Below are 121,896 nucleotides of genomic sequence, written 5' to 3' on the forward strand. Positions count from 1 at the left end.
CTGTCTTCTGATTGACAGCTCCAAGTTGACAACATTGGACGTCTCTCACTGGTGGATTTATAACTAGGGCTCATTGCTGGGAAAAACAAGAAGAGAGTCCCTGGAGAACAGATTCCTTCTCCACTTTCATTCAGGGCTGGACTTAATATCTATCTGTGAGCATGCATGGGAATGAGTAGATAAAATAGAGTTTTTAAAATACTTAAAAATGACTATCAGGTACTCAAGGTTTTTCCAAACTTCCTTCTCAAAATAACAACCAGGGCTGGCCAGATAGCTCAATGGCATGCAAGCTTGACAACCCAAGCCCCATCCCTAGAACCTGTGTGTTGTAGTTTCCTGTCTGTTGTGACAACCCTACAAACAAAAGCAACTTAGGGGAGAGACGGCCTTACTTACCCACAGGTCACAGTTCATCATGAGTCAGGTCAGGGCTGGAACTTGAAGTAGAAACCATGAAGGAACGCTGCTTGCTGGCTCACTCCCAGGTTCATGCTTAGCCAGCATCTTATACAGTCCAGGACCACCTGCCTAGGGAATGGCACTGCCCACAGTGGACTGGACCCTCTACATCAGTTAGCAATCAAGATAATTCCCTCACAGACATCTGCACAGGCCAAAGTGACCTGGGCATATCTTCTCAGGTGCCCATAGGTGCATTAAGCTGACAGTTCAGCTAACTAGAGCATGCCATAAAGGTGAGAGAAGAGAACTGGCTCCACAAGTTGTGCACTGACCCCTACATGTGCATTGTGGCACATGCACACCACGAACATACATACATACATACATACATACATACATACATACATACATACATACACACATACACACATACACACATATATACATACATGTACACCCACATATACAAATGCATGCACACCCACATACATGCACACATGCACACCCACATACATACATACATGTACACCCACACACACAAATACATGCACACCCACATACATGCACACATGCACACCCACATACATACATACATGCCTGCACACATACATATATCACATTGTCACTTATGGATCATGTTCACAAGCATGGAGTTTGACTAATACCAACTGTGTGGAATAGATACTGATGTTATGGTTGGAGAAACAAATGTCTACATTTAACTAACCAGGTGTTTGTTGACAAGGATAGGGAGAAATGGGTTAGAGAGATGGCCCAATAGTTAAGAGAAATTGCTCTTCTTCAAAGGACTCAAGTTCTGTGCCCAGCACACATATCATGCAGCTCACAACCACCTGTAAGTGCAGGTCCAGAGGATATGATAGCCTTTTCTGGCCTCCACAGGCACCAGGCACATGTGAGGCACACAGATCTGTATACAAACAAAATACTCATATGTATGAAATATTTTTCAAATTTTAAAAGGCTGTGGAGAAGGTGATTAAAGTTATATTAGCAGTGACAGAAGGACTTGATTCTGCCCTCCAGCAAAGGCAGTATCATAAAATTCAGTCTTTAACTCCAAGTTCACTATAAGTAGTAGGTTCTGAGGAAAATAATGTGATCAAAAATACAAATAAGGTAGTCTTCATCTCAGAGTTCTTTATCATAGCAATAAGCTGGAACTAATCTATGATATAAACTACTAGCATTCAGAAAAATGTTTCCTCTGACATTTCCTGACCTTTATGGTATCAGATTTGATTGCAGGACAGAATTTTGGGTCACTGAATACAAGCAGAAGTGACAAGAGTGGGTTCAAGTTCAAATTTACCCCCACCCCTAAACCAACCTCTATGCATTGGTGATAGTGAAGTGTGGAGGGTCAGACAGAGAAACCTAGAGGCCACTGTGCATATGCAAAGGAGCCTGCCTCCCTCCACCAGCGAGGGGGAACATCTCCAGCAAGGCGGAGCATCTGTAGTGAGAGGCAGAGCATCTGCAGTGAGGTGCCTGAACTCTTTGCACTTCTTGTGAGCAAAAGATACAATCTTACCAGATTAAGATACTGAGTCTGAGTGTTTACCCAGCACAGCTGCTAATGTCAACACTAAGACGAACTTAAGTATCCAGTGATGGAGAAATTGGTCCAATAAACTTAAGTGATTTTTCTCGAAACTTGGATTCTCTTTGAATGAATTATTGATCAGAATCTGGGCAGTGGCCAAGCCAGAAGAGAGATCAAAGCTGTGTTTCCATCCTGCTGGGTCATCAGCTTTAACCACAGTTCTTAAACAAACGCACACCGCTTCCTCGCTGCCAGCTTTGTGTGGCTAAGCTGGGGTCACTGGGCTTCACATCTTTAGCTCCTTACACTATTAGAGGCAGCAAAAGTAAATGAACAATAATTTAAATAAGTACGTGGAAATTCACCTCTAGTTAAATCATTTAAAAGTAAAATGACACAGTCTCTTTTCTTTAAACTTGCTTTTTTGGGAAGGACACACCCCTATGACATATGGGGGTCAGAGTACAGCTTACAGAAATAGATTCTCTCCTTCCACCATGTGGAGCCCAGAAATCAAATATAGGTGATCAAGCTTTACCCACGGAGCCACCTCACCAGCCCCTGAGATGGCATGTTGTCATGATTTGCCATGAAATCATAGAAGAGTATTAAGGATTAACTAAACCAATCACCCCACTGCCTTGAGGCCCTGCCCGCCATCATTCAGAAGCCATTATTCTATTCAGACACATTTAATGGTGAGCACTCAGTATCTCTAGAATAAAAGGTAGCTTAGAGTTCTTGTGTCACTTGATTTTGAGTGGCTGTAGACACAGGTATGGAAGGCAAGATGGCGGGTAGATGGGCTGTGAGGTGCTAGGCCCTGCACACAGCACATTCATGACTTAATCACAACCACAGCCCCACTGGGTGATTTGTCAGGAGAACCCAAGTTCAGAGAACTGCCATTCACACCTGGCTTATGAGGAATCCAACTCTGGCTTTGTGTACACTACTCAAGCACTTTACAAATGACCTACATTTCCACACACAGCACATGTCTTGTTTTTTGAGAAAAAACTCTCAACAAACTCAATTAGCTACATCTACATGGGCTAGATGTGTGTGCTGGAGACTCTGCAATCCTATGTTAGCTGTACAACCACAGACAGACTCTCATGCCTCCAGCTCTTCTCTGTAAAATGGGGCAAATAATGAGTTAAGGCTGGGCGTGATGGCACATCTGCGATCCCAGCACTTGGAACGTGGAGGCAGAAGAATAGAGTCCGAGGCCCTCCTAAGCCACATGGCCAGTTTGAAGCCAACATGGGCTACATGAGAACCTATGTCAGAAAAGACAATCAAAATAATAAGTAATCTTCACCCACCCCCCAAAATTATATCTCATACATGCCTCAAGAAACTTTACTTGTGATCGTTATCATAGATAGAATAGTGGAAAATGATTCTGTACTTTCTTCTCTTTTTTTGGTTTTTGGTTTTTGATTTTTCGAGACAGGGTTTCTCTGTATAGCTCTGGCTGCCCCAGAACTCACTCTGTAGACCAGGCTGGCCTCGAACTCAGAAATCCACCTGCCTCTGCCTCCCAAGTGCTGTGATTAAAGGCGTGCACCACCACCTGGTGATTCTGTACTTTTTTGTGTGAAGAAAAGATAAAATAGAAGTATTGTCCTAGAAAATTAGAGATTTGCCTCCACTGTGTTAACTTTGAGTAGCTGTTGGACAAAATATGTGCCATGATTGGATGGCAGAGCATGTGATTAAAATGTAGCCACACGTCCTAAGCATATCCAGCTCTTTCCATTGTTGCAACAAAATCCCAGAGGCTGGGTAATTTATAAAAAGGAAAGAGATTCATTGGTTTTGAAGACTGATGTTCTCCACAAGCTTGGTGTGGGCCCTTCTGCTTTTCTCAAGAGGGAACAAACGCTGTCATGGCAGCCAGAGAAAGTCACAACTGCAAAGACAAGGTGCAGGGTGTGTTGCTTAGATCTTGTGCAAGAATTTGCGTTTTAACTAGGAGTAAAGTTTCCAGAAAAAGTCCCCAGCTCTGTTAGACATTTGACAAGGCCGATTAACCAGTTGTGAGGCGCTGGAATGCTGCACGCTGTGAGCCAAGATTATCGTGTGCTTGCTGCCCATCTATGTGTGTGGCTGATAAGTACATTCTTCTATCGGACAGACTTCTCGCTTCTACAAACCCAAATGCTAGTAGAATCTCCTCAAGTAACCCCTGAAACCTGCAGCAGAGACTAGCCCACTTTGCTATATCGCTTTCCTAAGATTTCTGCCAATGCATTTTAAAAGTATCTTTAGATGCTAGAGAGATGGCTCTGTGGTTAAGAGCAAGCACTGCTCTGCAAAGCATTGTTCTCAGTGTTGTTCTGTCCCCAGACACACACACACATACATACACACACATACACACGTGTACACATGCATACACACACACTGATACACATGCACATACACATGCATACACACACATACACATGCGTACACACACATACACATGCATACACACGCATACACATGCATACACACACACTGATACACATGCACATACACATGTGCATGCACACACTTAAAAAATAAAATAAATCTTTTAAAAATGGGAAGTGTGTTGACTTGAGTATCTCTTGGCTAATGCTATATAACCTAATGAAACTGTTACCAACTGAACAGAGCAGGGTCTTTGGAGTTCTCTGAATTTGTGTTCTGGGCCATGGTCACTCATATTTGACTCCAAACAATCTCTTATTCCCTTTGAGGTGCAAGCTGTGTTTTTTATGTTAACAACTACAAAGAGCATATATACATGACAGCCACCTCCAGCCCCAGCACCTTCAGAATCACCCCCACCTTTTAAGAACAGACCACCCTCTTCCTGGAACAACCCTAGAAAAAGACTGGGTTGCTAGGATTCTGCCATTTCTGTCCAGTACAAGGCTTGTCTTGGGGTGTGGGAGAGGATTATCTTGGCTCCAGGGTATCCCTCTGTGGGAAACACCAAATACCCAGTTTCAATCCCTCCCTTTTCCACAGGCATCTTATCCCCCAGTAAACTGCATATATCCCTAAACCTAGCTCAGCACCCACTTCCTGGAAAATTCATGTAAATCACTTTGCAGCCCTCTTAAGTAACTGACAGAAATTAGGTCAGGGGCTATCTATTAAATTAGTTGCTTATAAAACTGAAATTGAACAATTCAACGTGACAATGTGCCTTCCTCAAACTTTAAATGTAAGTGATAGCCCTGCAGATAATTCCTTATTTCTCTGCTAAGGCAGATACTACAATTGGCACATAAATCAGCGTTCCGGGATCTGCTGTGAAATGTCAGCACGGAAGGTGTGCGGCGCGTGTCCACAGACAGAAACTGAAATTGATGGCTGGGTGGCTCAGCCCTCTACTCAGCCACTGATGCTTGTAAATGAATTGCAGATAGATTGGCTCATAAAGACGGGCTCTGGAGGGGTGGCTCAGTGGTTGTGAGTGGGGAAGGTTGTTCTAGAGGCCTGAGTTCCTGTCTCAGCACCCAAATTAGGCAGCTCACAGCTACCTCTAACTCTAGAGCTGGGTGAGCTGGCGCCCTCTTCTGGCCTCAGAATACGCTGCACTCAAATAAACATGTCCACGCAGACACATGCAGATATATATACACATATACACATGTTTTTTGGTTTTTGTTTTTTTAATCAGGGGTTGGAGAGATGAGTCAGAGGTTGAGGGCCACTTCAGAAGGACCCAAGTTCAGTTTCTAGCATCCATATAACATAACTCACAACCACCTGTAACTCCAGGACTAAGAGATCTGATACAGCTGGTGTCTGGTATCCATAGACACCTGCGCACACATGACCCACACCCATACACATACAGAAACACACACAGATACAGAAACACACACCCAAACATAATTTTAAACAGATAAAAATGAATATTTAAAATTAAAAATAATTTACAAAAGCTCAGCAGCTCCCTTGAACGTAAGAAGAATCGGTGACCACATGAGACAGGGAGAACGCAGGGAAAAGCTGGTCTGTCCACTGCCGTTGTCAGGATTTAATTAAGTATAATGAATCCGTTCACATTGTTTCAATCAGAAAGATGTATCAGAGTTCACCCATCCCTTACAATATCCATAGAGGTCAAAAGGACAAAGAGCAGAAACGTAGTCTTCAGGCAGCTAGGAGCACTACCACTGTAGGTCGGCGTCCACCAGGGACTGCTGACCAGCAGAAGTACCACGTGGTAAGAGAGGCCACCCTGAGTCATCTGAGCCACTGATGGAGAATGCTGGCGATCTCTGTGGACATTCTGAGGCTCGTGTAAGTGAGTGGAGTTATTCTGTCAAGATCAGACCCGGAGAGACATGGTCTTTCCAAAGACTATATTCCCTCCTAACAAGGGGTAGAAGAAGGAGACGGGGCAATGCTGAGCTGTTAACAAATAATCCAGGGTTCTGGGCTGTGGGCCTCATGGCTCTGTGTGAAGGCCAGAGGAGGTCATCAAACCCCCTAGAGCTGTGGTTGTGAGCCACCCAACGTGGGCTCTGGGGACAGAAAACGGGTCCTCTACAAACAGCAAGTGTGCTTACACATTGAGCCATCTCACCAAAACTCTTGGTTTTTAAGCTTTCGTAACAACTCGAGAATCACTTAACGCAAAGGATGTGCACGTCCCACCCTGTAGATGAGATTCTTGGTTGGGGAATCAAAGCAAATAACACTTAACTTATCTGCAGAGGAAATTGTGAGCTGGCGCGTTTAAATGTCTAACTTCCCAGACCAACAAAAAAAAACAACAAAAAACAAAACAAAACATAAAAAAACAAAAAAAAAACAAACAAACAAAACAAAACAAAACAAAACAAAAAATCCTGCAGCGCCTTCAAGCAACCTTGAGGACACTGCCACTTTGTCGATCTTTCAAAGGAGATGGTGATGTCATAGTCTTCAGTCAAGCTGTCCTGCTTCCCAGTCTAAATGTCAAGGATTGTTGAATCAGTGAGACGTGTGCATGGGCCTGTCAGTCACTTGTGCAGGCGAACGCTCCTGGAAACGCTGTGGCTTCAAGAAGCATGGTGCACCCAAAGGTGTGTGGAGTGGCTGTGGAGGCTGGCTCTGTTAGCAGGACAGGTGACAGAGTAAAAGTGCCCCCCTCCCCCTTCTCCACGCATCAGATCCTCACAGCTAAGCTCTACCTTCTGCGGTCTGATTCAGTGCTGTAACTATTATCCCGCTTTCTAACTTTCTTTTTTGAAATTCTGGTCAATAAAACATCTTTAGAGAAAAGGACAGAGTGCATGCATTATTTCGTTGAGGCCTGTATAGACTGGTCTAATAGGTGATAGAGTGTTCACTTCCTACACATTTATACTAGAAATGTACCCATCATTTGAAAGAGCCAGAAGGCTGGACAACCTAGCAATTTTAAGACAGAGCTGCATACATGGGCAAACTGCTTCACTAACTGAGCCACTGGGATGCCTGTGCTGAAGTAGATGGAAAAGAAGGCGGCCTCCATTCCAGTTCCGGGTATTTGGTTACCCAGTTTTAAGCACTCCATTTTCCTGCTGGGAATCCATCAGCTACCTTTAACTTCAGGGACAACTGTCCTCCATGGAGCCTGCTTTTGTGTGTTATAGCTGGGTTGTTCATTTAGAGGGGGCCCGTCCATTGTGAGGTTTCCTTATCTCTTGTTGGGCACTTGTCCTGTTCAGCTGGTAACCCTCCTGTGGACAGATGTCTTGCCTGAACAGCCTAAAGGCTTGAGTCTTAGGCCAAATGGCAGGCTGCTCTGCATTATGGAACCTATAGATGTTTCAAGCAGGTCTTGAGTGTATGCTAAGGAGTTTGAGACACCAACAGCCATAAAAAGACAGATTAGAAAAAATGGAGAAGAAAAGAAAGGTCCCTGCCAGGAATTAAAGCCACTTTTCATCCTCAGACCAAAGATTCCAACACAATTAATGACTGCTCAAGGCCTCTCCCTTCCCACTATAAACCTGCCATTTCTGGGACTCTCACCAGAAACCCTGTTTGCAGGGGAAGGGTTTGTACAGCCCTAGCATCTTCTTATTTCACCTATAACTCCATCCAAGGCATCGCCAGAGACACCTCATCTGTCTCTCATCAAAGGAGAGGAAAAGAGGGGGTGGTTTCTTAGCAACTTTTGAGATGTAACTTGAGACCCGCCAAAACCTTAAACTTGGCTACAGTTAAGATGATTCTTTGCTTCCATTCTGTGAAGACAGGAATGGCCTTACCCAGACTTGGTCTCTCACTTACCCATGAGGAGCACAGACCCCCTACTTGAGAGCCTTACTTGCTTCTGAGTGCCTCGCTCTCCTTAAATCTCATTTTCACACACATAATAGGATATCTTTCATTGCCAAGGACCAGCCCAGCTTGGTCAGGGACCTGAGGGATGGGTGTTTGGGAGCCATGAAAAGTACTACTCATGGGTAGAAGCTGACAGCCTGTGTTCTGATCAAGACAGCTTTCTGAAGATCACCAGACAGCTCAGCTCTCACAGAGCAAAGCCCAATCTTTTATTTAGAAATCAATTCAATCATCCACCCAGGTTCCCTTTTGATTTTCCCAGCAATCAGCACGTTTTGACCTTAGCCCCTTGACTCCTAGGACAAGGAAGCATGCACATTTTTCTTAACACTGCAAATGAATTCAGAGATCTGCCTGCCTTTGTAAGCACAGACAGTAAGCTAGCTGGGTGGGATCTAGTTCTGAAACTGCCTCTCTCACCACACCGAGACCTAAAGTCTCTCTGTCCCAGGCTAATCCTGAACTCAGAAATCTGCCTGCCTTTGCATCTTTCTGACAAGCTCACTCATAGTGCCTGTTCTTTTAAGTCAGTAAAGACCCATATATATATATATATATAATTTTTATAATTTAATTTAATTAATATTTATAATTTATATTGCATCCTTGTATTTTGCATAGCTGAGAAATTTTATATTTTTGAAATCATGTTTTCAGAGTTCTTTCCCACAACCTTAAGGACTACCCTGAAGGTCTCAGTGGTCTACCATTTTTGCTAAGAACATAAATACACCCTCATCTTCCGGATTCATGCTGTCTGATTATCATGGAGTCTTTAACTTTTGCAGAGAGGACATTCCCTGATAAACTTGGCAGCGAGAATATTTCCCAAAGGAGGAACATGAAGTAAAAATATATATATATATATATATATTACAAACAAGCTTCATCCCTAGCAACTGTCAACACTCGTGGAAGCCCACACCCTGCTGGCTCTGCTCCAGGGACAGGACCATGTCATGCCTTCCCTTCTATGAGCAAGCAGGAATTTAACAAAACCTCTAACCTGGCTAGTCCTAAAATTCTTCTCTGCCTCGAAGCCCTAGCTGATTTGTCCTAAGTCAAGGTTCCTAGAAGTCCCAGGGGAAAGGGGACACAATTCCTCAGGCGGTGGAGAGTGCTAGTGTAGAGGTGTCCTCTTATCTCTGTGAATCATCTGTACATCACCCCCAATGAAAACGAGAAATGGACTCGAGCCCCGGGCTACCTTGCCAGCAGAGTCTTGCCCAACACCCGCAAGGGCCCACACGGGACTCCCCACGGGACCCTAAGACCTCTGGTGAGTGGACCACAGTGCCTGCCCCAATCCAATCGCGCGGAACTCGAGACTGCGGTACATAGGGAAGCAGGCTACCCAGGCCTGATCTGGGGCACAAGTCCCTTCCGCTCGACTCGAGACTCGAGCCCCGGGCTACCTTGCCAGCAGAGTCTTGCCCAACACCCGCAAGGGTCCACACGGGACTCCCCACGGGACCCTAAGACCTCTGGTGAGTGGATCACAGTGCCTGCCCCAATCCAATCGCGCGGAACTTGAGACTGCGGTACATAGGGAAGCAGGCTACCCGGGCTTGATCTGGGGCACAAACCCCTTCCACTCCACTCGAGCCCCGGGCTACCTTGCCAGCTGAGTCGCCTGACACCCGCAAGGGCCCACACAGGATTCCACACGTGATCCTAAGACCTCTAGTGAGTGGAACACAACTTCTGCCAGGAGTCTGGTTCGAACACCAGATATCTGGGTACCTGCCTTGCAAGAAGAGAGCTTGCCTGCAGAGAATACTCTGCCCACTGAAACTAAGGAGAGTGCTACCCTCCAGGTCTGCTCATAGAGGCTAACAGAGTCACCTGAAGAACAAGCTCTTAACAGTGACAACTAAAACAGCTAGCTTCAGAGATTACCAGATGGCGAAAGGCAAACGTAAGAATCCTACTAACAGAAATCAAGACCACTCACCATCATCAGAACGCAGCACTCCCACCCCACCTAGTCCTGGGCACCCCAACACAACCGAAAATCTAGACCCAGATTTAAAAACATTTCTCATGATGATGATAGAGGACATCAAGAAGGACTTTCATAAGTCACTTAAAGATTTACAGGAGAGCACTGCTAAAGAGTTACAGGCTCTTAAAGAAAAGCAGGAAAACACAGCCAAACAGGTGATGGAAATGAACAAAACCATACTAGAACTAAAAGGGGAAGTAGACACAATAAAGAAAACCCAAAGCGAGGCAACGCTGGAGATAGAAACCCTAGGAAAGAGATCTGGAACCATAGATGCGAGCATCAGCAACAGAATACAAGAAATGGAAGAGAGAATCTCAGGTGCAGAAGATTCCATAGAGAACATCAACACAACAGTCAAAGAAAATACAAAATGCAAAAGGATCCTAACTCAAAACATCCAGGTAATCCAGGACACAATGAGAAGACCAAACCTACGGATAATAGGAATTGATGAGAATGAAGATTTTCAACTTAAAGGGCCAGCTAATATCTTCAACAAAATAATAGAAGAAAACTTCCCAAACATAAAAAAAGAGATGCCCATGATCATACAAGAAGCATACAGAACTCCAAATAGACTGGACCAGAAAAGAAATTTCTCCCGACACATAATAATCAGAACAACAAATGCACTAAATAAAGATAGAATATTAAAAGCAGTAAGGGAGAAAGGTCAAGTAACATATAAAGGAAGGCCTATCAGAATTACACCAGACTTTTCACCAGAGACTATGAAAGCCAGAAGAGCCTGGACAGATGTTATACAGACACTAAGAGAACACAAATGCCAGCCCAGGCTACTATACCCGGCCAAACTCTCAATTACCATAGATGGAGAAACCAAAGTATTCCACGACAAAACCAAGTTCACACAATATCTTTCCACGAATCCAGCCCTTCAAAGGATAATAACAGAAAAGAAGCAATACAAGGACGGAAATCACGCCCTAGAACAACCAAGAAAGTAATCATTCAACAAACCAAAAAGAAGACAGCCACAAGAACAGAATGCCAACTCTAACAACAAAAATAAAAGGGAGCAACAATTACTTTTCCTTAATATCTCTTAATATCAATGGACTCAATTCCCCAATAAAAAGACATAGACTAACAGACTGGCTACACAAACAGGACCCAACATTCTGCTGCTTACAGGAAACCCATCTCAGGGAAAAAGACAGACACTACCTCAGAGTGAAAGGCTGGAAAACAATTTTCCAAGCAAATGGACTGAAGAAACAAGCTGGAGTAGCCATTTTAATATCGGATAAAATCGACTTCCAACCCAAAGTTATCAAAAAAGACAAGGAGGGACACTTCATACTCATCAAAGGTAAAATCCTCCAAGAGGAACTCTCAATTCTGAATATCTACGCACCAAATGCAAGGGCAGCCACATTCATTAGAGACACTTTAGTAAAGCTCAAAGCATACATTGCACCTCACACAATAATAGTGGGAGACTTCAACACACCACTTTCTTCAAAGGACAGATCGTGGAAACAGAAACTAAACAGGGACACAGTGAAACTAACAGAAGTTATGAAACAAATGGACCTGACAGATATCTACAGAACATTTTATCCTAAAACAAAAGGATATACCTTCTTCTCAGCACCTCACGGGACCTTCTCCAAAATTGACCATATAATTGGTCACAAAACAGGCCTCAATAGATACAAAAATATTGAAATTGTCCCATGTATCCTATCAGACCACCATGGCCTAAGACTGATCTTCAATAACAACATAAATAATGGAAAGCCAACATTCACGTGGAAACTGAATAACACTCTTCTCAATGATACCTTGGTCAAGGAAGGAATAAAGAAAGAAATTAAAGACTTTTTAGAGTTTAATGAAAATGAAGCCACAACGTACCCAAACCTATGGGACACAATGAAAGCATTTCTAAGAGGGAAACTCATAGCGCTGAGTGCCTCCAAGAAGAAACGGGAGACAGCACATACTAGCAGCTTGACAACACAGCTAAAAGCCCTAGAAAAAAAGGAAGCAAATTCACCCAAGAGGAGTAGACGGCAGGAAATAATCAAACTCAGGGGTGAAATCAACCAAGTGGAAACAAGAAGAACTATTCAAAGAATTAACCAAACGAGGAGTTGGTTCTTTGAGAAAATCAACAAGATAGATAAACCCTTAGCTAGACTCACTAAAGGGCACAGGGACAAAATCCTAATTAACAAAATCAGAAATGAAAAGGGAGACATAACAACAGATCCTGAAGAAATCCAAAACACCATCAGATCCTTCTACAAAAGGCTATACTCAACAAAACTGGAAAACCTGGACGAAATGGACAAATTTCTGGACAGATACCAGGTACCAAAGTTGAATCAGGATCAAGTTGACCATCTAAACAGTCCCATATCACCTAAAGAAATAGAAGCAGTTATTAATAGTCTCCCAACCAAAAAAAGCCCAGGACCAGATGGGTTTAGTGCAGAGTTCTACCAGACCTTCAAAGAAGATCTAATTCCAATTCTGCACAAACTATTTCACAAAATAGAAGTAGAAGGTACTCTACCCAACTCATTTTATGAAGCCACTATTACTCTGATACCTAAACCACAGAAAGACCCAACAAAGATAGAGAACTTCAGACCAATTTCTCTTATGAATATCGATGCAAAAATCCTCAATAAAATTCTCGCTAACCGAATCCAAGAACACATTAAAGCAATCATCCATCCTGACCAAGTAGGTTTTATTCCAGGGATGCAGGGATGGTTTAATATACGAAAATCCATCAATGTAATCCATTATATAAACAAACTCAAAGACAAAAACCACATGATCATCTCGTTAGATGCAGAAAAAGCATTTGACAAGATCCAACACCCATTCATGATAAAAGTTTTGGAAAGATCAGGAATTCAAGGCCCATACCTAAACATGATAAAAGCAATCTACAGCAAACCAGTAGCCAACATCAAAGTAAATGGAGAGAAGCTGGAAGCAATCCCACTAAAATCAGGGACTAGACAAGGCTGCCCACTTTCTCCCTACCTTTTCAACATAGTACTTGAAGTATTAGCCAGAGCAATTCGACAACAAAAGGAGATCAAGGGGATACAAATTGGAAAAGAGGAAGTCAAAATATCACTTTTTGCAGATGATATGATAGTATATTTAAGTGACCCTAAAAATTCTACCAGAGAACTCCTAAACCTGATAAACAGCTTCGGTGAAGTAGCTGGATATAAAATAAACTCAAACAAGTCAATGGCCTTTCTCTATACAAAGAATAAACAGGCTGAGAAAGAAATTAGGGAAACAACACCCTTCTCAATAGTCACAAATAATATAAAATATCTTGGCGTGACTCTAACTAAGGAAGTGAAAGATCTGTATGATAAAAACTTCAAATCTCTGAAGAAAGAAATTAAGGAAGATCTCAGAAGATGGAAAGATCTCCCATGCTCATGGATTGGCAGGATCAACATTGTAAAAATGGCTATCTTGCCAAAAGCAATCTACAGATTCAATGCAATCCCCATCAAAATTCCAACTCAATTCTTCAACGAATTGGAAGGAGCAATTTGCAAATTTGTCTGGAATAACAAAAAACCTAGGATAGCAAAAAGTCTTCTCAAGGATAAAAGAACTTCTGGCGGAATCACCATGCCAGACCTAAAGCTTTACTACAGAGCAATTGTGATAAAAACTGCATGGTACTGGTATAGAGACAGACAAGTAGACCAATGGAATAGAATTGAAGACCCAGAAATGAACCCACACACCTATGGTCACTTGATCTTCGACAAGGGAGCTAAAACCATCCAGTGGAAGAAAGACAGCATTTTCAACAATTGGTGCTGGCACAACTGGTTGTTATCGTGTAGAAGAATGCGAATCGATCCATACTTATCTCCTTGTACTAAGGTCAAATCTAAGTGGATCAAGGAACTTCACATAAAACCAGAGACACTGAAACTTATAGAGGAGAAAGTGGGGAAAAGCCTTGAAGATATGGGCACAGGGGAAAAATTCCTGAACAGAACAGCAATGGCTTGTGCTGTAAGATCGAGAATTGACAAATGGGACCTAATGAAACTCCAAAGTTTCTGCAAGGCAAAAGACACCGTCAATAAGACAAAAAGACCACCAACAGATTGGGAAAGGATCTTTACCTATCCTAAATCAGATAGGGGACTAATATCCAACATATATAAAGAACTCAAGAAGGTGGACTTCAGAAAATCAAATAACCCCATTAAAAAATGGGGCTCAGAACTGAACAAAGAATTCTCACCTGAGGAATACCGAATGGCAGAGAAGCACTTGAAAAAATGTTCAACATCCTTAATCATCAGGGAAATGCAAATCAAAACAACCCTGAGATTCCACCTCACACCAGTCAGAATGGCTAAGATCAAAAATTCAGGTGACAGCAGATGCTGGCGAGGATGTGGAGAAAGAGGAACACTCCTCCATTGTTGGTGGGAGTGCAGGCTTGTACAACCACTCTGGAAATCAGTCTGGCGGTTCCTCAGAAAACTGGACATAGTACTACCGGAGGATCCAGCAATACCTCTCCTGGGCATATATCCAGAAGATACCCCAACTGGTAAGAAGGACACATGCTCCACTATGTTCATAGCAGCCTTATTTATAATAGCCAGAAGCTGGAAAGAACCTAGATGCCCCTCAACAGAGGAATGGATACAGAAAATGTGGTACATCTACACAATGGAGTACTACTCAGCTATTAAAAAGAATGAATTTATGAAATTCCTAGCCAAATGGATGGACCTGGAGGGCATCATCCTGAGTGAGGTAACACATTCACAAAGAAACTCACACAATATGTATTCACTGATAAGTGGATATTAGCCCCAAACCTAGGATACCCAAGATATAAGATATAATTTGCTAAACACATGAAACTCAAGAAGAATGAAGACTGAAGTGTGGACACTATGCCCCTCCTTAGATTTGGGAACAAAACACCCATGGAAGGAGTTACAGAGACGGAGTTTGGAGCTGAGATGAAAGGATGGACCATGTAGAGACTGCCATATCCAGGGATCCACCCCATAATCAGCATCCAAACGCTGACACCATTGCATACACTAGCAAGATTTTATTGAAAGGACGCAGATGTAGCTGTCTCTTGTGAGACTATGCCGGGGCCCAGCAAACACAGAAGTGGATGCTCACAGTCAGCTAATGGATGGATCATAGGGCTCCCAATGGAGGAGCTAGAGAAAGTAGCCAAGGAGCTAAAGGGATCTGCAACCCTATAGGTGGAACAACATTATGAGCTAACCAGTACCCCGGAGCTCTTGACTCTAGCTGCATATATATCAAAAGATGGCCTAGTCGGCCATCACTGGAAAGAAAGGCCCATTGGACTTGCAAACTTTATATGCCCCAGTACAGGGGAACACCAGGGCCAAAAAGGGGGAGTGGGTGGGCAGGGGAGTGGGGGTGGGTGGATATGGGGGACTTTTGGTATAGCATTGGAAATGTAAATGAGTTAAATACCTAATAAAAAATGGAAAAAAAATATAATGTAGAGATTTTGAGAAGTATAAAAACTGGTGAGTAGGAGGAAGAAAATGAATAAAAGTACTTTAACGTATTAGGATAAGATGCGGATGTAGTAGATAGCTTTTCCAGCCATTGCAAGGTCCTGGATGGGGATCCCATTGTCATCAGTAAATAAAAATAAAAATATCCAATTAAACCTTTAAAAAAAAAAAAAAAAAAAAAAAGAAAACGAGAAATGAAGCCCCCGAGGTCACTAAATTTCCACTCTACAGTTTCCCAAAATCTTTTTCCCATAGGCAAAGTGACATCAAATTCCTTTTCCTAGGCTACTGTGGAAGAGGCTAGCCCATGGAGGCCACTGTCTTCACGATCATCCTTGTAACTCCCTGGCCAGCTCTCCCTCCACCGCACAATCCTTTCGATCCCTTTACGTGCAAGTATAACAGCTAATAAAGAGAAACTCCTCGTCACATTTTGACTCAGTGGAATCATTTCAGTAAACCCTGGGCCTCTGGGGTCAACCCGCATGTTGATATCAGTGCAAGCTACTTGCTTGAGTTGCAGTTTGATTTGTATTTTCATGGGTTTAAATTTATATTTTGGAGAGGTTGCAATGCAATTGCAATTTCCATCATGCATAAACGGACATGGTAGCTCACACCTGTGATCCCAGCACTCAGAAGATAAAGAAGTTCAGGGCCATCCTTCCTTCATAGGAATAAAAGAAAACACCACAAGGCAGCATGTGAAAACTGAGCCCTGACATCCTGGGTGAAAACTGAGCCCTGACATCCTGGTGCGGAGCCTTTAATAACTTCAGGTAGCAATGCTCATCAAGATCGGCTCATCAGCAAAACAATAACACAGCAGGATTGCATGAGTATATGCCAAAAGTAAAGGATTAGGAGGGCAGGGGCGGTAACAGAATTAACATGTGTCTCAGTCTGGGTTTCTATTCCTGCACATGACCAAGAAGCAAGTTGGGGAGGAAAAGGTTTATTCAGCTTACACTTCCATATTGTTGTTCATCACCAAAGGAAGTCAGGACTGGAACTCACACAGGGCAGGAACTTTGGGGGCAGGAGCTGATGCAGAGGTCATAGAGGGATGTTACTCACCGGCTTGCTTCCCCTGACTTGCTCAGCTTGCTTTCTTATAGAACTCAAGACTCCCAGCCCAGGGATGGCACCACCCACAATGGGATGGGCCCTCCCCACTTGATCACTAATTGAGAAAATGCCTTACAGTTGGATCTCACAGAGGCATTTCCTCAAGGGAGGCTCCTTTCTCTGTGATAACTCCAGCTATGTCAAGATGACACACAAAACCAGCCAGCGCAACATGTTTCTTCTGATTATTATTTTAAACTTAAAATATCGTTGAAAACAAAATTATATTAATGTTAAAATACTTAAACCAATCGCTCCTTCAGCCAGACCCAATACTGAGCAGCCAACACTGTCAGCTTGGGAAATCTGCACTCAGAGGGCCCTGGAGAGGTGGACTTCCTCTGCATCTTTCCTGGCAGATCCAGCAGCTGGACAGAATCAAGATGGAGAACATGGAGTGTCCATCACTCTGGCCTACCCCAGGCCCCATGGAAGTAACAAATATGCTCATCTCTACTGTGAAACCTTAAATGTCAAAACATTCTTCAAGGCATAAAGAGGATTTCAGCAGAACTTTTTTCCTACGTCCATTTTGGTAGATCTGGAAGGGATTTTTGCTACCGGTTTGACAGATGTATATATGTAAGTGTGTGTGTGTGTGTGTGTGTGTGTGTGTGCGCGCGCGCGCGCGCGCGTGCGCGCGCACATGTGTGTTTCCTTGTCAGAAAACCACCAAGAGAATGGGGTATGTAACTTTTACCACAAGCAACATAATTATTTTTGGTGGAAATACTAGATATAAATATCCTTGAATAGTATGAAAATGTTATGTAAACTTTTATTTGGGGGGGGGAGGGGGGATCCTCTGTGCTCTCAAACGTGTTTCATTAACAAACGTGCTACACTCTCAGGCAAATGGAACCACTTCACACTCCAAATAAAACTGGAGGGCAATGAATCTGAGCAGCTACTTAGGGGCTTGAATCACAATCCTTAACTTTTTCCACTCACGTAACGCTTTTCACGTTCTCCCTTAATGGACACTCCATGAATATGTTTTTGGCCTACAGGAGCTCCAACTGTCCCCTTGTCTGATGAGCAGGTAACTTAAAGGACAAGGTACGCGTACTTTTTTCCCCTTCCCTTCCTAACAGAGCGTGAGGACTGAGCACAAAGGCCCACTAGCAATTGGCTCCTCTCAGGAGATGGGCCCATCTCCCTGGGATGCATCCCTCTCGGTAGAGTCTCAGGTTTGTCTTGAGATATCCCAAAGGCCTGTTGTCCAGCTGCTCAGCTCCATGTGGTGAATCATGGGTGATATAATGTTTAAGCATACTCCAGGAGCAAATCCTGCTAACAGATACCTGGGCAGGAAGATCTAATTACAGACACTCTGATCTGTAACTTCCATAGTAGTAACTCAAGTTCTAGAGGGTGTAATGCCCTCTTCTGCCCCGCTTAGGCTCAGTGCGCCTGCGATGCGCTCAGAGTCAGTCAAGACGTTCATAGGCATGAAATAAAAATAAATAAAAGGACTGGGATATATGTAAACCAGCATGTACAAGGTCTAAGGTTCTATTCCAATACCTTTTTAAAAAATGAAAGGTGAGGAGAGGTTATGATTTAAAGAATATTCACAATGTGTTGGGTTGTGTATATAGCTCATAACAGAATATTCTTAAGAATAGACAGTGTATTAGTTACTATGGTTGCTGTGAGAAAACACCATAACAAAGGCAACTTACCTGTTGGGCTATGTATGGGTCCAGAGGGTTAGAGGCCTGGATGGCGATGGTGGAGTGGAAATAGCACGTGGCAGACATCGAACCTGGTGCTGGAGGTTCAGGCTCATGACTTGAACCTCAGGCAAAAAGCAGAGAGAGACTGGAAGCAGGTTGCTGCTTTAAGTTCTCAGAGACCGCCCCAGTGACGTACTTCCTCCGCCACCGAGGCCACGCCTCCCAAGCCTTCCCAAACCTATCATCAACCAGCAAATAAAGATTCAAATGAGGGAACCTAGAGGGATACCTATTCAGACCACCACAGATGATCAACATCACACACACACACACACACACACCACACCACACCACACCACACCACACCACACCACACCACACCACACCACACCACACCACACCACACCACACCACACCATGAGATCTTCTAAGCAACTGAGCTCCTAAGAGAACTGTAAGACAGAAACAAACAACAACAAAAAAGTCATAGAAAGGCAACGTGAGTCCAAGAGCAGACCTGCAGACCTCTCTGAGTTGCAACACTTGGAACAGAAAGGAGCTTCGGGGGTCAGGGGCCTGGTTAGTGAGGCTCCTTTCTCAAAGCCGTTGCTCTATTCACGTGTTGCGGACAGTGGCTCAAATTCAGAATTCTTAACTCCAAATTGAAGACTTTCTTGAGACAGTCTCTCGCTGCCCCTCTCCCTCTCCCTCTCCCTCTCCCTCTCCCTCTCCCTCTCCCTCTCCCTCTCCCTCTCCCTCTCCCTCTCCCTCTCCCTCTCCCTCTCCCTCTCCCTCTCTCTCTCTTTCTCTCTCTGAAATTTAAACAACTTTGGAGAAAGTGCCTTAGACAAAAAATAAGAGGGAGGTGAATGCTGGAGAGATGGCTCGGGGGTTAAAAGCAGAGGACCTGGCTTCAATTCCCAACACCCACATGGAAGATCAGCCAGAGAATCCAAATCCTCTGGCCTCCTCAGGTACAGGCACACAAGTGGTGTTCAGACACACGTGCCCATAAAACACACATACAATATAACAAGGGTGCACAGAGGCAATCATGGGGGTGAAAAGAGGGGACACATGGTAGTTACCATTGAAGCTAGTCAGCCCAACATTCCCAAAAACATGCATCCAACCCAGAATGTAAAGGGAGCATGACTTGAAAGGTCCATGTCTCCCCGACTGGCCAGTGAGCACCAAAGCACCCTGTGGAGGTCCGGAGTCTGATGTGAAGAAACTGCTCTAGTTTGATTTTCTGTTTCTGTGACAAAACCCTGACCAACAGTGACTTGGGGAGGGAAGAGTTTCTTTGGCTTGCACATTCCAACCACTGAAGTCATCAAACGAATCAAGCAGGAGTAGAGGCAGGAGCCGTGGAGAAATGGTGTTCTTGGGCTTGCTCAGCCTGCTTCCATACACAACCCACAACTGTCTGCTCAGAGCTGGCACTGCCCACACCAGCCATCAATCAAGAAAAGGCCATACAGACAGGCCTACCAGCCAATCCTACGGAGGCAACGTCTCAACTGAGGTTCCCACTTCCCAGGTAGGGATAGTTTGTGTCAAGTTGACATCAAACTTAACCAGGACTGGAGCAAAGCACTTGTGGAGGCTTAAGGCAGGAGACAAAAACCTAAAGAGGAAACTGAGGCAGAGGAGACCTTGGGATTTCATGGGAGTCGGGGGGGGGGGGGTAAAAGGAATATCAACAGCTGCATAATAACGTCCTGCTGTGTGGGAGGAAGTCACACAAGGGAGGCTTGGTGTTTCTCAGTTTGGAGATGTCAGGCCATAGCTGGATTAAGGGTCATTTTGTTAAGTTATGCAAAGGAGCATGGTGTCCTGAACTTTAAAATATTAAAAATACATTTCAAAAAACAGACATAGTGGCACATTCCTTTTACCCAGCACAAGGGAGACAGAGACAGGCAGATTCCTCACTGGCCAGCCAGCCCAGCCAAACAGTGAGTTGCACCCAGTGAGAGACCCTGCCTCCTACAACAGGAATATAGATACCCAATGTTGTCTTCCAGCTTCCATATGCACACATGGCCCCCTTCCCCCAAAAAACATGTACACAAATACACACACACACAGTCTCTCACACACCCATGCACATTCACACACATTCACAAATACACACACACAGTCTCTCACACACCCATGCACATTCACACACATTCACAAATACACACACACAGTCTCTCACACACCCATGTACACTCACACACATTCAAATACACACACACATACACACACAGTCTCTCACACACCCATGCACATTCACACACATTCACAAATACACACACAGTCTCTCGTCTCTCACACACCCATGCACATTCACACACATTCACAAACACACACACACACACCTCACACCTGTCCTCACTCAGCCTCAGTTTAGTTCTAAGAAAGCTGCAGCCCTGTAACTGAAGGAAGATGGCTCTCAGGGTTGTGCTGACCCTCAGAGGGCTCAGGTCCCTCCCTCAACATGTTCTCAGCCAGCCAGCTGCCATTGGCAGAGTCCTTGCCTGACCATGAGACTATAAAGAAGAGCACTCACGAGGGATGAGTTCCAAGAGACAGCCCGGCTGCAGCTTGGCTGGGAGTCTTGTTGATCTTTCTAATTGTGCAGCTATGCCCTCAGGACTAAATAATGTGTAGGAATTCACTAATTAAGAGCTCCTGTAATTTCCTGTGGTAATGGACCACCGTGATGCCTTCCTCACAGGAGACCCAGATGAGAAAGGAAATGCCAGGGAAAGGCTCAAAAGGAAGGTTTGCCATCTAAGGGAACATTTCACAACCGGAACCCAGGGCTCCTCTGAGCACTGCAATGTGAGCCTATTCTACAGCAAAATGGATTATTTCATGTTAGTGTATGAGGTGTGCTATGTACATATGTGTGCACATGTATGTGCATTTAAAAGCCAGAGGCTGACCTTTGATGTCTCTTTGATCACTCTGCACTGTATTTTTGAGACAGGGTCTCTCACTGAGCCTGCTGCTTAGAGACTGGCTAGGTTCCTCACCAGAGAACTCCCAAGGATCTCCTGTCGCCCCAGCACCAGCCATACAGACACATGCATTGTGCCTAGGGATTCACATGGACGCTGGGGATCTGAACTCCGGCCCTCATGCTTGTGCAACAAACACTACCCACAGAACCATCCCCCACCCCTAGTTCCTTTGCTGATAAGATCATTTCTGCAAAGGATCTGACTGCTAGGCGTGCTGGGGCTCTGTGACGCTGAGCAGCTGCAAGATCAGTGCTTTGGGGCTAAATGCACAAAGAAGGCATCTTGCCGAGATGAGAGTTCTGATTCAGTAAAGGCTCTCAGAGATTACACCTTATTTCCAAGAGCACGCAGGGGTTTCTATTGATACTGGTCTGCTAGCAAGGCTATGCATGGCAGGGCTTTAAATCACTTCAAAACCAATCCAGCAGGTGCAATTTTAGATTGTAAAAGATACCCTCTAAAAAAATTAAATTAAATTAAATTAAACCCACACACCAGGAAGCTAGAATGATTTTCAAAGCTAAATGGTTATGTCTCTTTGGGCCAAGTAGGAGCTCTTGCAAGCTGAGGCTTCAAGAGGAAATTGGCAGGACAAGGCAGTGAAGACCAGAGCCAGGCCTGCCCGGAGGAGGCAGGAGGCAGGAGGCAGCCCAAATCACCATGGGCAAAGTGCTGTGGTAAATCCAGGTCGAATCAAAGCCATTTTCAGAATCTGAGTTAAAGACCGGCTGGTGGAGTCCAAGGCAATCATAATGAGGCAGGAGGCAGTGATCGCGTTCCAAACGTGTTGATCTAGAGAGAAGCTGGACCCATAATCTCTATGTGGGAATAGAAAAGTCCAGACTTGAAAAAGGTGGTGGGCCCTGGCCAAAAATAAGCTGCGGTTCTGGGCACCGCATCCACTATAAAGAAGAACTTCACCAGAGTAGAAATCCTGTCCGTGAGCACGGATGGGCCTACACATGAAGGTCCGGGAAGAAAGCTCTCATTCGGTGTGATCCAAGGATTTATCCGGATGCCAGATGCTGGATTTTCATCTCAAAGCTAACTCCATGCTCAGGATTCTCAGCTGTTCCTTCCCTATCAGGCCTGTTTCCAGTGAGCCCTCTAAGAGGGTGGATTGGAACCTGCAAGCCAGGGCTGCACACATTCTCGAGAATAAAGGCATGGAGCCAGCAAGTGCCCTATTAGACATGAGCCATTGTGCTGGGAGCTTAAGTGGAACCCATATCTGTGACTGCAGATGTGGCAGTCTGATTGGAAACGGCCCCCAAAGTGTCATAGGGAGGTGTGACCTTATTGGAGTAGGTGTAGACTTGGTGTGTCACTGGGGGTGAGCCCTGAGGTTTCAGATACTCATGACAGGCCCAGTGTCTCTCGCTGTCTCTGCTGTCCAATGATCCAAATGTAGAACTCTCAGCTCTTTCTCCAGCACCATGTCATGCCACCATGCTTCCTGCCATAATGATAATGGACTAAAGCTCTGAGCTATAACCCAGCCCCAATTAAATGCTTTCCTTTATAAGAGTTGCTGTGGTCATGGTGTCTCTTCACAGCAATAAAAACCCTAAGCAAGACAGAAGAATTTTGTTCAGGAGGAATAGAAAACTGAATTAGACAGATTCTTTTAAGAGATTATTAGTCTAGTGGAAAAGACAAAGAGTAACATAAATAATTACCAATGCATACAGTTGTAGCTAACCCAAAACACCAGAAATAGAAAGAATATTAATAAAGGGGAAATATAAAAATAAAATTACCTGTAGACTTTGCAAGCTGACTCCAGACAGTTAAATAGATCAGCAAGAAGGAACAGGAACAGGAAGGAGATGTGGCTCATTTGGTGGAGTCCGTCCCTAGCTCCTGAGTATAACACACTCAAGGTGTGATGGTTCATACATGTAATCCTAGCACTGGGGAGGGGAGGCAGGAAGATCAGCATTGTAAGGTCACCATCAGATACACGTGTGAGACCAGATTGGGTTACATGAGACTTTATCTTAAAACAACAGCAAAAGTTTGTTAAGCAGGGTTCAGAGAGATGGTTCAGTGGTCGAGAGCACTGGCTGCTCTTGCAGAAGACCCCCATTCAGTTCTTAGTACCTGAATGGCCGCTAACAACCAGTCGCCACTTTTGCTGGGGATCTGATGCCCTCTTCTGGCCTCCATAGTCACTGCATGCACATGGTGCACAGACATACATTCAGACAAAAGACCCATACACTTAGAATGTTTTATATCTACACATGCATACATAATACATATAGACAAACTTACATGTGTGTACATATACACATATAAACATGCATGGGTATGTGCTTATGTATAAACATGTGTACATAAATACATATGTATGTACATGCATGCACTTACACATATATATGCACATATATACATACACATACATATATGTGTACATGCATATACACATACATCATACATACATATATACATACATACATACAAACATACAAACATACAAACATACAAAAGTGAGGAACTGGGCAACACTAAGATGACACATCCAAATGTTGATGGTGCCCTCTTCTGGTCTCCTACGTTGAGCCTGACAGAAACAGTGCAGTGAGCATGGACCTGGGCTTTACACTGTGTGAATGCAGCAGGTTCCAGAGGAACCACAACGGTCCTGTGTTCATGAATTCAGTTGAGTCATGAGATGAGCTTTTATCATGAAGGTGGCTGCTTACTTGATAATGTCCTCCTACCTCCCCACCCCCCAGTTACATACACACACAGGCACAGATCACACACACACATAGGCACACAAATGGGCACAGACACATACACAGACACCAAAACCTTTCCATCCAACATTTAAATAATTTTGGATACATATACATTCTTAAGGCGTGGTATTCAAGCCAGAAAAACTAACAATTTCAGAGGCTTTTGTAACTCAGCCCTCAAAACCCTTTCCCTTCCAGAATCTTGAACATTCTTGTATGACAGCACCGTCCCTCTTTAGGGGGGCAGAGCAATACTAAGGGCTTTAGAACTCCTGCTTCTCTTAGGTACTGTCTGCCATTAGTAAGCTAGCTGAGCTACCTTAGCTGATTAGCAGTGTTCTGAACTTGTGGGCATGGACCAAGAGGAGAGACTACTCCACATGTGTTCTTTCCTGAGGGAAAAAAATCCTCAGCACAGGTGACAATGTCATCAGTCACTGGCTCAGCCTGGGTTCCTAAGACACGGTTGGAAGGGGGCTCAATCCATGGCCTGTATCTTTATCAGTTTAGACACACAGTTTAAGGAATTCAGTTAGCTCATGATTTGAGACAGACAACAGCTTTTGGGACAGCCCCTGCTCCATTTGTTCAGGACTCACATGAAGACCAAGCTACATCTGCTACATATGTGTGGGGAGACCTAGGTTCCACCCATGTATGTTCTTTGGTTGGTATTTCAGTCTCTGAGAGCCCTAAGGGTGGTTCTGTTGGTCTTCCTGTGGAGTTCCTATCCCCTTTGAGTCCTGCAGTACTTCTTCCATAAGAACCCCCAATCTCCAGCCACAGCAACATTACTTAAGCAGTCCAGGTCTACCAGCCTAGAGAAATGCTGCCCTCAGTGGACTGGGCCCACCTACATCTGTTAGCATTTTCTAATGCCCCATAGACATGTCCAAAAGCCAATCTTGGATTCCAGTCAGTTCTTCAATCAAGGCATCCTCTTCCAAGGGGTCAAGACCACAGCTGAAGCTAACTATAAAACAAGCCACAGTCAAAATGAACCATCAGATGGGGAACCTGGCAGCTGGGAAATGCAGACATGTGACGCTGTTGTCTCGAGTCAGTGACCTGCAGCAGACACCAGCAGGTTGAAGATCTAAAGAGGAATTTCTGTTACAGCCTAAAGGCCAAGTTCCTAGGAAACCCGACTGTGTCCTTAGGGCCTTGACTGACACACAGGGTTGGGGTCTGTCTAGCAGAGGGCCACCGCCTGTCCTCAGAGCTCACTGATCCAAACAGTCATCACATCTGGAAGACTCTGCCACCTTGACATCCAAGGTCTACGATATCAAGGCCCGTCGTGGTCCCACTCATGAGGAATACAGAACTTGACTCGTCCGGCCATCTCCCACTCTGATTTCTATCTCTGCTGCTCACTGATGAAAGAATGAACTCGACCACAAGGTCAGCCAATGGCTCTTGGCCATTCTCTTTATTATTAGCCATCTGCATGTTAGGCTGTTTCCTTCTATCTCACAAGATGCCAGAGATTAAAGCATGAATCACCTGTTTCCCACAGTGAAGGAATCACTAATGAGAAATATTCACTACCTTATAGTACTACCCTTAAACAAGCTCAATTTAGTCTTTTTAAAAACAGTTTAGCTTGGAAAATCCATGTATGGAATAGTCAGCACAGATCTAAGAATGGAGCGGGAAGGGACTGGAGAGGTGGCTCAGTGGTTAGCACCTGCTGCCCTTGCAGAGGACCTTGGTGCAATTCCAAACACGTAAACAGCTGCTCACCATCAGTAGTAACTCAGGTTGGGGGGAATCCAATACACTCTTCCAGCCTGTGGGCCCCTTACACATGGTGCAGACATACATACATGCAGGTAAAACACCCAGACAGGTAAAATAAGAATGAGCATTTAAAAAAATGAAAACATGGAAAGTTTTTTTTTTAATTATTGCATTTTCAAAACCTCCAGTAACTGTGATTTTGGGAGCAAATAGCCATGGGTTTTCTAGTCAGAGCTAAAAAGCCAAGCAGTGGCTACTTTATGGATGAACATCTACCCCAACCCAGGATGCAAATTTGCCTCTTGTCAATGCTCTAAATGGAGTCAGGCTGTACAAGAAGTGGTTGTGACAAGAGGCAGAGGTCACATCTCTTATATGGAACCCGACCCTTGATTAGAATATGCTTAAAATCATGTTGGATCAGCCTTGTACAAAAATCATTAGAAAACCTGGAGGCCCCCTTCTTGTTCTCTGTACCTCCTACTAATTTACACAAAGAGACACTTGAAGCCCTGGAGGAGACATCTGTCTCTTCTCATCTGTCACATCAGTGTCTGCAAATGTGTCACCACCCTCAGGAATGTCAGGTCTCCCTTTGTCATTCCTGTGGGGGTGCAGCATCGACATCCTCAGAAGGACAATGACCTTCCCAGCTGCTTCTCCCTCCTCTACTCTTCTGCCAGTGCTGGGGAACTGAACCCAGAGCCTTGGGCGTTCTAGTCAAGTGTTCTACCACTAAGCTGTGTCCCCCAACACATACATGTAACTCTGACAGAGATCTTAGCAGGAGCCAAGATCTTTACAGATTGACGAAGTGTAGAGAGGTCACTGAACACACAGACACTTCTAGGTTCTATATTTTTTTGATTTACAGCAGTTCTTTAAAAGAAAAGCTGGGTTTTTTTTTTTCTATAGTTACATTAGTTTGAATAAGCCACAGAAATGCATATGTGGAGATGGCTCGGGGATTAAAAGCACTGGTTCCTCTTCCAAAGGACCTGGGTTCAACTCCCACCACCCACATGGCAGCTCACACCAGTCAAATTCTAGTCCTAGGAGTCCCAACACCCTTTTCTGTCCTCCACGGGTGTCAGGCACACGCATGGTACACAGACACACATGCACGAAACACACCCATACACATAAAATCACTCTGTAAGTGCCTATGTAACAGGTGCGTTTGAACAAGTGTTCATGACCAGCCAGACGGCTTCAGGCAGCTCCAAGATGGGGAGAACTCCACAATGGTTGCTTGTTCGTATCCTGGAACATCAGTAAACAGAGAAATGGTCTTCATTCAGTGAGCAGTGATGTCTTCACTCAGCAGGCTTCTTCCCTTTCTGTGTCCAAGCGCCCAGCCCGTGAGACTCAGGGCAGGTGCTCTCCCTTCAGAGCTTTCTCTAAAAAAGCCTCCGACACCCAAGCTGATGTTTGAAACTGACCATTGCACCAACCCATCTTCCTGGGCAACCCTGAGAGACAGGAGCAGAACGATTCGGAGGAGGGAGGGGCGGCTTTAATGAACTTGTTTATGTGTGTTGGGGCCGGTGAGAGCATTCTGTGGAAAACACAGAGGTCAAAGGAACACTTGTGGGAGTCAGTTATCTCCTTCAACCAGGTCAGTCCTGGGGATGGAATTTATCAGCACCTTTCCAGCCCCCTCTCCCGAGCCGAGCCATCTTACCAGCCTGGGATTCTTAAATGCCCATTTCATTTCTTTTTTGTTGTTCTTTTTTTGTTTGTTTGTTTGTTTTTTGAGACAGGGTTTCTCTGTCAGCCCTGGCTGTCTTGGAACTCACTTTGTAGACCAGGCTGGCCTCGAACTCAGAAATCCGCCTGCCTCTGCCTCCCAAGTGCTGGGATTAAAGGCGTGCACCACCACGCCCGGCTCCCATTTCATTTCTTGTTCAAACATTTGGTTGTGTGGTTTCAGGTCTCTAGTGCCCTAAATCCTCACCTTCTTGGTGCTGCTGTGGTTTAAAGACATACATGCTATTTACTGCAGTCACTGACCAAAAGCGTCCAGACACAATAAAAGCAGCAATAAGGCACTCGTAGCTTCACGCACGCAACCTTTCCAGTTTCACGACACTGGGCAAACGGTACGTTTTCAGTTGTTTTATTGGCAACAGAAAGGTGGACATAATCTGCAGAACCTGCCAACAGTGAGGAATGTGTCGATTGCCCGCAGAACACCACCACTGTGGGTCCTTAACACTAGCAGGGCTTCACGTGAGACGTCTGTGGTGCAAGGAAGCCACTTTCCATACTTAACTGTGCTTCTACGAACCTTTGGGAGAATGAGGTAGTTTCCCATACCCAGTGAACTCCCACGCCACTCTCCTTACTCTGCACTTCTCTAAAGCCCTCCAAGACCTTCCCCGAAAGCCAGGCCTGTGCACAGCATCTGTCTGTCTACTTAATGACCAAGGAAGTGGAGCCTTGTGATGGCATGGCTTTACCCAATGCTGATGCAGGAGAGATGGCTAAGACTCTGTCGTTCAGCTGACTCTGACCCCACCTGTAATCTCTGAGGTTGAAACTTGCGGTACATATCTGTTCTCAGCCACCAAGTCAAAGGGCACAGATCCTATACCTGTGTCGTTCAGGCTTCCTCTGTGCGGTAGCCGTAGACATGCTGTTGGAGCGTTCCCTACTGGACATCAACCAGAGAAGATCTGCAGGTGTGCAGGTGTGTGCAAACCCACAAGTTTAATCTTGAGACCATCTTGCTACGCTACTGAAACCGAAGGTTGAATTTGCAGCCTCCTGCTTCAACTGTCTTAGTGTTTGGAGCTCATTCATTATGTTAGAAAGAGGGTGTCTGTCAGTAGTCCAAGTTATACTAGAACTCAGTGTGTAGCTCAGGCTAGCCTAAGACTCACAACTATCATCCTGCCTCATCCTCCCACGTGCTAGTGATTCAGCCCACTAGCTTTTTGGAACCTGATTCAAATCTCTGGAGAAATGAAAGAAGTCTCATCGGTGTTCCTGGGAAAGGTGCCAGAGCCCTGGGGTCTGAAGAGATATATCTCCATCTCATCCCCACCCCTTGGGAAGATTTTCACAGCCTTCTGAAACCAGCCAGAGGGAACAACCACATGGCACGGCACACATCTTAGTTGTAAGCCACATAATTTCCAAATCTGTTGCCCTTCATCCAGAAATGGGAGTAGTGGTGTACAATTCTCTGGAGGAAGGAAAAGACAGACTACATATCGCTAATTATTTGGCTTCGGGGCTTTCTGTATCTGAGAATGAAATGACTAAAGACTAGACACAACAGAGCTTACACACCATGGTGCTTTTCCATACTGGACGTTAGGAGTAAAGAACCTCTATGCACCAGGAATATAAACTCAAAGTTTAACTCTAGCAAGACAGGCCACTGGGCTGGCTCACTGGCAACACTAACTGTACTTGGCCCTGACTTTGAAGGCTGAAGGTCCCAGGACCTGGCAGAAAAAGGAGGCCTCTGCAAAAAACATGAATAGTTCACACCCAAAGATAGACTGTCCCTTCTCTCTTCACCACCTCCATTTGTCCTTCTCTTGTGTTCATTCAGTGACAGGTGCCCTGGGTCTTCACCACATGGCCATGCAGATGTCTGTCAGTGTACTAGACTTTAACTCACTCCCAGCCCCGGTTTCCATTAGCTCTTGGGATCTCAGTGCATGATGTGAACTGAACATTGTATCCCTGGTGTTTAAAAGCTCCCACATCAGACTCGTCATCGTATGAAAAGGACATCTTCGGGCACATGAAATCTCAAAACTCACACCCAGCAGTTCTAAAGCACACTTTGTCTCTATGACGAACTTCATGCTTGCTTTCTTTTTTACTCTCTCTGAAAAAAACCTGGATCTCCCTGTGCAGCCCTGTCTGGCTAGCCTAGATCTCATTATGTAGTCCAGGCTGGCCTCACATTCAGAGACCCACCTGTGTCTGCCTCCTAAGCGCTGGGATTAAAGATGTGGCCAAAATCTCAAGTTCTTGTCACTTATTAGAGCAAGTATGATCCACTGGCACTTCGTGGAATTATTACCCACGAATGCTACCACGGTCTTAATGAGCTTCTATATCAACCTTTCCAAATTACACAGCCCAGAACACACTGATGAAGAAAGGTTCTTGATTCTACCTGGGCCTTTGAAAGGAACTTTAACAAGAACAGGAGGAGGACGAGGAGGACAAGGAGGAGGAGGAGGAGGAAGAGGAAGAAGAAGAGGAAGAGGAAGAGGAAGAGGAGAAAATGGAAAAGGGGGAGGAAAACCTCTTTGTAATATCTTAAATGGCTTTTGTTTTTATATTCAAATCCTCAAACTGAAATTGGACCTGGTGCCCATCACTCCAGCTATTTGGGAAACTGAGGCAAGAAAATCGAGAATCTAAGGCCAGCCTAGGTTACAGAGTATGCAAATTTGGTCATCAAAAGTGAGATGATTTAACCAAATAAAAAGTGAAGAGAGAGATGCAGCCCGGTGGCAGAGTGCAGCTGTGTCAGATGCAGCTGAGAATTCAAAACTGTTTCAGATACAGGATACAAATTCAAGTGTATTTGTATACTTTGTTACAAATAAAAGTGTAGATGACAGACATGCTGGGCAAGTGATAGGAGCCTGGTGAGAATCCACAGACTTGAGTGTGAAAAGACCTCTGTTCTAATCTCCCAAGCAGCAGAAAAGAAGAGAACCAGCAAGGATTTCCTTATACAGGCTGAGGAGAACTGTGATGGACGGCTGAGAGCTGTGCTTTCTCTGTTCCTCCTAGGTATCTATTAAACATCACTTTTATGTCTAAAGTTAGTTCAAGTTATCAGCCCACACTCTCCGCGCGAGGTAATCGTTATCCGCTACTTATGTTCTATGTGAACATGCTATCCCACTGTTGGCTGAGCGAGATGCATGTGTGCATGCACAATCAGTGTATACCAAACCAACCCTAATCCGGTGGCCTCTGCCCAGTAACATACAACATGAAAAATCTGAAACCCTTTGCCTCTTTGGGGACAGAGATATGTGGAACCTAGAAAGCTGAACAAATTCTTCCTGTGACAAAATAAAATGGCAGTTGCTACCGCATGTCCATGAAACCACTCACAGGCACCACTATTTGCAACTACAACAGCTAAATACTCAAAAGAAAGGGTTCATTGACCTTATTTGGGTCCAGACGTGAAACACATTATTTCCCATAGTCCTTAGCTTTGATGTGACCAATGGTAATCCTCTAAATGGTTTAGAAAGTACCATCCAATGGAAACAAGCAACCGTTGTCTGCCAAGAGACTTTCTGTCTCAGTCACAAGTTTTAAACTGAACAACATAATTTTATAAGGACAGAGGACTCTGTGTAGAGCACAGAGTCAGGAAGGCAAAGAAAACGGTTATACAGACAGCTTCATACTTCAACTAGTTCCCTTAAAGTGAAAGTGCCAAATTAAAACAAAGTCTTCCCTACATCATGCTCAAAGCTGTCACCAGGAGCCCAGGAGCGCTCAGCCCCGCAAGATGATGTCTTCAGCTACATTATTACCAAGCAACAAGTAACAAAATGATACAAAGAGGATTGTATCCCAGTGTGACTGAGATAGGCTCTCTACCTCTTCACAGAGCAGACACATCACCGCAGAGCTTGTTTCTCTTGTAAGAAGACTTTACATACAAGTGGTGGAAGCAGTGTGTCTTCCCATCACATCACATGCATGTAGCTCCCCCTAAAGGTCAGAAGAGGACCTTTACTCTGTCAAATACTCTGGAACTGGAATTAAGATAGTTGTGAGCTACTAGGTGGGTTCAAGAAAGCGAACTATAGGGTGGCTACCAGAGTAGCAAGTGCTCTTACCACTGAGCCTTCTCCCAAGCCCCTTTAAAGCTTTCTTTTTACATCAGGAAAAACCATAGCTCCCTAACAAAGTTTCTCAGTCACTTCTTTGAATTTTTTCAAACATAGGCTGCCAGCTATCGCTCATTTATCCATTCTTTAGCACCCTTAATAGAGTCCTCCATAAGTAACTCTAACAACCACATTGCATCGGCAAGCCACATTAGCCAAGGCTCAGGTTTGCTCTACTCCTGAACTCCTGGGTATCTCATGTGTTCTGAGGAAATCTGGCTTGTTTGTGAAAAGATGGAGCTATACAAAATAAGAGAATCCTCGTGAGCTTCCAGGCCTGTTTAGTCCCGGTTACACCCACTCCCGTGTGACCCGGGGAGTCTCATCTGCACATCCTGATTAAACATTAAATAATTGCAGTGAATTATGCAAATATCAGCAATAATATTAATTTGTTGATGGTGCCCAGCAGATTAGCTTTACATGGTCCTAATGCTCTACTGTCTTGTGCCTTAAACGATCAATTAGTGTTGGGATAGTGAGTCTTGAAGAATGGGTAATTGCCCGGATACAATTTCAACCCTCATGCTGCATTACGCCCCTGCAATTAAACAAATAATGAACAGGGAAAAGGAATTACAGATGTTCCTTTGATCCCCATAAAGAAGCCATTGCAAAGGTCAGTTTCATAGTCTGTTATCAGTAAGGATGGCAGACCGTGCTCTGTATCAGGCCTCTGGTTTTTAAAACCCATGTGTCCATCCGTCCTTCCTTCCTTCCTTCCTTCCTTCCATTTTAACTGAGCCTGATGGAAGGCTTAACAGGTTTTGATTTACGAGGCCATGGCCCATGTTCCCGACCATCACATGGGCCACTCTTAATTTAAAGGCGTAAAGTCTTAAGTGGACTCAGGAGAGACAAGACACCTCCCTTCTCTCCAGACTCAGTTTGGTCATTCTGTGCTACCTGATGGCTACGACACCTGCTGTCTATCCTAGACGTAAAGATGAAGTCAAAGGGTAGAGGAAAGCCAAAGAGCATCTCACGATGCTACTATCTCATGAGCACCTGCAGGAAGGATCCTGAACAGGGAAGGATAGAGACGCTCAGCTCAAAGACACCCTCGCCCAAGACCAGTCACCAAAGAAAAGGCCCCATCTCCAGTCATGGCCTTCTCCAATTTTTTACTGTTTCTGTCTAAAAAGCCAGACAGATAAACAACTGGAATGGAACTTAAGTGCTGTGTGTGTATGGTTAAATGTTAAATGTCTTAAGGACTGTCTCTAATGGGTGGAGTTTTTATAAAGCCCTTCCCCCTGAGGCTCTGAAGAGACCCAAGTTCCATCAGTAAGCTGAAAGCTATGGAAACCAGGAAACCATGTACCATGGCTGAGTGTCGACCTTCCGAGGCTTTCTATCAAGACCTGACTTTCTCCTGGATAAGCTGGGCCATGAGAGAACTTTTCACTCACAGTTCCTAACCAAGGAGAACATGGTCTGGAATTAGTGTCTGTTACTAGCCAGGCGCTTCGTCAATGCTCCTTCAAGAGAAGGGTTCAAAGTGTAGATTAAGATTCAAATCCAGAGTTTATCTCCCAACCTGACCCTTTATTTGGCATTTAACACATAATGTATAGTATCTGTCACTTCCATGTGGTTAGTATTTCATCTTTCCAGGGCAATCGCTTCAATTCCAAGATAATCTTAAAACATAAGACAATTCTTCCAACTGACTGTGCTGTCTGGAGGAGTCCATGGACAGGAAAGACAGCCTGAGGTAAATACTGCTACATGCTGCCCAAATCAGGCCTGGCTTCCGAAAGGGTTTCAGCATGGAGAGACAGAAAGTACACTTCTATGTTCATTCTTAGAGTAAACATGTACTGAAAATACCTACTATGTGCTGGGCTTTGAGGATGCAAAGATCTAGAAGGCACAGGACCCCTAGTCTCATAGCAGCGCAGTGAGCAGCCAGTTATAGTTACGTAAAAAGGGCAGTGCGGACAACCAGCCTCAGACACCTTGGGTGAGATTAGTGCAGACCGTGATACGAAGAAGGGACAGTCACCTTAGCGTGGACCCAGGGACCAACGGAGAAAAGAAATCCAGGTGACCGAACTTTTGATTAAAAAACAAAAACAAATCATGGTAGGACGCCTGTCAATCACCCCAGCATCCAGAAGGCTGAGGGAGACGGGAAGGCTGCTCTGAGTCTGAGACCAGCCGGGGTGAACATTAGGGAACACCAGGCCAGCAGGGCTGCATGGGGAGCCCAAATCTGCCCCAATTAGAAACAAACAAACAAAAAAAAAACAACCAAAACAAAAAACAAAAGAACCTCACCAGCAAAAGAAACAAAGTGTCCTGCTCTGAGAGTGCCCATGAGTCACAGGGAGGCCGCCTGTGACATTTCCTCAGTAGCCCTTCCAGCACATAGACATCTTATTGGTTTGGGAACCCATTCTCCTACTAAGGATCTGGTACAGGGTGAGGGAGACTACAGTAAGCAATTGCTACCATGTATATAGGTGGCATTGAACACTGGCAACTTTCTGTGGCTCAAGGAAAAAAACCTCATTTGGTAACACATGAGGAACGCGACTACAATGTGCAAGACTAGATGGTCACAGGTGGTCCCAGCTCGAGGGCAGGAGTCGCTCTTCTGTGGCACCGTCACCGATACCCTGAGCTTTGCCGTCAGGGTAGCTCGATTGTCCAGTCACTCTCCACCCTTCCATACTGAAACAAAAGCAAAAACACGTGCTTCAGTCTAAAAGCGAGCAGCTCAACAAAACCCCACAGGCTCCATCAGCTGCAGCAGGGGCTCTGCAGCTAAGAGCTCGGACTGATCTTCCAGAGGACCTGGCTTCTATCAGCACCTGGGTTCAAAAGTCTTTAATTCCCGCTCCAGCGGATTCAACACCCTCTCTGTTTCATGTGCACATACCACCCCCTCTATTCCCATAGACACATAATTAAAAATAAAAGCGAATCTTCTAAAAAAAGAAAATGAGTGTGTTGGCACCTACCCGTAGTCCCAGCACTTGGGAGGTGAAGGCAGTAAGGATCGACAGGCATTTAAGGCTAGCCTGGACTGTAAAAGACTATCTCAATCAATCAATAAAATGATAATGGCCTCAGGATGAACCTGCAGCTTCCTTTTCCTACTCCATGAAACAAGAGCCCATTCCTCACACCCCTTTCCCTGATGCCTGAAGCCCAGGCTCCTGCTGCCCCGAGGCAGGCATGGTGGTATTAATAATATTCATCTTGTTAGGATACCATGGAAGAATTTGATGCTTGCTGTGATGTGATGTCTGCCGTGTCTCTTCAATAGCTCTGGTTTGAAGGCTCTGTCCCCAGGGTGGAGCTACCAAATGATAGCAGAACTGAAGCTGTGGCCTTGGCCCTTAGCTCACTAGAGCCATTGCCTTTCACTGCATAGAAACCTGCCACCTACCTGCCAGTCTCAGAGACCAGACCAATGTCTAATCTCTAAAACTGTGAGCTAGACAAACCTTTTCTCGTTATAAAATGACTACCTCAAGTATGTTGTTTAATAATATGAAACCTATCAATGCCATATTGTTTAAGACATTTCCCGTCTCTTCCTATATGTAAATACACAAAAGTAACACATGAGCTGTATTTAAAAAAAATTATCTTGGCATCTCATTCCTTCTTTCAATGAAGAAATATTACTGTCTGTATACTCTACCCAAGACTTGTGCTAATCCCAAGGGACATAAAGAGAAGTTTAAAACAAAGCAAAACAAACAAACAAACAAACAAACAAACCCAAAACCCAAGCATTCAAGCAGCTCTAGGAGGGACGGGTGTGACTGAACTTTGGAGTCTAGGTAGCTCAGGAGGTATTTAAAAGCTTTCCACAGGAGGTGTGCCGCACATGCTCTGGGGGAACTCTGGAAGGTTCAGGGCCAGCCTGGTCTACACAGTGGGACCCTGTCTTAAAAACAAATCCAATGAAAAGGTTCCTACAGGGATTGAACACTGAAGGACAGACAGCCATGACCTTATAATGCAACCACGTTGTAGGAGGCTCAGCAGAGACGTGGCCTCATGAAACAAAGGTGCTTTTGCCCCGCCCCCCACCCCCAGAGTGGGAGCTGGGAGTGTAGGGTGGGTGGAAACAGGAGAGCAGGCGACATGGAGAGCTAGTGCCTCTCCCTCCTCATTATAAAAAGAAGGGGTGGGGCACAAAACAATCTTGTGTTGGGACTGTGCCCTTTGCAGGAGGTAAAGTGAAGGTCCCGTAAGCTAGCACCCAGGGACCAATGTGGATAATTAGCTACACCGGACAAGTACTTATCCTAATATTCAAAAGTTTATACATCTGAGGTTTCAAAAATTCCCCCTGGGTCATACTGGCAAGAACTTGGGTTTTAATTTTTCTTTTGTGGGTTTTTTTTTAACTCTTGTCTTTAATTTTGTGGAACACTTTGTAGGGAAACATCATGTTTCTGTGTAACACCCAAAGAGATCAAATGTCAAACATGATGTAACATCAGACTTCTTTTTTCCCCCTCAGTAATTACTAAAATTATTTTTCTTGGAAACAGGCGAGCTAGTCACTTGGCTAACAGCACCAATTTGCCATCTTGTCAGAGGATAATTTGGAGACTTGAGGACACAAGCATAAAATAATTGAGGGAAGAAGATGTGGTTTTGATTATGGACGGAAGGCCCTGTTGCTTAACGCACTGGGGGACACGGGGGTGTGTGCTTGTGACTGACTCCGAGTCATCTCTGATCTCCTGTGCCTGTGGTTACGACCTTTGTCTTTGTTCAGTATGGATTCTGAGTGGACGGGGGGGGGGGGGGGGGGGGGGCTCAGACTTGCAAAATGTGTGATGACTGTGAACTTCTGATCCCCATGTCCACCCACCAAGTGCTGGATTACCAGCATGTGCCTGCAACCGGAAATACTCTACTTCCCCAGGCCTGACGTTGGATTTAATGTCACCGTCCCTGAAGCACATAAATCAAGAGGGGAAAGTTTGGGTTTTCTCAACCGCTCTACCACATGTGTCTGTTATTTATTTTTTTCCTTTTTCCAGTGTGTGTGTGTGTGTGTGTGTGTGTGTGTGTGTGTGGTGTTGTAGGCGTGTCTATATGTGTCTGGACATGTGGACATGTAGATACATATATATATATGTGCACGTGCATGCAAAGTCCTAAGGTTGACACTCTTCTTCCTTATTCACAGAGATAGGGTCACTCAATCAAGCCCAGAGCGCATGGATAAGGCTGGTTGAACTGGGCAGATTGCTTTGGGGATCTCCTGGCTTTCTTTCAGAATCACCAGGTGGGTTGTCATGTCATGCAGCAATCTACATAGGATTCTGGGTACCTGAATTCTGTGGGTGACAAGCATTTAAGCACTCATCCCCTATGTGCGTCTTTTCAATTTTAACCTTTAAAAAAAAAAATCAGGTCTCACTATATAGCCCTGTTGAACGCCAACTCCCGATGTAGACCAGGCTGGCTTTGAACTCAGAGATCCCTTGCCCATCCCTCCAAAGTGCTGGGATTAAAGGTGTTCTCCTCACCAACTTTCTTATAAAAGATCTCTATGGAAAGCACCTCACTGGTGTAAAACAATAAGTAACTATTCTCTTTCCTTCTTTATTAGTTATTAGTTTTGGCTTTTTAAGACAGGGTTTCATATAGCCCAGGCTAGCTTGGAAGTTCATTTGGTGGAGGATGGCCTCTGGTCTCCTGAACTCCAGATGTAGTGAGATTACAAATGTGACCAGCTGTCTGGTGTGAGAGGCTGGGGCCTGACCCCAAGGCTTTGTGCCCAGTAAGCAAGGACTCCACCAAATGAGCTCTGTCCCCAGCCTGAGAAACTCGGGAGAGAAAAGCAGGTGGCTTATTATATAGAAAAAGCAGGTAACAAAATTGTGTTTAATTACAACTATCTTGTTGGAAAATATAAGTAAACAGGTAAATGCTTATATAATATTGGAGTTATAAACATTCAAAACTTAGAATTAACAGTAATTGTATCTAAGTGCTAGATCCATGGGTAAGTTTAATTCCTCTTTCTTTCTTCCCCCCTCCCCCAGCTCTGGTTATTGAGACATGACCTGACATTACCACATGGTAGGTTAAGACAGCACCACTATATTCCAACCCTGTCTCCTATTTTTAATATATTTTCCATTTTTACAATAACATGTTATACTCTTAAATCAGAATTTTAAAGTATTGAAACACATTTATTCTGGAATGCTAGCTGACACCACATCCCTCATGAGTACTCCACTTCCACACCCCCCACCCCCCACCCCACCCCCCACCCCCTCCCCGCCTTCTCTCTTTCATCTCCGGTCTTACTCAACTCTGCTTATTCTGTCAGGAATATCTTCCTTAAGTTTAAATTACTCGCCCTGAATCACACCACTTCATCTCTTTCCTTTGTGGTTCTACTATGTGGAGGACATAATGCTTTAGCACTAAACTTGGGCTATCTCACTGACCACAGCCTGAGCCCTAGAGGGATTTTTTTTTTAATATTTTTTTCTTTTACGTATCTGAGTATTTTGCCTGCATGTATGAATGTGCACCATCCATGTGGAATGCCAGAGGCACACAAAAGAGTGTACCAGAACTCCTGGAGCCAGAGCTGTGAACTGATTGATATGGGTGTGCTGAGACATGAAATGAACACAGGTCCGCTACAAGAGCAGCAAACGCTCTTATCCCCTGAGCCATCTCATCTCCCCAGCTGGCCCCCAACCCCAGGTGGTGAAGATGGCTACCTGGATATCAGTCAGCTTTCCCAGGATTCGACTTGCAAGCTTGGGGCCATTCTCCATCGTTGGAATATGCAGCATCTGAGGAAGGAAGGAGAAAGGAGTCTGAGGGGGAGAGGCGCGCATGGTGGGACCAGGAAGACCGGAGTCTGAGGGGGAGAGGCGCGCATGGTGGGAACAGGAAGACCGGAGTCTGAGGGGGAGAGGCGCGCATGGTGAGAACAGGAACACTGGAGTCTGAGGGGGAGAGGCGCGCATGGTGGGAACAGGAAGACCGGAGTCTGAGGGGGAGAGGCATGCATGGTGGGAACAGGAAGACCATTCCTACAACAGGAAGGCAATCCCACCAGACCAAGGGAGGCACCTGACATACTGCCAACACATGCTACCTCCCTAACCTGAGCTTTTTCTTTTTCCATTTTTTTATTAGATATTTTCTTCATTTATATTTCAAATGCTATCCCAAAAGTCCCCTATACCCCCCCCCCGCTCTGCTCCCCTACCCACCCACTCCCGCTTCCTGGCCCTGGCATTCCCCTGTACTGGGGCATATGATCTTCCCAAGACCAAGGGCCTCTCCTCCCATTGATGGCAAACTAGGCCATCCTCTGCTACATATGCAACTAGAGACACAGTTCTGCGGGGTACTGGTTAGTTCATATTGTTGATTCTCCTACTTGAATAAAAAAGTCAATTAATGACAACATATTCATTTCCTACCAACTCAACTGAAAGCACAAAAGGTTTGGAAATCATTCTTCAGGGTGGTTTAAGGAATTCAGAATAGGGCTGGTGAGATGGCTCAGTGGGTAAGAGCACTGACTGCTCTTCCGAAGGTCTTTGAGTTCAAATCCCAGCAACCACATGGTGGCTCACAACCATCTGTAATGAGATCTGACCCACCTCTTCTGGTGCTGTCTGAAGACAGCTACAGTGTACTTATCTATAACAAAAAATAAATCTTTGGGACAGGGTGAGCGGGGTTGACTAGAGCAAGCAGAGGCCCTAAAAGTCAATTCCCAACAGCCAGATGAAGGCTCACAATCTGTACAGTGTGTGCACATAGACATAAAGTAAATAAATAAATCTTTAAAAAAAAAAAAAAGGAATTCAGACTAGAAGGGGTCCCTGAAACAGTAGACTAACTCAACCCAGGAGTCTAAGAATCCACAGGATGGATAATTGCCCCCTACTGAACACGCTGGCAAGGAACCAGACCTCAAAGATATTTCTCAACAAACAAAAGCAAGACATTTCAAAGAGATGAATTAAAGCAAGGCTCTTCTTTTACATAAGGAGTTTCTGAACCTACATCTGGGGCAGGGCGCACCTCCATGGGCCACAACTCCCATGGGAAGGCAGGGTTAAATTCCTAGCTGAAAGAGATCTCATGCCCTTGGCTTATATCTGAGCCATGCCCGTTCATGCCTTGCTGGCGGGCTGGCTTTTGATGCTTTGATAGTTAGTAGATAGCTCATATTCTCAAACACTCTTCTTATTATGCCTTTTAGTATAATACGATAATTAGGAACCCTTTGGGCTCTGAATGCCTCCCTGGAGCATTTAGGAGAAGCATTAAAGATAAGTTAACCTTTGTAAACTTTTTATTTCTAGAGTGGAGGAACAATTGGATTTTAGTTACTAAAATGGACAAATAACATACCTAGACATTATCGTAAAATACTCAGACTGGGCCCTTACAATCCTTTCTTCCTCTCTTTGCTTCTCTCTGTCCCTCCCTGGTATGCATGCCTCCTCCTCCTCCTCCTCCTCCCTCATCCCCATCTCTCTGCCATATCAACATAAAACCAGGTAGTTTCCCCACTGAGAAATATCTGCATGTCAAACTACATCACCAACCAGCCCTGAAAAGCAAATTCTAAAGTGTTAAGCAAAACATAATAACAAATAATAATAATAATAATTAATAGCAATGATAATGAATAGTAATAATGATCAGACTAGTCAGCTGAGATTATAAGGTTCGATTCAGGAATCAGGGGACTTTGTATCTAACAAGCCATCAGAAGTAGTTAGTCTTGTAGGAACAACACCTACGCAGTTACAGGCTGCCTGCATGGCCACAGCATAGCAGCTACACACTTATGGAAACCCTGGAAAGCAATTCCTATATATATATATATATATATCCTTACACTATAAAGACAGAGGCTGACAGATGTGCACGAGGAAAAGCCCTCGAACTGTCAAAATAATACACACACGACACAAGCAAAAGTGAATTAATGGGGCTGGAGAGACGGCTCGGTGGTTAAGGGCACTGGCTGCTCCTCCAGGGACCCAGGTTTGATTCCCAGCACCCACATGGTTGTCTGTAACTGCAGTGTTAGGGCCTCCACAGACACTGCACACACACGGTGCACAGACAGACGTGCAGACAAAATACCCATACACATGAAATAAAAGCAAATAAATCTGTTCTTTAAAAAAATCAGACAAATGTAGCAAGAAGATAATAGGACATCAGAGGGCATCATTTGAAATGTCTGTGCAGGGGCTGGAGAGATGGCTCAGTGGTTAAGAGCACCGACTAATCTTCCAGAGGTCCTGAGTTCAAATCCCAGCAACCACATGGTGGCTCACAACCATCTGTAATGAGATCTGATGCCCTCTTCTGGTGTGTCTGAAGACAGCTACAGTGTACTCACATACATAAAATAAATTATTAAATATTAAAAAAGGGAAAGTGTTGAAATGTCTGTGCAGTGTTCTACTGAACCCTGACAACAGCAATGGCATCTGATGAAATTTCACCTCGCATGCATTCAGTGGCCGCTCCACTCCTAATTCCTACTGCAGCGGGCTGGCAGAACCAGGGGACAGTCTGACCAAGTTAGGCTCACACATTTTCCAAGGTCAGGGCTGACTTGATCTCATGGTTGAGTTCTCATGAAACCACCAGGAAGGTGAAATGTTTGAGCCAACCCAGGACCATGCTCTCCAATTTCCCTCACGTTATGACTTCATTCAATTACAGGTAAATGTTTATATCTTTAAAATTCCATTCACTCATTTACTCGCTTATTGTGTGTGTGTGTGTGTGTGTGTGTGTAGGAGGAGGGTGCAGACAAGTGCAGGAGAGGAGGTCAGAGGTAAGCTTTGCAAGTCACTTTCTTTCCTTCCACTAAGTGGGTCCCAGGGACCAAATCTTAAGTTCTCAGCCTGGATGATAAACGTCTCCATCACTGCGCCATCACCAGCCCTGGGCAAAGGGCTAGGAATGATGAGCACATAAAACTACTTCTCTTACCTGGCCCTTGTACAGAATATCAGAGACTGGGCAGACAACGCAGGCTGTCCCTGAGCCGAACATCTCCTTCACTCTGTTCCCCTCAAGGGCGGTGGCCAGGTCATCCATGGTGAGGTGTCTCTCACATACCTTAAACTCACCCTGTTTGGAATGTTAGAAAGAGGAGGAGGAGGAGGAGAAGGAAGAGGCGAAGGAGGAGGGGGAAGAGGAGGGAGAAGAGGACGGGGAGGAGGAAGGGGAGGAGGTAGTGGTGGAAGAAAAAAGAGAAAAAGAAAAAAAAAGTCACTGTGTGTCTTTGGATCTGGCTGAACTTGGATGGTGTCATAATGGTCCCCTGCAGGGAGCAGGAAAGGGCCCACTGTGCGATTACCTTAACAAGTTGAGTGGGAAAGGGCACACTGTGTGTTTGCCCAACACTCTGAGCAACCCACTTCCAAATCACAGCTTTCAAAGGAACTTGTCTAGATATTCATCATGGAGTCATGACGCACAGTCATGACTTTAGGGCGTGCACATTGTCATGGATTTCACAAGCAGCTGACTCTAAGAACCACTTCACGCACTTAACACATTTTCTGTGTCTTCCATGATAGAGGAGAACAAGCGACTGCATCAGACGTTGGTATGAGAATGGCCGTTGACTTTGTACCCACCATGGGCCGAGGTCTCTAATGCTGAAGACGTCCTCTTTACATTACAGGTGAGGATGCTTGGGCTCCAGATGGGGAGGGGCTTTCCCAGGGCCAAACAATCCTCACCTGATTGCCTTCAAAATTAGTAAAAAATCATAACCTGAGCTCTGAGAGCTGAAGTCATCGCTCTTTGTTAGGAGCCAATGTTTTGAATTTGTATGAGCAACTACAGTGAGAGCTGTTGTGATTTTGTTTAAAGTTAAATAAATTATTAAACAAGCATGTTTCAGAAAATCATCAAACCTTACTGAGAACTGTTGAGGTCTGCGTTCTGGAGAGAAGCAACAGAAAAATAACCCTCTTGCACATCAACAGAGCAGGGCTCGTCTGTGGATTAGCTCCCTGTGCGGCAAGCTGTGACCCCGGTGCCTCTTGGCATTTTCAACAAAGCTTTAAAGTAAGCTGCAGATAAGGAGACAAGGAAAGCCAGAATATCCTCCAGAATAACCTATCTTCCAGGCTCAAGAGCCAGAGGTGTGAAACTGGCTCTTACTGGCCTGGTCCGGCAACCTTCTGTGCTCGGTTGATTTACTCTCTTAATAAAACAGAAATTACTGAACGTCAGGAAGCTATCTTTCCAACTGCAAACATATTTGGGACAGGGCAAGCTGTTGAAATTAAACCAGCAGCTTGCAAAGGCCGTGCCCACTGTGTGCCAGCCAACAGGCAGCACTGGGGTTTTGTCCACTCTGGACTTAGTAGGATTATTTAGCTTACAGCCTCTGTTTGCAGTCTTTTCCAGAGAAACTGTGGTCCACTCCAAAATTATGTGTGTGTCCAAACATTTGTGTATGAGGACTGTCTGACCACAGTGTCCTGAAAACCTTTTCATGGTCTATGGGGACTTTTGGAACACATGAATCATTAGTGCCAGCCAAGAACCCCTGCCAGCCAGCCAATCTACTCCACATCCGCCTTACAAACGCTATGTCACTTCAAATAACAAACTCCAACCTTGGTTCCATGGATGTGAACATCCACAGAAAACAACTTTATATTTTCTTTGAGTGTTTTTGATTTTAAAATAAACATGTGTGGAAATCTGAGACAATGGGAATGGGGTAGTGGGGGAAGAAAAAAAATCAGGACCAAATTAATATTACGTTGATATTAATATATCAATAAAAATCTGTAGCTCCTATAATACTGGAATACATTACAGGATAGGATATGTCATCAACACAACATGGAATAGCTTGCAGTTAAGACGGGGTGGAAACATCCAGTCTGACCAAGCTGGCTTAGAAGGCACCCTGCACACGGACTGGGGCTAGTATTGAAGCCCTCCTCAGTAAGACACCTTCTCCAGCTGGTTCCCTGCTTAAAAAGGTCTGCCAACACAGACCTTCTCAGGAGATCTTCGCTCGAGGTGAGATTTAAAGATTAGATAACACAGGTGGGAACTATGGGGTATGCTATCATTGCAAAGCAAAGCTCATTTGGATTGTGTGTGAATGTGTGTGTGTGTGTGTGTGTCTGTATGAGTGTGCATGTGTGAGTATGTCTGTGTATGTCTGTGTGTGTGTCTGTGTATGTGTGTATGTCTGTGTGTGTGTATGTGTGTGCACGTCTGTGTATGTGTATGTGTGTGTATGACTGTATGTCTGTGTATGTTTGTGTGTGTATATATATACGTCTGTGTGTCTGTATGTACATCTGTGTGTGTGTATGTCTGTGTACATCTGTGTGTACATCTGTGTGTGTGTGTCTGTTGGGCTCATGGATGTTGTTCAGGCACTCACCCACTGTTGTGCCAGCTCCAGGATGCTCTGCCTGGTCACTCCTGGGAGAATGATGCCATCTAGTGGGGGCGTTGCCAGCTCCTCTTCTGTCAATTAGAAACAGGGATGCTTGCAAGATTTCCATCATTAACAACATACCGCAGCAGTGACAATTCTTAAAGCCACTTTCATATGAGAACAGAAGAGACAGCTCAGAGGATGCCAACAGCTGCTGCTACTCAGACCAGAGCTCTGTTCTCATACCCACATAAGGAGGCTCACAACCACCTGACTCTGCCCCGAGGCATTTCCACGTCCTCCCTTCTGGACTCCATGGTCCCTGCATTCGTGTGCACATTCCTACACACACACACACACACACACACACAGAGAGAGAGAGAGAGAGAGAGAGAGAAAGAGAGAGAGAGAATACAACAAATTTTCTTAGATAAGCAGAAACAGATGACAGTGGGTAAGGGCACTGGCTCCTGAGTCTGACCACCTGAATTCAATCCTCTGGGATCCCACAGCAGGAGAAAACACCAACCAGGCCCTCACAACTGTGTATAACTCTAATTCCAAGCATTCTAGCGCCCTCTACTGGCTGCCAAGGGTATCTATATAGAGAGCATTAACACATGCTAAAGACAACACACACACACACACACACAAATAAAACATTATAAATAAATAAATAAATAAGTTAAAAGTGAACTCTATTCTCAGTACTGAGAATTAAGAAATACTCTTCAAGATGAGCAGTCATGTCAAAATTATTCCCAAAGTAGATAAAAATTAATTGGTACCTATAACAACACGCATAAAATCTTGCTCAGGACCCAAGGGAGTACCAAGCGTTTGTTTCTGCGAGAAGCCCATTACCTCAGAGTTGGGTAGCCTGAGCCAGAGAGATGACTGGAGGCAAGCAAGAGCTTGTCAGGGACCTGAGTTCAGATCCCAGCACCCACATAAGAGCTGGATGGGGGGGCTCACACTGGTGCTACAGAAACAAGGAGACACTGCCTGGCCAACTAGTTTAGCCAAACCAGTAGCCCTGGGCTCAGTGAAAGAAAGGCCTTGTGTCTCAGCACATAAGGTGGAAAGAAGCAAGAGAAGACCCTACCTCAGTCCTCTGGGCTCTACAGCAGTACACCCCCACAGGAGCACACACAAGAGCAGACACCCTCCCTTTCTCATTCCTCTGAGCTCCACAGCAGTACAACACACACACACACACACACACACACACACACACACACGAGTTCTTGCTCCTGGTGCTGCCTGCACACTGCCTTCAGAAGCCCACATCATCTGTGGGTCGAGCTACACTGGTGCTGCATGAATGGGGGCGATCCGGAGTTTCCCACAGAGATCTGAAGGCAGTGGGCTCAGGGGAAGCTTCGTGTCTTCAAAAGAAGAAAAGAGAAAAAATGCAAACACCGTCTCAAGAGATGAACTGCCACTCTGACTACACGGGAGACCCCCAAGTGAACGCTCCACCATGAAAGCCAGGCGCAGCGCTCCAGCTGTAAGCTCTGGGTAACCCTCCCCCTTTCAAGTCACTCTGGTGGACTCAGGGAATACATCAGTAGGTAGACTGCTTTCAGAGTATGTGTGAAGCCCTGGGTTTGATCCCCTCATCACATGAATTGGATGTGGGTGACTTACAGATGCAATCCCAGCACTAGGGAATTGAAGGCAGAATTGGGAATTCAAGGTCGTCCTTAGATCAGATTTGAGACTAGTCTGGGCTGTTCTATCTTTAAAAAGTCATCCTTGGTAGTCAACTCCCCCCTTCCTTCTCACTACTGGCATCTAGCAATGTGGACCAACAAGCCTTAAATATCACCTTACAAAGATGCTGAACCTTATAGCAGACAACCTGTCCATGACCTACTCCCTGAGTGCAGAGGATGTCACAAATATGCTTAGAGAAGCACCAGCTAGAAGCACTAGAGGAATTGCCCTGCTATTGCAGGGCTCACGCTGCCCTGTTGCTTTGGGGCTCCCCCAGGGCCTTGAATATAGATAGGAACTTTAGAACTAACCCAGACCAATCCTTATCTTACCAGAGAAACAAATGTATGTTTGCCCAGACCTGTGAGAGAACGCTCGGATCCCACAGCAGTGTTCCAGCCCTGGGACTACAGCTCTCTGTCTCAGGATGCAAGCGCATCTATTCCCCTAGTGCTTCTCTCTGTCTCAGGACGGGGTGGAGCTAGAATCTCTCCTGCTCTCTGATGGTTTCCATCTTTGTATGCCCCAGTTTCTGCACGATGTCTGGCCTAGGGAGGTATATGGGAATGTGTGGTACATGCAGGTAGTGCCCTTGAACAGAAAAGGGTCAGATCTGTAAGTGCTGGGAACTGAACCTGGATCCTTTGGAAGAGCAGCTACTGCTCCTAATCACGGATTGTGGAGCCATTTCCCCAGCCTCCATAATAAGTATTTTTTAATTTTAAAATATGAATGAATGAATTCTCTTTGCTGGGCTGCAGCAGGGACCATTTATTTTCTGAAAATCACTTTTTAGAAAGAAGAGATTGGTACTGGCGATGTTCCCAAGGGTACTTGTCATTTGTTAAGTGTTTATGGTCTTAAAATAAATGTGTTTGGGATAACTCGTTAGCTAGACAGAGAAATGCATGGGTGTGTGTGTGTGTGTGTGTGTGTGTGTGCAGTTTTCACACAGAGAGAGACCTTTCTTACAGTTAGCGTAGCTCTCCGACAACACCGAGTTAAACCCAAACAGCAGTGTTCACACACGCAAAGGCTGTTCTATGGAATGAATTTAGCCTCCTGCTGTAACCGCCAGCCTGAGGTCAAGAAATAGAACATCTGTCCCCTGGTCCCCAGACAGAGCAGATGACATGGGACATCTGTCCCCTGGTTCCCAGACAGAGCCGGCTACATGATAGCATTTGGGTGAGAAGTATTCGTTTTCCTCTGCAACCACAACACACTCCCAGGAGCCAGAGCGAGTTCCAGAACACCCAGGAGGAAACAGAGCCCCACAGACATGGCTTGTGACTCTGCAAATGTTGCAGTTGGTTGCTGTCCTGCATTCTGTGGGATCCATCTTCATCCTCCAAGGAGGAGAATCGAAGGAGGTTTCTCTGTTACATGGTGTTAGATTATCAATGAGACAGAGAAGATGGGTAAAGAGACAGGAACCGTTTGTTTATTAATTGTGTGTGTGTGTGTGTGTGTGTGTGTGTGTGTGTGTGTGTGTGTGTGTGTGTGTGTGAGAGAGAGAGAGAGAGAGAGAGAGACTTTATGCCCAAGTACGCAAGTGCCTGTGGATCTCCCGGAGCTGCAGTTACAGGCAGCTGTGAGCCATGAGCTGCCAGGTATAGGTGCTAGGAACTGAAGTTTTCATCCTGACCCATCCTCTCCAACCCCCCTTCGCCTGCTAAACACCCCAACTGAAGAAACACATTGAAACTAAAACTGGCTTGGGCAAAAGTTATAAAATCTAACTCTTAGTAAGGCCTCATATATTTTGCAAGAGGCAGAAAACAAACCCACTTATCCCCACTGCGACCTGCCATGTAAGCGTGTCCCGTGACTTGTGTCTGGATAAGGGACAATTATTTGAGCAGGACAGTGTCTGGTTAACTTGTATGGCTATGACGTAGATAGTGGCTAAGTCCTTGACACCTCCCATAAATAATGACTTTGCCTTTTCTGAATGATGTCCCTATTTGTATCTGTGGTGCTGGTAGGTGGGGACCAGGACAGGAGTGACTAGAGAGGAAGATGTCTCCTGAACACAGAAGTCAGCACTGGCCATCTTCTCTCTACCATCACTTCCAATGTATGTTTATGTGAAGTTCTAGTTTGAAATCCCCCAAATTCCAGCATAAATTTGGTTCTCTTACATTTCCAAGTACAGCAGACTTTGAAGAAGGTGCCTGGTGCATCTCCCAGAATCGCATGCCCAGGGCCAGAGGAACACAAGCAGAAGTGCTCAGATCAAGTTCAGGGCAGGCTGTTCACTCTCCCTCAGATGGAATATAAGGCAGGCCTGTACTCAGATCAGCACGCAGGGCTGCATGCAACCTTGGCTGAATCACTTCTTCCCACCTCGACAGCAAAATGAAGCTGGTGTGGAGGGGGCTACCGCAAAGCAATGAGTTCTTTAATGGTCACCGAAGGCAAGACTGGGAACTTGTACATGGAAGTATTATCTTACCGTGTGCGTGCGTGTGTGTGTGTGTGTGTGTGTGTGTGTGTGTGTGAGAGAGAGAGAGAGAGAGAGAGAGAGAGAGAGAGAGAGAGAGCATATGTACATGTGTATGAGCATTTGTTCATTCAAGCATGTGTGCACATGTACAAGGGAGTGTGTGCACACACGTGTGTGTGCATACATGCAGAACCAGAGGACAACATTGAGTGCCTTCCTCTAGCTCTCTCCATGTTATTTTTGAGTTAGCCTCGCTCACTGAACCTGCAGCTCACCCTGTCTGGGAGGCCGATGGGTCAGTGAGCTCCCAGGGTCTGCCTGTCTCCACTTCCTAATGCTGGTGTTAGAAATGTAAACAGCCAGCCACACCCCTGAAGTCGTTGCACATTCTCGGTGTCTATAATTACCATGAAATAAATAATCTACAATCATAAGCAGGTCTAAAACTGTGTTCCTAAGTTCTGCACACCTATTGAAATGCTAACAGTCGACACAGGTCTGCTCTGTTCCCTGCTTTATGGCATTTCACTCGATGCTACATAAACTGTCAACACTTCCCCTGAACTCTTATCAAAGCAGGCACTGAGCATCCAGGATGCTAAAGATAGCCACATATAGTGGCACATGTTTATAATTATAGCATCCCACAACCTCATTCCAAAGGAGGATTTCTGTAAGCTACCAAGTGGTACCCTGTCTTAAAAAACAAAAAAACAAAAAAAAAAAAAAACAAAAACAAAAAACAAAAACAAAAAAACCCAAAAAACAAAACACTCAAGCCAGGTATGATACAATCCCATATATTCTTGCCATACAGAATGGAGGATCTAACATTTCAAAGCCAGCCCTTGTGGTATAATGACTTCAAGGTTATCCTGGGCTATACACTGTGTGTGCGTGCATGGGTGCAGTACCCCTGGAGTCCAGAAGAGGGCTGGATCCCCTGAAATTAGAGTCACAGACAGTTGTGAGCCACAGTGTGGTTGCTCAGAACAGAACTCAGGTCCTCTGCAAGAGCAGCCAGGGCTTTTACATGCTGAGCCATATGTACAGCAGCTCAGTTTGAAATCAGTCTCAAGCTTTTCAAGCCAAACAGCAGAAACAAGAATAAAAACCAACCCTGATGCGGTCTCCACAGCAGCCACTATAGTCCCCAGCCCCGCACTGCCCTCGATGTCCCCGCCCCCTGCGCTCTTGACAGCATCAGCTGTCAAGACACCAGAAGAGCAATTACCTCCGTCTTCGTTTATCCAGTAGAGGAAAAGATTCATTGTGCCTACTTCAGTTATCTGGTTGTCCTTGCCGTACAGCCACAGGACCTGCTGACAGCCATTCTCCACGGCCTCGCACTGTGCCAGAAGGGAGGCTCCATAATTGCTAGGGGGAGAGAGAGAGAGACAGAGAGAGAGAGAGAGAGGAAGAGAGAGGAAGAGAGAGGAAGAGAGAGACAGAGAGAGAGACAGAGAGAGAGAGAGAGAGAGAGAGAGAGAGAGAGAGAGAGAGTTAGCGTTTAAGACTTGAAGGTGGCCAAGATGGCTCACTTCCTTCGAAGGCCTACTGACCTTACATCTTCAGATCCCACAGGGTGGCAAGAGTTAACCCACTTCCACGATTTATCCTCTGATCTCCATACATGCACTGTGGACACACCAACGGGGGGAAGGGAGGACCAATTGTTCCAGACACTGGGACAGGAGGCGCATGTCTACCTGAGTCTTTCTCTTTCTCTGCCAACCCCCAAGATTACTATAATCCACTTATAAATTTGGAAAATTAGTGGTCTTATAATTTGGCTAAGGAATACTTGACATTGTCTTGCCTGGGAAAACCATAGGCTATACCCTGGGTTGAGGCTCCAACAAACTGACTGATCTCCTCCAAAACACTTCCCTTTAAAAAAAAAACTTCTTCCCTGGGCCGGAAAAGAGCTCAGTCAGTGAAGGAGCCTACTGCCAAGACTAGTGACCTGGGCTTGATCCCAGGGCCCACGCAGTGGGAGGAGAGAACTGAGTCCCATGAGGTGTCTTCTGACCCACCATGCATGCCCTGGCACATACATTAACACGCGACACACAAATGACTTAAGTACCTGTAGGACAGACAAACATGGATGTTAAAAGACAAATGCTGCCCTGGCAGAGGGAGGAGGGGAAACAGGATTTGAGAACTAACCTGAAACTCAGGCCAGGTATGAGCCAAGTGGTCAACTACTCAGGCTAACACATCTCCACTCACTCTCAGAATGCTACAAGGAATGAGCCTAGTGATCAACTAACTACTCAGGCTAATACATCTCTACCCACTCTCAGCATGCTTGGCCTCTAATCGTTGGGAAAGGCAAAGCCTCACTGAGAAGTCTGCCAACCTCGGGCTTATTTAGTTAAATACTCTACATTTTGTTTTCTTTGTTCTCTCTCGTTCTCTCTCTCTCTCTCTCTCTCTCTCTCTCTCTCTCTCTCTCTCGCTCACTCGCTCGCTCGCTCGCTCGCTCGCTCGCTCGCTGTTTAGTGGCTTCAAATGCGAGTCCAAAGTGACCTGGTTTTCTATTTCCCATGACTGGAGACCATGCCCACACATGACTGGAGACCACGCCCACACATGACTGGAGACCACGCCCACACATGACGTCAGCGCAGGAAATGGTCAGGCGATGCAGTCACACTTTTAGCTTCCAAGCACCTTTTGGGAACCTTAAAGCCATTGCAGAATATTCTCTCCCTCAGTGATGTCCACACCCTTAGGCTCAGAACCTGTGACTGTGTCAAGTCACTTATGTCAAGACACCCTGCAGGTGGCATTAATGTCTTCATGTAACTGCGATGTCACCATGATAGCCCAGGGACAGCCTTGGACTGAGGGAGACCACATTTCCCCACAGGAAGGTTTGGGAGCAACTTGCAATGGGAAAGAGTGACCAACTTTGAAACTGATACAGGTGCCATGAAACCTGGTTGTTGGCATGGGCAGAGAAGGGGACAAGACGTGAAGGACTATACAAATAATGGAGGGGCTGGAGGACTGAAGAGGGGCACTTCAATATTCTCTCCCATGAGGAGACATTTATACTCCACATTAGGAGTCCAAGCATACATATTAACAGCTTCACGCATGCACACTGCTCAGAGTTTGTTCTGGGTTAACCTCCCTGCCATCTCCCTGGTCTACACCATTCACACTTCACAGGGTTTAATTCCAAATATTAGAGAATGCAGTCAGAGATGGCAAGAAACAATAACAAGAGAGGTGCAGAAGCTGGAGAGACATCTCCGTGCTTAAGAGCACTTGATTCTCTTGCAAAGGACCCCAGTTCAGTTCCTAGCACTCACATGGCAACCCCTGACTACCTAAAAGTACTCGTCTGGCCTCCAAGGGTACCAGGAAAGAGCATGGTTCGCAGACTTGCATGCAAGCAGAGCACTTGCTTTGAAGGCTGGCTTGTGTTAACTCCACCCCTCCCTGTGAAGCTTGCTGGATGCAGACAAGGTGTGAGGTGAGATAATATTAAGTTGTTATTCTACTATCTTCTTAGATCACGGGCTCTGTGAATAAGGCAGGCCTAAAGCTCACTCAGTCCCTGCCTTGCTCACTCAGTCCCTGCCTTGCTCACTGGCAACATGAACAGTAACACAAATATGCACTCTCCGTGTGTGTGTGTGTGTGTGTGTGTGTGTGTGTGTGTGTGTGTGTGTCATGTGCATGTGCCTATAAAGGCCATGAGAGAGCCTCAGATCCCAGGGAGCAGGAGTTACAGGTTGTTGCCAGCCTGCTGACACGGGGGCAGAGAGCTTAACTTAGGATCTCTAGAAGAGCAGCAAGTGCTGGTGACTGCTAAGCTGGGAGGCTAGAATTAATTCTGTAGCAAATACCGCTCAGGTGAGACGCAACAGTGTTGCATACACAAAGACAGAGGAAGCTGACCTGAGGCGCCCAAGCTACAGTTTTCTAGAGAAGCTGGTCATCTATAAATGCTCTGTAGGGGGTGGGGAGCACATGGGGCTTGTGGGATACCTTTCGCATCTTGCTGCCATCAGCCCTCATATCAGAGGCCTATCCCTGGGCAATGACTTTCCTAAACCTCTCAGAACATCACTGAAAGTCACTTTCCAGGAGCATCTCTGTATGTCACCAGTTGATTCAGACCAGGGACGAGTCCGTGATACTTGCTCCTTCTGTTGTATCCACCGAGGGACATTCTGAATTCAGAGCCAAGTCAACGCTGAAACTGGCCAGCACATCTCAAACCCTCTTTTGTTTCCTGCCAGCTACAGATGGCCGGTGAGGCTGGCCAGGCAGAGCCAAAGCAGGGCTTTCCTCTGCCCCTTCACAGCAGGTGAGCCTGCCATCTGTGGCTAAGCAGACAGTGAAATAGTCACCTTTCCAGACAGGGTTCCCTGGAGCCAAGTGAAAGCATCATCCCCAGGGCCAGTCTCTAGCTGGAAAGGACCCTGGTTCAAGTCACTGCTCCATGCCCATGTGTGGAGAGCCGTGCCGCGAGCAATCGCCATTATAAGATGGCGCTGGCCTCCGCTGTGCCTAACTAGTAAACAAGCCTTGTACGCAGGTGCAAGAGTGAACTCACGCCTAGTCACTCCCATTCTCGGAGTGTAATAGTGGGGTGATGGGCGAGCAACGAATCAGGAGCCGTCACGCCATATCGGGGTGCTGAAACGTCACACTGCGGGTTATAAAGGCGGCGCCATTTTCCCGGTTCAAGGTCTTCCTGAAGAAGTAAGCAATAAAGCTTTTGCCACGGAAGATTCCAGTTTGTTGCGTCTTTCTTGCCGGTCGAGTGGGACACAATACCCATGCCACACTGCTGCCTTAGAGGGGCCACAAGCAACACCTCCAACAACTAACACGTTTACAAAGCTAAATCTTAAACCACAGACAGCTACTCGCTTGTGAACTCTACCAAGCACACCGCCATTGAAAGCGCACAACTGTCACTATACAGGAAGGACACAGGGACCGACTTACCCGCCCATCTTGCAGTCTCCAGTCCCACCTTTCCAGGCTCTGATGTACTTTGGATTGGCCCACAGGGACACCGGAGTAAAAGATCCACTAGAAAAATAAGGTCCCACGGGGCTCAGGATCACAAAGAGTAGGGCTTTGGAAGGCTTCTTGACGCCAAGAGATGGCTGTAATAAAGAGAGAAACCATGCCTCTGTAACCAACAGTGAGACATCCTTCTTAAGAGTCTAAAATAGACCTGTGTCCACATCCCAGAAGGTCACCCAAACAAAGCTTAGTGACACAAAGCTTTTTAAAGAATATACTGAGAATGCGTATTTAAATTTGGGTGTGGGGGATAAAAGGATGGGACACAGATGCCTCAGTGGATAAATGCTTGTTTGCTGCCACACCTGAAAAGCTGACTACCTGAGTCTGGTCCCTGAGCCTCGCGTGGTGGAAAGAAGAGAGCCAACCACTACAAGCTGACCTGAGACCTCCACAGACATGCTACGGCATGCACGGTCAACACAACATAAACAAATCATTGTAATTTAAAAGAACTTTAAGTTCCGTTTTGGTTTGCTTTCTGAGTTATGATTTCAGAGGGAGAAACACAGCTGTCAGTTGCAGTTGCTGAAACTGCTCACAGGAAGAGTGAAGAGCCTGCCTCCTAGAACATAACCCACCCCCTTCAAGTCTTTGTGAAGCCTGCTGGGCACTCCAGAAAAGGTGAGGCCCATGAGCAGAGGTGGGCATGGGGAAGCCAGCTGTGATGGTGCCTGCCTCTGCAGCACATAATAGACAACAGAAGGCAGGCAGAGACAGCAGAAGTCCCATCAAAAGGAGATGAGAGAACTTAGACTTCACATCATGGACAACAGGGAACTGGAAAGGTGGTTCAGTTACTAGCACTGGCTGCTCTTGTAGGGGACCCGGGTTCAGTTCACAGCACCTACATGGAGGCTCACAGCTGTTCATAAATCCACTTCCAGGGGATCCAGTGCCCTCTCCTGGCCTCTATGCTGTGCGTGCGTGTGTGCACACATACAAGCAGGCAAAACGGCCATGTGCATAAAATAAAGATAAATCTTTGGCAAATGGATACAAGACAGAAGACAGCCTTTTCCACAAATACAGGAAGACTATAAATTTCTCTAGCACAAGGAAAAGTCGTGAAGTGAGGGCAGTGGATTATCAGAAACTCCAAGTCCCAGAGGCCGTGTGTCATGAAGACATACAGGTCAGTTCCATTCAGCTATACTATGTAAGACGGCAAGAACAAACCAACAAGCCAGGATCCCCCAGGATGGATGCTGACCACTGCAGTGTTCTGTACCTGTGACACAGAGGCTGGCAGCCGCTCAGTGACAATGAAGAGGGCCCTGACTCTAGCTGGCTGCACACTTTATGCTCTCTGCCTAACAAGCTGATGCTGACAGACTCTGCAGCTGCCTTTTGCTTGAGTCTCCACCACACCTGCCTCTAGCACGCACTGCCTGCCCTCAGGCCCTCTCCATTAGACCCAGGTGGTAAATAGCTGAAGCCCAGGAAGCAGTTGTGGGCCAGTGAACCGGCTTGTTTGCCACATATGCTTGACTGCCTGAGTTGAATCCCCAGAACATGGGAAGGAGCCAGATGTGGCAGGATGTGGCACGTGTGAGCCCAGCACTCCTATAGAGAGGCCGGAAGAAGACAGAGCAGCCAGCAGCTGGTGGGCAAGCTAGCCTGGAGCTCATGACATGGCAGATAGATACTGCCTCATAGAGGTGAGATGAGAAAACAACTTCTGAAAGCTGCCCTCCGACATGCACACTGTACTACTGTGCCATGACACATGTGCGTGAGGCACACACACATACACACACCAACACACATGTTCACACACATACATGCACACACTCACACACATAGACACACAAGCACACATGCTCACAAACACACACACACTCACACACATATAACACATTCACACTCACACATACACATACTCACAAATACACATATATGCACATATACACACACATTCATGCTCACATATACACACTCACTCAGATACATACACACACCACATACACCCACACACACACATACATTGACACTCACACACATGCACAAACATACACATACAGCACATACACACACACACTGTCTGTGGGTAAGGACATCACCTGAAAGCCCCCCACCTCCCTCTATCAGGAGGACCAAGCAGGACTCTGAGCCCCTAGAATAAACTGATGGTAAACTACATGACTGAGTCAGAGAGACCGGTCTGAGAGCAGTGGGGCTAGTTTGAATATGGTTGGTTGGTTGGTTTTTGTTTTGAGACAGTCTCTCTACATAATCCTGGCTGTCATGGAACTCACTCTATAGCCCAGGCTGGCCTCCAACACAGAGATCCCCCTGCCTCTGCCTCCCAGATGCTGAGATTAAAGGTGTTTGTTCTTCAATAGGAACTTATCTTCTCCCCCTGCAGGATGAAGAGCTTGGGAACTCTATGTCTTCTCATCTGGGAGGGAGACTGTGCACAGATCCACACCTGTTTCGTCCCAGCTCTGGGGGAACCATCTTGTCTCTGAGAGTTTCTTCAATGGTGAGACTGTGTGGGCAAGGTGTCAGACAGGAGATAACTGAGGAAGTCGCTGTTGCAGCGTCTTCTGTGTCTCTGGTGCTCTGAGCACCTCTCTGAGGCCTTGAAGCTGCAGTTAGGATATTTCTGCTGTGTCAGAAGCAAAGGCAGCCAGAGAAAGGGGGCACACTTTCCTAGTTGCCACACACAAACACCAGTGAGGGTGTGAGGGCGCAAAGACCCCCGGCTCCCCGTCAAACACTCCCATTGTAGCTGTCAGTCTCTCTTCCCTTTTGGGCTTTTCTAGAAGCTGGGAGGAAGACAAACCCTAAAAAGGGAAACCTGATCCACAATAACCCAGGGGGAAAGGAGTCACTTTATCCAATAAATATGCCACCTGCCTTATAAATAACCATAAAGACAACTTTTAAAAATAGCACAACTTGTCAGGAAAAGGAAAGGGGTTAATGGGAGGAGAGTGGTCCAAATATGTTATAAACGTGTATGAAATGTCAGGAGACCCCTTAGGTATAATTAGCATAGACTACTGCAATGTAAAGTTTCAAAATCCACAACCCAGAACTCAGTGGGCCGCTCCTCATTATGGGCCATACTGCTCCAGGCTCTCTTTGAAATGCACATTCTGCTTTGCTAGATAAACTGCCTCTGAAGTCTTTCTTTTGAGAAGAACCCGGAGGACTTTCACTGGTAGCAGCACCTCACATCTAGAGGGTCTCACCCGGCTGCCGTTTGCTCGAGGTTAAGGATGTGATTTGCCGGCTTCCTGCCTGCCATCTGTCATTCCTCCCCTGCCATTGTGAGCTAACCCTCTGTAATCACCAACCCAAGTAAACCCCTCCCTCTGCAAGCTGCCTTGTTCACAGTAGGATCACAACAGGAGACTAACCAACTCAAATGATAAGGAATCCAGAGAGGCCACTCAGATATGATATGCTAGCTGTTATCTGAAGGCCACATCTAGCTTCTAAATTTCTGAATGAATTGTCTGTCTTATGTACAACCTAATAGTACTTTGTCCCCTACCTCATGAATGCTGGTGCACACACACCAAGTATTTTATACAATTGCATTATACAAAAAAAAAAAAAAAAAGAAAGAAAGAAAGAAAGAAAGAAAAGAAGAGAAGAGAAGAGAAGAGAAGAGAAGAGAAGAGAAGAGAAGAGAAAAGAAAAGAAAAGAAAAGAAAAGAAAAGAAAAGAAAAGAAAAGAAAAGAAAAGAAAGTAACAGTAGCTACAGAGTAATAATTTTTTTTCTCTGTACTAAATTTCACCTCGTTCGGGCTGGGACGTTAGGATCTGTGAGGGCACACAGTATAGAAGCAAAGGGGAATTCCTCTGTGTGCGTGTGCTTTCCTGACCTTGGTAAGTTAGTTTGCATTTAGTCCACTAGGGGGCAGCAGCGAGCACAGATGGAAAGACGCAGAATTAGACACAGCCACCAAATCTCCCGCTGACAAAGCATCTTGATGAGTCGCTTCATTCATATCCATATCCTTAGCAACAGCTAAGTTATACAATAAATAGCATTTGTTAATGCTGGCCAAAGCTGTGCGTAGGAATGTATTTTCTAAAATTTAATCCAGGTCCACTCATGATTGCAAGCCCGAAGTTCCTCTGTGGACCATAGATGGCTTAGGAACCTTCCATAGCTTACATCCATTGTCTCTCCATGAAAAGAATTCATTGAGGGCTGGAGCACCGGCTCAGCTCTTCTTGCAGAGGACCCAGGTTCAGTTTCCAGCAACCACGTGGAATCTCAGTAACTTCAATTCCAGGGATCTGATGCCCTCTTCTGGCCTCAAATGGGCACTGCACCCATGTGCACAGATAGGACACTCATAGATGTAAAATAAAAATCAAATCTTCAAAGAACTCACTGCCGTTCCTTGGAGAGCAAGTGGGGAGAAAGTCTCCATGCCACTTCAATACTGAGTGAGTCAAAATTCAGTCTAGGCGTCAAGAAAGATTTAGTGACAAGCATTGTCCCTCTACCACAAACAAACACACACACACACACACACACACACACACATACACTCAGGATCCCTGACTTAGCCCCTTGCTCCAATCTCCTCTTCTACCCTGAAAAGCAATTTACATATCCTGTGCTCCTATTAAGTGAATTTTATTATGTAATGCCAACCGAATGACAGACAAGGTTATGGGATGATAAAGTTGTGCTTCTTATTAACTAAAAGAAAAGCCACATAACTAAATAGGGAATAAGGATGTCAGCGGCCGGTGGACACTGCAAATGGCCTGTGCCAAGTCTGTTTGTCTCAGGAACATTTCAGCGTGGTGGTTTTGTTTTAGCTTTGGGAGACGGGGCTAAGCTTCACAATAACCAGACCCATTAGTCCTCTGCACAGACAAATGGCGCTTGGGTGTGGTGAGAAACAAAGGCTACTTCTTTCTGGGTCACCCAGAAATCCCTTCACAGAAGGGGGGATGTCACGAGTTATTTGAAGGGTGGCAGAAAGGAGTCAGTGAACTGAGAAATTCCATTAGTCTACAGTGTGGCCTCAGAGGCAGGGAGCAGGGCAGCCTGCAAGTGGGAGGACAGTTCTGACCGAAGCCAACAAAGCAAATAATAAGGTGGCTGGATCCAGAGGAAGACAACCAGCTCGCTTGCTTTCAGAGACTTCTGTTTTAAAAGCTTTCAGAGTTAAATGAGAAAATGGAACCATGTCTCTTGCCTATCATCTCAGCACTTGGGAGGCTGAGGCAGGAGGATTGGGGGTCAAGGCCAATTTAGCTGCCTAAGATTTGGGGGCTGAATAAGTCTAGAAGAGGAGGAGGAGGAGAAGAAGGAAGAAGAAGAGGAGGAGGAGGAGGAACAGCAGCAACAACTTAGAGCTGGAGAGATGCTTAGGTGGGCTATGGGTGCCTGCTGGTTCTAAAGGACCCAATATCAGTTCCAGCACCCAAGTGAGATATGCCTTACAGAAGCTGTAATTCCAGTTCCCAGGGATTCAAAACCCTCTCCTGACATCCTCAGCCATAAGGCAGACAAAGCACTCACATACATGTAATAATAATAGAAATAATCAATACAGTAAGTACCCAAGACCTTCCCTGAAGGCACTTGCTGCTGCCTGAGCTCCATCCCCGATCAGCACAGCATGACTTGTCATTCAATTCTCCTCCCTCTCCACCTTCCAGGTCCTCTCCTGCCCTCCCCACCTCTATTACCTCCTCTGAAGTCCCCGTTGAAGCCCTGACTCCCTGCATTAATGACTTTTCTCACTGCTATAAGGAAGGAATCGCATAGGAAATGTGGGTGTCTGGTCTCTGTGTCCACGGTCAGAGAGCAGGGAGAGGGATGTTTGCTGATGCTCAACACCGTTTCCCTTTTGTTCAGTCAGGGACCCAAGCCCGTGAGTCAGTACCACAACATTCAGGACAGGTCTTCTCTACTCAGTTAAACCTCTCTGCTAACACCCTCATAGACTCACTCAGAGGAATGGCTGCTAGGGGATCGCAAATCCAGTCAGGCAGAGAGTAAGATCACAGCTCTGGTATGACTGTCCAAAGCCATAGGGGCTTTTAGGTTGGTGCATCATGGGAGGTCACAAGGGTAAAGCCATCCTGCCAGACTTGGGTCCTTATATAGAGAAAAATTTACAGAAACTCTCCCTTCTGGGCAGACAAGGGCCAGGGAGGACCACCTGGAAGGAAGGTACCACCTGAAGCCAGCCACAATCAGGCATGGATGCCCAGGCTCCAAAACACTGCAAAAATAACTGCAGTTTGAGCTGCTCAGTCTGTAAGAGAAGGACATGACAACTCTTGGTCTCCAGATGGTAGAGATGTCTGGAAAGGAGATGGAACCTTTAGAAGATGCAACCCGTGCTAGAGGAGGCAAGTCAGACTAGGCAGCAGGGCTGTGGGCTTTGAGGGTTTATAATCTGACCCCAGTTCTCTCTCTCCCTTGTGCCAATGGAAATGTGATCTACCAACTTTCTGCCCAATGCCACACCCTCCCTAGGTGATGAGCCCCATCCTCCAGGACCTCACATAAGCTAAAGTAAACTCTTTCTTCCCCAAGCTGCTTTTGCTCACGGTATTTAATCATAGCAACTGAAAAATAATTAACTCACTGTGGCACTGTAACAAAGCAGCCAGTCACACTAAGACTCATCCCGGTAGCATCCAACATTGAAGCCCATCTTACACATCCTTTAGATGTCACTTCAGGAGCAAGTGCCCCCAACCTGAGTGAGGTGCTGTGGTATGTGGTTCTCGAGCATCCAGCTTGTCAAAGGCGGACTAATAGACATCTTAAATCTACTCATTTCTTTCTGTTTTGATAACCAGTGTGTCTCCATAAAGCAGAACCATTTTTATCATGCGTGTTTTGTCTACATGTATGTAAGTGTATTGTGTGTGTGTGCCTGGTCCCTGCAGAGGCCAGAAGAAGACTTTAGATCCCCTGTAACTAGAGTGAAGGATAGTTGTGAGCCACCGTGTGAGTGCTAGAAACTGAACTCAGGTCTCTGCAAGAGCAGCCAGTATTCTTAGCCACTAGCCATCTCTCCAGCACCATTATTCCTGATTTTTATCAAATATTTGTAGAAAAACAACCAAACCTTAGTAAGACATTCCTTGTAGAAAATGGGTATAGTGCTCCAATCCAATCTCGCAGGACCTGAGACTGCATTAATTAGGGAAGCAGAAAACCTGGCCTGATCAGGGTCACAAGTCCCTTCTGGTCTGCACCAGCTCCGGGGCACCTTGGGCTCGGAGTCTGCAGACACCCCCAAGGTCCCCACAGGACTCTTCACGGGATCTTAGGACCTCTGGTGAGTGGATCACAACCTCTGCCAGGAGTCAGGTTTGAACACCAGATATCTGGGCACCTTCCCTGCAAGAGGAGAGCTTGCCTGCAGAGAATACTCTAAACACTGAAACTCAGGAGAGAGCTAGTCTCCCAGGTCTGCTGATAGAGGCTAACATAATCACCTGAGGAACAAGCTCTAACCAGAGGCAACTAAAACAACTAACTCCAGAGATTACCAGATGGCGAAAGGCATCTTACTAACAGAAACCAAGACCACTCACTATCATCAGAACGCAGCACTCCCACCCCACCCAGTCCTAGGCACCCCAACACACCTGAAAAGATAGTCCCGGATTTAAAAGCATATCTCATGATGATGGTAGAGGACATCAAGAAGGACTTTAATAACTCACTTAAAGAAATACAGGAGAACACTGCTAAACAGGTAGAAGACCTTAAAGAGGAAGCACAAAAATCCTTTAAAGAATTGCAAGAAAACACAACCAAACAGATGATGGAATTGAATAAAATCATCCAAGACCTAAAAAGGGAAGTAGACACAATAAAGAAAACCCAAAGTGAGGCAACGCTGGAGATAGAAACCCTAGGAAAGAAATCTGGAATCATAGATGCGAGCATCAGCAACAGAATACAAGAGATGGAAGAAAGAATCTCAGATGCAGAATATTCCATAGAGAACATCGGCACAACAATCAAAGAAAATGCAAAATGCAAAAAGATCCTAATTCAAAACATCCAGGAAATCCAGGACTCAATGAGAAGACCAAACCTACGGATAATAGGAGTAGATGAGAATGAAGATTTTTCAACTTAAAGGGCCAGCAAATATCTTCAACAAAACTATAGAAGAAAACTTCCCAAACCTAAAGAAAGGCATGCCCATGAGCATACAAGGCTACAGAATTCCAAATAGACTGAACCAGAAAAGACATTCCTCCCGACAAATAATAATCAGAACAACAAATGCACTAAATAAAGAGAGAATATTAAAAGCAGTAAGGGAAAAAGGTCAAGTAACATATAAAGGCAGGCCTATCAGAATTACATCAGACTTTTCAACAGAGACTATGAAAGCCAAAAGACCCTGGACAGGTGTTATACAGAAGATGTCCCAACAGTTAAGAAGGACACATGCTCCACTATGTTCATAGCAGCCTTATTTATAATAGCCAGAAGCTGGAAAGAACCCAGATGCCCCTCAACAGAGGAATGGATACAGAAAATGTGGTACATTTACACAATGGAGTACTACTCAGCTATTAAAAAGAATGAATTTGTGAAATTCCTAGGCAAATGGTTGGACCTGGAGGGCATCATCCTGAGTGAGGCAACCCAATCACAAAAGAACTCAAATGATATGTACTCACTGGTATGTGGATATTAGCCCAGAAACTTAGAATACCCAAGATATAAGATACAATTTGCAAAACACATGAAACTCAAGAAGAATGAAGACCAAAGTGTGGACACTTTGCCCCTTCTTTGAATTGGGAACAAAACACCCATGGAAGGAGTTACAGAGACAAAGTTTGGAGCTGAGACAAAAGGATGGACCATGTAGAGACTGCCATATCCAGGGATCCATCCCATAGTCAGCCTCCAAACGCTGACACCATTGCATACACTAGCAAGATAGCGCTCTCTCTTGTGAGACTATGCCGGGGCCTAGCAAACACATAAGTGTATGCTCACAGTCAACTATTGGATGGATCACAGGGCCCCCAATGGAGGAGCTAGAGAAAGTACCCATAGAGCTAAAGGGAACTGCAACCCTATAGGTGGAACAACATTATGAACTAACCAGTACCCCGGAGATCTTGACTCTAGCTGCATATGTATCAAAAGGTGGCCTAGTTGGCCATCAGTGGAAAGAGAGGCCCATTGGACATGCAAACTATATATGCCCCAGTGCAGGGGAACTTGCCAGGGCCAAAAAGTGGGAGTGGTAGGTAGTGGGGGGGTGGTATGGGGGAATTTTGGGATAGCATTGGAAATGTAAATGAGGAAAATACCTAATAAAAAATATTAAAAGAAAAAAAAAAGAAAAGGGGTATAGAGACGGGCACAGAAGCAAGCACCTGTAATCTCAAACACTTGAGAGTCTGAGGCAGAAGAATTGCCGTTTGGTCAAGTTCAGCCTGGGCTACAAAGTGAGTTCAGGCCCATCTGGGATACAGGAGACCTTGTTCCACACAAATAACATCAAAGCCACTATATCTGAAGGTCAGCCAGCCCAGGGTTACATTGCTGACCTCCCACAGGCTTTGCTATTAAAGAATAGCTCTGTCCCCGTGGGCTCAGGTGAGGAGTCCCTGGCTACTTTTCGGGGATTCTGAAGAGCACTTCTGGGAACAGTGACTTCACACCTAGACTCACAAATGTCCCGCAGGGTGAGCAGAAAAGGACAAAGAAGGCTGGCAACTTTTCTCCACTGAGGCTTCACCTCGAGGCTAATGACACCTCAGAGAAGCCAGGCCCAGTACGGTAGGTGTGTACTGGCTGGCTTTGTGTGTCAACTTGATATAAGCTGGAGTTATCACAGAGAAAGAAAGGACACTCAATTGAGGAAATGCCTCCATGAGATCCAGCTGTAAGGCATTTCTCAATTAGTGATCAAGGGTGGGAGGGCCCATTGTGGGTGGTGCCATCCCTGGACTGGTAGTCCTGGGTTCTATAGGAAAGAAAGCTGAGGAAGCCAGGAGAAGCAAGGCAGTAAGTAACATCCCTCCATGGCCTCTGCATCAGCTCCTGCTTCCTGCCCTGTGTGAGTTACAGTCCTGACGTCCTTTAGTGATGAACAGCAATGTAGAAAGTGCAAGCTGAATAAACCCTTACCTCCCCAACTTGATTCTTGGTCATGACGTTTTGTGCAAGAATAGAAACCCTGACTAGGGCAGTAGGATGTGCAAGGTGCAGCAGTGGAAACAGGAGGATCCCAGCCTCCTCCTCCTCCTCCTCCTCCTCCTCCTCCTCCTCCTCCTCCTCCTCCTCCTCCTCCACTGCCTGCTCCCCTCCTCTTCCTCCCTCCTCCAAGTCACCATGCTAAGCTCCTGCAGTTGGGAAACAGGTCTGTGAGCAAAGCTGCCTCCTGCATTACTGACACTAAAAAGAGGCCCCACCCTCCACCGCTCAAGTCACTACCACAGAAATGAAGCTGTCAGTGACACAAATGACAGGTATTACAGCCTTTTCCACTGAGGCTTCACCTCGAGGCTAATGACACCTCAGAGAGGCCAGGCCCAGCACCGTAGGGTGTGTGAGGTTATAGCATACTGACAGGAGATGTGGTCCGAGAGCTTAACACTCAGTGTGAAAACTCAAAACGAATGCCAAGGAAAAGTCAGATCGTGAGGTTAGGACCTGAGAAACAAGGCTCGGTAAATCTAAAATCAGTCCTAAGCAGAAATGTCCACATGGTCAAGTGCACAAGAACACTGGGAAAGGGTCAAGAGGAAGAGTACACAACACAGGTCACTCTCAGACAATGTCATTCGCTCCCTGTCACAGTCGCTGGCCTGCTCCTTCCCTTCCGGTGTGATGGGACAGGCTTGGGGCAGGCTGAGTGGCTATGTGGCTTGTAAAACCCAAGGTGTGTGGGGCCTGCTCTGAGCTGCAGGGCTGCACAGTAAGAGATGGCTCATAAGACTAGGAATCTCCTCACTGCTCTGACCTTACCATTCCAACTGCTAGCTCAAGCTGGGTAGAGGAGAAAGCAAACACAAAGCCAGATGTGGGGGTGTGGGGGTGTGCTGGCAATCCCACTCGGGAAGCAGAGGCAGGAGATTACCTGTAAATTTGAAGTCGACAATCAGGGAGAGAGGCTGAGACCCTGATCCACCAAAAAAAAAAAAAAAAAAAAAAAAGATTCTGTTTCAAGCTGCCAATCCCAGAAGTGGGGAAGCTGCCCCAATAGCACTGGTATAAAAATGAGGCCAGCCTGGGCTACTGCACGGTAAATTCTAGACTAGTGTGGCTAGGCTAATGAGAACTTGTCTCCTCAGGATAAATAATAATAAGTAAGCTGTTGTGTTTTCATTCCAATACATTCCATCCAGCCCAGAAGCTCCTCAAGCAGTAAGCTAAACAACTCAAAACGGTTCTAGGGTGTCCCTGAGTCACGACCGCCACCCCAACACTCTGGCTAGAACAGGCAATAAAAGCTGAGAATCTGTCTCAGAAAAGCAAAGCTGCAAAGAAGACTTGGAGGCCACACCAGCTGCAGTGGAAGCGGAAACCAGCCGAGCCGCCTGGGAGAGATTTAGATCAACTGTGAGGCACATGGAAAGGACTGGCCAAGCTGCTGCGCTGCCTGCAGGCTGTGGCTGCTCCAGGTCCCCAGCTTTGGGAGCTGTCACCCGTGCTGGGGTGGACTTGTGACGCAGCTGTCTTTGAGTCATTTCTTCTCCAGCAAGTGACCCCTCACCCATATTCCTGTAAGGAACAATGATGAGACTCTCAGGCTCACCACGCTGGATTTTGGTGGCATGTGCTTCAAATCTGTTATGGGCTCCCTATCTGCGATGTGTTGTGGCTCCCCAGGAAGAGGTTTGTCAGCCAAATGACAAGTCCCTTACTAACTTCTATAGTTAAGACATCTCCAAAGAGGCCAGCTAACCAAGGCTGGGTGTGAGGGAGCCAGAAGACACCAGGTCAGGTGACCAAGGGCACAACACTGAGAGCAAAGACCATGGCAAGGCACGGGGGCAACAAACTACATAAAGAGAAGACATGGGTAGGAAGCCCCAAGACAGACATTACCAATCAAAGCCTGATGTGCTGTGACAGACATTACCAATCAAAGCCTGATGTGCTGTGAACAGGCACTGCAATCGATACGGAATTGATTCATCCAATGTGGACCTGTGTAATCGATACCTGGGGATACAACTTGGTGTCTCCGTGGAGAAAGTGAGCTCTTTAACATTCACATGGGTGAGGTTTAAAGGAAATAAAGAAAACTTTAAAACAGAGGAATGACCAAGTGAAGAAGCCTTTAAAACACATTTTTTAAAAAATCAAAAAACAAAAGATGCAAACAGTGACTTTAAACTACAGTTAAATACTTGAGTCAGACAGGTTACCCACACCTGTAGCCACCAACGCTTGCAAGCTGAGCAAGAATCAAGCCACAGGAGCCACGTGTGGTTACACACTTTTAATCTTAGTACTAGGAGGCAGAGGCAGAAGGACTTGGCATTCAAGGCCAGCCTGGTCTAAAGAGCAAGTACCAGGACAGCCAGGGCTACACAGAGAAATCCTGTGTTGAAAGGACCTGGGTTTCATTACAGCTCCCATAGAGTGACTCACAACCATCCATTACTACAGTTCCATAGGGTCCAATACCCTCCTCTGACATCCTAGGGCACCAAGCACATGTTTAGAATGTGTAGCATTCTACATGTAGGTGTAACGCCCATAAAATAAATGAATGTGAAAGCAATTCAATACTTGTTTCTCAACAGATGCCAATTACAGACAGAGAAGCCTTCTGCAATGGATTTATCTTATAAAGAGTGGGTCTTGTGTGATAGCTCAGTGGGTAAAGACACTTGCCAACAAGTATGGCCTATCTAGTAGCCCTAGGTTTTATTATCCAACCCTTCCCTACCAGCTCCTGATGAAGTATATTTTCAGCAATTTTTCTTCGAATGGGGGCCTTCTCTTCCTATTTTTTTTTTTAGCAGAATTGCTAAGGATTCAGGATAATAAAAATAAAACCAAGCGTTCTCTCTGACAAACTTTCTACAGCATGACCGCATCGATCTCCAAGGGTCTGTCATGAGGGAGCCACACCCCAGAACTAGCCATCAAGGGAGGTCAAAAAATTACTGGGACAGGTGTGTACAGGGAGGGGTATGTGGAAGTGTAGTGTGTGTTTGTGTGTGTGTGTGTGTTGTGTGTGTTTGTGTGCTCACGTGGTGGTAGTGGGGTGAGTGATTAAAAAAAAAATGAAAATTACCTTTGGGGCATACAAGATGACTCTGAGGATGAAGGTACTTTCTGCCAATCCAAACTACCCAAGCTCCATCCCCACAGCACACATAGTAGAAGAATCAATACCCAAGATGCAATTCTGACATCCACACACGTGGTGGCTCACACAAGCCCACTTATGTACACATAAAAATAAATTTTTTTAAAGACTTTAAATTATATATATATATATATATATATATATATATATATATATATATATATATCCCCTAAATAGAGCCAGGCCGTACCTCAGTTCCGATAAATGTGGGGCGGATGTAGAGGCTGGCAGAGGTGGAGTAGGGAACCCATTCTTGGTCGATCTGTAGAAGCTGAAGAATACACTTTAGGAGCTCCTCCTTGTCAAACATCTGAAAGGACAGAATCCCTATTGAGTTCCAGCAAAGGACAGACAGTCAGACTCCCAGATCAGAGAGCAGACAGAAGCTCAATTTTCAAAACTGTCCCCATGTTGCAGTGCCGATTGGCTCCTTCAACAGCTTTTATTCACTCTTTCCTAACATGAAACATCGTGAGAGGTACCCGGAATAAATGCTTTAAAAAAAAAAAAATCTGTGAATCCCTCTGGAAAACTATGAATTATTCATAAGGAAAAGATAAGACGTTAGATTCTCTGAGGCTTCAAGATGGCTCAGCTCAGCAGGTAAGGGGTCATGCCGCCAAGCCTGATAACCACATGATAGCGAGAAAGCCAAGTTGCTTCTGAACTCTACACTCACCTCCCTGCCCCCAAATAAATAAATGAGATTTTTGAAAAAGATGTTAGATCCCTATTGAGCATACTCCCATATCAGTTATACTTTTACACTCAAATGTAACAAGTTATGATCTTTATTTTAAAGTGGACATCTGTGGTCTCTTATCAATTATAGTTGGATTTTATGCTCAAAATCAACAAAATATTATTACTTCTATTTAAAAATTGGTATCTGTGAGCTCTTCTGTTCTCAATTATAACTGGATATTATGATTGAGTATAACAAAGCATCATGGCTTCTAATTTTAAAAAATAGATATCTACAACTTTAAGGTTTAAAACAACCTCTTACCCAGAAAACATAAAACATAAACAAACCACAAGGGAAAATAAAGATAAAATTTGCCTATTTGAAACTGAAACTCTGGCTTTTCAGATCAGGAAGCTGATGGTGAGATACCAATGAGGAATTGCAGCAGGCCATGTTCTGAACTGAACGCTGGTCACAAAGACAAGGGGACATCAGCTTATCCCAAAGGTGACAAGTGTGCTTTGTAAACTGATCAAGCAGTTTCCACTCATCCACAGGCCAGAGGGACACTTTCAGAGACGTGATGTGTTATGCAAGGTTATGCAGCACCACACACTAGCATGATCACAGTGCACTAGCATGATCACAGTGCACTAGCATGATCACACTGCACTAACATGATCACACTGCACTAGCATGATCACACTGCATTAGCATGATCACACTGCATTATTAGCATGATCACACTGCACTAACATGATCACAGTGCACTAGCGTGATCATGGAACAGGAGCATGATCTTATTGCAGAGGTGTCAGATGTGAGGATGGCTGGCTATCCAAGTAACCTGTGCCAACAACAAGTCAGGTCTTGGGGGTGCTGAGCAGAGATGAAGTTTAATCAATTCCATGACTGCATGGACCAGGAAACCGCAGATCACTTTGCTGTCCTCCTTCTGAGTGACCTTGGACAAGTGGTTTAACCTCCCTGGGCTGGGTTTTAATTTTCTTCTTCGTACAGCCGTACTAAAATGTACAATTTAAGATGCTCAGCACATTAAGGGGCTTGCCATCATCCCGTGTAGTACAGAGAACTGATTCTCAAGGTGCCCTCTGACCTCTAATTGAAGGCATCACATACATAAGTCAGCATTCACTCTCATATGGTCTGATGCAATTATTCAGCAAAGATTTTTTTTGGGGGGGGGGGGGTGTGAGAGCAGAATAACCATGAAATAGAAGGGAATGCAAATGTTCATACCGGCAGCGTGGTCCTCACAGCAGATCGGCACATTCTATCCATGTTGAGGTCCGGCCGGAACAATCGGATCTTGTTATCAACTCCCCGAAAGGCTTTCAAGCCTTCAAACAGCTGAGGAGAAGAGAAAAGTCTCAGAAGGTGACTAAGACAATCTCAGTGGTTACGTTGCTATCCTTGGCCTTAACTGGAATGGAGAGGGGAGGGGGGGGAGCAATGTGGGAACAGAAAGGGAATAGAAAGGTCCTTTCAGTACTCAACCTGATCAGCCAGCAGAACAGGGCAATCTAAGCATTCTAGCACCACTCCACCACTCCTGGTCAGAAGTTAAGTATGAATCTTGGAAGGCCAAGGAAGAGGAAGGGAAGAGGGGAGAGGGAAGGGGAGGGGGAGGGGGAGAGAGTCCACTCCTGTGGGTTGTCCTCTGACCTCCACAGGCACACCATGGTGATCTCATGCCAGCCACATACACACACACACACACACACACACACACACACACACACACACACACACACAAATGATCACATAGATGCATGCAAACATGGGACCTGAGTTCAATCCTAGAATCGACATAAATGAAAGCCAGGCATGGTAGTACATACTTGTAATCCCAACTGCCAAGACAGACAGATCCCCAGAGCTTGCTGGATGGCCTGCCTACTCGATCCCAAACCAATGAGAACAAGGTGGATGGTCCTTAAACGGCAAGCTTGCTCTCTCTCTCTCTCTCTCTCTGTGTGTGTGTGTGTGTGTGTGTTGGGGGGGAGGAGTTGAGAAGGACAGATTTCTGAGCTAAAGTTCTCTGATGAAGGAACAACTAGGCTAGAGATACCAGAGCTCTCCGTAACGGTGGAGAACAGGAATGTTGCGGATCCAGAACCCTGAATTATCTTTAATCTCCATCGCCATTAATTACCCACCTGTGCTCCTAACCTCACATTGTTCTGAGCCAGAAGCTGAAAGGACGTCATCAGACAGCAGGACTTTCTACTTGGCTACCCTGTTACCCAATGTCCCAGCACATTCCATAAATGCGTTGACTAGTAACCACTTCCACAGTAGGCTGTGTCATTCGGGGCCACGTGATCCCACGTGCCCACACCAAGGCCATTCTCTGGCTCAGTATCACACGCTTCTTACTCCCTCTGGACAAGAGCTATGTTTCTTTTACACCACACCCCTGCCTCTATGAGCAAGAAAGTACCCAGGAGAAAAAGGCTCACAAAACAGCCTGGACAAGGACACACAATGGAAAACTACCGCCTCCGAGACTCACAGAGGAACACTCGCTCCCCTTAGACCCCAGTAACCACACTCCACAGCTAGGATCTTCTCCCTGGGCAAGCAGGCAAAGAGACAAGGGACATACACCTTCTTTTCTGGATTAAATTCCCAATATGTACTTTCCCAACATGCCCCGCCCAAGCAGCGCTGTGCCACTCTGCCTCGGTAGCCCCTTCACCCTCTTTCCAACCAAGCGCTGGTCAGGGCCCACCTCACGCAGGAAGTGTGGCTATTGATGGACAAGAGCGCAGAGCTGGACCCCACAGCTCAGTGTGTGATGGAGGCGCATGCTACGAACTGAGCTGTTTCCTCGTCCCCAATCCAGTTCTCTTTTCCCCTCTAATTGAAAATAGATTCTTTCTTCTCACATGACATATGCTGATTACAGTTTCTCTCTTGTACTCCTCCCAGTTCCCTCTGACCTCACCTCCCTTTCCGTCTCTCATTAGAAAATAAACAGGTGTCTAAACAATAACATAAGAAATCACAAGATAAAACAAAAGCTAACACGTGGGACTTGGGCAAAATAAATATGAAAGAGCCCGAGAGAAGGCAAGAGAATCAGACCCACTGGTTTGCACACTCAAGAATCCCATACAAACGCTAAACCGGAAGCTAGACGATAGATGCAGGGGACCTGGGGCAGACCCGTGCGGGCCCTGTGCAAGTCCTGGGGCAGACCCGTGCAGGCTCTGTGAATGCTACCTCGGGCTCTGGGGTTCGTAGGAGCTTGCTCGATTGATATAGAGGGTCTTGTTCTTCAGGTGTCCTCCGTCTCCTCTGGCTCTCACACTTTCTGGGGGGGGGGGGGGGGGGAGGGGGGGGATGGTTCCCTGAGCCCTTGGAGGAATTAGATGGAGACATTCTATTTAAGGCAGAGTGTTCTTAGTTCTCTGAATTTCTACCCTGTGTCTGGCTGTAGGTCTCTGCATGTGTTCCCATCTGCTTCAGGAGGAAGCTGCAGGAGGAAGCTTCTGACGATGGCTGGCTCTGATCTATGAGTACAGCATTTTATTGCTGCATTTAAAAACAAACAAACAAACAAACAGTAGTATTTGACTTTACCTTAGGTCCCTAGACTGTCGGTCTCAGGTTCTTGGTCACCCAAGCAGCCCAACCTGATTCTTACTGAAGATATTTCTGGTAACTCGGTCTAGCTAATCAAACCTTATGAAGAAGCACTGTATTTTATTAGATCACTAATAATATGGAGAAGGTTGTGGCTTTACGGCAGAATGACTGTAATTTGAGGGCTATTTTTGGTTTTGCGTGTGGAACACAGAGTATTACTCACACAAGGCAAGTGTTCAGCACTAAGCTACATCCCCGTTTAATTTCTTTAAAACTGTGATTATGGCATTTGAAAGGCTGAGCCAGGAGGACTGCTATGATTTTGAAGCCAGCCTGCCACCAATAACAATAATAATAATAATAATAATATATGAAAAAGTCAAACTGAAATTTCAGTTGATATACTCCAAAACCCAACATTTTTTAATTCTTCCTAGCTCACCTCCTATAGAGGCCAGCAGGTCTCACACTGTGGCACCTGTGCAGTTGGGTGACATAGCTTCAAAAGTGAACCCCATGGTAATTCTGAGTCCTAAGTCTGAGAATCAAGGGACCTAGAGGCGCTGAGGTTACCACAGCCTTCTCTGAAGGGGAATGGTCCGTTCACCTGTCATTTGATGCAAAGAGCTTGCCATAAATATAATGCAGCAGGCCGTGTGACTAGCAGTGATCTGGGAATGAAGCTAAGAATCTTTAAGTTCAGACTGGTGTGGCAATGTGTACCTGTGACCCCAGTATCTAGAGTTCAAGGCCAGCTTCAGCTATACCACGGACTGGAAGCCAGCCTATCTTTAAAAAACAAAACCAAGGTACTAAGAAGTTATTTGATCATCTTCTAGAATAGGGGCCACCACTGGGTCTGGGGTCATACAATGCACACTGTGTTGGTAAAGAGAGACTCCAGAGGCAGGGCTGGCCCCTCCCACATCAGACCCAAATGTTTACCCCAAGTGTCCTCCAAACCTAGAGCAGGCTGGCACTCCCACTCTGTCACAGAGAGGGGAAAAAAAAAAACAAAAAAACAAAAAAAAACAGCAAAAACACTGTGTCCTTGAATCTCCACTGGGAGGCAAAACATTTCTGCAGACATTACCACTGTTTATCCCATGTTTAAAATGCCTGTGGTGGAAGTCTGAAGCCAGGAACTGGTTCAAGGGCAGATCAGTCTGCTTCCAACAGGTCTGTTTGCTCCCCAAGACCGTGTCTCCCATGCAAGTACTATCCGGGCCCTGTCCTGCTGATCTCCCCAGATCAGATTCGATCTGGAGCAATCAGGGTGGTCTAACCACAGACACCCCAAGTCCCTTCCTACTGGGTGTTGTGAGCACCCCTTTAATGATGTGACTTCATCTTCCTCTCTCAGTGGGGCTGCCTGGGTTGTCTCTCCCTGTGAACCTGAGGACATTTTGCTATTCCTTTGCTTTGTGCTTTCAGAATACCTGTCACCCATCCAAGAGAGCACACAGCCTGGTCTATGGACTGTGCAGCATAGCTCACCGCAGCCGTTGTCTGCTCTCTCCCTCCGTACCAGGCATGGCTCTACAGCGGTGGCTCTCACAACCTTTGGGTCTCAGCCACCATGTGGGTACTGAGAACTTTGCTACAGTTCTCTGCCAGATCAGCAGGTGCTCTTAATCCCCGAGCCAATGCTCCGGCCCTGAATGTGAATTTGAATGCTTCTCACTTCAGATCATTAAATGGGTGGATTCCGGGGTGTTCTGGTGGGAAATTTGAACTGTAAACACAAGTAGTGAAATGAAAATGATCTCTATAAAGTATAAGATCTCTCGAAGGCACAATCTTGGGAACCAATATTCAGAAATGAATATTTGATCCTGTTTCCTATGGCCATTTTCAGTCTCTTGGTAGGTCAGAATTTATCTCTGTGCCTTCAGTGTTCTGGGGAAAGTCATTACCCGTGAAGAAACCAGAATAAACTGAAATATAGGGCCAAGGGGATGGGACAATATTCTGCATATCTGTTTCAGTGTGTATCAACAGAGGACCAAGATGTGGAGTCTCCAAACACTCCACGGTGAAGGAGCGTGCTCAATGCCATCCCACAGGCTGGTTATAAGAAAGCAGTTAGCACAGCGCCCCATCCTGTGACCGACCCTTCACAATCACTCAAAGATCTGAGAAGTAGAGAGCACCTAATAAATTAGTAATACTCATTGCTTTAGGGTTCTTTGGGATTCTGTGGCCTAGGCTGTCCAGAAAGAAAGGCATAGTCTCGGTTAGCCTTGAACTTTCGGCCCATCCAGTCTTAGGTTACCAAGTGCTGAGATTTTCACACACACACACACACACACACACACACACACACACACACACACATATCACATTTTACTAATATCACAGATAAGCCAAGCCAACCTGCAAAACTAGCTCTGAGACTTATCGGCAATCCACTTGGCTGCAGGAGAAGTTTGAAGATGTTTATGACAACCTCCAGTTAAGACAGCAGGGCCTGTCCCCGACCCTAAAGAAGCTTGCAAGGCCAGAGAATCACGGCCCACGGGTGCTCCCAAGCACTTACTTCCACAGCGTAGTGCAAAACAGAGGCAGCGGGATGTATGGGCAAGTTTCCAAAAGGCTTAATGTGAGGTTTCTCCCATCCAGACGCAGAGGACCACTCCACCGTCAGCATGTGGTCAGTAAACGTAGCTCCAAAGACCAGCGAATCCGGGTCCGGCTTCTCTTTTAAGACAGTGGCTGGTGTGATGATGAGATCTTTGGCCTGTAGAGGAGAAAGGGAAAGTGCCTGGAGCCCACACTGCATGGGCTAGATGGTCCAAAGGTCCAATGTGAACACCATTCCTTGGTGATGACACGACCACACCCAGCACAGAATTTAACACTGGGGGTGTCTGAGGACTCGCTGCAGTTGGTGGGGTGCTTGCAGAAGCCCCGGGTTTGACCACTGAAAGACTGTGGAGGCAGGAGATTCAGAAGTTCCAACCTTGTCTAAAAAAACTGACCCAATCAAGTCTCAAATAACAACCCCAATATCATACCGTTAACACTGAGAACCAAATAGACCAAACCTGTGCTCAGAGTTCAGTCAATTGTTCAAAATCTCTGCAACAGGGCCTGACAAGGTGACAAAGCAAGTAAAGACACTTGCCACCAAACCAGCAAACCTGAGCTTGATCCTAGGACCTACATGGTGAAAGGGGAAAACCAAGACTCCACAAGTTGTCCTCTGAGCTACACCCAAGCACTGTACATGCACCTCCCTCCCCAGCACCCCACAAGCAATAAATAACTGCCATTAACAATGCAAAATAATAATAATAACCTTAGAGCCGGAGAGACAGCTCAGTGGAAAAGAGCATTTGTTGCTCTCACGGAGGACCCAAGTTCAATTCCCAGCTTCCCCATGGTGGTTCATAACCATTCTTAAATACAAAGTTCGTGGGGATCGGATGCTGTCTTTCTGACCTTCACATGCACCAAGCACGCACATGATGTATGCACACACATACGTAAAGACAAAAACACACTTTTATTTCAGAAAAATCAAACGAATTTAGAAATACATTTTTTTTTTATAAAACTCAATAATTCCTGCAATAATACGGTGGTATACGCCCGTCATCCTGGCACTCAGGAGGCTGAAGTAGAAGAAGAGACACAAATGTGAGGCCAGCCTAGGCAACAAAGTGAGTGCCAGGCCAGCCAAGGCTACACAGCAAGGCTAAGTCACAAACAAATCCCTGCAATGGCTTCGGTTGTAGTGCCATGAGAAGCAAACTTTAGGGGTGTGGGAGATGTGGTGAAATGATTCCCGATTCTCACCAGACCCCAGAGAAGCACTCCCAGAAGACACACAGCATTGCTCACAGTAGCAGGGAGCATCCTTCAGGGCACACAGCAGTGCTCACAGAAGCAGGGAGGATCTTTAAGGACCCAGCCACTGCCCGCTATGGCTGCCTCCACCTCCCCAGAGCATTCCAATCACATGTCCCCAGCTCCTCCAGATACGGAGGCTCACAGATGGGCACAGACAGCAAAGAAGTGCTCTCCTCTTTGAAGACAGACAGGCAGAGAGAGAATAGAGCCGCAGATGCAAACCCTGTCCTAGGAGGAGACAGACAGTAAACAAAAGCCCTCCTATTCAGCCGCACAAAAACAGGAAGATAGGAAACAACTGCACTCAGCTGTTCTCCACAAAGCCAGCTCGGCCGTTGTCACAAACCCAAGTCACCTCGGTTCTGATCCTTAACTTGGGAACAGCTAGAGAACAACAACAACAATAAGTAAAGTACAATATTAAAAAGAAACTGTGAAGAAGAAAGCTTTTGGTGGTATTGGGGACAGGGGGAGTCCGGCAGAGTCTCTTGTCACTCAGGCTGGCTTAAAACTCTCCAATACTAAGTCTCTGAGTGGCGCACACTAGCCAAGCACTCTGTCAGCTGTGCTACATCCCCAGCCCCCACCCACAGTTCCCGACAATAAGATAATTAGCAACGTTTAGGAAGACGCAGAACAGGTGTGTCTGTTAGATGGTCAGTGTGAGCTGAACGGTGAGACTGAATTCTAGACATATCTTAAACACGGAGAAGCCAGCAGACATCGGCTTTCTAGACTTTCATTTATTGTTGTATGTACATACACATGGTACGCATGAATGCGGGCATAGTCCGCAGCCCTGGGGAGCTCAGAGGACAACTTCTGGGATTTGGTTCTTTCCTTCCACCACAGGCACCAGGGATCAAAGATGCGCGTGTCATCAGGTTTACACGGCAATCACTTTTACCCATTAGGTCATCCATGGCCCTGATTTTCTTTCTAAACAACATCATCAATAATGTGCATGGCTCTTCAAAAGATCTGGCGAAATTTCTCATCCAGCCCCAGCTTCACTCACTCTGGCTGACTGCACACCACCCTCACTTCACTGCATTCCCAGGCTCTGCACTACTACTTCCTGACATGGAATGGACAGACAGACAGTAAACAGCAGGGCTTTCTTCTCTCCTCTCCTTACCCCTCTCTCTCCTCCAGGCAGCTGCCAAAATTTACAGCTTGCCCACCCTACTACTTCTCTCTTGAACTTTAATATAACTGTCTTCAAGCTTAAAAACAAAAACAAACACCTGAGCCTTGTTGTTACTCTTCACTCGCCATCTGAATTAGGATAATTTGAAAGTGAACTCGGGCTCTGTCTCATCAATATTGAGGGTGCCCGCTTTTCCTCGTTACTCAATATCAGCATTCTTTTGTAATTATTCTTAGCATTTTTAATTTTATTTAAGCTTTAATCACAGAGGCACTGAGGCTCAGAGAGTGTACAGAATATACAGAGACTGCCTTGCTTCCTGGACTGTGACTGCCAGCCAAGGACAGTTACCCAAGTTGGCATGGGTTATCCACAATGGATTATCCAAACCTCCCACCTAGTATTTTTGAGCTACTCTGTATCTTTAATGCCATGGATCATTAGAAACACCCATCCTTGCTCTGCAAGCAAAGGGGAGATAAAGAAATAACGAGGAAACTAGATCAAGGTGATTAATGCTCTGAAGAATTAAAGGAACTCGGAAGAAGAGGCAGGGAAGGGGACTTTGGTCTTGGCTTTGCAGAGGCCTGCCTCGTGTGTCTGAGCACACCTGAACGCAGGGAGCAAGCAGGATGTCTACAGACCTAGGAGTAATGTATTTCAGGCAGATGGACAAAGTAGGACATAGCAAAGACCCCTGCTGCAGGAAGAAGAGGAAGGAGAGAGCAGGGGTGAAAGGTCAGAGGTCTACAGCTATTGCAGTTGGGAAAGCTAGGCAAGTTATGGACCAGGATAGCCGGCTATGCCCCTATATACTAACTCTCTAAGGCCTCTGGCTATTTTGCTGAGACCACAGCCTTTGCCATCTCCTTCCCAGGAAGTAGTAGGCCATAAACTCAGGAAGCCTCTTTATTGCTCTTTGCAGGCACCTGCCTGCGGGGAGGGAGCAGGGATGCCTGGCCTGCAGAGGTGAGACTGTCCTGGATTTCCTGGCAGTTTAGTAGTTGAACAAGCAAGCCAGCTGTGGTGAGAAGATATAATTAAGAGAATCTGAGCAATGCTGAGCTTTATCCAGCTTCACCAGGCTTCCCCACCTCCATACCAGTGATTTTCCAGGCCCAGGCCCCAAGCCTCTGAGATCAACTGCAAGACAGTTCTCCGTTCGAACTCTGTCTGCCAAGGTAAAAATCACTTTCAAAACTTTGAGCAAAATGTCTCAGCCTCTGGCCCCTTGGAGGTCCTGGGCCCATTGACATGTGATCTAGCTTATAGATTTTAAATCTTCCCACAGTAGGGAGAGAGCTCAGTGAGAAAGAGTACTTGCCGTGAAAGCAAGGGGCCCCGAGTTCAAATCCACGGGTTAAGATAATCAAGGTGTCACTAATATGATTGTATACTCTGAACAGTTCACCTAAAATGCTTCCAGAGCTGAAGCTGCAGGGGCAGGGCCTACAGTGTGTAAGTCCCGGGCACAACACCCAGCAGTGCAACAAGCAGAAAAACGAAAGTGGGGCCCACCCACAGTTACCCAAGGCTAGACCAAAACTCTGAACCCTTTGCCTAAAATGCTTCTCAGAGCCTAAGCTGCAGGGGCAGGACCTACAGTGTGTAAGTCCTGGGCACAATGCCCAGCAGTGCAAGAAGCAGAAAAACGGGGCCCACCCACAGTTACCCCAGGCTAGACCGAAGCACCAGAGCTGCTTAAGGGCCAAGCTGAGACACAGAGCACATTTATATTCAACTTAGTGCTTTTCTTCTAGAGCCAAAGAGACAGCTCAGAGGCTGTTTCACAGGCAAGCTGGGTTCACTCCCAGCACCATCAAGCAGCTCAGAGACAAGCATAACTTCAGCTCCAGGGCCTTCCAGCACCTCTTCTGGCCTCTGAAGCCACTGCACTCACGGCAACATCTATACAAACTCATAAGTAGGTCAAAAAACAAGTGAAATCGGCGCTCTAATTCTAACCTTTGAATACTAGTCGAAACTCTAAATGATAAAATTTCCAGGCATTCCCTCTGTTTGTGGGAATCACGGTTATCTCCCCTGACCATTTCCCTCTAATCCAGATTTGAACATAAAGATTTCCCTCCTATATCCAGTTTTTTCAAAGTAACACAAGATCTTGTGGCCTTTATAATTTCACCAAGAAACTCTAAATTCCTTTATTTGAGACAATTTCCATAATTCTAGAGATTAAAAGTTAGGGTTTTGTTTTTTGTTTGTTTGTTTGTTTTTGTTTTTGTTTTTTTGAGACAGGGTCTTACTATATAGCCCCAGATAGCCTTGAGCTCAGAGATCCAGCAACCTCTGTCTACTGAGTGCTGGGATTAAAGGCAAGGCCTGAAGTCAAAGGAAGGTGGATGTGAGGCCTGAAGACATAGCTCAGAAGCTAAGAGCACCAGCTGCTCTTTCAGAAGACCTTGGTTCAATTCCAGCACCCATGGCAGCTCACAGTGATCTGTAACTCTGGTCCGAGGGCATCGATACCCTGTCAGGCCCATGTGGACACCAAATATGCATAGTCCATGTGGAGGGAAGCACCCATAAAGTAAAATAAATCTTTAAAAAGTCAGATGGCATGGTACACATCTCTAATCCCAGCATTTAAAAGGCTAAGGCAGGTAGATTCCTGAGTTCAAGACTAGCCGGCCAGCCTTGTCTACCTGGTGAGTTCTAGGTCAGCCAGGGCTACACAATGAGACCCCTGTCAGAAACAAAGTGGGGAAGGGGAAATCTAACTAACCAGCCTTTGTACAGCGATGCTTTCTATCATGATCATTGGAAGAAAACAGGGCAGCCTAGTAACTGAGAAATGACACAGGGCATATTAAGAACAAGTTCCTGGGCCAGCTATACGGCTCAGTGATGCTTGCCTCCAAGCCTGACGACCTAAGATCACTACGTGGATCCCACACAGTAGAAGGGCAGAACTAACCCCTAAAAGCTGTTCTGACTTGCACATGCAGGTACCTACACACATACACAAAGGAAGTAAGCCAGCACGTGCAAACATATTTTAATTTAAAAGGGGGGAACAGTTTTCTGCTTTGACACCATGATGAGGAAGCACCTGAGCACTTCGGTTCTTCTCTGCACTGGAAACGAAAGGAAACTCACTAAACTCGCTTAGTCTAAGCCCGCGGTGCGGTGCATCAGCACTGGAAGCACGGGGCTTCCCAGGGAGCTCCTGCACGCTTCTGCTCCACTGAGAGAGACTGCTCTCATCGAGTCCGTGCTTTCTCTGAGAACCTAATGAGGTCTGAAGAAGAAAATTCTACAGCTTTGAGGCCAATCAGAGGAAACTAGAATGAAGAGAGCTCGTCTCTGAGGTCCATAGGAAAAGTCTAAAGTAGTAAATACAGCTTCTTAAACAAAGGCGGTGAAAGGATCAGGAGAGCCGGCTCGCCGGAAGAGTGCAGGCAGCTCTTCCAGAGGACCAGGTTCAATTCCCTGAACAGTGAGTGTCAAGTGGCTCACCGCCATCTGTAACTACAGTGCCAGAGGACCCAGGGCATCTGGTCTCCAAGGGAACTCATTCATGTGCACGCACGCATGCACGCACGCACAAACAGAGAGAGAGAGGGGACAGAGAGGACAGAGAGGCACACTTAAAAACAAATTGTTGAGAGAAAAAAAGAGAGAGAGAGAAAATTGGCCCACAAAGAGAGTAAAGCACGCTGTACAAGCCTGACTGACAGCCTGACAGTTCTCCTTCCAGAACGCTCAAGTCTTGGTGGGAAAGGAGAGAGACAACCCCTCCAACTTACCCCTGATACCACACATGCACCAGTGGTATCAATAACAAATATACAAAAATTTTAAAATGACAATAGATTTTTTTTATTTTGAAGAATTAGATTTAAAAGGAGAGAGAGAGAGAGAGAGAGAGAGACAGAGAGAGAGAGAGAGAGAGAGAGAGAGAGAGAGAGAACTGCTTTCTTGGCCCAGCTAGCACCCTCACTTTTTTAATATGTGAGGATTGAGAACAGAATAATAAGAAGAGGATGGAGGAGAGACCAGGAAAGCAGCAGTTCCTTAGCAGATAGAAAACTGTAAGAAGCAGGGATCACGGCTAAGTGTGTGACTCAGTAATAGAGGCTCTTAGTGTGTGCAAAGGCCTGGGTTCAACAATCAGCACCATGCAAAGCCAAGCAATAAAACCTGTCATTTCTAGTCCCCAGATTATCGATACTCTCAGTCCACACCTAAAACGCAAGGAGAGTAGGTCACGCTTTACTATTGCTACGCAGAGGACGTGTACAAATTTCAATTAACAGATACACTATTTTTCACTATGAGCTCTATCTTGCACTGAATGCTTTGCATAAAACCATAAAGTCATTTCAGTTGAAATGCATACAATAATTTTTTGAGATATTGATTTATTGAATTATTGTCTTTAAAAGGTAGCAAGAGTTCAAGGCCAGCCTGTATAGTTCTAGGTCAGCCAATGTGACCCGAAATGTTTCGTTTATTAGAGCTGAGTCCTGGAGGTGCTTAAAGAACTGAGCCCCCGCTCCACTGACTGGTCACGTGACTCACACGTGACCAATGTGGGCCTCTCGGAAGTGCTACAGGAAAATTGCGTTAACACACCAGAAATCACACAGACAGAATCCACAGCACCTCACTGTAGTATATCTTACTATATTTTGGTTTAAAACAAATCGCTTTGTGAGCAGAGGGCTTATCCTGAATTCACCATTCCGCTTCGTGCTCCTAGCACTGTCCCTGAACACTGAGTGTCCCCTGTGGTTCAAAACAGACGACTCAAGTTCCAGTCCCTCTCTGAACCCTGCCAGGATGTGAGGTCACAGGGACATTCTGTACTATGGGTGACAATTGACAGTGAGTATCAGAGCCAGGAAAGTGGCAGAGCCAAGCACCCACGAAGATCTGCAAAACCCTTCAGGCTGGGGGCTGGTGGAGAAGGATGGAGGGCTGTCAAGTGCTTTAATAAGATCTCTGTCCCTCCAATAACTCCGCTGGGAAGCAGAGACCGTGCCCATACATAAACCAAACAATGCAAGGGAAAGAAATCGCAGTCTGGGACTGTAAACGTGCTCCGTGGTTTTTAAGGAGAAAAAGTACAGAGCCCTTTTCTTGGGCAAGCAGAGCGAAGGGTTAAGCTGATGCAATTTAAAAAGCAACCTCCAGTTCCTATTCATTAATTCGCTCTTTTCCGATAAAATGTCTAATTCATAAGACAAAACAAGCAGCTTGCTGTTAGGCAAATTTTGCTTTGCTGACTGGTATTAATCTCAAATGGCTTTTCCCCTGGCTGTAATTTAAAATTCAAGAACTCACTCACTTTAAATTCCCCAAACCCTAATCTCAACCTGAAATGCATTAACTAACTCAGTCACTTAACCACCCCAGCAAATGCCTTACCCTAAAAGTCTCCGCCACTTCTTCTGATCCTCTTTCTCCAGCAAACGGCGCGGAGCATCCATTACTGCAGTCCTTAAAAATAAAAATAATTAAACCTCCATTAAGTAAAGCCAGGTGAGTCAGTGCGGGACCTGGTCAAGGGACTTACCATCACAGAAGACAGAAAAGCCAAGTCTGTACTGTCCAACAGGCAAGGCCAGCTCCAGCCAGAGCCTGTCCTAGGCTTCCCACCCGGTCCCAAGTCTGCCTTGTATCTTCCCGCAGCTTAGGGAGGAGCTCCTTAAATTCCGGGTCAGCCCAGGAGCCGGGGTTCTCCAGCAAAGAACAAGAAGGCAATTGTCTCCCAAATGTCCAGTAAGTCGTCTAGAACGAGGGTTTAAGCCATTTATAAAGGGGTGGGGAAAAAAAAAATCTCCCGAGCGCGCTCAGCCTCGTGGTCTTGTCAATCAAGGGCGCACAATAGGCAGGCTGCTTTAAGCGTGAGGGGATGCGGACTGGCTGGAACCATTTTCTCCACCCACAGGGTCCCCCATGCTTTGGCGGCGGCCAAAACATTGCACTTGAAAAACAAGATCTCTTGATACTGCCAGCAATTAAATAAATAAATGATACCGTGGTTCCGAATTAACTAGGGAAAGGGGCAGGCATTCAAAAGCTGGAAGCCAGTTTGCTAAATAACTGGGAAAGAGGGAACGAAGGGATCCAAGACTGCAAAGGCAGCGGTCTGGATGTTTTGGTGGCAAAATCTTCCCTTTAATCCTCCAGTTTTCCTAGCCTAGACTCCAGCATCCCTGGTGATCCCCAGCCATCACATCATCCCTAACGTGCCCAAGATCCTGTGGCGACCCTCGTCTAGCACGTTTTCTCTCCGTGCTAGTCTGTGACCCCAGCAACTCTTGCGACGACCCCTAAATCCCCACAGTGATCCCTGAGTCCCCAGTAGTGTCCTCCGTGAAAATCCCCAGGATGACCCCAGAATTCCCCAGTGGAGACACTCTTAGCTCCGGAGTCCCCAGTGGCGACCACGAGCACCCATGAATTATCTCCATCCTTGAGTCCCCTAGTGGCGACCTCCGAGTTCCCCCGCACCTCCAAGTCCCTCGCCGTAACCCCCCAGCCCCGCCCCCCTCCCCGCATCCCCTCGCGACCAGTGTTGCCTTGCGGTAATACCCAAGAGCCTAGTGGCGCCCTACCGCAGTAACCCCCGCCCCCCGAGTGAGTCCCCGCGGGATGCTGGTCCTGGCGCCCCTCGCCTTTCGCCACGCAGGTACCTGGCGGGCCAGGGTTGCAGTTGCTCTGGGCAAGCAGGCCATGACGAAGCTGCGGGAGCGTGGGAATACGTGGCACAGCGGCGACTCGTGGCGCACCGCGGATCCCGACAGCCCGGGACTGCAGTTTGGCGTGGCGGGTGAAAGAGGTACGATGGGAGAGCCACCAGCAAGCACCCGGCGCAGGGGCGAGCGCAGCCGATGCAGCATCTCCGCGTTGCGGGTGCGTGCAGTCACGCATGGCTGGGCACGCGCATAGAGGGCTCAGGAGCACCCGCACTTTACTAAGGAACTCTGAAGGGCAGGGCTCTGGACATCTCAGAGACACATTAGCATCACAAGGGCCCTCTCTCCGATCTGGATTTGCAGCAGGGACCTGCATTTGTGCTTCGGCTCTCGCCTGCAACAGTCCTACAGTTGCTGACCTCGAAACGTGGACTCTGCCTCGCTGTTCCCTGCCAGTAGCCTCCGATGCAACCACCATACGGCCTATGGTTCAGGCAAAACAGCCGTCCTGTTAGTGCGGGGTGGTGTCTGTCGCTTTTAACCCCCGCCCTTGAAGGGCTGATGAAAGATGATTGCTAAGAGTTTCCGACGACCTGTGCTACAAACAGTGAGACCCAGCCTCCCAAGCAAGCAAGCAAACAAACCAACCTAGGGGTTAGAATCCACAATCACTACCAGCTCCAAGGACCACCAGCTGACCTTGAGTCCTCGCACTCAGGTGGCAGAAGCTAACTCCTTCATTTCTGCCTTCACTACTGATTTTAATGAGCTAAATAATAACAGGGCCTCCATTCTCCCTATTGTTCACCTCTGAGACTTGTTTCCAAAGGGGTCCCATGGACTCTCCCAAACATCACAGTCTATAGCCAAGGCTATTGTTTACTCTCCATAAGCTAATGGTAAAGCCCTGTTTGCTGAAGACATAATTTGCATATGTCATCAAACATGGAGAATATCAGCCTAACTGAAGCTCTACCCCTCCAGACCAGCACACATGGCACTGGGAGGTACTTCATCACATACCACCAGAGGAGAAAAGTAATCACCAATATTACCCATCTATGAACCATGAGATCCACAACGGAGACCTGACTGCAAGATGTCATGGGGAGATAGTGGTACAAATGTTACTGTTGGATACAAAGTTACATAAATGTTATTGTTGGATACAAAATGGCCCTCAAATGGCAATGCAGGTAATTGTGTCCTAAACAGAAGGACTCTGACTTGATCAGGTAAACAGAAGGATTGTTACAAAAGGAAAGGGAAAAAAGGGGGGGGGGAATTATCAGCATCTGATAGCAATCTCCTATTGCAGGATTGTGTTACCAAGGAAGCCACTGTACCCCTTGCGGACCTGACCTCTGGCAAGGGCATCTAGTTCCTAACTAACCCTGCACTAACACCTACACTTTTCTGGCCTTGACCTCTCCTTTCCTGACGCCTAAAGGCTTCCTGCTCTGTCCACACACACACTCCCCTGCCAAGACAGCACAGCATTTTGACTCCTCAAATAAGCTTTCCTTTCTGCCCTCACTTATAGTTATGGGAGTAACTGGCTACTTTTCTATTAGATTTAAGGCCCACTCTGTGAGATGGAACCCATACATTGCACTGCTGAAGTGGCCAAACTGAGACTGGATAAGTCATGGGACTAAAGGAAAACCTACTATTATTCTGCTAAAGAAACATAGCAATGAATGACTCCTAATGACATATTGCCATGCCTATTGGGCAGAGTATCACTCGGCTGCATCAAAAGAGCCAGGCAGTAGATGGGATTGATGCAGATCCACAACTGGACTTGGCTATAGATGGTGACTGAAACAACAGTAATAAAGAGAAAAATCTGTGCTGTGGTTCACTACCTGCCACTGTGACCAAGTCTGTTCATTTTTGAGACAATGTCTCACTTAACCAATGCTGGCTTCAAAGTCACTAAGTATCCCACAGCATGAACTTTGACTCCTCCCTCAATCACCTCCCAAGTGCTGGAATTGCTAGAGTATTACTCCACGACCAGGTTATACTGTGTGCTAAGCTCAAACCAGGCGACCTCCCCAGTGCCTGAATCTTTGTTATCTCACAACGTGGACAGGGAGCACTTGAGATGGAACTGCAAATCAATTTGCTGCTCTGCCTAAAAAGGCGTAACTTGCTTTTACAGTGCTGGTATTTTCTTTTTTCTGAATGTATTCTTTCACCGTGTGTGTGTGTGTGTGTGTGTGTGTGTGTGTGTGTGTGTGTGTGTGTGTGTGAGTGTGTGTGTGTGTTGTGTCTGTCTGTCTGCCTGCCTTGTGTGTGTTTGCATTTTCTTCACAAATCTTAAATCCAATTGTCCCTTTTGCAAGAACAATCAATTAACACTCCATGACCTAATCTTTAAATCTCCTTACCCCTGCTTCTATAATCTGCACAGGGCAAGCCTGCTGAGAGACAGTCCACAGATGACCTGGTAATGGGAGTCTCCTCTTCCCTCACACTGCCGTACAAAATGTGTCACAGGGTGGCCATATACGGACAGATTACAAGGCAGTCCAGTGTCACACGGAAAATGAATGTGCTAAATGCTTCTGACACCCCAGGCTCCTCTCAGGCCAGAAAGCCAAGCCTACCCCTTACTCCCCCACTCTCCTATGGGCTGCTCATTATCTCTGCCTTAGCCTGAAAGCCTCCAGCCATCTTGAAGCTCTGTCACAGGAGTGACAGATGGACCAAGATGCAGAGTCTAAGTAGAGATTAGAGATTTCAGTGTTTGTTTGGAAACACTTAGGCTCGAAGTTTTGTATTTTACAAAAATAGATTCAAGTTCTGAGTGGGAGACATTAAACCTAATTAAATGAGGCTAAAACAAAACAGGTATTTCCTTCAAGACTTTAGAGGACATTTTATTTTACACTTTTGTCTCACTCCGTAGTCCTGGTTGGCTTCAAACTCACAGCGATCTGCCTGCTTCTGCCTCCTGAGTACACGCACCCCGGCACTAGATGGTACTTTGCTCTTAAAATTCAAGTTATAGAGCTGGAGGGGCAGCTAGCCCAATGGTTAGAGCACTCGCTGCTCATGCAGAGGACTGGAATCTGGTTCCTGCCACTCACACAGGAGACTTTCTTTACAACCACTTGTAACTCCAGTCCTCCGGGAGTTCCAACTCCTCCTTCCCATCTCCACAGGCACTGCACTCACGTGCATAACGCCGTCCGCAGACAGAAGGGGAGCATCCCGTAAGCCCGTCATGATGACCACATAAAGATAAAGGTGCTGCTCAAATCTGGTCCTGATTTAACTGGAGGAACTGCCCCTGCCAGCAAGCCCTGATTGCCCAGCCCAGCAACCTCTGCCTGTCTCCAGCCTCAAGCCCCTTTAGTGATCTTCAGTATCTCCAGCTTTGCAGTCATCCTGTGTCCATGGGAAAAGTGTATCTTTGTGCTTTCTGTTGCTGTAAAAACACCATGAGCAAAGGCAGCTCCGGAGTTAGGGTTTATTTGGCTCACATATTGGGATCAGAATCCATCATTGAGGGGATTCAGGGCAGGACCACCTTCCCAGGGGTGGCAATGCCCAAGGTATACCGGGCCCACCCACAGCAATCAACAACCAAGACCACACCTACAGGACAGTCTGCACGGAGGCATTTTCTCACCTGAGCGTCCTTCCTCCAGATGACTCTAGTCTGTGTCAAATTGACAAAAATCTAACCAGGACAGTGAGTGTAAGATTTCCTGCTGCTGGGGTTGCAGATCCCTGCCTGACATGTGTGGATGTATTCACAGCCTAAGCCACGCATACTAATCCTATTCTTTCTCCTCTCATAATTTACATTATTCCCAGGAGACCTGTGATATTGGATACAAAGTTAATTCTGGACATATTAGTTACTTCCTGGTTAGTGTGAGGAAATACCTAACAGAAAGTAATGTAAGAGAGGAAGGGCATGGCAGAAGGGGGAAGCATAAAGCAAAAGTATTATGAAAATGCCACAAAGAAGCCTTTTACTCTCTAAGTAATTTTGTAGGAGGGAGGGAGGGAGGGAGGGAGAAGCAAGGAAAGAAGGAAGGAAGGAAGGAAGGAAGGAAGGAAGGAAGGAAGGAAGGAAGGAAGGGAGGGAGGGAGGGAGGGAGGGAGGAAGGGAGGGAGGGAGGAAGGGAGGGAGGGAGAAAGGAAAGGAAATGGGGACAGAGGAGGATACACATGTGACCACAGCAAGCCTGCTATGCTCCCTGGTGTGCCCTGGTTAACAAGCACAGAGCCCACAGACACGGCAGAACACAGCACATATGTAGTCCACACCTGTCTGCCCAGTTCTAGGAAGCAGGTGCAGTGCATATTTGCAGGAAGTGATCAGCACAGGCAAAGGTGGAGGGCGTGTCTGGTGGGGGGTGCAGCTGATGGCCAGCAAAGATCCAAGAGTCCCAGCAAATAGAGAAATGGGAATTTTTGAATCACCAGTCTGCAGGGAACTGCTAACCAAAGGTTTTTTTTTTTTTTTTTTTTTTTTGGTTTTTTTTTTGTTTGTTTGTTTGTTTTTTCTCTCATAAGAGTGCTACACATTCAACAAAACATGGAAATGCAGGGAATCACACTTGGAATGCACGGGAACCCACACCTGTCATCACAGCACCTGGGACACACGGGCAGTAAGTAGAATGGAGTTCAAGGTCAGCTGGGTGTGATGACACAAGTCTTTTTATCCCAGCACTTGGGAGGCAGAGGCAGGGTGATCTCTGTGAGTCAGAAAGTCTCCATGGGTCCAGGACAGTCAGGGCTACTTAGTGAGACCCTGCCTCAAACAAGAGAATCATTTGGACTCAGTCTGGACTATATGAGACTGTCTCCATTTTTTACTTAAATTAATATTTGTATGCAGTAAGTTATGTGTGAGGTGTCACTGGTTGTGGAACTCTGTCCTTGGAGCATGACGACACAGACACATCTGAGAGTCCAGCACCCATTCCCTCCCGCCCCATATGCACATGGTCAAGAGAGGCACTGGAGTCTATTGGAGGAGGTAGCTCACTGAGGGATGAAGAATTGTCACCCAGGCAGGGTTCAGACAGTAGTTGCCTGACTCACCCGTGTTCCTGAAAGTCATCCCATGCTGTATCAACTTTTTCTGGGAAGCTGTGAGCAAGCTCTTCACCCCCTACAGCGTACCAAGCAATGACAGACCAAGGTTCAGAGCCCAGAAAAGTCAATTCGGTGACAATGGATACAGGAGCATGAATGACCCCAAACAGCTGCATCACACACCAAGTCCCACCCATCACAGATGGCTGATTCACAGCGGCTGCATCCCAGAGGCCTGCCTCTCTGTTGCCTTCCTGCTCCAGCAGGGAGGAAGTAATAGCTAGACTCCCAAGGAAGGGTCCTGTGACCAAACTGGAAGTGTCAATGTACCATTACCACTACACACAGACCTAGCTGCCACTGTGTTGTTCCCTGCCTGAGCAAGGTAGTCTCTACTCCAAACTGTGCGTGGTTCTGAGGAGAAAGCCACAAGGACACCCCTCACCCATGTTCTCATAACGCCACATAGACTCCCTCCAATAACCTCACTGGTTCACAAGATTGGGGGCATTCGACAGACTGCTGTGTCCATCAAAAAATGACGTAGTCAGGCACCCACCACTCCTTGGGAAGTCATTAAGCCCACAGCAAACACCAGCAGGCTGAGCATGCCCATCAAGTTGACAGTGCCAAGGGTGTGCCTGGTCCTGGTGAGCTCTTTATAACCTTAAGTGCCATTGTCAGTTTGGGCAGGGAACTGTCAATCACAGCATCCAGAGGAACTCTGTTTGCCCTGTAGAGACCTTGAATCTCAGGTAAAACTGGATCCCTGGTTTTTGAGGGAGAGAGAGCAGAACTGGAGTTCAGGCAAAGACATTTTTTAAGAGTTAAGAGGAAGAAAGAAAGCTAGGAAGATAACATGCTTGCCTGGCATGCGCAAGGCCCTGGGTTCAAACTCCAGCACTAACAATCTTAAATGGTAATAATAATAAAATTAAGAGGCTGGAAAGGTGGCTCAGCACTGGCTGCTCTTGCTGAGGCACAGTTTCAGTTCCTAGTAGCCATGAGACAGCTCACAATCATGGGTAGTTCTAGGGAATCCAACACCCTTCTCTGACCCCCACAGCATCAGACATGCACATGGTACACATGCAAACATGCAAACAAAATACTATACACATTTAGAGACAGACAGACAGACAGACAGACAGAAACTGAGACTAAGACTCGCCAAGAAGATCCACCCAAGAGCATGCTGTAGGCTTCTCAGAACCACAGTTGAGTCGCCATGGTAGACATGTTTATCATCTTAATGGCTCAAGTTACCCCTCAAAGATTTGCTAGGGGGCTGCTTTTCCCTTTTCCTCTTTTTCTTCTAAAATAACTTTGCAATTAAAAATTTTTAAGATTTATTTTTAAAATAGGGTCTCATTATGTAGCCCAGCTGATGTGGAACTCAATACAATAAACAAGGCTGCCTCGAAGCTCACAGATACAATCTTGCTCCTGGCTTCTGAGGACTGATGCTTAAGGGCATGCAGTATCATGCCTCGCCAAATAATTGTATGTGAAGTGTGTGCCTCTGTGTATGGCCCTGTGGGTGCCTTCAGACTCCAGAAGAGGTTGCTGGATACCATTGTAGTTACAGGCTGTTGTGAGCAACCAAACAAGGGTTCTGGGAAATGAACGCAGGTCTCCTGTAACAACAGTACATGTTACAAACAGCTGAGACCCTTTTCTTCTTATTTGATAAGTGGAGGGGCATGGTAGTTACACTTGTTGTGACCCGGTTCCACCCTGACTAGGAGTGGCTTCTTGTTGAGGCAAAGCTGGGAGGATAGACAGGGGATTTACGGTGCCTTGATTACAGGAGGGCTTGGGACACAATAACCTAAGTTATTCATTTCTCCACGCCCTAGCAACTTTTGTGGCTTATCCCTTGGAGTGAGGGAAAGAACTTTGATTTTTTTTTTAAAGAGAGGAAATGCGGGTATGAAAAAAGAAACGGGAACCATGCTGCCAAGATGTTCCCTCCTGCAGATGCTTTCTGACAGGCAGACCTTGGGAGAGATTTAAATAAAGGCTTACCCAGGACAACACCACAGGCTGGAGACATGGCTCAGTGAGAAAGGGCACCCCACCAAGCCTGACAACCTGAGTTGAATCCCCCAAACCCACATGGTTCCCCCACGAGTCAGACTACAAGTGTACCATAGCCACACCCACACATACAATAAACAAATGATCTCTCTTGAAAATCACATTTTTAAAGACCTTACCTGCCTCTGTTTTCACTTTGCTCTAAAACAAGGTGTCAATGTCACTATGCAGCCCTGACTGGTTGGGAGCTCAGTGTAGACCCTGATCGTGAGCTGCGGACAGGAAATGAAGCCTGTGAACGCATTGGAGTTCTCAACCAACACATTAATTGGAAAGAAACCAAAGACAGATTCCAGACACTGGTGACCAGCTCTGACACCACAGGGCAAACCGAGGCAGGTAGCCAGTGGGGTGGGGGGGGGGGGTCAGTGCTGGGAGCAGCTGACCATGTCGATCCAGACACTGATGGGGGCTGCTGCCTATGACATCGAGGGATGATTGATTACAGGAGGGCTTGGGACACAATAACCTAAGTTATTCATTTCTCCACGCCCTAGCAACTTTTGTGGCTTATCCCAGGTCTCCTCAGCTGCACTCAGTGGACCTCAGGGCTGCATCCTGTTTTAACCTCCCTTGCTACATCCACCCAGCCCAGCTGCTGAGTCACCTTCCTAGACTTTTGTCCTAATCAGACTTTTCTCCTGTACTGCAGGGCTGGGATCCCAGGAAAGGGGCAGCAGAGACCAGAGAGGTACGTCTCTTCTTCTTGGTGACTCTGGAGTGTGTCAAGTGGACATTAAAAACCCACCCAGGACATCTTCCTTCTTGAATGTACATCCTTCGTGACCACAGAAAGCTGCTGTTTGTGTGGTCCCCAGTGGAGTCATGTTATAGTGTTGTCTAATTGTCTTTTTCCTTTCAATCCCTCCTTCCCTCCCTCGAGACCCCGTTGACTGACTGAGCTGGCTTGGTCAGATGGTATCTCAACATGGAGGGCTCAAGCACACGGGGTACAGTGAAGGACACATTGGGAAAAGGAAGCGTGCGCAAAGGAAAATAAGAAAATTGGGGCTAGCAGTGAGTAAACCCTGTAAGAATGGGGCAAGGTAATGGCAGAATGCTTTTTATACATCTGCTTAAAGATATGCTAAAATCTAGAGGAGCCAAGATAAGTCAAAAACAGCTTACCCAGTTTCTGACTTTTAATAGAAGAAATTTGTCCTTGGTTCTCTGAGGAAGGTATGGTAAGTTTACAGACATGGGAGAAAGAACACATGGCCCTGAAAAAAAATCCCCATAGATGATTTTAGTCTTTGGATTTCAGTTAGAGATACTTTAGATCCTAGACATGAAAGTATGGAATTAGGAAGGATATTAGAAGATGCAGGGGCTGGAGAGATGGCTCAGCAGTTAAGAGCACTGACTGCTGTTCTGAAGGTCCTGAGTTCAAATTCCAGCAACCACATGATGGCTCCCAACCATCCGTAATGAGATCTGATGCGCCCTCTTCTGGTGTGTCTGAAGATAGCTACAGTGTACTTACCTATAACAATAAATAAATCTTTGGGCCAGAGGGAACGGGACTGGAGCAAGCAGAGGTCCTGAGTTCAATTCCCAGAAACCACATGATGGCTCATAACCAGCTACAATGTACTCATATACATTAAATAAATAAATCTTAAAAAAAAAAAAAGAAGATGCAGATAGTGAAAGCAAGAGGAGAAACAAAGCTTTCCCATCCATACCTATTTCTGAGGCGTTGGACAAGGCAGGAAAGAGTGACGCGCCTCTTGATCCTAGAGATAAGATTGAACTAGAGGAAAAGGCTGCCAAGTATCATAATGAGGCCTCCTTTTCGGGATTCTCTTAAGGTATTTTTTGCAAAGGAATAGGCAAGGATATCCCAGAGACAGAAGAAGATGAAACAACAAGAATTAGTTCGACTTGTTGAAAGACTTGAGCAAGTTCTCAGAGAACAAAAGAGCATCGAAAGTTCAGATTCCAAGGAGGTCGCATCAATAGTAGAGCCAAAAAATGAAGGTTTTGCCTCCTCCAGTGTCTTTAAAGAGCAACAGAAATGAGGGGAAACCTTACTTTAAATCCTAGAGTTACTCTGTTATCCCCTCTTCAGGCAGGACTGAAACAGCTGTAGAACGAGGGGAAGACATACAAGGACATGCTCTGCAATGCCCTGTGTCCTTGAAGCACAGGATCAAGAAGGGAACCTGTTAGATACCACACTCCCATTCCTTTTAAGTAGCTAAAGGAATTGAAAACTGCCTGTGCTCAGTATGGACCTACTGCTCCATTCACCATGGCCATGATAGATGGCCTCTCCACTGTGGAGAATTGCAGGCCGGTCTAAAGTTGAGCTGAGGTCTGAACCCCGAAGGGTGATAATTCACCTATATGACACGGTAGGTGTTCCCTCATGCTCCTGGAACTCTGGTTCCTACCTAAGTTACCGCACCCCACAGCCCCCACAAGAGAAGCATGGCTAGAAGTCACATGGCAATGGCCCAAGCTTCTGACCTTCAGGCTAAACTCCTCCCCAGTTACCTAGCAACAGTAAAGACCATAAAAAGGGCTGTTCAGTCCCTGCTTGCTCTCTTACTTCTCACTCTCTTACTTCTTACCCCTCTCTCTCACCCCTTTCTCCTCTCTTCTCTCCTTCTTTATAGTTACTCAACAAATATTTGATTGTGGTTATTTGCCTAACCAAAGGTTAGGAAAGCAAAATCAGAGAGAATTAGCACCCATTATAGCTATCCCCAGCAAAGGTAAACAGGTTTTGGGTATTTTTAATGGAGACCATTGGCACTCCATGCAGATAAAATTACTTGGAAAAGTGATGTTCCTGTATGGGTAGATCTGTGGTCTCTTACTTTAGAAAAAAACTCTGGGCATGGTGGCACACACCTTTAATTCCAGCACTTAGGAGGCAGAGGCAGGTGGATTTCTGAGTTCGAGACCAGCCTGGTCGACAGAGTGAGTTCCAGGACAGCCAGGACTACACAGGGAAACCCTGTCTTGAAAAACCAAAAAAAAAAAAAAAAAAAAATTAATGAAACCATGGAACTTATACTATTTTATACTGTTCTTTCACATCCTGATGGTTGCACAGGCACACAGGTTTGCATTTAGTGTGCCTGCTTGTAATTTAAAGACCTATGGGAGCTGGAGAGATGGCTCAGCAGTTAAGAGCACTGACTGCTCTTTCAGAGGTCCTGAGTTCAAATCCCAGCAACCACATGGTGGCTCATAGCCATCTGTAATCTGATCTAATGCCCTCTTCTGGTGTGTCTGAAGACAGCTACAGTATACTCATATGCATGAAAGAAAGAGAGAAAGGAAGAAAGAGAGAGAGAGAGAGAGAGAGAGAGCCTATGAAAGTTTTGCCTCAAGGAATGGCCAATAGCCCTACATTATGTCATGTTTGTTGCTGCTTCAATATAAGAGATTAGGACATTGAATTTTTCTGTGTATATTGTTCACTAAATGGTAGATATTTTATTAGCTGATCCCTCTGAAGGAGCTCTACTACAACCTTTAAAATCTTGGGAATTAGTTGTTGCTTCAGAAAAGATTCAAATACAATATGTCCTTTTCAATATTTGGGACATCAGTTATATCCTAAACAAATTGTGGCACAGAAAATTCAAATAAGATAACACTTACTTTGAATGATTTTTAAGAAGCTGTTAGGAGATGTTAATTGGCTAAGACCTCATCTTAAGCTTACCACAGGAGAGATATTCTCAAGGGTGATGTATATCCTAATTCCCCTGGGCAATTAACTGATGAGAGATGAATATCTCTGGAGAAAGTAGGAAGCCATCAGCCAACAACAGATACATTATACAGACTATGACCAAGTGTTGGCTGTTTGCGTTCTTGCTGCCGCTCATGTACCCACAGCAGTTCTTCAGCATGGACCTGACCCTGTACTCATATGGGAAAGAGGCCACATTTATGTTTTTTCACAGGAAGGTAAATGGAGCATGATGGCTGCCCGAAGAGCTGGTGCAACACATGGAACAATCTCACCTTCCTGCTGATTCCCCCCCCCCCACCTTCCTGCTGATTCCCTTACTGATGATGACGATTCCTGCACACAGTGAAGTCCACTGGGCCTATGTTCCTGACCCACCACTGATACACTTCTTGGATCTCCCTGGGCAAGGGAGTCAACTTATAATAAAACCATGACTTTCAATGCATTTGGTGATGGGATTCCTGTTTGCTTTGTGAAGAACAGTACAAATGATGGGTGTATTTCTGTGTTCATTCAGATGTGGAAGAAAAACATTTCACAAACCGTAACTCAAAGCATAGAGATGGACACAGTTAAATATTATGAGGGACCTGCCCCTGATCCTCTTGAGATATGGCCTTGTGGGTCTGAACCCACAAAGAAGGTGGAACGGGCATTTCACACAACTGTTAAATGGAGAAAATGTTATAATCAACCCCCAATGTGGTTTAATGTTTCCAATAATATGTGAATTATTGATTGGGCAGGGAATCAATCAAACACTGGGCAAAGGAGATGTCCATAGGCCTTTGGCAATCAGATGCCATTTCTAACATCATATTTGGAAGTTAGCTACCGCTCTCTATGAAGTTACATTGACAATAGACAAAATTGGGACAGGGTCTGGATTTCAAACAAGTGTTAGTGCATGTGTTAAAGCTCCTAATCTTTTATTAATTGGTCATGTTAAGATTACTTTTGTTTCTTCTACAGTATTTAATATAAGTTGAGTTGATTGTATACTTTCTAATTGTGTTAGTGTGTTCAAATCTGGCATTTCTGTCATGGTAGTCTATCAACCAACTTTTGTTTTACTGTCTGTGAGTATAACAGGACCTTGGCATTCTGAAAAAAGCCTACAAATCCTGGAAGAAGTGAGTGGAGTTTTAATCAGAAGCAAGAGGGTAGTGGGCTTTATCATTGCTGGTATAGAGGCTTTGATTACATTAACAGCCAATACCACGGCTTCTGCAATTGCTTTGACACAAGAAGTTAAGACAACCACTTTTGTTAATCATTTAGCAAAAAAAAAAAAAAAGTTTCTAATGCTCTGAGTATTCAAGAAGACTTAGATAAGCGTTTGGAACAATGGATTGATGCCCTTTATGATACTATTCAAATTATTGGAGAGGAGGTTCAGAGTCTAAGAGTAGGAAGACATCTCAAGTGTCATGCTAAATACCAATGGATTTGTGTTACAACTAAAATTTACAAAGATAGTCACTATAATTGGGAGAAAATTCAAAGACATTTGCAGGGTATTTGGCGTAATTCTAACACCTCTCTGGATATCTTAACTTTGTGCAACAAGATTATGAATTTAAAGAATACTGCAGATACTGCTGATAAAATAATTTGTGGCTTAAGGTTAGTATTTCCATCTTAAGTCAAGCTTCTTCAAGAGTGGCTTATATAGCTTGATCATGTTGGCCCTTCTTATCCTGGGAATACTTTTATTCCTGTCCATTTCAATAAAACTTGCCTTTAACAACATCAGCATGTTGGTGGCCAAAATACATGGCTTGAAACTAAAAATGAATCCCCAGACAGAGCCATTAATTTAACAACCTAGCAGTCAACTGATGGATGAGATTCCACACAGAGTCTTAACTAAGACAGAAACTCATTGCTTTTGAGAATACATATTCCGTGATGGGTAAGGAAGGTGTTCTTGTCTCAACAACCTAAGACAGAGGAACTCTTGTTTATGAAATAAAACAGGGGAGGTGTGGAGAGCTCTTTGGGTTGATTTAGGAATTTGGCAGGAATTTGGCATTGGGCTAGGACAAGGAAGTAGACTCCAGGTGAATACAGCTGAGGTTTGTGTACTTTGTATCTTGATGGGTCTTGTTGGACCCTGAATACAGTAATCATGGGACATTTCTCTATGCTTTGTTGTTCAACTACTCTGCATATGCCTCAGGACTGACCGCATTCTCAGCATGTGCCTAGAGCTATAGAAAAACAGACTGGAAAAAAATTAAACCCAGTTCAGCTTCAGAACTGGTTGGAATCATGTTACTGTATTGTCTAATTGTCTTTTTCTTTTCAATTCTCACTCCCTCCCTCAAGACCTCTTTGACTGACTGAGCTGGCTTGCTCATATACATATACACACAGTTACAGTTAGCAGGTGGAAGGAATGATGCTGCAACAACGCTATTTTTTCTCCCATAGTTTATATCCCAGCAAAATCTTTCAAGCAGTATAAAATTATGATGGTGATTGGGTTTTAGTTCTAGTGAATGGTTATGAAAAAAGCAGTATGTTTCCCAATACCTTTGCAAGAAACAACATTTTGTAGCACAGGTAAAGAAAACAAATTATTCCCAAGAACCTACGTACATTTGTAACTAAGCAACTTGTTATAGTTTAACAAAGTGTAAGCAAGCAGTGTGGTTTACTCAGCCAGTTTCTCTTACTGGGAGGCAGTAATTTTCGGTTACCAAGAAAGGATTTTTTTATTATTTATCCTTTTAAAAATCAGTCATAGAACCGGGCAGTGGTGGCACACACCTTTAATCCCAGCACTTGGAAGGCAGAAGCAGGCGGATTTCTGAGTTCAAGGCCAGCCTGGTCTACAGAGTGAGTTCCAGGACAGCCAGGGCTACACAGAGAAACCCTGTCTCAGAAAACCAAACGAACAAACAAACAAAAAACAAAAAAAAACCAACCTTCAGTCATATCTACCTTATATCCCCAGAGTCAATCATCACTAGTCAGCCTCAGTGAGAGTCACGTCAATCAGTGCTGCCTTTGTTCTTGTTCCCTGACCATAAAAAGTCCCTAGCTTAACTAATAAGATGTGCCTTTTTGAACTTCAGATTGTTCCCTAAGATTTTTCTACATCAGAGCCAATTACAAAAACATCTTAACTTCGCTTCACTAACAATTTTATTTTTCAAAAAAATTTTTTTTCTAAAGGTCATGGTCATTGCTGGCAATCTACATCCTAAATTCTCTCCTCGGGTGGCGATTGAATCATTAATCTGCTCCAGCAGCAATGCCTGAAAGACATCAAGCATTAGTACTGTGAGTGCCAGAGACACAGCCCAGTGAGGGACTGGGAGCTCCTTGGAGTTTTCACACAATTCTTAGATTAGGAGGGATGTGAGGGCAGCAAGCAGAGCAGAACTCCACGACAGCATGATGTCCTCAGGACACATGGTCCTCTGGGCCCTCAGGGTTGTTCCTCTCCAAGGAGCACCCACCAAGGCTGTGCTAACTGGCTGGGTTGCATTCCATAAAGCCATCTGTTGCCTCTCCCTCAAGGCCCTCAGCAGGAGGTTTCAGGAAAGAGCAGTCAAGGCGGCATGGGGCTGTGTGTTTGAGAAGACTGCATGACAAGGAGATGGAGTGTGGAGAAGGGCACTTGTCTTCTAGTATACAAGATAACGGATTTCTTCCTGGCACCGGAGCTCCACCCTAAACCAGCAAGGTCACCAAAACAACAAGGTCACCAAAAAAAGGACATTTTTCTTTCCCACTTTCCTTTTTTTTTTTTTTTTTTTGGATTATAATCCATCATAACCCTGTCTCATTCCTCCCTCCAAGTCCTCCCAGTTGCTGTCTGTCAGCAGAGGATCTCTGATCCGTGAAGCAAGCAGATGGATGTCTGCAGCAGTGTTTGTCCACATGGTAGGTGTCTCTCGATGGATGGTCAGCACTGGTTTTTAACTGCCCAAACTCTTTCTGGCCCTGTCTCAAGTGTGATGTCCCAGGAGGTGCCTCGGGTGGGTAAGATAAAGCCAGGTGCCACTGGGGTTACAGAAGAGGTGTCTGGTAAGAGGCCTAAACCACCCAGATTAGCCTCTGGGAAATTTCAGAGAAATGCATGCGGCAAACTGTCCTGAAAGCTTTGATCCTCAGGCACTGAGAGACTCACCAGACTTCAGAGAATGGGGCAATGAAGGTCTTTAAACAAAGGGTCTCGGCCCTGCTCTGTCTGGCAGTCAGGAGCCCCACTAGTGGGGCACACAAATTCTTGGCTGTGATTGGGAGTGACTTGTTGAGACAAAGCTGGGAGGACAGACAGGGGATTTACCATGCCCTGATTCCAGGAGAGCTTGGGACACAATAACCTAAGTTATTCATTTCTCCATGCCCTAGCAACTTTTGTGGCTTATCCCTTGGAGTGAGGGAAAGAGAACTTTGGTTTTTTGTTTTTTTTTTTTTTTAAGAGAGGAAATGCGGGTATGAAAAAAGAAACGGGGGGCTGGTGAGATGGCTCAGTGGGTAAGAGCACCCGACTGCTCTTCCAGACTGCTCTTCCAAAGGTCTGGAGTTCAAATCCCAGCAACCACATGGTGGCTCACAACCATCCTAACGAGATCTGATTCCCTCTTCTGGAGTGTCTGAAGACAGCTACAGTGTACTTACATATAAGTAAATAAATCTTAGAAAAAAAAAAAAAAGAAAAAGAAAAAAGAAACGGGAACCATGCTGCCAAGATGCTCCCTCCTGCAGATGCTTTCTGACAGGCAGACCTTGGGAGAGATTTAAATAAAGGCTTACCAGGGACAACACCACAGGCTGGAGACATGACTCAGTGAGAAAGGGCATCCCACCAAGCCTGACAACCTGAGTTTGACCCCCAAACCCACATGGTTTGTGGGAACTGATTCCCCACAAGTCAGACTACAAGTGTACCATAGAGCTGCCCCCAACACACACACACATACACACACACCAAATATTCTTTCTTTAAAAAAGAAAGAATGCACCATCATGCCTGGCTTGGTTGATATTGTTCTATTTCCAAAATTACAAGACACTTTATTCCACAAACTAGAATGCTTATCAGATGTACCAAAAGATCGGTTAACATACTTATCAGACATACAAACTGATTGGTTACCACCAGCAAATAGCTGATAAGGGCTTGGCAGAGGGAATGATTTGTGTCTGTTGAATCTAGAATTGTGGGTGACTTGGAACTTAGGCATGACTGACTCCATTCTGATTTTAGCTTGATCGGTATCAATTTGGAGTTGACAACAGTCATTTCTGCTGACTTTACCCAAAAGGTTGGAGACTGAAAAACCCAAGCTTCTCTGTGGGGTGGTCCTCTTGGCAAAGTGGTGCAAGTTGAAGAAACCGGTTCAATCCCACATTTTGTAGGGTGAGTACAATACTGAATGGCTGCCATGTCTTGCTCTGCTCCAAAACAGCGGCTGCATTCTTAAATGTCTAGTGTGTGCTATGCTGTTTGACAAATGTATGAAAATTGGTAAATTATGCAAACCTTTCGAGGCTAGTGGAGCCCTGTCGCCAGACAAAAGCTAGGAAGGTTGGGAGGATTCAGAAACTCTGGTAATTCTCATTATCTGAGAACAGTAGGCGGTTCATCAACTCTTGACCCAGTTCCTGTCCTGGAGCACATGACCACATGAGGATCCTGACAACTAGTCATGTAGCACGAAGTATCTAGATGGCCCGTTGAAAGCGTTTAGCCAATAAGCTTCCCTTCCCAGATATTCCCTCCTGCAAAAGGTATTTAATCTCTGGTCCACCCTGAGTAAGTTGTGTGCACCCATTTTTACCATGAATAAACAGTTTGGACAAACACGGACTATCTCTCTCATCAAGAACCTGTAGGGGCTGGGGGAGGAGCCTGCATCATACAAAGAGCTTCACTGACTGAATCTCCCAAAGAAGGACACTCCACACTCCAGACACTCATCCCTGAGCTAAGCTCCTCCCTCCCCCAGGCCAGGGCTCCTCACTGGCCTATGGGTCCCCTCCATTCCCGACTCCTTGAAGTTCCTAGAGGCACCTGGGTGTCCAGAAACCCCAGCTTTGGCCCCAGCCTGTGTCGGTTCTCACCCTGGGGTTGGAGTCCCCCATCTTAGACTGCATCCCACCACCCCTGAGCATGTGTCTTCAGAGAGCCTAACCACCCGCTGGCTGTGAAGAAGGAATGTAGCCTAGCACACACCTCCTTTCACATTAAAGGTATGCATCTTTTATCCCAGCAGTTGAGAGAGAGTGGAGGAGCACAAGGGACCTGCATTTGATGTGCACCTTTAACCCCGGCACTCAAGAGGCTGAGGCAGATGTGTTAGAGCCTGGACTACACAGTGAATTCCAGGCCAGCCAGCTCAACTAGTTGAGACTCTGTTTCAAGTGATCAAATGAAACAAAAGTAGGTTTTAAATGTGGTTGTTTCCGTGTCAGCTTTAGATCAGCTGAGGCGGTTCAGTACACTGCCTCTACCTCTTCACGGATAATTCGCCTTAGCCCAACTTCCACAGATAGGCCACTGGGACTTTTGCGTATTTTCTTGTTTTGGCTTGTGGGAGTGACGAGCCTGCTCTTCGTGAGCTGTGCCTATAAGCACTCTGAGGTCCCAGGTGGCAGCCATTAGACAACTCACCTGAATGAGTTTGTCTTTTCCTCAGTCCCTTGCCCTGTTAATCAGGGTTCTAGGAAACAGGCCTGCAAGGCCATGCAAGTACGCACTTTTAACTAATAAGCCACCTCTCCAGAGCCTCCCTCACATTTGTTGTGGTGAAGATGCGTACTGGGTCTGAAGTGCTTCCATTTTTATTTTTTGGGTTGTTTTGTTGTTTAGCTTTGTTTTTGAGAGATGGTCTTGGGTAGCTTAGACTGGCCTGGAACTCACTGTGTGGCTCCGGCTGGCTTAGGCCACCTGATCAGACAGTCTTCTTCTGCAGTAATGGTTGCAATGCACTCATGGGGTGTGCTCCACCACGCCCCAGATGCAAGCGCTCCTTTGACCTCGTGTGTCATTTGTGAATCCTGAGCTGTGTATAACTTGGGGAGCAGAAAAGACCCACAGAACCTGAGCTCCACAGAGCACAGTTGCTGCCTGGCATCATGAGAGCCCTGGGCAGCAATGAGCAAGACACCTGAGCTTACAGGATCCACTGGGGCTTTTGGCAAACCCATTCTGCTATGGCACAAGGCTGTCCCATTTCCTGAGGAAGCTGGCTGGTTAGCCTTTCCTGGAGGGCGGGAGTCAAACACAGAAAAGCCAGTTTACCACTGGGGTCAGCTGTAGCCGGACCTCCAAAGAGTTGAAACTTACTGAAGTTAGTTTCCTTCTAAAGTTACTTTCCTCTAAAGCCCGTGCAGGCTATTTTTCTTTTGCTAATTACAGGACATAGTTTGACCTCTGTAAGGAAACCTGATATATGACAGTCCCACTTTAGGAAGCAGGTAAATCAGGGGTCTTTAATATTTTTTAGTGTTATAATCTTTTTTTTAATTATTTTTGGATTTTGTTTCTTTTTTAAGGTGGGGTCTTAAGGAGCCTAGACTGGTCTTAAACAATCTGTGTAGAATTTTTGAATTGTAAGAAAATAATCAAACTATCACTATGGTCCCCAGACTGAAGAGAATGGCTACATAGTTTAAAGTACTTGTTGTTCCTCCAGAACACACAGTTCTCAGCACACGTATGAGGTTGCTCACAACCACCTGTAACTCAAGCTCCAAGAGATCCACTGCCCTCTTCTAGCTTCTGTGGGTAAGTACACTCACATGTGCATACTCACACACACACTTATGCACACACACTTGCACGCACAGTTTTTAAAAATACAATAAATATTTTTAAGGTTTAAGAAAAATCAGACTGGCAGATCCCATAGAGTGCAGCTGAGTTCTCTCTCTCTCTCTCTCTCTCTCTCTCTCTCTCTCTCTCTCACACACACACACACACACACACACACACACACACACACACACCCTGGCTGCACAGGAGTTCAGAGCCTCAGTGTCACTGTCTTCTCCCTCAGGGCCCCAAGACCTTCAGTAGGGTCAGAGGCTTACACAGTGTCACATAAGTCCCATGTGCTTCATGTGCACATTACAGTAACCTGAGGTCATGATTCTGAGTCAAAAGCAAGCCAGGAACAGAAATCCTCCTCTGCTGTTAGCCGTACTGTCTGCATCTGTTTGCCAATGCTCAAGAGGCAAGCAATGGAATCTGTGGGTAGAAGCCAAGAACCCAGGATGTTAGTTATGAATGGGAGAAGGAGATAGCACAGGCTATGAACAGCACAGAGGGGTAGCTACACAAAACAGCACTGGCTGGGATGGCTGTGACCTCCTCTCCTGAGTGAGGGAAGGGACTAGCTAATTCTCGGCCTTGAAGGCAGCCATAGAGATAACCTCTGTTTGCCGCCCCGCCCCCTCAACACAGCTGTTTCTCAAGACTTAGAATGATGTGAGCCAAGGAGAGACTCAGCGGCTATCATCTCTGCAGCCATCTCGGGCTATTTACTTACAGGTTGGTACTTTTCCACCCTGACGAGAGACTCGTTTTCCTAGCATGATGTTTTTGCAAGAAGCCCACCACGGCTGAACACACTCTGATAACATCTTGTTTTTCTCCTACACAGCCTGGACTTGTGGTTAAGTGTCTCCAGCTGCACTCTCCAGTGTGTGCATATATACCCATAGTTGCCTTTCAATAAACAATACTTGAGACTTGATCAGATAGCCTGTTTTGTCTTCATTCTTTGAGTCTCTTGGTCCTCAGTCCCACTCTCTCTCTTGCAGACTCCATTGACTGACCTGCGCACTGGGTCAGTGGGAAAAGGTGCTTGCTGCCAAACCTGCTGACCTGAACCTGAGGAACCCCGTGGTGAGGAGAGAACTGACTTCTCAAAGTTGTGCCCTCACCTCCGTGCACTCTGGTTTGCACACGAACACACAATGCTCTTTTAATAAAATACTAAGGTAACACTTTAGCTACACAGTGTAAAGCCTGCCTAGTAGCCTTAGAAAGAGCAAGCTATGATAAGGCTCAAGTATATGAGACTTAAACCAGCTATTGTTTGCAAGTCATTATTGCATTATATAACTAGTACATTAAAGACACATTTATATCCTCTTTTGTTGGGGAGGCTCTTTGTTTGTTTGTTTTTGAGATGGGAGCGCATGTTGTCCTGACTGCCCTCAAACTTGTGGTACTCGTTTGCCCAAACACACATGCACACATTCAGGTGTGCACAAAATTAAATGAGTAAATGTAAAAATAAATAAAAATATGCATGAAAACCCTTCGTAAAGCTGTCAGGAAAAGCAAGCATAGAACAAACATTAGGGGTAATTAATTCTTATTAATTTAATACTAGCTAGTAGGAATATTAATATTGAAAAGGAACACTTAATAGGAATGTGGTAGTTAGAGTAGGAATGGTCCCCATAGACTCTTGTTTGATTTCTTGGTCCTAAGGAGTGGCACTATTAGATGTGGTCTTATTGGGGTAGGTGTGGCCTTGCTGTGGAGGTAGGCTTCAAGACCTCATGTGCTCAAGATACACCCAGTATGGAAGACACTCTCCCTCTGTTGACTATGGGCCAGATATAGAACTCTCAGCTCCTTCTCCAGCACCATGTCTGCCTGCACACTGCCATGCTTCCTGCCATGATGATAATGGGCTAAATGTCTGAACTGTAAGCCAGCCCCAATTAAATGTTTCCTGTATAAGAATTGCTGTGGTCATGGTGCCTCTTCACAATAAGAGAAACCCTAACCAAGACATTGCCTCCCTGCCTACTTTATGGCTGTAGTTATCTTAAGTTCCACACATCCCAGGCTGGCCTCAGACTTTCTAGCGATTTAAGAGTGACCTTGAATGATCCTCGGGCCTCCACCTCCACAGTAAATGCCTAGATTGCAGGCATCCACGACTGTGCTCCACCCTCTATTCTAACTTTTATCTTTTATCTTCAGAGTTCAAAGAAGTACTTATTATGATTTCACAATTTGATGCACAAATATTCAGAACAAAGAACACCGCAGCCAGCTGAGGAGGAATGAATAGACTTGGCAGAACTCCCCTTCTGTGTGGTGGTGAGATGCTCAAGGACTGTCCGGTGCAAACCTGCCATTTCCTCATTTGGGACGGATGCAAACCGCATCTCAGCTGAGTTCCTTTGCCAAACCACCACGGCTTCTCTGGGTGAGCATCCCAACAGTTCACTTACGGTTATGCTCATAAGGAATCGGTAGTTGACCTCAAACTCTGTGCCAGAAGTTCCCTATGCATATATGCAGCCCTCATAGAGGGCTACATGAGGCTATCTCAAAGAACCAAAACCAAACAAGACTTCCACAGGTAGACATCGGGTAAGACCAAAACACCAGAGGCACACACTAAGGTCCAGACTATAAACAGCACCAACTGATCAAATATTCGGGTACATACATCAAAACAAAGAGTAAACGCACTGCCTTTTATAGTAGATAACCACTTTATGCTTATCCCTGACTAGCTTAAGAGTAAATGAGACTCAGACTATGGTTATTTCATTTGGCTTTGACAATTACTGGGGGGGTCACCCCTAATCTACTTTTCTAACTGCCAGCCTGACTGCCTCTCCAGGGATGTACCCCAGATACAGTCCTGGCCACATGCTCATGGGCCTTCTTCCCCCACTGTGGCTTCCTCCTCCCCTCCCGTTCTTCTTCCTCCTTCTCCAGTTCCTTCCCCATTCCTCAGCCAAGTAACTCGAAGCACACCTACCTCTAATCCCTCCTGAAATTGGCTTTAGCCAATTTTATTTAACCAATAGTTATAAATCAAGGAACAAGGTTTGCACAACAAAAGCTTGCAAACCTGAGAGTGAGAATTCACTCATACATTCATAGCTTCCGGTACAGAATTTAGCATTACAATACCTAGCAATGGCCCAAACTTCAACAGCTTTTGGGTTTTAATCTAAGACTGCTTTTTTTTTTTTTTTAAGATTTATTTTATTTATGTGAGTGCACTGTCTTTGCCTTCAGACACCCCAGAAGAGGGCATCAGATCCCATTACAGATGGTTTCGAGCCACCATGTGGTTGCTGGGAATTGAACTCAGGACCTCTGGAAGAGCAGTGCTCTTAACCTCTGAGCTTCCTTATATAGCTTCCTGGGGTTTTTTTTTTTTTTTTTTTTTTTTTTTCCTCTCAGTTCTTGTTGAATTCTGACATAGCTAAGCCTTCGCCAGTGTTCCAAAGTCCTAGAAAGTCCTTGAGCTGACCATGGGCTTGGAATTCATTAAGAATGTTGCCCATTCAGTGACATTCAGAATTGCCTCTGGTATTACACTATCACTTTGAATAAAAGCTAACTCACTGCCCTACACAGGAATTTACTGTCATCTAGGAAGAAGGAAGTTTGAGACTAAGGAGAAACCAGAGTAGATACTTAGAACTATAGATAGCTGAGTTACACCCATACACACGTATTTACAATGGCCTAGGGGGAAGGTGGACTATACATACAATAGACTAAAATAGGAACTATGGCAAGGGCATGAAGCCCTTGACCCTGGCTTCTAAGATTAAGTGGATTTATTTATTTATTATATATGAGTACACCTTAGCTGTCTTTAGACACACCAGAAGAGGGCATCAGATCTCATTACAGATGGTTGTGAGCCACCATGTGGTTGCTGGGATTTGAACTCAGGACCTCTGGAAAAGCAGTCAGTGCTCTTAACCACTGAGCCATTTCTCCAGCCCGGTGGAGCTCTTTTTAACAATGGATTCTATCCCAGGTGGTTCCTGTCAGACCTTCTGTGTTTGTATTCCTCTGTTTTGTGTAAGAATCCAGTAACCTCTTTGTACCTTGCTGGTGTGTCCCTATTTTCTTCTGTATAAAAAGTTTGATGCTCGATTTGACAAATTACATTCAGATTCTACACAACCTCTCCTGTATGCATCTATCATTCCATCCAACGCTTTGCCCACCTGCCCCAGAGACCCGTTCCACACAGACAAAGGGGCCCCGAGGGTCTGCAGCAGCTCTTTTCTTCCATTATTTTCTTATGTTTGTCTTTTCTATTTACTTTGATTCTTTTTCTGTATTTCCAGAATATTATTATTTAACATTTTCTCTTTCCTGAAGTATGGTAGTGCATGGTGGTAGATATCCCACACTCTGTGTTAACCCCCCCCCCAGTCAGTGGTAACCCCACTCAACAATAACCCCACACTCCATGATAACCGCACACAATCATACAAAAGTGGGGCCTGGAGAGATGGCTCAGTGGTAAAGAGTGCTTCCTGCTCTTCCAGAGGATCTGAACTCAGTACCCAGCACACCATCAGGCTGCTCACAAGCATCTGCAATTCCCAATCTAGGGGTTACAAGGCCATCTTCTGCCCTTTGACGGCGCCCACAGACATGTGGTACACACACTCACAGGGCACACACAAGTGGAAAAATGAAATAAATCTTTAAAAATAAATAAGAGTTAAGATCTTTTAATTATCTTTCCCGTTAACCAGTAAACACAAGACAGATGTTTTGGGAAAACCATTTTCCACCAAAAAGTCTTAGCCTATATGATAGAAAAGTGTCTGTGAGACATACCATGCTGGTACAGGTAAGATGTCTAATTTCTACACTATTTTAAGAGCATACACATTCATTTCTAAAAGTGATGTCATTCAGTGAGTGATTCCAAAGAACTATTCTGAGCAGTGGTGAACTGCTAGTTCCCCTAGAATTATTACATAAAGAAATCATATGGGCTGGGTGGCTCAGTGGGTAAAGCAGAACCATAAGGCTATGACCTCACGTCCCCAGAGCTCAGTAATGCCAAGTGAGGTGATGCTATGTCTTGGATTCCTGAGAACTCACAGGCCGGCTTCCCTGACATAACTCAGTAGCTAACAACAGAGACCCCATTTCAAACAAGGAAGGCAAAGAGTGTGAGAAGTTGCTCTCTGACCTCAGCACATAAGTGTTGGCATGTGTGTGCATGCACTTACACACATAAACATGCAGACACAAGCACATATCTTATACATACACACAAAAGACAATGTCTCCGTGAAATGGCTCCACGGGCAAAGGTGATTGGTAGCAAGCCTCGTCTCTTCAGTTCTATCCTGGTGACTCCCATAGTGGACAGAGAATAAACTCTCAAAAGCTCCCCTCTAGGGCCTGGAGAGATGGCTCAGAGAGTAAGAACCACTGGCCGCTCTTGCTGAAAACCCGGGTTCGATTCCTAGCATCTATATGGTGACTCAAAATCTGTACCTCCAGTTCTTTCTTCTGGTGTGCATGTGGTACACAGATCTACATGCAACTAAAGTATACATGAAAATAAATATTTTAAATTAATTAAAGAAATGTGACTAGCAGGCTTTGAAGGAATAGAGATGTCTTAGTCAGGGTCACTATTCCTGCACAAACATCATGACCAAGAAGCAATTTGGGGAGGAAAGGGTTTATTCGGCTTACACTTCCACATTGCAGTTCATCACCAAGGAAGTCTGGGCTGGAACTCAAGCAGAGCAAGAAGCAGGAGCTGATGCAGAGGCCATGGAGGGATGTTCTTTACTGGCTTGCCTCCCCTGGCTTGCTCAGCCTGCTCTCTTATAAACCCAAGACTACCAGCCCAGAGATGGTCCCACCCACAAGGGGACCTCCCCCCTTGATCACTAATTGAGAAAATGCCTTAGAGCTGGACTTGTGGAGGCATTTCCCCAACTGAAGCTCCTTTCTCTGTGATAACTCCAGCCTGTGTCAAGTTGACACAAAACCAGCCAGTACAAGAGAGAACTCTTGCCAGTCATCTCACAGCAACACCACAGAAAGCTTTCTATGAAGCATGCATCCTGAAACCCCAAAAGGCGTAACCAACCCAGATACCCAGGCAGAGTCTTTATTTCTGCACTTAAGTAAGGTCTTCAGAGTAGCCCTAACCTCTCAGTTGGTGACAGCTTCCAAGCAGTTCCCTCATGGACACAAATGAGATGGGAATAAGACCCACAATCACAAAAACAACCAGGGAGTCACTGTAAAATAGCGTTTCTCCTCCTGAAGTAACTGTCGTCTGCTGGCTTACCACCTCCATCTGCTAACCTAAGCCTAGACCTGGAAGCTTCTAGCCTCTGTACAATCTTATCTTGGCCTAGAATGCTTTCAGCCTCTGAGACTTACTGCTCAATAAACTCATCCCTTCCTAGCTCTTTCTGAGCTCTGGCTGGCTGGTGCAACTCAGCTGCTCTGGCTCAAGCTCCTCTCCAAGCTGACCGAAGCAAACTTGCTTCAGTCAGCTCCTGACTGAATTGCTCTGCTTGGCCTCAAACTAACGTTGGCAACGTCTGGCTCCTTCTCATTCGCTGGCTCGTTCTGTCTTCACCTGTGTCTAGCTCGTTCTCTCTCTGCATCCTGTCTCTCTATAACTGTCCTGGTAAAACTGCCTTCTTCCTCTCTACTGGTCTCTCTTAAGTGGCACCCCATTCTTCTCTGTTCTTGTGAGACTTGGATGTACCCTAGCCTGTCACATCTTTCTCTGGTTGGTCGCTTTGTCTGCCACTCTATTAGACAGCACTTTCAAACATGGGTGTTTCTTTTTTACCAGGCTAGTCTCGAACCCAGAAATCCGCCTGCCCCTGCCTCCCGAGTGCTGGGATTAAAGGCGTGAGCCACCACGCCCGGCGGGTGTTTCTTTCTACAAACTAACTTCACCTTCATTGTTCAGGAGAGATTAAAGGTGTGTGCTAAGGGCAGAGCCTAAGGGCAGAGCCACACTGTAACACAGACTCAGGGTTCACAGTGTGATCAAATATCCTGCAACATCACAGGTACACCAGAAAGCTTTATCAAGTTTTTAACTTCCTTCCAAAAAGTTCCAACCCATTTCAAATATAAAACATCAGGATCCAATGAGCTGAAAATAATTCTTACAGACTTTCCCCCGCAACTCCCCCACCCCCACCCCAGGGTCCCCTGCAGCCTAAGGTGGCTAGGGGCTGCTGCCAAGGATAGCCCTGAACTCTTGATTCTTCTCTCTCTACCCCACAAGCACTGGGACTACAGGTATGTGTTAAGCCTGGCCCTCAGAGACATTTAAGAAAAAAAAGAAAAAGACAAAGAAAAAAACTTTCCATCATTTGTCTCTGACTCAGAAAGCAAATTAAGATGAAACACACCACTCACCCCTGCACCACTCTCTCCCAACAAGGCAGTAAGTAGCCATCTTGGCTTAGCCCCCTTCATTAGTTATACAGATTTGAGCCTTGCCAAGGGGACCACAGCTGGGGAATTTAAACCCCTTGCTCAGCTGGCTTGTGGCTTCCAGCTTTTCCCTATACACAGACTGCCCATCTATGGAGTCTAGGAACTTATATTTTAAGGTAGATATATACAGAATGAACAAATGATTAAGAGAGATAGTGAATACATTAAATGCATGTGGATAAAATTATAAAGGCATATGATTTAGTGAGATAAGGTAAAGAATGTAAAGAAAAGGAGAGAAGAGAGGGGAGGCAAGGAGAGGAGAGAGAGATGAGAAGAGAAAACGAGAAAATTAGAAAACGAGAAAATGAGAAAACGAGAAAAAGGAAAAGAGAAAAAGAGAGAGAAAAAGAGAAAGGGTATCTATCTATCTATCTATCTGTCAGGGCTAGGAGCGAGGGCGGCACAGTGGGGATGGAGACGTGACGTGTGGATTCCCTCCAGCTAGGCTTGAGCAGTCTGAGTGTCTAACTTCCTCCGCCTCCTCAGAAACTGAAACGTGGCTCCGCTCTGTAGCTCCCCGAAACCCACGTTTTATTACTCGAATATTCCTTGCGGGAGACTAGGTGACTGCACAGCCGACAGAGCATCATTTCCCTTCGGAAAGGAAACTTTTCAGATCTGGCAGTTTTTCAGACAGCCAGAGCTCTGGCTCTGGAAAATATCTTAAAACGCCTCAGGCTGGCCTCTGGGCTAGCTATCTCAGATGATAATTAGAGTTCACCGCCTGCACTCTCTGGTCCTGAAGCTCGAGTGGTCCGTAACTCGGAAGCTTCCACTTGGAACCTGGACCTTAAAAGACAAGCGATCTGCTTTCGGCAGATAAGAGGGTCCTCCTCCCCCTTCTATTACAACTACCCAGAAGAGCGTCCGAGCATCCTCGCCAAACCCTATCTCTGGGCAGCTCAAACGCAACGATACGGTCCTTCTTCCCGCCTAGGGAGCATGTAGGAGAGGCGCTGTGGCATCCTCTAAATCTGGGTACCGCATTTACAGAACCAGGACAAGAACCGGAGCGGGAGCATCTGCGGGTGGATACGAGGCCAGATCCCCACGCTTAGTAGCCCAGGACGGGGGACAAAGCAAGTTGGTCCTTCCATCCTCCTCTCTCCACCCAGTGTCCGAGATATTCCGGGTGGGTGAGTAGCTGCATTCCAGCATGAACTTCAGCAATACGCTTACCTTCATTTCTCGTGGCTTGGGTCGTGGCTCCGGCTCCTGGGTGCAAATGTGAGTCTCCTCTGGAGGAGGCGGCTGTGCAGTGACACGTGGCGCTCAGGGTCGGTCGGCAAGCGCGGAAGATGGAGAGCTGGGCGCGCTCCGCTGCGGATTGCATCAGCAGCGACTGGCTCAGCCGCGAGCTACAGTCCGACCTCTGGCTCACTCCAGGGTGGAGACACTGATCCCCTCCAGTGATTTGTATCGCAGGAGGGGAGGTAGCAGAGGAGGACAAATCTGAAAGCGTCTTTGATTCATTTGCTACCTCCCCAGTCCCTCCCCCAATCATACGCTGTACTAGGATCTAGTCTCAGAACTGGGAAGTTTTAAGGTATATTTTGGATAATAAAGAAGAGTTTGGGTTTTTCCGTCTCGCTCTCACGCTCCACACCCCACAGACAACTCTCAAATACAACCACTCTTACCAACTCCTTTTCTCTCTAATTTTTATAACATTTAAATAAATATAATAGATTTTGAATAGGAGCGGGTGGCTAGATGGACAGGGACAGTGGTGGATAAGGGCCAACTGGCAGGAGCCGGTTCTCTCCTTCCACCATCTGAGCCCTGGATGGAACTCTCACTCTCAGTCTGTGGTCTACGCTCTGTAGTCGTCTCTTAGTTTGCATCCTTTGATGTGCACATACAGAAGTAATTTAATGTGAAATGGTCCTCACCACCTGATAACTTCCTTCCTGCGTCCACACAAGCCTCAGGCAAGGCTCCCACCGATGGGATTTCAGTTGAGGAGAGGATCTCTCTGAAAATCTGAAAACTTTCTTTTTAGTAAATCTAAGCAGAAGGCTTTGCTGTGAAATTTTCATTCTTAACTCCCTAGGAGAGAATAGGCTTTTCCCCGACCATGTTTTGCCTGTATCCTTTGTTTGTTTGTTTGTTTGTTTTAGATTTATTTATTATATGTAAGTACACTGTAGCTGTCCTCAGATATTCCAGAAGAGTGCATCAGATTTTGTTACGAATGGTTGTGAGGCACCATGTGGTTGCTGGGATTTGAACTCGGGACCTTCGGAAGAGCAGTCAGCACTCTTAACCACTGAGCCATTTCGCCAGCCCTATTTATTTTTTTAAAAATGTTTTCTTTCTTCTCATTTTTCTTTTCTGACTTATTTATGTGTGAGTTCACCATCACTGTCTTCAGATGCACCAGAAGAGGACATCAGATCCCATCATAGATGGTTGTGAGCCACCGTGTGGTTGCTGGGAATTGAACTCAGGACCTCTGAGAGAGCAGTCAGTGCTCTTAACTGCTGAGCCATCTCTGCAGCCCTTGTTTTTCTTTTCTGCTGCTTGGAATGAAACTGCCCAGGTGAACAATGAATAGCTGAATTATCCTGACAAATGTACTGAGTTATCTTTGCACCCAGCACAACAGCAACAACTTCTTCCCTTCAGAAGACTGTAGTCCAGATCGGTTTTAACTCAAGCAGCGCTGTGGGCTTTAAGTGGTGAGTGTAGACATCCTGGGTTATTGTTCATACGATGGAGCACTGATCCACAGTAAGAGGAAATGAAGCAAGGCGTTGAGCTGCCTGCCTGTAGTCCCAGCAACTCGAGTCTGAAGCAACACACACACACACAACACATGTGCACCACACACATACCACACACACACACACAACACATGTTCACCACACACATACCACATACACACACCCCCCACACACATACAACACATGTGCACCACACACATACCATTCACACAAATACACTCCACAGGCTCACACCACATGTCCACATGTCCACACACACACACCACAACAACAAAAGCAGTTATGTGTATACCATGGACAAACCTTGAAAACATTGTGCAGTTTGAAAAGAAGCTGGTATGTGGTGGCCAATCTGGTGAATCAGTGCAAGACTTCCTAACTTGGATGTCTAAGATTTTCTAGGTCTGGGCTATGGCTCAAGCACTAGAGTGCTTGCCCGAATCCACCCAGCCCTGAGCTCAGTCCCTCGGTCACCTGGGTAGTGAGGAGAAAGGAACAAACCAGGAAGGGAGGGAGAAGACAGAGAAAAGGTGATAAAATTGTTCTAAAATTAGGTGGGAGCCATACACTAAAAACCATTGCAGAGTTTCATTGGTGGGTCGGTTGGTCGGTGGTTGGTTGGTTGGTTGGTTGGTTGGTTGGTTGGTTGGTTGGTTGGTTGGTTTGCGACAGGATTTCACTGTGTGAGCCTAACTGGCTTAGGAGTCACTTCGATCTACCTGCCCCTCCCCCATGGGCACTGAGCTAAAAGGGTGTGCCACCCTGCCTTGGGCCACCTTGTTTAGCTGAGGTACACATGTGTTGGAGATCAGGCCCTGCCCTCCCCTGAATTACTCCATAGTGTAGAATAATACAGTGGTTTTTCTCAGTTGGTGCATTGCCCTGAGAGAACCACTTATAAGCAGCTTTTGTATTCCATTCTAATGGAAGAAGGAAGACTGCGCACACAGGAGGAGGTAGATCCAGAAATGGCAGCATCTGTCAGGAGCCACCCACCCAGCACAGGGCTTATTCCTAAAGGGACTAAGCTCAGAGCCAGGCTGACTCCATGACAGGCTACAAAGTGACAATTTGGGAGACTAGGCCTAAGCTTTTCTTTCCCAGAAATGAAAACCGGGATCCAGGAACCAGTGGTGAGACAGCCATAGCTTCAGGCAGCCAATCCGTGGATGCCGTGTCATCTGGCCTGAAGTAAGAATTAGGTAGTTAAAATGAATAAGCAACCCTCCAGGGAGGTCTCTGGAACCTAACCAAATGTAGAATTAGTCAGACCCCTAGAGATAGAGCTAACCAATCAAGGTAAAAGGGCACACGCCCTTTCCTGAAATTCCCCTAAATGACAATAAAAGCTGGGCCTGTGGGTCCACTAGGTGTGTCCATTCCCAAACGGGGAGACCCCTGCATGCAGGTTATTCAGCTGGATAAGCACTCTTCATTTTCCCATATTGCTTGAGTTTGGGGGTATCATTCACTGGTGAATCTCAAACCCTAACATTCCTAGGCAGAGAAAGGGGGCACAGTATACGTTTACTGGGGAAAACTGAGACAAGGAGGGCACACAGATATATTATAATCATATCAGGGGAACAAGACTCCAAAATGTATCAGACCTGCCAACCAAAGTGTGACACCCCCCTCACTGAATTCCCAACGATGGCATGGTGTCACGCTAATCTATCTTCTGACACCTCCTGGGGCTGAGGGTGTCATGGACTCTTCCTAGCTCTGTCCAGGTTCCCTGCTGCTGACACTGCATACTGGACTGCCCGCCCATTCACCTGTCTGCTAGTCTGGACCTCCATTTTTCACTTCAGACCATGTCTCACTCTTGGGTCCGGGTTCAGCCTCTCACATCACAGTTGAACTCTGCAGGGCCACCCTCAAACCCGACTCCAGTAACTTCAACAGTGCATCTCTCTGGAAAATCTGGTTTGTTATCTTATCACTACAGGCTCAGCACAGTCTGTAGCCTATTGGAATCTGCTACAGCTTCATGCATTTACTCTGTAACCTATACATCCATATGTATATATATCAGTACATTTGCTGTGTGCTGTATGATATGAGAATTAATATTAGTAACTAAAACTAGAATCAAAGAACCTGCCATTTAGCCGGGCGGTGGTGGCACACTCCTTTAATCCCAGCACTTGGGAGGCAAAGGCAGGTGGATTTCTGAGTTCAAGGTGAAAGTATAACAACATAAAAACAGAATTCTAGGCCTTTAGGCCCAGGCTTGGGAATGTGGCCTTTGTAAAGGTATGCTAATCATAAAACAAATAGCGACATTCCTCCATCCACCCGCTTCCTGGGTTCAAAGAGTGCTCATTCAAAGAAAGTCACCCAGAACCTGCAATGCAAATGTGCTATAGTTAGGGGCTCTTAGAAGCTGTCTTGAGAGTTAATTACCAGGTATTCCTTGTGACTCTTGTAACTTTACACTTCCTTGTGACTCTTAACTGGTATCTTTGGTATCTTCCAATAACGCCCTCCCCACTTCCTTGAGTTGTGGTTTCTTCCTTTAAATACCCCCTTACCCAGCTACTCGGGGCGACACGGTCCTCTACCCCTGCGTGGTGTATGACCATGGGCCCGAGAGCGCTCTTGAATAAAAATCCTCTTGCAATTTGCAGCAAGACCCGTTTCTTGTGGGTGATTTTGGGGTGTCGCCTCTCCTGAGTCAGAACGTGGGGGAGTCCTCACATTGTGGGTCTTTCAAAGGCCAGCCTGGTCTACAAAGTGAGTTCCAGGACAGCCAGGGCTACACAGAGAAACCCTGGCTCAAAAAAAAAAAAAAAAAAAAGAACCTGCCATTTGCCCGAACCATGCTACCAAGCAAGTAAGTGGGACCATAGGACACTGCCACTGAAACTGTAGGCTCTTGGGAATTGTTACAATACATTCCGACATGGTGAAAAGACACAAGTGTATCCACCTATGTTTCTGGCATATCTCACTCATGACAATGTGTAGTTATAACTCAATAAAATGTTACTCTTAAAAGTCAGGTATGACTTAGTTTTTAAAAAGCTGAACAGATAGACTGCATACCTGCCTCCCACTTGTATTTATGATATATGTATTCAGATTGAGACAAGCTGAGCTCAGCTACTCAATCACTCTGAGTCTATTGATTCTGTGTATGTAATTGGCTAAATTCTTGTAACCTTTGATACATTCAGTTTCAACAAAGCGAGTTCCTGTGTGGCTCAAGTTTTTGATGTTTCATCCTTTGTATGTTGGGCCACTTTTTTTTTCCTAACCTATGTCCATTTTTTCCCTCATGCATTTTATCTGCTTATTATGTCTCTAAATTGTAACTATCATCAACCTTATTATGTTTTCAAGTTACATGGAATGACACTTTAACATTTTTTGATGAATATGAAACAAAAATAACATAATATGGGGTGTCTCTCGTTCTCAATGGGCAATCATAGCTCCTCATCTGTGAATGGGGTCTTGTGATATTCCCTGTTCTTGAAGGCATGCCAACTGGTGTTGACATTGTGACACTGTGCAGGTCTTATTTAGGTAACCATATTTTTAAGATGTCACTGATGCAGCTTCCCTGGGATATATGGAAGATACTGTCTCATAGTGGATATCCTTGTCTTCTGGCACCCCACTTCTTCTTGCCTGCTGTTCTGTGATATTTCCCAAGCCTTAAATGCAGGCATTATGTTGTAGATATATCCACTGTGGTTGGACACCCTGCCATAATCAGTCGCTCTTAGTGCATATCTACTTATTTGTTAAATTGGTCCTCTCTTCTTCTTCTTTTTTTTTTTTTTTTTTTTTTTTTGAGACAGGGTTTCTCTGTATAGCCCTGGTGGTCCTCTCTTCTTATCTGGCACACTTTTTATCTTATCTCACTGTATTGTTAGGCTTATTTCATTAAATTCTTTCCTTCTACTCAATCTTGCCCAACCTCTGATTTTGCTTTTCCACTTTCTGAAAAGTGTTTTGATGCTTTAAAAATATTTCTCTATGCTATCAAAGTCCACCCTCAACAACCTAATATTTTTGTAAACAAACCTAGGATGAAATTACTTATGAATAAAATAGTTTATTCCAAGAAAAAAAAAAGTCAGGTATGACATGGTAAATTGTATGGAGGATAAGGAGAGTGTGACCCAGGCATGGTGCTGGCATTATAGACCTTCATCTTCATTACAGACCTGAAGAGATGAGTGAACTCCAGAGCATGCCCGGCAGTGACATCCAAAGCCAAGGGCTTCCCAGTGTAAGGACCCTCTCCTCACCAACCATGATAGAAATGTGCAGGTGGAATAAAACAAAGCCTGACAGGAAGGAGGGATAAAGGGAGAGAATGTGGACACTCGCTGTCTACAGGAGAACAGAGCTATCTAGAGACATCTGCCTTCCTGTGCCTCACAACGATGAGAGGAAGACCCCAGGGCTCTCCCTGACGGATGCAATACAGTTTCCAAAGATGCCTTCTCAGATAACACTTTTCCCAAGGATGAGAGCCCAGCATGGTAGCTCACGCCTGGAACCCAACCCTTGCAAGGTGGAAGCAGGAGGATTAGGAGTTTAAGGTCATCCTCAGCTACCTAGTAAGCCAGAGGCAAGCCTGGGCTACCTGAGACCCTCTAAACTTGATGTATGTGATATCAGTCTCTGTGGGCAGCAGCTTTTACTAAAAGGAGACATTTTCTACCTAACCTCAGAAAGATGAATTCTAAGGTCGATTCCAGGGCTCCAGACAGCTCAGTGACATTACATCGGCACTGTTAGTAATTGGGTCCTGGGCAGGAAAGTTTGCAGACAGTAATTGTGCATTCTGTCATTAGTGAAGGAAAAGCGGCTAAAAAGTCTTCTACATCAGGGCTGGGGGGGGGGGATGTCATTTTATTTCATTGTCTAGTTCTCATAACATAAAATATTTCAAAATCATACCTTTTTCTAACGTTCCTTATAAAGCATGCGTTTGTTACTTATATTCACACTAGATTCAATACTCAAGACTCACCCACACTATTTTCTGTAGCGTGGTGGCTATTTGTGCTTGCAGCTCTTTCAGAGACGCTGATTCAGTGCCCAGGGTCCCTGTTAGGTGCCTCTCGACTGCCTGTAATTCTGCCACAGGATATCCTATGTTCTTTCCTGGCTTCCTCCGGTATCCACACACATGTGCATACATTCACGCAGACACTTAGGCTAAAATGAATATTTTTTAAAAAATAAAGAAAATTTCCAGTACGACACCGATTTGCTGGATCCAGTCTTTCGGCACAAATTCTAGAACCCAAATGTCATGTAACACTGGCTCCATTGTACCAGAGAGGTTTGCCACCTCACTCAAACTGGAGCATGCCAAACTGGCTGGTCTCATCTACTCTGGGCTCCTAACGTCTCAAAAGCAGAAGGACCACACCTAAGGGGTCATGTGGAACATGGAGCCAGTGGTGACCCCATTGGCTCTTTCTGTCTTCCTAACTATTTCAGCAATCTTTGGGAAAACATTCTCCAGCCACCAGGCAGTGGAAGATGAGGGTTTTACAATCCCTCCACACTTTCCTCTCAGTCTGAATCATACAGAGTCCCTTCAAGGAGCTCCAAGACCCGAGTCTAACAACATACCAGCAAACCCTAAATTGAGACAAAAGGCTGTTTAACAAATGCTTGTCAGCAACGTGGAGGAACAGCAGAGGGAGGTACAGACCCCAACCCCTACTCCAGGTCAGCAAACTCCAACTGTTAGGAATTATCTAACCTCTGCGAAGCTCAGTTTGTTTGCTTGTGGGCTTGCTTTGATTGGGTGTGGAATAGAGACGAGGCATATTCAGGATGTTACGGCTGCAGACTACTGGAGGTATATCACAGGAGACGGACGAGGTACCCTTTGTACAGTGTCCAGCAAAGGAGGCGAGTCAGCCCTGCAGATTTCCCTCTGACTTGACAACCCAGCTCCTCGGGGTAAGTAATAGCTACTAGGAATTCCCAGAAGTAGCTGTGGTGTACTTCGTGTGTGTGTGTGTGTGTGTGTGTGTGTGTGTGTGTGTGTGTGTGTGTAAATATGTAGATATATTCACTTCCTAATCAAGGCCTAGTGGAGTATCCCTGTAATCTCAGCATATTGTGAGGCACTGGGCAGAAAGATAATGGTTTTGAGGAAAGCCTAGGCTAGATAGTGGGTTCCAGATATGTATATATGTATGAATACATATGCAGTCCACCCTCATGGGGGCTCTGGACCAATGCTAGACCTTATCTCAAAGCACAAGGATGCCATCTTAGAGAGAATAAATGGAAAAAGCAGAGGATTCCCAGGGGCATTAGGACTCTCCCATCTGACCACCTGTCCTGAAAGGCCGGTGTGTTTCTTACCTGTGTTATTTCTGGATCCTCAGTGTGCCTCCCCACTGGCCCACAACGCAGACCTTCTCTGAGAAACATTCCTTCCACTGTGCTACCCTGTATGGTTACAGCTTCCTTGCTGGGTTTTCTTCTCTATGAGCACATGTATGCACATATGTGCATCCATGTGTGTGTTCACATGTATGTATGCACACGTTTATGTATATGCATGCACATGTGTGTTCATGTATGTATGGAGGTCAGAGGTCGACCTCTGGTGTTGTTCTCCAGTTGCTCTCTGTAGTGGTTTGAGTAAGAATGGCCCCTGTAAGCTCATATAACGGAGCTTCCCTGTTAATCTCTCTCTCTCTCTCTCTCTCTCTCTCTCTCTCTCTCTCTCTCTCTCTCTCTCTCTCTCTCTCTCTCCCTCCCTCTCTGCCTACAGATGAGGTTGTAGCTCCAGTGTCATGCATGGTGACAATGGACTAACCCTCTGAAGCTGTAAACTATATTTTCAAAAGAGTTGCCTTGGTCGTGGTGTCTCTTCACAGCAATAGAAGAGAGACCAAGATGCTGCCAGCTCCTTGTCCAGGCAAGAGGAGAGTGTCAAAGGCCCAAAATTAACACACCGAGCCAGGAGTCTCACTGAAGCAGGAACTCAACTTTACGGCATCAGTCTCTTGCTTATATAAGTTCGGAGCGTAGGGAGCGGGATTTTGGGTGGGGTAAGATGCCGTAGGAGGTGGGAAGGATGATGGAGGGTATGGAGTGACTGACAGGGCCAATGGCAAAGCTCTACATCAGCAACAGAGGGGCAGAGGCAAGGCCAAACAGGGCTTGCTGAGTCACCCTGATACAGAAGTGACTGAGACAGGTCTCAAAACTTGAGCCAGGTTTAGGGTCTCCCACAAGGTCACATAAACTAGTGCCAGACTTGGGTTTGTCCTCAAGGCCCAAACCAGGGCCATAATGGGGCCCAACAAGATGCCATCCTTGTATTTTGAGATACAGTCTTGCATTGATTCAGAGCCTCCCATTAGGATAAACTAACTGGCCAAGAAGCTCCCAAGGATCCACCCATGTCCATTTTCCCAGCATTGGAAATACAAGCCTACTCCTCGCACAGTGATTGGTCCTCTGAAACTTTATTCATTAGGGGAAGGTTCTCCTGAAGTCACCTGAGTATGCGGCTCACTCTTCATCCCAGGCAACCCCTCTTGGGGAAGCAGAATTAGCATCAAAATACAAACAGCACCAGGGCTATCCATAACACTTTCCCCTTTCTGTCCAATTAACAGGCTCTTTCCTCAGAATTAAATAGAGCACAGCTACTACCATTTTGTAGTTTATAAAGCACAAAATACACCTAACACCCAGCCATCATTTTTTGTCAATTAAATAGGACACTCTGTTATCTATTCTAACTTAAAAAGGGCTTATAAATTCATATGTTACGTCCTGGTTTGCTTGTATACTATCTGAAAACTATCTTCTCAAATATGTTCTCTCAATGTTAAATAGCCTGGGTTGACTATGCGACTATCAGTAGTCTTTTAACCGCATCAGAAATCTGAGAATGATCAACATTATCTGAAAATACAGGAAGCCTAACACAGTTTCCAGAACTGACACAAACTGTAGAGACAGCTGCGGGATTATTAAGGACTAGCTTATTCTGTCTCAGCAGAACTAAGCTGTCCTAACCTGTAAGTTGTGTCCTCCCAAGGATGGTACAGGTCTGCAGGAGAGATAGGCAGTTTCTGCCCAGTGGCCACCTAGCAGCAATGTACAGGCTCACCTGGAGGTAAGATGCTCAGCTGCTTCTTTGAATCCATGAATGGGAAGCTATTAGGAGCAGATTTGACTCAATAACAAGTGAATAAATAACATTAAATGTCACATTCTGTGGATTTCTGATGTTTTTGAAAACCAACTATCTATGTAAAGTAATCTGGACTGTTGTCTCAGCCATTTCTAATTAAAATGTCTGAAAGCACCCTAACAATTCAGAGCCATGAATTTGCTATCTGGCCCTTAACTCACAGGCTTAAACATCTCAGATCCGTTTGTAATGGCATTTATAGAAGGACTGGGTCCAAGCCTTGCACCTTTTTTTGTATCAGTAGAAGAAATTTATACCAATGAAACCTTGATTCTGTATCAAAATAAATTCTGTGCCAAAATAAGAAAATCAGCCTTCAACTTAGTAACTATTGTTTTACCAAATGAGACTATGGCTACACAATTTTAGCTATATCCTCCCTGTTCAAATTATGACCATTTCTAAATCCCCAGAAAGACAACTTAAAATACCCACGCAACCACCTCCAGACCATCAAGTCCAGGAAATCGGGGAAATGCCTCTTCATACTACTTCCAGCTGAATATAGGTGTTGAGATATCTTTGGGGGTGGGAGAAAGGGTAGGGAAAGTGGGGGAGTTGGTTGGCCTTAAGAAGGCCACACCAACCATTGTTTTAGTCTCTGATGTCTGTGTCCTGACTGGATCTGGCTGAAAGTCCAAGACATCAGGAGTTCAAGCAGGTCAGTTAAGCATGTCTGATGATGAGACTCACCAAGGCTGTATATTCTGTAATATACAAATCTCAAAACAAAATTTTAGTATCATCAAGATAACTTTTTTGTTTAATTCTCTTGAATCTAGTCCTCTAAGGGTCTCCCTTCGTCATATCTGATCCATATAACTCTGGAAATTGTATAGACACTTTTCTTCCAAAATAGCATGTCCTTGAGACAGTATCCAGAAAAACCTTTAGCTTAACCCCTCTCCCAGAGGAATAATATATCCACAAAACTCAAAATCACACCCATTTTGAAAATTAAAACAATCTAAAACAAATGAAGTAAACTAAAATACTGTATGAGCCTATTCTAAGGCTTTTTCTATTCTGTCATGCCAGGAAATTAACCCAAAATTCACGTGGAGCCCACGAACAAAGAATATGAGTTTCCTTGAGACGTTAACATACTATCTATCTGTTGTACTTTCTACCTGGAGCAACAGGCTTCTATTAATTAATACCCATTCATAGCAGGCAATTATCACTGCTCTCTACTTGGAGTCAGTGACTAATTTTCCCTATCCTAGTTCTGAACTGCAGGCAAAATTCCCCAAGTGATTAGGACAAAATCTGTATATAAATCTATCATAAAAGCAAATAATCCCAATCTTATAAATTCACAGTTCAATTAATATCTGCCCCAAGACGTAGGCAGCTTCCATTTTCTGGCTCTCTGACTCAGAGCAGCCATCTTGTCTCTTTCCACAGCAGGGGACCTCAGAGCCCTCTTTCTTTGTTACAAGGGTCCTGCACTTGAGTTCTGTAACTTGACTCCACTCCACTCGCCAAACTTCCAAATTTCTAACTAAATTTCTATCTTATAGGCTAAGAATCTTAAATTTCTAGTGGACTCTAGCCTGCCACACTGGACATCATCTGTAGCAGGAAATATTTAAAAAGCAATGGATGCTATCACCAGCGTGGCACTGGCCTGTTCTCATCTCATGGAGACTCACTGACCTGGAGCTGTTATGTCCTGGTTAGTTTATATACTATCTGAAAAGTATCTTCTCAAATATATTTTCTCAATGTTCAATAGCCTGGGTTGTCTATGAGTCTATAACTAGTCTTTCAACCCCGTCAGAAATCTGAGAATGACCAATATTGTGTGTGTGTGTGTGTGTGTGTG

The 121,896-nt window shown here is 45.6% G+C and overlaps 1 protein-coding gene and 2 long non-coding RNA genes across 10 annotated transcripts; 2 read left to right on the plus strand and 1 right to left on the minus strand.

Moving 5' to 3' along the window:
• Positions 1-28,261: 28,261 nt before the first annotated feature.
• Bcat1 (branched chain aminotransferase 1, cytosolic) lies at positions 28,262-110,584 on the minus strand. Of its 3 annotated transcripts, none has more exons than NM_007532.5 (11): positions 110,316-110,584; positions 81,719-81,790; positions 73,862-74,062; positions 68,968-69,078; positions 67,210-67,329; positions 53,619-53,782; positions 49,876-50,018; positions 44,477-44,562; positions 42,043-42,183; positions 38,778-38,852; positions 28,262-34,731 (listed from the first exon to the last, which is right to left on the minus strand). In NM_007532.5, exons 1-11 carry the CDS (start codon positions 110,319-110,321, stop codon positions 34,690-34,692), a joined length of 1,161 nt encoding a protein of 386 aa, NP_031558.3. In that variant the 5' UTR covers positions 110,322-110,584; the 3' UTR covers positions 28,262-34,689. The 3 variants fall into 3 exon arrangements, with proteins under 3 accessions (NP_031558.3, NP_001019639.1, XP_011239868.1); NM_001024468.3 differs by lacking the exon at positions 110,316-110,584 and adding an exon at positions 82,990-83,239; XM_011241566.3 differs by lacking the exon at positions 110,316-110,584 and adding an exon at positions 81,867-82,851.
• Positions 81,986-97,563, plus strand: Gm26666. 5 transcript variants are annotated; one of them, XR_378151.3, is made up of 5 exons: positions 81,988-82,072; positions 86,166-86,250; positions 87,532-87,629; positions 90,812-90,850; positions 94,086-97,563. It is a non-coding gene; the product is annotated as a predicted gene, 26666 (long non-coding RNA). The 5 variants fall into 5 exon arrangements; XR_869584.2 differs by lacking the exon at positions 81,988-82,072 and adding an exon at positions 84,121-84,188; XR_378152.4 differs by lacking the exon at positions 81,988-82,072 and adding an exon at positions 84,538-85,164.
• On the plus strand, positions 99,117-103,065 carry Gm38925. 2 transcript variants are annotated; one of them, XR_869583.2, is made up of 4 exons: positions 99,117-99,254; positions 101,533-101,624; positions 102,303-102,389; positions 102,662-103,065. It is a non-coding gene; the product is annotated as a predicted gene, 38925 (long non-coding RNA). The 2 variants fall into 2 exon arrangements; XR_869582.2 differs by lacking the exon at positions 99,117-99,254 and adding an exon at positions 99,714-100,087.
• Positions 110,585-121,896: the final 11,312 nt, after the last annotated feature.

This window comes from Mus musculus, chromosome 6, assembly GCF_000001635.26.
Source record: "Mus musculus strain C57BL/6J chromosome 6, GRCm38.p6 C57BL/6J".
NCBI lineage: Eukaryota > Metazoa > Chordata > Mammalia > Rodentia > Muridae > Mus > Mus musculus.

What these genes read in the sequence shown, in the direction of transcription:
- Bcat1 (NM_001024468.3), bottom strand. Translation starts at nt 83,196, where the DNA reads ATGCTGCATCGGCTGCGCTCGCCCCTGCGCCGGGTGCTTGCTGGTGGC. An exon ending in TGGAGCTGGCACAACAGTGG is followed by an intron (nt 42,184 to 44,476) that starts GTGAGTGCCTGA and finishes CATTCCAAACAG; the next exon opens with GGTGAGTTTAAGGTATGTGA. An exon ending in GAAAGCTGACTGATATCCAG is followed by an intron (nt 34,732 to 38,777) that starts GTAGCCATCTTC and finishes CTTTTGTTTCAG; the next exon opens with TATGGAAGGGTGGAGAGTGA.